The 139,111-nt window shown below is 38.9% G+C and overlaps 17 protein-coding genes, 1 long non-coding RNA gene and 1 other non-coding gene across 27 annotated transcripts; 12 read left to right on the plus strand and 7 right to left on the minus strand.

The window, feature by feature from the left end:
• Window positions 1-1,794: 1,794 nt before the first annotated feature.
• On the plus strand, window positions 1,795-4,431 carry LOC120289425 (putative pentatricopeptide repeat-containing protein At1g12700, mitochondrial). Its single transcript, XM_039304307.1, has one exon. The coding sequence runs from the start codon at window positions 1,842-1,844 to the stop codon at window positions 3,483-3,485; it is 1,644 nt and encodes a 547-aa protein (XP_039160241.1). The 5' UTR covers window positions 1,795-1,841; the 3' UTR covers window positions 3,486-4,431.
• Window positions 4,432-6,123: 1,692 nt separating this feature from the next.
• LOC104426612 (putative pentatricopeptide repeat-containing protein At1g12700, mitochondrial) lies at window positions 6,124-9,023 on the plus strand. 2 transcript variants are annotated; one of them, XM_039304809.1, is made up of 2 exons: window positions 6,124-8,203; window positions 8,299-9,023. In XM_039304809.1, the coding sequence occupies exon 1, from the start codon at window positions 6,136-6,138 to the stop codon at window positions 8,098-8,100; it is 1,965 nt and encodes a 654-aa protein (XP_039160743.1). In that variant the 5' UTR covers window positions 6,124-6,135; the 3' UTR covers window positions 8,101-8,203; window positions 8,299-9,023. The 2 variants fall into 2 exon arrangements, with proteins under 2 accessions (XP_039160743.1, XP_039160742.1); XM_039304808.1 differs by having other exon boundaries at window positions 8,399-9,023.
• Window positions 9,024-9,489: 466 nt separating this feature from the next.
• LOC104426614 (fructokinase-1) lies at window positions 9,490-15,477 on the minus strand. Its single transcript, XM_010039728.3, is given in 6 exon segments — window positions 9,490-10,400; window positions 11,420-11,572; window positions 13,514-13,629; window positions 13,632-13,804; window positions 13,951-14,198; window positions 14,916-15,477. Coding segments are annotated over 6 exon segments (1,500 nt in total). The 5' UTR covers window positions 15,336-15,477; the 3' UTR covers window positions 9,490-10,010.
• Window positions 15,478-18,996: 3,519 nt separating this feature from the next.
• LOC104426615 (glutathione reductase, chloroplastic) lies at window positions 18,997-24,674 on the plus strand. The gene is made up of 11 exons (XM_010039729.3): window positions 18,997-19,430; window positions 20,372-20,597; window positions 20,687-20,965; window positions 21,057-21,233; window positions 21,357-21,410; window positions 21,482-21,630; window positions 22,646-22,709; window positions 22,784-22,954; window positions 23,040-23,177; window positions 23,670-23,762; window positions 24,131-24,674. The coding sequence occupies exons 1-10, from the start codon at window positions 19,060-19,062 to the stop codon at window positions 23,709-23,711; spliced, it is 1,671 nt and encodes a 556-aa protein (XP_010038031.2). The 5' UTR covers window positions 18,997-19,059; the 3' UTR covers window positions 23,712-23,762; window positions 24,131-24,674.
• Window positions 24,675-26,326: 1,652 nt separating this feature from the next.
• Window positions 26,327-30,031, plus strand: LOC104426616 (aspartic proteinase oryzasin-1). The gene is made up of 14 exons (XM_010039731.3): window positions 26,327-26,485; window positions 26,749-27,148; window positions 27,239-27,299; window positions 27,440-27,534; window positions 27,623-27,735; window positions 27,824-27,992; window positions 28,101-28,140; window positions 28,267-28,331; window positions 28,433-28,546; window positions 28,636-28,700; window positions 28,775-28,931; window positions 29,028-29,147; window positions 29,414-29,496; window positions 29,674-30,031. The coding sequence occupies exons 2-14, from the start codon at window positions 26,783-26,785 to the stop codon at window positions 29,756-29,758; spliced, it is 1,533 nt and encodes a 510-aa protein (XP_010038033.2). The 5' UTR covers window positions 26,327-26,485; window positions 26,749-26,782; the 3' UTR covers window positions 29,759-30,031.
• A 36-nt stretch (window positions 30,032-30,067) lies between these two features.
• TRNAG-GCC lies at window positions 30,068-30,138 on the minus strand. The gene has a single exon. It is a non-coding gene; the product is annotated as a tRNA-Gly (tRNA).
• Window positions 30,139-31,790: 1,652 nt separating this feature from the next.
• LOC104426617 (U3 small nucleolar RNA-associated protein 18 homolog) lies at window positions 31,791-34,929 on the minus strand. Of its 2 annotated transcripts, none has more exons than XM_010039732.3 (2): window positions 34,707-34,929; window positions 31,791-34,151 (listed from the first exon to the last, which is right to left on the minus strand). In XM_010039732.3, the coding sequence occupies exon 2, from the start codon at window positions 34,126-34,128 to the stop codon at window positions 32,434-32,436; it is 1,695 nt and encodes a 564-aa protein (XP_010038034.2). In that variant the 5' UTR covers window positions 34,129-34,151; window positions 34,707-34,929; the 3' UTR covers window positions 31,791-32,433. The 2 variants fall into 2 exon arrangements, with proteins under 2 accessions (XP_010038034.2, XP_010038035.2); XM_010039733.3 differs by having other exon boundaries at window positions 31,791-34,156.
• A 4,106-nt stretch (window positions 34,930-39,035) lies between these two features.
• On the plus strand, window positions 39,036-42,431 carry LOC104426618 (phospholipase A1-Igamma1, chloroplastic). The gene is made up of 4 exons (XM_010039734.2): window positions 39,036-39,633; window positions 39,713-40,108; window positions 40,677-41,147; window positions 42,137-42,431. The coding sequence occupies exons 1-4, from the start codon at window positions 39,176-39,178 to the stop codon at window positions 42,381-42,383; spliced, it is 1,572 nt and encodes a 523-aa protein (XP_010038036.2). The 5' UTR covers window positions 39,036-39,175; the 3' UTR covers window positions 42,384-42,431.
• A 1,015-nt stretch (window positions 42,432-43,446) lies between these two features.
• LOC104426619 (ATP-dependent kinase-like protein notR') lies at window positions 43,447-52,212 on the plus strand. 3 transcript variants are annotated; one of them, XM_010039735.3, is made up of 12 exons: window positions 43,447-43,588; window positions 44,202-44,332; window positions 44,480-44,523; window positions 45,812-45,889; window positions 46,775-46,967; window positions 49,313-49,343; window positions 49,401-49,480; window positions 49,929-50,002; window positions 50,578-50,664; window positions 51,323-51,384; window positions 51,513-51,541; window positions 51,629-52,212. In XM_010039735.3, exons 1-12 carry the CDS (start codon window positions 43,531-43,533, stop codon window positions 51,719-51,721), a joined length of 960 nt encoding a protein of 319 aa, XP_010038037.2. In that variant the 5' UTR covers window positions 43,447-43,530; the 3' UTR covers window positions 51,722-52,212. The 3 variants fall into 3 exon arrangements, with proteins under 3 accessions (XP_010038037.2, XP_010038038.2, XP_039161605.1); XM_010039736.3 differs by having other exon boundaries at window positions 49,422-49,480; XM_039305671.1 differs by lacking the exons at window positions 43,447-43,588; window positions 44,202-44,332; window positions 44,480-44,523 and adding an exon at window positions 45,352-45,496.
• Window positions 52,213-54,937: 2,725 nt separating this feature from the next.
• On the minus strand, window positions 54,938-57,672 carry LOC104426620 (auxin-induced protein AUX28). The gene is made up of 5 exons (XM_010039737.3): window positions 57,232-57,672; window positions 56,402-56,622; window positions 55,695-55,830; window positions 55,504-55,565; window positions 54,938-55,290 (listed from the first exon to the last, which is right to left on the minus strand). Exons 1-5 carry the CDS (start codon window positions 57,615-57,617, stop codon window positions 55,253-55,255), a joined length of 843 nt encoding a protein of 280 aa, XP_010038039.1. The 5' UTR covers window positions 57,618-57,672; the 3' UTR covers window positions 54,938-55,252.
• An 11,277-nt stretch (window positions 57,673-68,949) lies between these two features.
• On the plus strand, window positions 68,950-70,498 carry LOC104426621 (auxin-responsive protein IAA1). Its single transcript, XM_010039740.3, has 4 exons — window positions 68,950-69,459; window positions 69,600-69,808; window positions 69,923-70,010; window positions 70,133-70,498. The coding sequence occupies exons 1-4, from the start codon at window positions 69,245-69,247 to the stop codon at window positions 70,188-70,190; spliced, it is 570 nt and encodes a 189-aa protein (XP_010038042.1). The 5' UTR covers window positions 68,950-69,244; the 3' UTR covers window positions 70,191-70,498.
• Window positions 70,499-73,963: 3,465 nt separating this feature from the next.
• LOC104426622 (NADH dehydrogenase [ubiquinone] flavoprotein 2, mitochondrial) lies at window positions 73,964-79,290 on the plus strand. Its single transcript, XM_010039741.3, has 10 exons — window positions 73,964-74,094; window positions 74,201-74,233; window positions 74,377-74,442; window positions 75,638-75,754; window positions 77,990-78,067; window positions 78,141-78,246; window positions 78,335-78,381; window positions 78,568-78,645; window positions 78,739-78,804; window positions 78,945-79,290. The coding sequence occupies exons 1-10, from the start codon at window positions 74,029-74,031 to the stop codon at window positions 79,050-79,052; spliced, it is 765 nt and encodes a 254-aa protein (XP_010038043.1). The 5' UTR covers window positions 73,964-74,028; the 3' UTR covers window positions 79,053-79,290.
• Window positions 79,291-80,665: 1,375 nt separating this feature from the next.
• LOC104426623 (histone acetyltransferase GCN5) lies at window positions 80,666-93,906 on the minus strand. Of its 5 annotated transcripts, none has more exons than XM_010039742.3 (13): window positions 93,119-93,903; window positions 92,492-92,556; window positions 92,142-92,222; window positions 91,104-91,175; window positions 90,229-90,397; window positions 87,787-87,830; window positions 87,278-87,377; window positions 85,817-85,885; window positions 84,747-84,801; window positions 83,837-83,934; window positions 83,583-83,676; window positions 81,078-81,219; window positions 80,666-80,999 (listed from the first exon to the last, which is right to left on the minus strand). In XM_010039742.3, the coding sequence occupies exons 1-13, from the start codon at window positions 93,764-93,766 to the stop codon at window positions 80,930-80,932; spliced, it is 1,707 nt and encodes a 568-aa protein (XP_010038044.2). In that variant the 5' UTR covers window positions 93,767-93,903; the 3' UTR covers window positions 80,666-80,929. The 5 variants fall into 5 exon arrangements, 4 of the variants coding, with proteins under 4 accessions (XP_010038044.2, XP_010038045.2, XP_018720842.2 ...); XR_005547767.1 differs by lacking the exons at window positions 80,666-80,999; window positions 81,078-81,219 and adding exons at window positions 81,252-81,814; window positions 81,904-82,399 and having other exon boundaries at window positions 93,119-93,905; XM_039304965.1 differs by lacking the exons at window positions 80,666-80,999; window positions 81,078-81,219 and adding exons at window positions 81,253-82,213; window positions 82,332-82,399 and having other exon boundaries at window positions 93,119-93,905.
• Window positions 93,907-97,883: 3,977 nt separating this feature from the next.
• On the minus strand, window positions 97,884-108,986 carry LOC104426624 (histone acetyltransferase GCN5). Its single transcript, XM_010039744.3, is given in 14 exon segments — window positions 97,884-98,210; window positions 98,285-98,426; window positions 100,123-100,216; window positions 100,386-100,483; window positions 101,252-101,306; window positions 101,839-101,907; window positions 103,322-103,421; window positions 103,853-103,896; window positions 105,231-105,399; window positions 106,278-106,349; window positions 107,296-107,376; window positions 107,645-107,709; window positions 108,190-108,755; window positions 108,758-108,986. Coding segments are annotated over 14 exon segments (1,683 nt in total). The 5' UTR covers window positions 108,816-108,986; the 3' UTR covers window positions 97,884-98,140.
• A 4,532-nt stretch (window positions 108,987-113,518) lies between these two features.
• LOC104426625 (histone H2A variant 1) lies at window positions 113,519-115,660 on the plus strand. Its single transcript, XM_010039746.3, is given in 4 exon segments — window positions 113,519-113,666; window positions 113,973-114,094; window positions 115,094-115,283; window positions 115,286-115,660. Coding segments are annotated over 3 exon segments (411 nt in total). The 5' UTR covers window positions 113,519-113,666; window positions 113,973-113,977; the 3' UTR covers window positions 115,390-115,660.
• Window positions 115,661-120,897: 5,237 nt separating this feature from the next.
• LOC120289955 (beta-carotene isomerase D27, chloroplastic-like) lies at window positions 120,898-121,717 on the plus strand. Its single transcript, XM_039305368.1, has 3 exons — window positions 120,898-121,186; window positions 121,313-121,452; window positions 121,709-121,717. The coding sequence occupies exons 1-3, from the start codon at window positions 120,925-120,927 to the stop codon at window positions 121,715-121,717; spliced, it is 411 nt and encodes a 136-aa protein (XP_039161302.1). The 5' UTR covers window positions 120,898-120,924.
• Window positions 121,718-121,904: 187 nt separating this feature from the next.
• LOC104426626 (beta-carotene isomerase D27, chloroplastic) lies at window positions 121,905-125,852 on the plus strand. Its single transcript, XM_010039747.3, has 5 exons — window positions 121,905-121,992; window positions 123,931-123,991; window positions 124,275-124,381; window positions 125,332-125,424; window positions 125,577-125,852. The coding sequence occupies exons 1-5, from the start codon at window positions 121,986-121,988 to the stop codon at window positions 125,615-125,617; spliced, it is 309 nt and encodes a 102-aa protein (XP_010038049.2). The 5' UTR covers window positions 121,905-121,985; the 3' UTR covers window positions 125,618-125,852.
• A 4,463-nt stretch (window positions 125,853-130,315) lies between these two features.
• On the plus strand, window positions 130,316-132,803 carry LOC120289377. The gene is made up of 3 exons (XR_005547337.1): window positions 130,316-130,516; window positions 130,719-131,349; window positions 132,253-132,803. It is a non-coding gene; the product is annotated as an uncharacterized LOC120289377 (long non-coding RNA).
• Window positions 132,804-135,756: 2,953 nt separating this feature from the next.
• On the minus strand, window positions 135,757-137,578 carry LOC104427934 (ammonium transporter 2 member 5). Its single transcript, XM_010040940.2, has 3 exons — window positions 136,988-137,578; window positions 136,587-136,872; window positions 135,757-136,403 (listed from the first exon to the last, which is right to left on the minus strand). Exons 1-3 carry the CDS (start codon window positions 137,576-137,578, stop codon window positions 135,847-135,849), a joined length of 1,434 nt encoding a protein of 477 aa, XP_010039242.1. The 3' UTR covers window positions 135,757-135,846.
• Between the last annotated feature and the right edge of the window lie 1,533 nt (window positions 137,579-139,111).

Consider the following 139,111-nt stretch of genomic DNA (forward strand, 5'->3'; position numbering starts at 1 on the left):
GTATCGAAAATTCCAGAGAGTTTTATGCCAAGAGAACAAGACCATCCCTAAAGACGTATGGAATTATAATGTACCAACTGCATAGGATCATTATAACCTTGCATCAAAAGCTAAATAAGCACTCGAAGAATTCAGGCATGTTGCAAGGACAACCTCATCATCACATGAGCAAGAGATGACAGACATAGATGACAAGACCCCTATGCACAATGGGGGGCCCTCTATCTCAAGACCTTTATGATCAAAGACCCATGTCCTTATTTTTAGAGATGGACAAATCTTACTATGCTCAACCTTCCAATTAGTCTCAACCAAATATGCTTGCCTACACTCCAGGATCCTCTAGGAATCATGAAGAAGCATCTTCATCAAACGAGGCAAACACGTGGAATACCCGAACTCCCTCAGATATTCAACTTGCAGAACCTGAACAAAAATATGAAGAATATTTTCTTGCAAAAATGCATAGTTCTGATGATTCGGACTATGACTACAATACCCATGACGGAAGAGATCACTGACCGTAGCAAGTCACTATAGCAAATTACTATAGCAGTAGATTAGGGAAATCACTATTCATTATCACTGTTCATATTGCCGAGAATAATTCCCGATCGAATTTTCCGAAGCCCCTGTCTATTTTAAGACCCGTGAGCTTGGTCATTATTTGTTTGTGACTTCCTAATGCCTATAAAAGGCAAGGAAGATGTAATGCGTTGGGCAGAGTCCTTTAAAGTAAAGTGAGTATTTTGTTAAAACTCTTAATGTCTTTCTAAACACTTCTTCTTCTCCAGTCTAGTAGGATCCTCTAAAAAATGCAGCTCAAATAGTTCGAAATGTTACCATCCTAGCATCTCCGAGTGTCTCTAGGCTCTAAACTAAAACTCTAAGTAGTTTTTTTATTAAAATGTTGTCCCTAAAGGGCTTGAGAGAGGTTTGCCTATAGTAGGAAGGCATACTTGCAAATATATATTTAAGTATCAAAATCAAAGAAGAAATGAACACTTAAGTGTCAACAGTGAGAATTTCCAATCAAACGGCTAATGTGACTATTTTCAACGAAAAATTTAAATGTGGCATTTCTTTAAATATATATTTATATATAACATAGCTAGATAAATCCAAAACGACATCTTTTTAATCCAAATTTGATTTTTAATATAAATTAAATTAAATTGTGAGAGTGAGAGAGAGAGAGAGAGAGAGAGAGAGAGAGAGAGAGAGAGAGAGAGAGAGAATCAACAAGGGTCTCCACGACCCTCACCATTGCTGCCCCACTATTGTCGAAAAGGGCCAGTGATGGCAGGGCGAGGATTAACGGGGGTCACTTGGCCTCAACTAGTAGTCAACAACTCTAATCGACCATAGGCGAGCACCTACATGCCCTCACCTAGATTTAGCTCAAGGTGTCACGGCCCTCCCTAAATCAGGTGAGGGTTGCTAGCCCTCATCCAAATTGGGCCAGGCTGCCCATTACCACCACATAGATTTGCTCCTTTTTAAAATTTTGGTTTTTAATTTAACTAATTAATATTTATATTAAAAATCAAATTTGAGAACAAACAAATCATGTTTTAAAATAAGGATTGTTGCGTCGACATTTCAACAAACTACATAAATCGAAATGCCAATTTTTTTTTAAAAAGTGACAGTTAAATATAGTTTTAGGAAGATTTGGCACTTATATGTACTTACCCGCGGTAAGTTTTGGTGCTTGCGTTTTCGTGCCTTGCGAAAGTCACACGGTCGGCGCTTCTTCTTTTGTGAAATAAAAACCCGTCTGAGTGACGATGAGTTGAGCTGGACCATTGAGAAGCCTCGGCTTTCTTCGTTCAGCGGCGATGGCTTCCAGGACTATGTCTTCTTCAGCTGCAAAAGGTAAACTTTCCTCTCTCTTCGCACACCCACTTAGAAATTCTCCCCAAAGTTTCAAGCTTTCCCAAGAACTCGCCGGTAGAGACTCGCCTCCGCCCCCAAAATCCACACTTTCCGCCGACGCAGAGGACCGAGCTCGGTCCACTCTTTTCCTCGAGAAGAAGTGGAAAACGGGGGATTTCACCGTGGACGAAGCGCTCCGCCATTTCGATCGCATGATATCCATCCGACCCGTTCCTCCCGCTTCGTCGTTCCGCGTGTTATTGGGTGCCCTGTCTAAGAAGAAGCATTACTCTGCGGTGATTTCTCTCCGCAGAAAGCTGGAAGTTACTGGGCTCCTGTCTGATTATTTTTTGCTGAAAATTCTATTGAACTGCTTCTGCAATGAGAAGCGGTTAAAGGATGCTTTTGCGGTTTTGGGGGCGATTTTTCGCCGAGGGTATTTCCCTGATATAGTCACCTATAATCAATTGGTGAAGGGATTGTGCTTAAATCATAAAATTGGTGAAGGGGTCGCCTTGTTTAAGAAAATGGTGCGTTCGGGTTGCAGGCCGACTGTTGTTACTTATGGCACTTTGATTAGTGGGTTATGTCAGACCGGTAATACGAGCACGGCGCTCAAGTTACATGAAGAAATGCTGAGTAGCAATGGTGAACATAGCGTTGTATGCAAGCCAAATATAGTTTGTTACGGTGCTATTATTGATGGACTTTGCAAAGATGGGTTACTAGAAGAGGCCAGCAAACTTTTCAAGGAGATGAAAGATAATGGTATTTCACCAAATTTGGTTGTTTACAACTCGCTGATACATGGCTTGTGTTGCATGGGACAGTACAAGGAAGCAACTGATTTGCTTAATGAGATGGTGGATAAAAGAATCGAACCTGATGTAGTTATATTTAATTCTCTTTTGAATTTTCTTTGCAAAGAGGGGAAGTTCAATGAAGCCGAAGACATGCTTAAATTGATGATTGAGAGGGGTGTAGATCCTAGTACTGTTACCTATAACACAATAATGGATGGCTTGTGTTTAGCGGGTAAGATTGATGAGGCAAGGGAACTGCTTGCTCATTTGATGAGTAAGGGTTGTCTAGTTAGCGAAGTCAGCTACAATGTGCTGATCAACGGTTATTGCAATCAGGGAAGTATGGAAGAAGCCATGAATATGTATAAGGAGATGATTAACAATGGTGTTAAGCCAACAATTGTCACCTTCAATTGCCTAATTGATGGGTTGTGCAAAGCACGGAATCTGCAAGCTGCATGGGACTTATTCCACATGTTGCAGCAGGATGGGTTAGCACCAAATGTTGTAACATACTCTATCATGATAAATGGGCTCTGCCGACAATGTCAACTTGAAGAGGCAAATCTGCTACTTGCGAAAATGGAAGACAATGGCTGTGTGCCAAATGTAGTCACATTCAACACATTGATGCATGCTTTTTGTCAAAATAATGAGGCGTTGAAAGTGATTGATCTGCTTAAGAGAATGGCGGGAAAAAATATGGTACCAGATTCAACCACGGCATCTATAGTATTTGACTTGCTTTCAAAGGATAAAAATTATCACAAGTATCTGACTTTACTTCCAGCATTTCCTTCATGAAAATCTGTGGTGAAGACACAGTGTGGTCATGGGCATGCTTTTTGCATAAGGACTGCAGCAGACAAGACCAGCATCATATTGCCATTGCGATTTTTGGTGGATGGTAAGTCGAATTTTCAACTGTACTCAGCTAGCTTTGGCAGTGCGGTTTTCATAGGTCATTTAGATATTATAATTGATGCAGGTTTTTGATACTATTGAATGCATGTAAAGAAGCATGTGGCGCATTCCTTGGTATGCGCATCCATATATAATTGCTTTATGTTTTGGCCAATCATTAAATCTTATGCTCTTTACCTGCATAGAGCAGATAGGGTGGATTGTACCATCCAGTCACATAGCTGTTGGAATGCCTGTGTAGGAGACTCGATCTCTAAGATGTCTTGCAGCTCTGCACCACTGGGTCGCATGCGGTGCATTTGGAAATGGAAAGGACGTACCAAAAGAGTTTTAGAGTTCCTTGTCAGAAGCTGTTGCTTCCAGAAGGTAAGAGAACGGTTGCAAGGTTCTGCGGTGGTGAGCTAGATTGGAGTTGGAGAAAGCACTTTCACTGAAGCAGCAAAAGGAGTGATGCACTGAGGGATCAAAAGATGACTTTAAAACTCTTCTCACTCGATACAGAGACTAACAAAGAGTGTTATTACGAGAAACAAACTCAAACCATCAGTAGAATAAGGTAACTTTAGTCAAGAACAATTGCCTTTTTCTTTGACATAACATTGATCTGAGCTGGAGTGCTAAACCGGTTCTACCCACGAAGTGGCTTGGCTGGAGTTCTTAGTGTTGAAATGCTGGGCTTGATATATAGAAGCGGAGAAGAGACGCATTTAATTGTCTGTCTATACTTTTTATTGTAACTTCCCATTGATAAGAATGTATGTATCAAGAACAATTTGTTTGCTTGATCAAATAAGCAATAAGAGTCAATTATTAGAGCTGTAAATATTTCATCAATTGTTTGATTATCTGCAAATTTTCCGTCTATGTTTTAGGGGAAGAAAAGCAAAAAAAAAAAAAAATTCTTCTATTATCATATTAATGATATTCCTCAAAATCTTTTTATTTTTAAATTTAAAAAAAAAATTGGTATTAATCTGCGTATTAAGGTTTATTTATTTGACTAACTACTGCAAATGTTAATGTTGATTTTTTCATCACTATATATGAAATCTAAAGCTCAAAAATTCAAAAAAAAAAAAATCAGTTCATTACATCTCTCAAACGAATGTTACGAGCCCATGTCGCCAAGCAATTTTTCGATTTTCAAAATAAGAAAAGGTTGATCTTTCTTTTAATTTTGGTCTCTGGGGCCTTGGAGCTGGAGGTCACCTGCATCGGAATCAATTTTTCGACTTGAATATATATCCACTAATAACATGGTTTTTCTAATACGGTTTAAAGAATTGAGCAAACTCCAAAAATTATTAGCTTCGCATTTTTCTTTTATGTGTTTTCACATAATATAAACTCAAAATTTGTTGATCACCGAGCCTCTAAACCAATGGTAAAAAGGTCATGACATTTTGGTGGGTTCACAAATTCAAACGTTTATTAGTGAGTTTTTAACTAGTTTGTAAGTTATAACGAAAGACAATATCAAATATCGTTTATTAATAGGACATTGATCTACATCAATATGGAAGTCACATCTAGTGATAACATACCTTGTCCACGTTCATTTTCATTTCGGGTGTTAAAAGTTAAGAGTCTTTTTCATGTGACATTTGAATGTTTGGGCGGAGGTTATATCCGAGACGAAGATTGATATTTTTCGTGCAAAACTTGAAAATTAGGTTATGTCCGTTTCACCAAAAACAAATTACAGAAAAACATCTTTTGGATTTTTCAACATTCATTGCACGGAAACTAAATTAACTAAGGAAAATATTTTCCATCAACTAAAAAAGTCTTCTAAAATAAAGGATGATATTTTTGCTCTTTTAGAGAAAACATTTTCTTCACTCACTCTTTCTTATCTCACATCCCTAGTAACCCCCATTTCTTTCTTTTTTTTTTCTTTTTTTCCTTCCACTTTTTTTCTTTTTTTTTTCCTTCCACTTTTTTTTTTTTATTTTTTCTTTTCCTCCTTCTTCTTCAACCGATTGCTAGCCATGGCGATGGTCAATGGCGACGACTTACCTCATGCGAGCTCGAGCTTGTCACTCACCACATCAACAAACTCAAGCTGGCCATTTGATAGATTGGCGAGTGCAAGCATTGACCTCAAGGCTTGCCCAATAAGTAAGTGTTGGCTATCGTGAGTATCTAGCTTATCGATTTGGCAAAGCCTTTTCGAGGTCAGCAAGCTCAAGTCCATCTTTGGCTGGCCGTCGTCATGGTCAGTGATTGATCGAAAAAAAGAAGAAAAGGAAAAAAAAAATATGAGGAAAAAAATTAAAAAATAAAAAATAAATATGATTAAAATTCGATTTTTAAAAAATACAAAAAAATTATTATAAGGAGTGCACGAAAAAAAAATTGAATTGAATTTTTCATATCAAAGGTAGAAAATATTTATTAATTCATTTTTAAATTTTAATAAAATATAAAAAAATATTGTCATTTTTTAGAAAAAACAACGGGTACATTTTCCAAACGAAAGCAGCTTTTGGTCGAAATTGTCCCGACGAAAATGGGCGCTTTTCATTCCATGAAAGCAAAACCCGTCCGTGGGGCGATGCAATTCCTAAGACGAACTGGATTACTGAGAAGCCTGCGCTTTCTTCGTTCAACAGCGATGGCTTCCAGGACCCTGTCTTCCTCCTCCTCTTCTTCTTCTTCTTCTTCATCAGCTGCAAAAGGTAAACTTTCCTCTCTCTTCGCACACCCACTTAGAAATTCTCCCCAAAGTTCCAAGCTTCCTCAAGAACTCGCCGTCAGCGTCTCGCCTCCGCCCCCAAAATCCACGCTTTCCGCCGACGCGGAGGACCGACCTCGGCCCGCTCTTCTCCTCGAGAAGAAGTGGAAAACGGGGGATTTCACCGTGGACGAGGCGCTCCGCCACTTCGACCGCATGATCTCCATTCGACCCGTTCCTCCCACTTCGTCGTTCGGCGTGTTGTTGGGCGCCTTAACTAAGAAGAAGCACTACTCTGCAGTGATTTCTCTCCGCGGAAAGCTGGAAGTTACTGGGCTCCTGTCTGATTATTTTGTGCTGAAACTTTTGTTGAACTGCTTCTGCAATGAGAGACGGGTGGAGGATGCTTTCGCTGTATTGGGGGCGATTTTTCGCCGAGGTCATTGCCCTGGTATAGTCACCTATAATCAATTGGTGAAGGGATTGTGCTTGAAGCATAAAATCGGTGAAGGGGTTGCCTTGTTTAAGAAAATGGCGCGTCTGGGTTGCAGGCCGACCGTTGTTACCTATGGCACTTTGATTAGCGGGTTGTGTCAGACCGGTAACACGACCATGGCGCTCAAGTTACATGAAGAAATGCTGAGTAGCAACGGTGAACATAGCGTTGTATGCAGGCCGAATATAGTTTGCTATGGTGCTCTTATCGATGGACTATGCAAAGACGGGTTAGTAGATGAGGCCAGCAAACTTTTCATGGAGATGAAAGATAGCGGTATTTCACCAAATTTGGTTGTTTACAACTCGCTGATATGTGGCTTGTGTTGCATGGGACAGTACAAGAAAGCCACTGATTTGCTTAACGAGATAGTGGATCAAAGAATTGAACCTGATATAATTACATTTAATTCTTTGTTAAAAGTTCTTTGCAACCAGGGGAAGTTCAAAGAAGCTGAAGACATGCTCAAATTGATGATTGAGAGGGGCGTAGATCCTAGTATTGTTACCTATAACACGGTAATGGATGGCTTGTGTTTAGCGGGTAAGGTTGATGAGGCAAGGGAATTGCTTGCTCACGTGTTGAGTAAGGGTTGTCTAGTTACTGCGGTCAGCTTCAATGTGCTGATCAATGGGTATTGCAATCAGGGTAGAATGGAAGAAGCCATGAATATGTATAAGAAGATGATTGATAATGGAGTTAACCCAACAAAAGTTACTTTTAGCACTTTAATGCTTGGTTTTTTCCACAAAGGTAGGGTCGTTGATGCACGCGAATTGTTTAGTGAAATGAAACGTCATGAAGTGGAACCCGATTCATACACATTCAACATACTTTTAGATGGACTATGCAAGAATAATTTGCTTTCAGATGCATTGGATTTGTTTCATTCCAAAGATTGCAATGGAAAGGCAAATGTTGCAACCTTCAATTGCCTCATTGATGGGTTATGCAAAACGGGGAATCTGAAAGCTGCGTGGGACTTATTTCACAGGTTGCAGCAGGATGGGTTAGCACCGAGTGTTGTAACGTACTCTATCATGATTAATGGGCTCTGTCGACAAGGTCAACTTGAAGAGGCAACTGAGCTATTTTTAAAAATGGAAGACAATGGCTGTGCTCCAAATGTCGTCACATTCAACACATTAATGCATGCTTTTTGTCAAAATCATGAGGCGTTGAAGGTGATTGAGCTGCTTAAGAAAATGGCAGGAAAAAATATATTACCAGATGCAACCACAGCATCCATTGTATTTGACTTGCTTTCAAAGGACAAAAATTATCACGAGTATCTGACTTTACTTCCAGCATTCCCTTCTTGAAAATATGGGGGAGAGGACACTGTTCGGTCATTGGCATGCTTTTTGCAGAAGGACTGCAGCGGACATGACCAGCATCATCCTGCGGTTGAGATTCTGGCGGATGGTAAGACAAATTGTCTGTTGTTCTCAACAAGTTTTGGCGATGTGGTTTTCATAGGTCATTTTGTGATTACAAGTGATACAGGTTTTTTCTTACAGTTGAATGTATGTGAAGAAGCATGTGACACATCCCTTCGCCCGCCTGTCTCTATATAATTGCTTTATGTTTTGCCTCAATAAGTCCTATGTTTCTTAATAGAATTGAAGACAAGATCGATTGGACCATCCAGTTGTGTAGTTGTTGGAATGCCCATGTTGGAGACTCATATCTCGAAGAAGTCCAGGAGCTCTGCACCGCTGGGTCTCATGTGGTGCATTTGGAAATGGAAAGGACAAACCAAAAGAATTTAGGAGTTCATAGTTGGAAGCTGTTACCAGAAAGTAAGAGGATGGTTATAAGGTTGTCTGCAATGGTGCTAGAGTGGAGCTGGAGAAAGCACTCTGCACTGTTGCAGCAAAAGGAGTGATGAACCGCAGGAAAGGTCCAAAACGATTCTACTTGAGAACTGGCACGGCTGGAGTTCTTAATTTCGGAATGCTGGGCTTAATGCATGTTAGTGAGGAAGAGTAATGCATTCAAGAAGTTTGAGCCGGTCTTGTTATTCAACTATTACTAAAGCTGGATGCTGATGTTGCTAGATCAGGAGTCCACAACTTCAAATTTTCTTCTAGTCTGTGCATCTTATAATTTCCTTGGCACTCAGGTTAAGGCTTATCCTTCCTAACAATAAGATCCATATGATGAGTTGGGTGGAATGGACCACTTTTGTTGCTATCTATGTGGTTTGTACTTGTTTCTGCTGGTGGGCTAGTTGACCATGCAATCACCTCTTTTTTCCAATTAAACACTTTCCCCTACCGGTGATGGGGAAGATTTAGAAGCTCGGATCTAAAATACTGAAGTTGAGTAACAAGACAATTCACGGTCTATATTTCGAAGCTTTACTGTTTTATTTATTTTGTAACGGCATAAGAAATTTCTTAGTAAACAGGACCCTTCGAATGAATGTACTTTGTGTCTAAACATGCCACTTCTATTACTGATATATCGCAAAGAATCGCTTTCATGATCTTAAGCAAGAATTCTTTTTTGAATAGTCATTGACGCCTCTCTTTCAAGATGCTATGTCACTATTTGATCCTTGGACTAAAATCTAAAGGTTCCCTGCAATGATACGTATCCCAAAGTCTAAATAATTGAAAGCACGACAATTAAACAAAGTAATGGCTTTCCTGATATCCTTGAAAAGCGCTGTTAAAGAATTTGATTAATTTGATATGCCTAAATCATAACAGAAAAGTAAAAGATTCCATTCCAATGCCTGCTTTCAGTGCCGAGTCCAGTGGCGAAGGATTCATTTCTCTATCAAATTATAAAATTGTGATAACTTGAAGATGAAGTTCAATGCAAAAGGAGGAAGCCCCGTCCTCTTCATTTCCAGTCTTAGCTTTGAAAGAAATTGGCCATCATAACCTAAGAATGATGAAGCAATTGCGTTGTGCATAACTGCACAAGAACCTCTAAGAAGTGATGCATAGCAGCAAAGCAGCAAAGCAGCTATTGAGACCCCCAAAAAGAAAAGAGCACAAGAATAAGCCAACAAAAGCTTGATCTCGAGTACCGTTTTTCACTTAGTGAAAACTAGAGCTTCCCCAAAAAATGGCCTAGGCAGACTTCATCTCAGGAAACCCTCTAAGTTTCACCTTTCACCTTGAGGCCTAGCTTCCTGTTCAGTAGCAACATGATCTACGCTTAAGCTTAATCTGGACATGATGATCATGGAGCTGAGATATTAATGCAATTTATCCAATCAAAGTGTAACTGAACTCTTTAACTGTGCAGGCTCAAGCTCAGGCAGCAGTTCAGAGACCACTGTTCGCAAGGGTACCCGATTCACCTGAGCACTACTCTTCCCGTTGATGACCATCCCTGAAAGAATGCTAATTTCACAAGAATCCAGTTTCTCACCAAGAATTAAGTTCCAAAATTTGTCATCTTCATTGAGATTTGAAGCTTTCATGAGTTCTATAGCCTGATCTAATTTTGCCACATTCCTGCCTGCGCCACAACCCATCGCTGTTGCAGCACCAACTGCATTCGCAAGTGCTAATGTGTTGACCAATGGAATATTATGGATGAAACCGTAGGCGATAGCAGCTACAAAACTATCTCCACAGCCAACAGTGTCGACAACATCCACCTGACACCACAAATTATAATAGGATTAAAAATCCAATTTGGAACAATTAAAGAAGAGAAATGGACAAGCAAAAAAAAATTGGATGCCAAGACTGTTAGCCATCATGAAACTTAACAAAGTTTTAAGCCAACAGCTAATTACAAGATTTTGCGTAATAGAATCAATCTTGAAAAAAAAAAAAAAAAAAAATCAGACTCCCATCAGAATTTAGTAACATCAATACAGCCTAATAAATCAATCTTGGTATGTTGATGAGTGAAATTTCTTTTTTTTTCTTTGGATCTGGATAAGTGAAAATTGAGACTCCACTCTTCTTGTAAAACAAAAGCTCTCAGTTGCCCTGGTCAGCAACAGCAATTAATTCTTAAAAAAACAGTCCCCTTAATTTTTATCTGTAAAAACTATGTCAACTTTCATGTTATTAGGCAGACCATTCAACATCCAATTCCAAAAGGACTCAATTATCCAATGAAGGTAATAGCATATTGTTTTTCACTCTCAAGGCGTGAGCATTATCATGAATTTTCTTTTTCTGTTTTTCCAAATGGGATGTTTTTATCCAGGTTATATCCCTCTTATATCCAGCCTTATCCTATCTTGGACAGCAACCGAATACAGGATAGGACCTATGCCGATTTTTATCCTAGTCACCAAGTGTAGCTTACTGATTAATAAGGAGAAAAGTTCCCCACAAACACACTAGAACATGGAAAATATTTCTGGACTTGATTGACCCTTGGGCAGGTTAATCTGCCGAGTGCACATAAAAATCCCCATGTTTGGCATACCTCTACAGAATAATCAGGGCCCAATCATGCGATTATTCTTGGGTCAAGTCCAACTAAACCAGATACTGTTTAGGATTGAGCATAAGATCCTCTGCTTGTGAGATAATATTAGTAGAAGAATGGGGATGACATACAAGAGTGCATTAATGTGAGTATTTTCAAACCTTGAATGCAATTAGTAGAAGAATGAGGATGACATACAAGAGTGTGTTAATGCGAGTATTTACAAACCTTGAATGCAGGTGCACAAGATATACTTGATCCTGTGATGATGATGGAACCTCTAGCGCCCATTTTAATGACAACCCACTTCATAAGTGCACCTTGCTTTAGCAACTCCTGTCCAGCTAGAATCGGGTTTTTAATTCCAGTCAGTGACTCAGCCTGAATCCAAGCGATTGAATAACAAAAATCTATTAGAAAAGAGAGAATACTGAATAGAGATTGGCAGGATGGATAGATTGCAGAACCAATATGTCATGATCGGCAGGATAGATAGAGTGCAGATCCAATATGTCATGACAAGGAGAAAATATAAACAGAGTTCCCAGACATTATTAAATATGATAGATTCAACTTCCCTCTCGTTCAATCAATTGCCCGTTAGATCCACCATCAATTTAATGAGCACACAAGAAACAAAGGTACACGGTCAGCCTAACACTACAATTCAAAGGAACAAATTCCTAAACATGGACAAGTGACACATGCAAACTTGTAATTTGCTATGTGGTATCTTCCCAGTGACTGATACAAACACGATTAGAATATTTCTGCATTTGCCTTTCAAGGTAGATGACACTCATTTGCATGTTATTTATATTATACATTAGAGACCATTCCAACAAATAACTCTTTCAGATATGGGGGAAAAAAGGATCACGTGAGATGTCTTTTGCCAGTTATGCAAAAAGTACTAAATAACATGAGGCAAGACAAGAAAACTGCATGTTGATTTGCATCTGGTGGACATTTAGCTGCAGCAACATTGACAGTGACTCACTACAAGATAATGAAAACTAGTGGATTAGTAACAAGCTTAGTTGGGTAAAAAAAAATTCAGCATGTTGAGGTTATTTGGACACAGAGAGGATTGACTAAGCAAACCAGTGAATTTTGGGAGCTAAGGTAAACAAGCAGAGATGATAAAAGCTACAGAGCTATGCACACTGAAAACTGTGTAAAACGGCTTTAAAAGTGTAAGGAGGGCAATACTTCATCAAAGCACCCAAATTACCTGCCAATAAGAAAACTCATCTTAAAGGAGAAAAATAGCTAGACTTTCTGAATGGACGTACCAGTGGCCACTTGAGGGTAAAAGGAAAAGGCGTAAAGAATAAGAAACTTGGCAAGGCAACAAGATTATGACATTATTCAGAATCCATGATAAAAAAATTTCCCCAAACAACAGAGTTGCAAGATATTGAAAACTAGAGGATTAGTAACAAGCTTAGTAGGGTGAAAAAAAAAAAATTCAGCATGTTGAAGAAAGGTTATTTGGATATAAAGAGAGGATGGATTGAGCAAACCAGTGAAAGTTTTGGGATCTAAGGTAAACAAGCAGAGATGATAAAAGCTCCAGAGCAATGCACACTGAAAAAAATGTAAAACGGCATTAAAATAGTAAGGAGGGTAATACTTCATCAAAGCACCTAAATCACCTGCCAATAAGAAACCTGATCTTAAAGGAGAAAAATAGCTAGACTTTCTGGATGGACATACTATTGGCCACTTGAGGGTAAAAGGAGAAGGCGTGAAGGATAAGAAACTTGGCAAGGCTACAAGATTATCACATTATTCAGAATCCATGACAAAAAAAAATTCCCCAAACAACAGAATAGAGTTGCAAGGTAATGAAAACTAGAGGTTTTAGTAACAAGCTTAGTTGGGTGAAAAAAATATTCAGCATGTTGAAGAAAGGTTATTTTGGACACAAAGAGAGGATTGACCAAGCAAACCAGTGAAAGTTTTGGGAGCTAAGGTAAACAAGCGGAGATGATAAAAGCTCCAGAACTATGGACACTGAAAACCATGCAAAACGGCATTAAAAGAGCAAGGAGGGTAATACTTCATCAAAGCACCTAAATTACCTTCCAATAAGAAACCTGATCTTAAAGGAGAAAAATAGCTAGACTTTCTGAATGGACATACTAGTGGCCACTTGAGGGTAAAAGGAAAAAGCATGAAGAATAAGAAACTTGGCAAGGCTACAAGATTATCACATTATTCAGAATCCATGACAAAAAAATTCCCCAAACAACAGAATAGAGTTGCAAGAATATTACTGGGGATCATTGAAAGAATATTTCAAGGAAAGAGTTGCACCTCATCAGAAGTAAGAAGAAGAACGTCACTCATCTGCAGAAACTTTCTAAGTGCCCTCTGTTCTTCTGGTGTTCCTTTGGAAAGGCTCTTTCCTCGTGGTCCCGGGTCAAAAAAATTGATGTACCAACCTCAACAGAATAATCTAGAGCTGAGGTAATTAAATTAGGGGACAGTTCATCAAAGCCATAACCATTGCAGAATAAGATCTTTGACCGCGTAATAGCCAGCTTTACTTCAGCAGAGAGTTTATTCATCCAACTGAGTGCAGGTTCGTTTCTGAAATCAGCTAGACTGGTAAAAGTATAGATACAATCAGGCCTTCTTATCGGAAATATTCTTAACAAATATGTACTGTAGTGTCGAAAAATGATAATGACAAAAATGTTCAACAATTCCAATAAAGATAAAAGACGAGCAATAACTTTTAGCAAGTCTACCTGCAAAAACCATGTCTTTGTAATGGATCCACAAGAACCCAGCACAAAAGTGTTTCATACGAGGAACTGGAGTTGTCCACATTGGCATCTTCAATCATCCCAACCATACGAATGCCCTCATCATGAAGGACATCCATGAGGAACTTCCCATAAATTTCGTTACCCACGTGACCAATTGCAGTGCAGTTGAGCCCTAGTCTTGCCACTGCTATAGCAGTATTGCAGTTGCCTCCAGCTTCCCAGTATCGCTATGCACGAAAGCACAAACAAATAACAATAGAAATTGTAAAATATATACATTCAACAGCATTTCCTGACCACATCATCTGCAGGGAGAAATAAACAACAATCATGAACAACTTGATTGACTCCTCATAGTGATTGAGGGATTAGCAAGTTTCTTGTTCTACCATGCACAGTTATTGGACCCACGATAACAAAGTCCTATCAATCAGTCACGTCCTGCTCAGAATATTGAGGCACCCCAGCAGAGCAGCATCTAAAAAAGACCAGGGTCAACTGTTCAACACACAAGAGCAGAATAACCTATAGTTTCAGGGTTAGGTTGCTTTGAGAATCTATCTACCTTTGAAATCAGTACACCGTCCAACATCAGGTTCCATCTTACCCACACAGCAGGAACATCCAGAATTCTAGAGGACGCAATTGCTCTTCGGTCTTATTTGAAACTAAATGGAGCTGAAGCTTCTTTCTTACATGTCATCTAAAGATCAATCTTTTCAAATTGCCCACAGGAAGGAAACGACCAAACTATCTCTGCCAATTCTCATTTACCTTACATCCCAAACAGCAAATTTCCAAATTTTATCCAAGTCAAGGAAAATTAGATCTACCATTCGGCGCAGGACACCTCCGAACAAGACAAGCGACTAAAATCTTAAGCCAGAGTAAACTGGAAAATGCCCACCAGTCCACACAGAATGCATTCGAGTTCCTCAACTGACCTTATCGGGGGGCGAAGCAGACAGCTCTTCCATATAAGCCTTCCGCTCCTCCTTCGACGGCGGGGGCAGAGCAGGGACGTTGAGGACGATGTCGACGCAGAGATTCCCGAGCGTGGCGACATCGACGTCCTTCGCCGCGACGCCCCGCACCGTCTCATCGCTCAAGCAGCAGCCGCCGTAGCCGGCGGTCGCGAAGCCGGACAAGGCCGAGCGGCGGAGGAGCCCGGCGGCGGCGGCGGCGGAGGCGAGAGAACGGCCGTCGTCCCGGCAGCCGAAGGAGGCGGAGGCGCAAAGGGGAGGATGCCACCGCGCGTGGAGAGGCGAGGCCGGCGGAATCGGGATTCTGAGAGGAGGGTTTTCGGATAAGGTCGCGAGGAAGAGAGGGAGAGGGCGCGTCGGAGAGATTGCGGAGCGATGCATTCAGAGAGAGAGAGAAGGGAAGGCGGAGCAAGAACAAGAACGACCGTAATGCAAAGAACGAGAATTCGCAGGTCAGCCGCACGGAGGAGGAGGAAAACTGTTCTGCTGCTGTTGTTGTTGTTGTTCTGTTTAACTGTTTCGAATTTAGTGATGTGAAAATTGGACAACAGAAGTACTAATAATAATAGTTATAAGAATATCAAAAATTATAATAATGGTATGAATTATTATTATAATAAAAGAATTTTGTGGAATATATTCGAGTTATGGGGAGGGGAAGAGAGATTCCCAGTCAACAACTTGACCACTGCCTCCCCTCCAACTGGCCTTTTTTTTTTTCCCCATTTGGCATTTATGCTTTGCAAATTGGATTCACGGAATCTTTCCCCTTTTTTCTTCTTCCTCCAAATGTTTGCTTTTTTCTTTGCCCTTTTTGCGGTGGATTTCGTTATCAAAGTGACGCATTTGATGAAGGCCTCAATTTTTTTTAAGCCGATTGAAACCTGCTGCTGTATTACCCTGATTCCTTCTTGAAAAAGAGGGAAAAAAATATTGGAGATGTGGAGATTGATCCGGAGAGTGAGAACGAGGGATGCTTATTGAGTGTTTTGCAAAATGGGTCCGATTGTAGGTTGTGGAAACGGCCGCATTGGAAGTTGTTAAAAAATTGGGTGTGAAATGCGATCGTGTTTTGGATCTTCTAATCAATGCTAGCAAGTCTTGAATCGATTTACAAAAGTGAAGCAAGCTGGCTGATTATTCTCCGACGGGGCGCTCTTCTCATTCTACCATGTAAGCAATTACTAAAAAAAATCATAAATTTATTGCTCAATCATAAACATTTCAATTGAATCAATTCAGTTCTAAATATTTTCATGTTGATATCAATTCAATCAAACCAATTGATTTTAGTCGGCCGGCGTTGACATAGACGCCGGCACCGGCCAACCAACATTGATGTAGGCAAATTTTTTTTTAAAAATATATTTTTCTTTTTTTCTTTTCATTTTTCTTTCTTCCTTCTTGGACTTTCCTCGCAATGACTATCGAGGCCTCGATAAGCCTCGCCAGTCATTAGGTTAGGGCCGTGAAGCTCTTGCTGGCCATCAATGAGAATTGTAGCCCTCGCTTGGCCTCACCTAAAGATGAGGCTAGCCTTATCTAGATCTGGGCAAAATCGCTTTGCCCACAGCCCTCAACCCTCAATAAAGTCACCTCACCGGTGGTCGGCAAGGGCTTCATGACCCTCACGAAGGCTTGCCAGCCATTAATGGGAAAGCCCGGAGACGAAGAAGAGAAAAAATAAAAGGAAAAATAAAAGAAAAATATAAAATTTCAAAAATATAAAAAAATTATTAAAAAATTGCCACATTAATGTTGGCCGAACAATTAGCACCGCATTACATCTAGCTAAGCCAGCCAATTGATACCAACGTGAAAAAAATTTAGAATATAATTGGTTCAATTAAAAAAATTAGAATTGAATTAATACTAATGCAATAAGTTTAGATTTTTTTTTTTTTGTACTTTTCCCCATGCTTTATAAGCAATTTTCAGTGGAAAAAAAATCAGTTGGACTTTCTTGGAAATGATTTGGGAGTTAATCGCATCATATGAAAGATTTAGGCCATGTTTGGCAACGTGCCAAATAGTGACTAATTCTGATTTTTTGTTCCCAGAATCAGTTTGGGACGAGAATCGTGTTTGGTAAAATTTTTTTGTTAGGGAACAAATTTGTTCCAAATTAGTTTGGGAGTAGATTTGAGAATAAAAAAAAAAGTTGATTCGCATCCGAGAATCAAAAAAAGAATCAACACAATAAAACTCTTTTCTTTCCTTCCGCCATCCCGCGACCGTCGCCCGCCGTCGTCCGCCGCTGCTCGCCGTCGTCCACCGCTGCTCGCCATCGCCCACCGCCAGTCGCCGGCCGCCGATCCGACAAGCTCGCCGAAGGCTCGCCCAGCCACCGGCGAGCCTCGTCGAGACTGGGCGAGGCCCGCCTAGCCATCGGCCGGGCTTGCCTAGCCTGTCCCCGGCAACGCTCGGCCAACGAGGGCCGGCCTCGCCGAGGGGCGACGCGGTGAGGTGCCCTCGTGAGGTCGCGGTTCGGGCGACGGTCCACAAGAAGAAGAAGAAAAATAGGAGAAAAAGGAAAAAAAGAAAAGTAAAAATGAAAAAAAAAGAAAAAAGGTAAAAAAAAAAAAAAGTAAAAAAGTAAAAAGTAGAAAAAATTATTTAAAATTTAAAAAATAATTTGGAACATAATTAATTAACACGTTATCAAACGCAATTCTATTCCGAGAATCGAAATTTTAGACGAGTTACCAAACACGTTCTTTTACTCAGAATCGGTTCTAGGAATAGAAAATCGTTACCAAACGCGCCCTTAATGTTGATTTGGGTTCTTCACACAAAATTTAGAATTTTAATTGCACTTTTTCTTTTTTCATCATCATGTGCGGTAACTTTCGGCCCTTCCACTGAATATTGGTGGGACAATGATGAATGTCGCTTGCAAAGACTCGCTTTCCTGCTCCATCGATGGGAACAACACAAATGAATCTAGATATAAAAGGAATTGCACTGAGCAATTCTAGCTCATGTATCCATTTACATGGATGAGTGATTAAATAACATCGGAGCCAACTCCTTTAAGCAAATTTTCAATTCATGAAATTGAGCAGGGTACAAATCGGACAAGATGACGTCAAATGAAATAAAAATAGGATATGATTTTATTTTATCAAATGTTTGTTAACGTATTCGGATATGACGTGAGTCTAAATAAATATCATCTAAATGAATGTTTGATATGCAGGATTAAAATTAAAAATAAATCACGAAAATCATGAAAACTATTCAAGGCTCTTAATTCATGCCCGTGATTACCACCTTAGACAAGACATGCAAGGAGCGTGGCATGGGGTCATAAGGTTGCTAACTGCTAAAGTGATGAAATATATAATTTATATTGGTAAGTCACCAACAAAAAAGGTTCTTTTAGTGATCGATATGTTTACACTTGCTTTTGGAATAAATTATTGATCAACATAAGAAATAGTCGCCATAAAATACTGCCATTCTTAAACTTTAAAATTTCGGCCGAACCCGATATGGGTTTTGCCTAGCCCATCATGGCCCATGGGCCCCAGCCCAGCCCGACACGACCCGATACAGCCCCACCAACAAATGGGTTATGCCAGCCCGGCTCGACCAATTTTTTTTCTTTATTTTTTTTTTCTTTTTCGGCTCGACCATTTCGTCATGCCAATTTTTATGGGCATGCACATATTTATATGTACAGCTTGTTAGGCTTGTCTGTAGCTGTGTAGAAGTCATGCCATCACGCGTCTGTGCTGTGAAGTACCGAAAGGTGCAAAACAACTTGGTTCAGACGCCTCATGTGCAACATATTTTTTTTTGGCGACTATACTTACCACAAGAAAATCATATAATCGTCCTTCCTATATAAAGTTAATGTATAATTTTCAATTTATATTATCTAAATCAAATATATATCCAAGGAATGCGCTCGGATCTCATGTGCAAATCCTATCCAGCCAAATCGATTTCGAGCACAAAGCCCAGTCAAACGCGTCATACATATATACACATAATCACTCAAAATGACAAAAAAAAAAAAAAAAAAAAAAAGGAATAAAAAGACCAATTCGAATATCGGAAATTCGTGCTCCTCCGCAGCCATTAGCGAACCGCCGCACGAATGGCGACTTCCCTCGCCGCCCCCAAGCTCACCGCCACCCTCTCCGCCTCGCCGTCGCTCCGCACCCTCCGCCGGAATCTCTCCGTCCCTCTCTCCCTCCTCCCCAATCCTTCCGGCCCCCGGGCCCTCGGCCTCCGCTCCCTCCCCGGGTCCCGGCCCCGCCGCCGGCGGTTCTCCGTCGAGGCCGCCGCCGAGCCCGACAACGGCGCCGAGGCCGCCCGCCACTACGACTTCGACCTCTTCACCGTCGGCGCCGGGAGCGGCGGCGTCCGCGCCTCCCGCTTCGCCTCTAATTTCGGCGCCACCGTCGCCGTCTGCGAGCTCCCGTTCTCCACCATCTCCTCCGAGACCGCCGGAGGCGTCGGCGGAACGTAAGCTGAAATTCGCGGACCTCTATTGCTTTTGTTCTCTAGTTGTTCTCGTTTTTTAAGCGAATTTGTTCTAGCGGGCGAAGTGTGTGATGTGCTTGATGGTTTTGAGTTTTAGCTGGTGGATGTTGTGTTAGGTCAATTGTAATGTTCCTAGAAGAATATGCTCTGCTGAGTGTTGTTTTGTTCCAAAGTTTGAATTTTGTTCTCTTTGTTGGTCGTTGAAAGGATTGGGTTCCTACTTCCTAGTCGGTATGTAAGTTTGCCGTGTCATTGTGCAATTACTTATTCAATTTTGATATTAACCATATCTGCTTTATCATTGCCACCAATACGTTTATATTGACCATAAAAGTCAGTTCATGTTCTCGTTTGGTGTCTAAATGTCCTCAATCCTTACTGAATTGTATCAATCTCTACCTGGGAATGTCATTCCAGGATTTGGGTTGATAAAGGAGAAAGCAAATTTTTGCATGGCAAAGATTAAGTGCTTTGAGAAGGTTTGCTTGAACTGATAATGTCTGTCATTTCATCAATTAACATCCAAATTGTCAGACCATAGTTGATTTACAATAGTAGAGAAGTTTGGTAAGAGCCTTATGGAGAAATTCTGGCAACCTATCCTTATCCTCCATCACACGAGCATATCCGCTTGTCCTGTGAATGCTGCCCTGTTGACTGACTCAAACATAGGATGGATAACAATGGGTCTTTCTTTATATTCAGGAACATTGGCCAAGAGTCCAGTCTATGTAGTTTTCAGTAAACAACTGTTTGTGTTGTGATGTCTCTTAATTGTGTTTTATCTAGAATTGCTTGAATCCTTTGGTCCAAGATCTAAGGCTTCTTGGTAGACATCATTAGCTGCATGAATGTCCTCATTGACAGGGTTGTCAACTGCAGATTTCTTTCTTTACTTCTTCTTAATTATATTCTCAATGCAGATGTGTACTTCGAGGTTGTGTACCCAAGAAGTTACTTGTTTATGCATCCAAATACGCTCATGAATTTGAAGAGAGTCATGGATTTGGATGGATGTATGATGCTGAGCCTAAGCATGATTGGAGCACCTTAATGGCTAATAAAAATGCTGAGTTGCAACGACTCACTGGTATCTATAAGAATATACTAAAAAATGCCAATGTCACTCTAATTGAAGGCCGTGGAAAGGTGGGTTTATGTACCTCTTTGTAATCAATGTTCTAGTGTCCAATATTGTCCTTTCCGGGGGTTTATGTTTACTCAATGGAATCGGACAGATTGTGGATCCTCACACAGTTGACGTGGATGGAAAGCTCTATTCAGCTAGACATATACTAGTTTCAGTTGGGGGACGCCCTTTTATTCCTGAAATTCCTGGAAGAGAATATGCAATTGACTCAGATTTAGCCCTTGATTTGCCCTCAAAGCCCGAGAAAGTTGCAATCATCGGGGGTGGCTACATTGCTCTTGAATTTGCTGGTATCTTTAATGGTTTGTCAAGCGATGTCCACGTATTTATAAGGCAAAAGAAGGTTTTGAGAGGTTTTGATGAAGAGGTGATAAATCGTAGACTCAAATAGTAATACACTACCATGATGCTTGTTGTTATATGTATGTCATACAATTGTATCTTCTTCATTGCTGCAGATCAGGGATTTTGTGGGTGAGCAGATGTCCCTACGAGGAATTGAGTTCCATACTGAGGAGTCACCTCAAGCCATCCAAAAGTTGCCTGATGGTTCACTGTCTCTTAAGACCAATAAAGGAACAGTAGAAGGTTTCTCGCATATCATGTTTGCTACAGGACGACGGCCCAATACAAAGGTCTGCAGTTCCTTGATGCCTTTAATGGACTGTTTTTTTTTTGGTTAAGGGCCTTTAATGGACTGTTTGTATAAACATTATAGAATTTTCAGTGAAATGACTTTTTTTGAATGAACACTGCAGAATTTAGGATTAGAGACTGTTGGAGTAAAGATGACCAAGAATGGAGCTATAGAGGTAGTTTAATCAGTGCTCTTTGCCCCCTCCTTCTGTTAGTTGCTGCATATAATTTCTTCCATTTTTCCTAGGTTGATGAATTTTCCCGAACATCAGTTCCATCCATCTGGGCGGTTGGGGATGTTACTGACAGAATTAACTTGACCCCAGTCGCTTTGATGGAGGGAGGAGCATTGGCAAAGACTATTTTTTTGAATGAGCCAACAAAGCCTGATTACAGGTACCGATGTAGTCATAGTTTTGGGAATCAAAGAATCCTAATCAATATTTTTTATTGAGATATCTGTACCTTTTGTGTATGATCAATCATGCTTTGTTTGGTGGCATACATATCCAAATGATTATATTGAAAGTGGTGTTGCAGCCATTATTTCAGTTGAGCAGGAGGAAGTTCTGCTATTGCACACAAGAATCTACGCTTAATTTCAATTGGACATTGCTTGAAGCCAGAAAATGTTTGAGACGCTACTGAACCAACTCAATGGATTTTAAAATAGATGTTCATAACTACTGTAAACCTTGGCCTGCCTCTTCAAAGACCTCAAAGTTGCAACGTCTGTATTACTTTGGCCATCTGCAGTGGCAATTAACTATCCTCAGTTTATATTAGACTCTCAAAACTTCTTCTTTATGCAATTCGATTCTGTGAGAAGTTAATTAACATTACCTCTTTTAGAAGTAAATATACACTCAAAAGACTAATATTTATAGTCAGTATGCGCTTTTACTTGAAGTAGACAGTTTACATGCTTTATGTTATCACATTTTTAATGCAGTAATATTGAACAGTTATTTGGGTTTATCAGAGTGGCATTGTGCCCTATTTATTGTGCATTTCATCACATATTTTCATCATCGTAGGCATTTGATACTACTTACTTAGCAATTTGGAGGAGAGTATGATGAATTTGGAAAATATTGGCATGACTTTGTATTTTGTTGGTTTCCTGTATTTGAGATTCTCGCGGTATGTTTCAGCGAAGAGGCGATGCTACCTAAATAACTGGTTTTATGGGCTTGTTGAATCTGTGAAATTGAAGAATGTGAATAATCAACTGATTTTAGGCTTCATCTTGGCACCAACTGGTGCTGCAGGAGATCTAGGGTTCATATCGACTTTTATGGCAGAATGTTGCATTTTAATTGGTGTATAAGCTGGGGTTGCTCCTTTAATGATATATTAATCAGGTCATCTGATGTTTGTAAATGTACTTTTACTTCTTTCTTCTTTACAGAGCTGTTCCATCTGCTGTGTTCTCCCAGCCTCCAATTGGACAAGTCGGTCCTACTGAAGAACAGGTGATAGAATAATTTCACATATTTATCAGGCAAGACATTACTTGTGTATATTTAACAGTTGAATGATGTTACAGGCTATTCAAGAATATGGCGACGTTGACATATTCACAGCAAATTTCAGGCCTTTGAAGGCAACTCTCTCTGGGCTCCCTGACCGTGTTTTTATGAAGGTCATTGTTTGTGCAAAAACAAACAGAGTCCTTGGGTTGCATATGTGCGGGGAAGATTCTGCAGAAATTGTACAGGCAAGATGTCTTCAACCAACTGACTTGGTTTAATTAAATCTTGGAACTTGCAGTTTTTTAATCAATTTGAAGTTTTCAATTCCAGGGTTTTGCTGTCGCTGTGAAAGCTGGTTTGACCAAAGCAGACTTTGATGCCACAGTGGGCATTCACCCGACTACTGCTGAGGAATTTGTTACGATGAGGACGCCCACTAGGAAGATACGGAGGGGTCCTTCATCGGAGGTATAACATGAGCCTGAGCCTTGTGGTTCTTGAATCAATTATATCATTCATCCAGTCACAATGACAGAATATTTAGAAACTGGTATAAGTTTAGAAACAAGAAAAAGCCGGCTGTATTCAATGGCTTATTCTAATACCTTAATATCATTGTCCATGTGTGCTGCTGTGGCTGCTCAGTAAATCACTGTCAAGTCCCCAAGGGTTTGATACCTTTGCATATCAAAATATACAGAAAATAAGACAGGAGCTCGTTGATTTTATAATTACTCTCCAAGATAAAATTGCTTCAAGGATTCGGTATAGTGGTGAGACTTGTCTAGCTGATCCACATGGTGATTTATTTGTCCAAATTACCAGCCTGCATATATCTGCAGCCTAACATGATTGACATCGAGATGGGTTCTGAAGTCCCTTTTCCTTGAGTTTTTGAATGTTGATTTGATTTCTCCAGGATGACATAATGACATACTTACCTGATTGCCCACTTTGCAGGGAAAGAAGGACTCTGATGCTAAAGCTGCAGCTGGGGTTTAGCATGTATAGGACTGCTGGCATAACTAACAACAGAGTGGCCTCCCTTTAAAGGTATGAGCAATCTCTTTTAACCCGAGTACTTGTCAAAAACTTTAGTATGGTCATGCTAATGGTCATCTTACTATGAGGGTGGGAAGTGTGCAGAAGTGGAGTAACGTATGTTTTTTTATTTAACTTTAGCTATTGTCATTAAGGCAGCTTTTATTGAGCAAGCATTTGTTCAGAGCACTGCTTTTCCTGCAATAATTTAAGTCTACCTTTAGCATGACGAGGCTAATTTTGACTGTATACAAAGTGTCTAAAGGATTTAAAATCTTGAGCATGACGAGGGCTTAATGAAACTGCGATGTATCTTGATAACATTTCCTGGAAAGGTATGATGATTTTTTGCTTACATCAGCTGTTTGATGATGTGATAGGTTGTATTCTTGACTATGGACTGGTAATATGCCTCTTTGCATGGGAGCGTTGCGTTCGTTTGATAGAGGCCGGGATTGTTTTTCGTATTCGAAGGGATTTCTGGGAGGACAAATTGAAAGCCAGGTTATGAGGACCAGCGCAAATCTTGTGGCATAAAATGATGTTACTGTGCAGCGATCAATGTGGTACTGGTGAATGTGGGATAAACAGGAGAGCCAAAGAGCTATCATATAGATTTTCTACACAGTTACTTTTTTCCCTTTCTTTCTTTTGGCTAGCTACTTTACACGTGTTTATTCTCGCCTCGCTTGTTTTTGTTTATCACTCGTTACTCATTTATGAAATAGCAAAGGAAGAGGGAATTGTTAAGAGTGGTGACATTTAGATGAATTTATTAGTACAAGCTTTCTTTTTCCTCTTTTTTTCTCATGGAGGAGTCGCTATCAGTGACCAAACGGTAGATTCTGGCGTTTAGATCATTGCTTTCCCTTTTCCTAACATTATTAAATCTATTGCTTTGAGCTTTGAGAATCAAAGTATAAATACCTGATGTACAGATGAATTACTGCCAGAAAAATGAAAAGAGTTGGGAATAATTCTGAAATAAAATTTAATAGATATTTATTTCGCAAATAATAAATGATTTGGAAATTATTTTCCTTAAATTATTCACTTGTATCGTTTAGAAAATGAATAAACAAAATATATTCAAATTTTTAGACATAAATTGTTATTGATTTGACTTATTATTATAAATTATAAATTTTTCATAAGGAACTACGCAATTATTTTTCAGAATGGAAAATATTCTTTCAAAAAATTCAATTTGGGAGGCTTTGTAGGTTTTTAGGCCAGTTTTCCTCAAACAAATAGATCCTCAGTCACCAAAAAAAAAAAAAATCATAAGAATGTGTTTATTTTAAGTAAAGCTATTTCAAGAAAATGCTTTCAGCTTTTCATGTGTGTAGACACAGAAAAAATTAATTGGTTAGCAGAAAATCTTTTCAGCTGAGCGAAACTCTCTAGGTAAAATCTTGGAAAAGTGAATTTATTTTCCATGAAATGGGAATTCATTTCTGCGAGTGTACTCTCACCGATGCCATGCTGCCAATGCAGCATTCTTTTGGTTTTTTTTCTTTATTTTAACCTTCAATATGTAAAGAAATCCATGTGCGAGTTAAATAATTCATAAATTTGTTGTTAATTTATTGAATTTTTATTAGTACCATTAAATATGACCGATTGGAACTTGCAGTTGCTTTTAAGAATCATTCATTTTGTTAGCTATTTTGATAGTTAATAGACACCACAAAACATCTTCTTGAACTGCATATTCAATGTAACCAAATACAAGAAAACAATTTATCTTCTAGAAAAACGATATATGAAGAAAATATTTTTCGACAACAATGATATTTCAGTCATATATACGGACTCCTAGTAGAAATGAGCTATAATTGACTGAAAAGACATAAAGACGAAAATGGGCGTGAGCCGAAAGACGCATGCTCTCTGGCGGCTTCGTCTCTTGCCTACAGACTTATATAACACAGGACTCGAAGGAAATTGCTCGTGGCTTCTTCCTGGAGAGAAGATGACAGACCAAAGGAAATTGCTGGGCGGCTTCCTGAAGAGAAAGATGACAGGCCAAAACGGCAGGGAACAAAAGGGAGAGAGGGGGTTGAATCCATGGTGCCCAGGCATGGTTTCTCGAGTCCTAAATCGGTCTATTTTCAGCATAGTCCAAGACAAACACCATGTCGTTTTAGGACTCAGTTCGATCGTTAACGCTGTTCATTTCACCGTAAGCAAGCACGGCACGTAGTACATTACAATCTTTGCGGTTACTTTACAACAGCTTCGTCATCAGATCACGACGAAAATGAACGAATGTGCGGTGGCCAGTAACCCGAATCATACGACGCCCGTGGAAGGGAATTGCTGATTTCTGCAGATTTTTTGTGTGGTCCGCACACGGTGTGGTGTGTGCTAGAGGTAAGGGAGGGTGGTGACACGCACCGGTCGTGCCATGAAAGCACTTGTTAAGTGATAAATTATGAAAACTCTACAGTTTTCAATGCACCGACATCTCTTGTATTATTTATAATCTACACTTTTATAATTAGATTATTCCATAATTTTTTTATTAAACCAGTGCACAGGAGTCACCCATTAACACTGCCATTAATCATTTCTTAAGTTTATCTGGTCAATCTTCAAAAAGTAGTCTGCTATGGGCTAGGCAAGACTGCTTGAAGAAGCAACAACAGACAACTAGCCAGCCTTCACCCTACTAAATAAAGAGCCACTACGTCAGTCTCTTTATCCATTATGGTTTCCCTCACTGAACGCAGGTATGAACTTTCCTACTTCTCAGCTCTTGGTAAATACAAAATCATGCTAGTTTTTATTACAAGTGCATGGACGTGTGCTTGCTATTTAGAATGGACGAGAATTACTTAATGCTCTTGTAGTATCTAATCAGGTCAAAGAGCCAACAAATGACTTGATTTGAACCAAATTGATTGAAAAACGATGTTATGGAATTGCAAGTTATGTGCAAACTGGTATTTCTCATTGCTTTTTACATGTCGAGTTTTGCTTTCTTGCTATGCAGCTTGTGAAGCATATATAGATTAAACTGGACGAGAATGGCCACTTCCAAGAGCCTCATCATAATAGCCTTATACTCATGGCTTTGTTCAAGCTCCTACTCATTCGAGGCTAATTCCTCGGAGGGGTTGTTGAGAATAGGTTTGAAGAAGCGGACACTTGATTTTGACAGTGTAAATGCTGCTAGAATTAGCAGAGCAGGAGACCATTATTACCTTAGAAAAAGGGGATATACTAGAAGGAATCAAATGGACTCAAAAGCAGAAATAATATATCTGAAGAATTATCTTGACACCCAATATTATGGAGAGATCGGTATTGGCACGCCGCCGCAGAAATTCATGGTTGTCTTTGACACCGGGAGCTCCAATCTTTGGGTGCCATCTTCAAAATGCCTGCTTTCTGTAAGTGACCATGTTAATACACATCTACGTTTTTATTGTTCATCCTATGCGAGTAGTTATGAAGTGCGGAAACTATTTACCTCTTTGCAGATTAATTGCTATTTTCATTCCAGATTCAAGGCGAGACTGTCGAGTACTTATACCAAGATTGGTAACAGATTGTTCACTGCAAGACTTCAATTACATCATCAGAATTTAAATCAATTAATTGTGATGTGTAAGAATTTGCCTGTACGAATTCACTTCTGGCTGTTGCTGATCTGGTTTCCTTTCTTGTTCTTATTAATCAAGGAATACCATGTAAAATCCACTACGGTTCTGGTTCAATATCCGGAGTCTTTAGCCTAGATAATGTCAAAGCTGGGGATATCGTCGTCAAAGATCAGGTGTGTGCTGTGTGTCTGCTTTCTACTCTTCCATCAAATCAATATTTATTCTAGTAACTGCTTTAATGTATACTTTCTCATCCTTCAGGAGTTTGTTGAGGCTAGGAAGGAGGGGTTTTTAGCCTTCTTAGCTGCTCAATTCGATGGGGTACTCGGGCTTGGATTTGAAGATATTGCTGTTGGTGGAGCAACACCATTGTGGTACCTTATGCGTTGATCAGTGCGTTCTATTTATGAGAAGCTTTTGGTAACGGTGCATTCCCCATGTTGGTTACTTTAATGCTTGCAGGTATAATATGGTGGAACAAGGTCATGTTGCTCAGCAAATATTCTCAGTCTGGTTGAACCGAGACCCTACATCAACTGTCGGTGGTGAGATTGTCTTTGGCGGTCTAGATTGGAGGCACTTCAGGGGCGAACATTCTTACTTCCCAGTTACTCAACTGGGTTATTGGCAGGTCCAGGGAGAAGAGATTTGACGTTTATGTTTTTAGTAAATATCGACTCTTCTAATAACTCTCCTTGTCGAAAGATCTTAAACCTGACTTTGTCTGCAAAATCTCCAGATTGAAGTGGCTGATATTCATGTAGCCGGCAATTCAACAGGTAACAACTGATCGTGCTTTGAGTTTGCGTTTTTACTGTCAGTAGAGACATGCTTGTTTCGTTTATCTTTAAAATGCTGATTCATGATCCAAAAGCACTCGCAACATCCAATCATGTTGATTTCAGGATTGTGCGACCATGATTGTGAAGCCATTCTGGACACGGGAACATCTTTTCTTGCTGGTCCAACTGTAGCAATCCCTTCCGAAATATTTTTTTCAAGATCAATATTTCGTGTTCATTTTTTCCCTCCTATAATTGCTTACGCCATTTTATGAGTTTCCTTTCACAGAGGGCAGTCGCTCAAATTAATCACGCGATCGGAGCGGTAGGGATTGTGAGCTTTGAATGTCAAACCGTCGTCTCCAATTATGGAAATCGAATATGGGAATATCTGATATCAGGGGTGTGTTTCTTCCTATGTCTTGGCGATTGTTCATGTCCTTCTTCACAGATAAACAAAAAACCCCAATCCTTAACTTGCCGTCCGTGCAGCTGCGCCCGGAAACAGTATGTGTGGATGTCGGACTGTGTTTATACAACGGATCCCAGGATTTTAGGTACAGAATTTGTCTTGATTCCGACCTTTCAGAAACTTTCTTCTGGTCTAAGAAATCAGTTTCGAATATTGCAGCACACAAATGGATAAGACGTTCAACAATGGGACCGAAAAGGGTTCTTCGGCAAATGAGACCGCTCTATGCACTTTCTGTGAGATGATTGCCTTTTGGATTCAAATGCAGCTCAAGCAGCAGAAAGCAAAGGATAGAATTTTCAAATATGTAGACGAGGTGATATTCCGTGAAAGATATCTGTTTCTGTGACGAACAACATCGGAGTTAAACAAGCTGAAGCAAGAGTTCTTTGTTTTTTTCCATATGCTGCAGCTGTGTGAGAAGTTGCCAAACCCACTGGGGAAGTACTTCATCGACTGCGATAAGATCGATAACATGCCACACGTTTCGTTCATCATCGGCAATAAGTCCTTCCCACTATCTCCTCAACAAGTAAGATATCCTCATGCTCGAGAATTCCTCAATCCCTTTCTACGTTCGAATTTCGTACTCTTTACCGACCATCAGGATCGTGGCTACAAAAGCAATACATTTCTCTTATTTCACATGAGCTGTCGTACAAATTTTGTTGCTGCACTTGCACCTTCAAAGTTGGTTTCGCTCGAGTCTTCAAGGTTCTCCATTTGGAACTCCTGAGTGAACAATGGTTTCCTTAGGACACTGACCATTTCCTTTTCTTTTTGGGAGCAACTACACAGTACGTTGTCAGAGTCGGACAAGGCTGCTCGACAATCTGCGTAAGCGGATTCGTTCCTCTGGACATCCCAGAACGTCGTCTCTGGTAGGTTATTCTGTCAATAAAGCATGACTCTATGAGTTTGGTTTACTTCCTCGGCCTCCTTAAAAATCATTGTGAACAAGCTTACCTTTTGGGCATCAGATGTTTCCAAAGATGTAGTAGTCTTATACATGTCTCTCTGCAATATGGTGTGGAAGTGACATGACTGCATAATCTCAGGATCCTAGGGGACCTGTTCATGGGAGCATATCACACGGTGTTCGACTTTGGTAATCTCAAGGTCGGATTCGCGAAGGCGGCCTAGGAATCTCCGAGTTCTTGGTCTCTGGGAACGGCGAGTCTGTAATTCGTCGATGTTGAATAATGTTATGACAAGTGATGATTCTAAATCAGCCATGCATGAAAGTGAAGGTGAAGACTACCCTCGTCCTTGTATAAATGCTGGTATTTCATGAATTGTCTTGTACAAATCGTCAAGCGCAAGCGCGCGGATTGTGGTGTTTTATCTCAGCACGACAGTTTATATCATTTCCATATGTAATATTTCAATGATAAAGGACCTAAATTTCCTCTGAAATTTCGAAAAATTAATGAAATACAAAAATAATAGTGTTGCACCAGCCGGGAATCGAACCCGGGTCTGTACCGTGGCAGGGTACTATTCTACCACTAGACCACTGGTGCTGTTGTTGCATCGTGAGGTGTGAAATTTCTAGACATCTTTATTTATGGGAAGCTTAGCTTAGCTATACAAAAGTATGCAGACTAACGTGAGGAGTTGTCTCTTTGATCTTTGCTGGAGGATTAGGCCACTCATAGCTCTCTGCTTATTTGATACGCATAAAATTTAAAGACATTACTACCTAATTTCATCGATAGATTATCCAAATTCTCATTTTCATACGGTAAAATTGATGGTCATATGTTTATTGAATTTTCTATTTCTTGTGTTTTAGTGTCAACATTTGGGTTTTGTTGCCCACACCGATCACTCCAACAATGCAGCTTTTATCTGGCTTATATGATCGGCAGAGAATTGGATCATCATTCTCGTATTTGTAGTTTTTGTTAATGCATGCGATGGTGTATCTTAATGTGTAAGGTTTATTTTCCAAGCCACTTAATTAGATGCATAATTTGTATTTAATTACCGTTGTCCGATAAATTCAGTGGCTCGCTCGGGCAGGAACCGGGAACCAGATATCGTGAACGGATGCACCTCGAGGATTTTCATTTCCCATCTAATAGATATGCATAGTCGGCTTCTCTGAGTAAGTGGTGTAATTTAGAAATACTGCAATTGCTCAAGGAAAATTAAGCAATTACATGTTCAGAACTAAAAAGGGAAAAACCACAGTCTCGCACTAGACAATCTCTTCATTATCAATATCAGTATCAAATTTCTTTTCTCCAAGACAATTTGCTTAAATTGTTTTCTAGTAGGAAGCTCACGGCATAAGATACGCACTTAAACAAACGAAACAGACGAAAAAGTGACAAAAAGGATCAATCGTTGCAGGGCGAGGCGATGCGCATATTTACCTATTAAATTAATGGGTTGGTGCAAAGTAAAAGGTCGAGACTTTTCCCTCATTTCAGGAATTCAAACCAAAAAGTCTTATCATTTGTGCAACTCCTAAGTTCGGCACCTATTCTTTGCCGAAGTCTGAGAATCTATGCGAGGCCAGCAAAGACATCTTCACCAAGGAATAGTGACCACCTTTGAGGAGCACATGCAAGAACTAGAAGCAGAAGAAGAAACTATTCTCAAACAAATTGCAGAGAAATAGGAACAGAAAGGTGCCAAGGAAAACCTAGACAAAGTTGTTACAACCTAGACAGGACGATTTTTTGTGTGGATTTGGATAATGAGCAAAGTGTATGGTCCAAGTCTGAGGAGAATTTAGGATTGTATCTCAGAGTTGGTGCCCTCGCATTCTAAGATACATTAAAGTGAGAAATATATCTGAAAATGAAAAACGAAAAAAGGGCTGTAAGCACACTCATGATGTTGGTCATAAGCACTGTTTCTTCATCTAACTGCACCTATAGGTCCGTGAACATGAATGTTTCACAACTCCCATCTCAGTGAAATATCCAAGAGGACACTTACAGGTGATACTAACAATGATTATTTGAAAGTATGTTTCAACTGCATCGTCACTACTACTAGAAAAAACTAAAAGTGACATCTGTCCTTCAGTAGTAGACATGGACCTGATTATCTCAAACTCATATGAGCTAGCAGTTCACTGGGGGCCATAGTCATTCGGTAGATCAATTTCACAAGAACATAAGAAAGAGTTCTGCTGCAGTATAGGTAGGTAATCAGAAGATTCATGAAAGTATATATAATGAACAAGACCCTCAACAGTCAATTTCCACAAGAATCCGGCATTCAAGTAGATTTCCAGTGTACTGAAGAGCCAAAAAGTGACAAGCACACAAACAACGGTTATCAAAGCAGAAATTGTTCTGCAAATACAGAGAAAAACTTCAGACACTTTTGTTGGGTTTAATTCAACATAATCTTAGATTCTAAAGCATGCCTTGCATTGTCAATTGCCTACAAAATTTTTCAGTCATCGTGCAGGTTCAAATCATCTACACGCATCTTAACAGAGCAGAACCTGATCTTTAACCCATGCATACTTCTTTGCCCTGGCAGTTTCCTCATATTGGCTTCCCTGGTGTTTTTATATGTGAGCAATTTCAGGGACAAAAGGGTCATCAGGGTAGGGTTGGTGAGAAGAGAGCAGACGGAAAGGATAGACAACACCCAAGGCCACCAAAACAGAGGAAGTAAGAATTCTCAGTGTCATCAATGATTTATCAAAGGGAGTGAAGCAACCATCATCCATAGCGTTGATTGATTGAGAAACTTTCACCAAACCAACAAATCCCGAAAATTTCAATCTTTCGACACAAAGGAGGAATGTCCCGGCACTTTGATCTAGGATGGCAAATCTCAATTTTGAATCATGCTCGATTGTAATGGTGCAACTTGTATAACAGAACTCTTCCAGCAGCATTTCCTACAGCCAAGAAACCTCCTCCCGGGCTGAAATCAACACTGCGAGGGTATTCCAGACTCCTATTTTGCAGAGGAAAATTCGAGAATACACTAAAGGATGGGACATGTATCAACTTCAAACCATTCTTCTTCAAGCCCGAGCAGATAGCCAATATTTGGGCATCATTATTAAATTTTAAGAGATCCACTTTAGTTGTTAGATTCTCAATGGCTTTGATTGGCTTTCTCTTCCCACCCAAAAACTCGTGTCTGTTGTAAACATTCACGATGCCGCTGTCTGAACCTGCAGCAAACAATGCTCCATTGAAAGAAGTGCAAAGTGCGGTGCCATTAATACAGCCCTCATCCACAGCTTTATGAAAACAAGTCCTTGTTCTTAAATCCCAGTGATAGACCTGCCCATCACCACCCGAGCTCAGCAACTCCTGCCCATTATTAGCAAAAGCTATGGACCGCGCAGTGCCGTTCATCTTCAATGTTCCAATCAACTCCTTTGTCCTGGATGAAACTAGCAAGATGTAGCCCTCATTGCCTACAAATGCAATCGTGCTAGAATCGGGAGACACCTCAAAAACTTCCAGGCTCTTCTCTTCCCTTCCGACAAGGGGGCCTATTTTATCAACCTTCGCTTTCACCAAGTCAAAAGTATAAAAGAACTTTCTCCTTCCTGATACAATGACCTGAGATCCATCAGGTGTGAAGGATGCTTTTTTGATAGGGCAGTCATCAAGAAAGATGCTCTGTATTTTTGTGTTGCGTTTGCCATCAATTTGAAAAAATCTAAGCCTTCGATCTAGTCCGGCAGCAAGCATTAACTGAGCATTCCGATGAAATTGAACCGAATTAATCGGACCATTTGATGGATCCTCGGCATTTGCGTCAACAAGCCTCGAATACTCAAGAAGTCCAGGCAAAAGTTTTGCACCTGTCTTCACCACAAGGTCTTCATCAGTTCGAAGAATGTTGCCCAACGGTTCAGCATCGTCATGTGTCCCGGCAAGAACAACCCTGTTTTCTTCTTCATCAGATGATTCGTCATCATAGGAGCTATCTTTCTTATCAAGTTGGGCCCACTCGGTCCCAGGATTTAGCTTAACATGTTGAGCCCTTAATCTTGATACATACTCGGAACCAGATATAGTACTTTCATCCTCTTCCTTCCTCAGTTTTCTCAATCTGTTAACAGTAGCTATGTTAACATTTGCCTTTTCCTCTTCCTCATCCACCCAAACAGGTTTTCTTTGCTTCATCTCCTCTTCATCAGTCAAATTATCTGAGGACTCAGAGTCCTTCTCATAAACAGAAAGTTGACTATTAGCAGAACGGTCAGTGAAGAATAAAGCAGGACTGTCCTGGGCCTCGTCCAGGACTTCTTCTCTGTCCTCCTTCCCAAACTCAACAGGCGCATAGAGGGATCCGAACAAAAAGTTCTCGAGCTTTTTCATTGTCTTCTGCTCTTCAATCTCAACAAGACTCTCCTTCTCTTTCTTCCTCTTCTTCGTCGTCCTTGAGATATCCACATCTAATTCTCCTCCTTCATCGGTCAGCTTTTTCTCTCTCGAAACCACAGACTCATGGTTTTCATCACTTTTCTTTTTGTTTTTTATCTTGGATGCAACATTCTGAGATATCAAACTCATCTTTCCCCACAAAAAGAAACGACCTGCACTGCAAGAACAAACAGAGCATTAGATGACAGCTCGACAACAACGCCATCGATCAAGGATGCAACTCATAACGATCATTTAAATCAAACGGGTTCAGTTGAATCGCATCTCTGTTGAAATATAAAATATGTCACTCCACTACTACCAAACACACGGTCCAACATTCGCGGACTAACGAGAAAATAACCAACCCCGAATCCCGCAGATGATCTATCAGAACGGATGCCTACAGGATTTTGAGGTTCACTATTCAGGGGTTTCGACACCTATAGTTGCTGCACACACAATGTCGCTACAGTTTCCAAACAAGAGAGGAACGTAAGAAACCATCCAGAACCGGGAAGCAGAACTCCCACGTCACTAGAAGGATTCCACAAAACCAAAATTAATCATCGGCTAATACATTCAAAGGCATAATGGTAGCATCAAACTGTGCATATATCCGATATAATCCAGTAATGCCTCAGTCCAAGTCATAAGTTCAGACGCGAAACCACACTTTCCGGTCACATCACTCGTATATGGAACACAGAGAGGGATAGAGAGCTCACCGTCGCGGCCTTAGTTCGCAGTCAGACCGACGAAGGAAGCTGGATATGGGGAGGCCTCGCGCGGCTCGCGAATCGGCCTTGGACAATCAAGACCACCGGCGGTCGCTGCAGATCGCCTCGGTGGCTCCGGCGTGCGACGGTGGCGTGACTGGCGGCGACCGAAGTTTCAGAGGAGATAGAGAGAAAGGACTCCACGGAGATGGCGAGGTACAACGACGGAAGAGATGGGAATTTCTTAAATCTCACCTAAAACCCTAATTGACAAAAAGAGGAGCAAATGTTAGGGGTATTCCAGTAATTAGACTTTCAGGTGAGTAATGGGGAACCATTTTATTTTATTTTTTTTGGGGGAAAATTTCAAAAAATAGTGTGAAGTAGCCTAATTTTCTCAACTAAGAATTTTTTTTTGGGTCAAAAACTAAGAATTTAAAGTGGACATTATTTTAAATAAAAGTTTGAAAAGATCAAATTATTTAAAATAAAAACCGATGCATTTAAATCATCTTAAATAAGGGTCTTTAAGGCTATAATTTTATTGGCCATCAGAGAATGGATATTTTGGTAAAAAATTGTAACTATATTTTTATTTTTATTTTTTTTTCATCCCTTTTTCTTTTCTTTTTTTTTTTCTTTCCTTCTTCGGACATGGCTGACGGAGGTCACCCTCCGTGGTGTCGGGCGAGGATAGCCCTCGCCCAATCCCACAAGGGTGAAGGGTTAGCCTCGCCAAGGTCGGACAAGGGTAATCCTCACTTGGGTGGGTGAGGGCAGCCCTTGCTATATCCGACAAGGGCGGCCCTCGCCCTCGCCAGCCTAGGTGAGCCCTATTCGGCCTCTGGAGAGGGCCTACTGGCCCTCGCTTTTGGTTGGCCAATGTCACTAGCCCTCTCCCAAGCATCGGCAACCCTACCGACCATTGTCATTGCCCCATCAGCAATGGGACGGTGGGGTGGTGGCCATAGGCAGGAGGGAGCACCTCCCCCAACACCCACCCGCCTATGTTTTGTTTTCTATTTTAATTATTTTTTAGTTTAAAAAAATTAGAAAGATGAAATTGCCATTCATATTTGGTGAGTTCAAGCCCTCTTTAAAACTAATATATACACTTCAGGTCTTATTTGAAATAAGATTTATTATGTGCCATTATCTGAAATAATGTCAATTTTAATTATTTATTTGAAAAAATGATGACACTTTATATCATTATTTAGAATTTTTCCTTTTTTTCTTTAAAATTAGAAAGTAATTCAAGGCAAACTCTATATCCAATTCTACGTGACCAAATCACCCCATTTTCATATAAGAGATAAAATTACCCACAATCATTTTATTACATGTAAATTGGGAACACCGAATTCATTTACTTTCCTTCATATGATCCAATTTTATCAATCGTTTTGTTTTTGTTTATTATGTATATTAAAGGCACAGTGTTTTCTTTTTTATCTTGAGATTTTACATGCATAAAATTAGCTCGAACAGAGATATTTCAAAAAAAAAAAAAAAAAAACCTTGTTCTCATTTACGTTTTCAAGCAAATCTATGAATTAATTGTTAAGTAAAATCTAAGAAAACTGTCACATAAACAACTTTTTTACACAATCACCATGTTTATTTATGCATATTACCATTAAGCTCTTTATTATCGGTTGTCTTTTATATATATACACACATAATACAATGATCAAATACAAAAAGGCAAAATCCCTCTTAAAGATTTTTTATGACAAAATTACAGTTACATTCCCCAACGTGAAATCCTAAGAGATGAAATTCCGAAGGCTTTGCATGAAATAAGAACTTTTTTTTTTTCAAAATGCAATTGGTGGGAACAAATTTATTTATTTTCCTTTTTATTCTAGTTTTTACATATTTATGTAGGATCCACTAGCCATAAGCAAGAATATCACGTATTCTAATTTTATTCATTGTGGATATCTCGTATATGTTAAAGGCATTATATTTTCTCTTTTATTCTTATATTTCACTTACGTAAAAAAGAGCTCAAAGAGAGAAATTTCCTTTAAAAAAAAACGAAACTCCTTTTTATATTGTCGAGCAAATTTTCTGGATTGATTGTCAAGTAAAATCAAGAAAGATTTCGACATAAACAAATTTTTACACTATCACCGTTTTTATTAATTCTTATTCAAGCTCTTTATTATCGGTTGACTTTTATATGCAAACACATATGATGGTATGATCAAGTATGATAAAATAAAAACCTCTTAAAGAAATTCCAAAATTAAATTACAGTTACATTTTCAACGTGAAACTTTGAAAATTGAAAATTATATTAAATTAAAGCCTTGTAGAAATTAGAATTTTTTTCAAAATGCAAATGAAATTGCATTCGTCTTATATTGACAAAAGTAAATTTCATTCAAGAGTGTTTTAAAAAGAAATCAAGATACCTCTATAGGCATCTTTTCTTCACGTCAATGTTGTTGGTATATTTCTAAATACTCCTATAAATCTTATATGCTTTATGTAAAAAGTGCTTCGCCAATAACAAGAAATTTATTATTTTTTTTACCGTGAGTAAAGAGGCTTAATATTTTTCTAGAATGAAGTTAAAAAAATAAAAAGATGTACTATGAATTTGTGAGTTTGAAATAGGAAGGACAAAGAATAAATAATCTTTTGTAAGAGCAATGATGAAGAAGATATTAGTCTTATTTTCTAAATAGTAATAAATTTAAATTTGACAGAAAATCAAATAACTAAGTTAAATCAAAATTAAGGACGATTTTTCTATCTAATAAAAAAAGGAATAAATTAAGATATACAAGGAGTGAAAATATTTCCTGCCTCTAGTTAAAAACGAAATTTACCCTGTGAAGTTTGCACTCCATAAAAAACATATCTCACGCCTTCGTAATGTAGCAACTGTCCATTACTTTCTAAATTTGTGTATGTATGGAAGTTTTTAATTTCATTAGTAAAAAAAAAAAAAGAAGGTGGTAAATTCAGGTATAGATTTTACTTGTGAGAATAATAATTATAAGATTACATTATTTTCACAAACCAATAAATTAAATATTATATGAATATGGCTCCCTCCCAGGATGAACCAAGCAGAGTTAGCTATTGCTATCACCCTCAGCAGCTAGGCGAGCGATGTACCTTTATTCAATTGGCAGTTGCTATATTCTTCAAATTTCGTTACGTAAATTTTATATGTCTCACTCTCCAAATTGAGATTTTATCAAAATATTTAAATTTGTCCCTCTCACGTTAAAAGCGACTCATTTTATCAATTTCCAAAATACTCATAGAAACTTGTTAGGAGAATTATAAAAAAAAAACCATAAATTTATTATAATTGTAATGTTCAATCCTAATTTTATTTAGCTAATTCAATTCAAAACATTTTGTAATTGTGTCAATTCAGTTCATCCAATCAATTTTGATCCACTAACGCTGACATTGACCATTTTTAATGATATTTTATTTTTTGAATTTTTTATTATTTTTCCTTTTCTTTTCCTTTTCTTTTTTTCCTTTTCTTCCTTCTTTGCTTCTTTTCCCCACGGTAGCCACCGTGGCTCGCCGGCCACTATGGGAAAAGAAGAATCAAAAGAAAAAAGAAAAAGAGGAAAAGATATGAAAAAAAAAAGAATAATAATAATAAAATCAAAAAATTAAAATATTATCAAATAATGTCAATGCTAGTGCCGGCCGGCGTCTACTTTGGTACTAGTTAATCAAAATTAGTTAGATCAACTAAATTGACACAATTATAAAAAAAAAAAAAAAAGGATTGAATTGACAAAAAAAGTTTATAAATGAATTGACATGATTATAATAGGTTTAAGATATTTTTGATAATTCTCTTGAAGCTTGTTTATTAGGATAAGTATATAAAATAGGGATTAAGGTTTTGATTTTGGCCAATTGAAGATTTAAGATTGTATTATGATCAATTAAAATCTTAAAATAATGTACTTTCGTCAAGTCCGCAATTGGTCAATCAAGGTTTGAAATCATAATTTACGTATTTTTTGCACTTATCCCTATATTTTTAGAGCAAGAGAGACGATATAAATGAACTCCGCAATAACATGAAATTCGACGTGCGGAGATCATTTTCGGTTGGTGTTGGACATGCATACGGAGATAGAAGTACAAGATGGGTTTATAAAAACGATGTGATAATAAGTGTTTTTCCATATAACTTATTTAAACCTCAATTTTTGTAGCAATTCTACACATCGATAAAAATCCAGCAGGAACTTTCACGAAAGTATTAAGATATGTACAACAAGTATTCTCTTGATTCCTCCCTTTTTAAATATAGGGCAAGTTGAGGCGTATGAACCTCATGGGTGTGTTTTATAATGAGGGATCATAGCTTTGGAACCAGTGCACCAATAATAATATAACATCGTATCATATCCGACCTCGACAGACCAACCCCACATGGCCTTAAATCAAACCTATCCGATCCAGCTCCGCCCATCTCCGCCATGGCCACCTCTCTCTCCTCCGCCGCTCTCTCCTCCTTCCTGCCGAGCTGCCGCCAGCCCGACCACCGTGCAATCACCCCCCAGGTGTCCCTCCTCAAATGCTTCCTGAAGACCGAGAAATCGCCACACCCTCTTCACATTTGCCGGGTCCTGTCCAAAGCGCCGAGCGACCATGCACCGTTCGCCATCGAACACGACGAGGACGTCCTCGAAAGAGAGAGGTACGGCGGATCAGTAGATCTAGACGGCGAAGGGGGAGCGAGGCCGGCCGCCCTGCTGCCCGAGAGACGGTTGTCCGACGTGTGGCGCGAGATCCACGGCGAGGACGACTGGGTGGGCATGCTCGACCCGATGGACCCGCTCCTGAGATCCGAGCTCATTCGGTACGGCGAGATGGCGCAAGCGTGCTACGACGCGTTCGACTTCGAGCCCTTCTCCAAGTACTGCGGAAGCTGCAGGTTCCAAACTCGTTTCAAGCAGATCATGTTCTGATATAAAACAGTGAACATGACTGATGTATTTTCTGCTGCACCGCAGGTACGGGAAGCACGAGTTTTTCGAGCGCCTCGACATGAAGGACCGGCCCGGGTACGACGTCACGCGGTACCTGTACGCGACGTCGAACATAAACCTGCCCAACTTCTTCATGAAGTCGCGGTGGCCCAAGGTGTGGAGCAAGCACGCGAACTGGATCGGGTACATGGCGGTCTCGGACGACGAGACCACGCGGCGGCTGGGGAGGCGGGACATCGTCGTCGCGTGGAGGGGGACGGTCACGAGGCTGGAGTGGGTGGCGGACCTAATGGACTTCCTCGTGCCGGTGAGCTCGCAGAGGGTGCCGTGCCCGGACCCGGCCGTGAAGGCCGAGTCCGGGTTCTTGAGCCTGTACACGGACAAGGAGGACGACTGCAAGTTCGCCAAGTACTCGGCTAGGTGAGACGGTCTTTAAATTTTTCTTGCACGTTCCTTATTGTCTCTCGAATTAAATTATCAAAGTTTTGTACACAAAAATTAATATTTTCTTTGTTTTATAGCTGACATCTTCTGTCTATTTACGTGTCAGGATATTTATTTTTTTTTCCTGAATTTCTATTGATGCCAAATGAGAAATTGACACAAATAATTTATAAATTTTGACTAAATATGCAATGTGATCTCAAAACTTTTAATTTGTTAAAATGGTTTTGAATTTTCAGTACATGTTTAATTTCTAAAATATTCTCTACTATCCCTAACATTGAATATTTTTATATAATTCAAGGTCTACCATGAATATTTATCAAAAGTTTAGAAACCACAAATTAAAAGTTCAAAAATGATATGATACATTGAGATAAAGTTTATGGATTATTTGTGTAATTATCTCATGTCAAATAAATAAAAAAACCTGATGAACTTGCAATATTCAATTAGGATTCTTTTAATGCATTGTCAAACTCATAATTACCGAATTCGAACGTGCATAATAATCGCACAAAATTGATTCATTTCCGATCATTAGGGAACAAATCCTGACGGAAGTGAAGCGCCTGATCGAGAAGTACCCCGACGAGGAGCTCAGCATCACCGTGACGGGCCACAGCCTGGGGAGCGCGCTGGCCGTGTTGAGCGCGTACGACATCGCTGAGACGGGCATCAACGTGAGGCAGGACAGCCGGGCCGTCCCGGTTTGCGTGTTCTCCTTCGCGGGGCCCCGGGTCGGGAACGCGCGGTTCAAGGAGCGGGCGGAGGTGCTCGGGGTGAAGGTGCTGAGGGTGGTAAACGTGCACGACATGGTGCCCAAGTCGCCGGGCCTGGTGTTCAACGAGCGGTTGCCGCGGGCGGTGATGAAGCTCGCGGGGGGGCTGCCGTGGAGCTACTCGCACGTCGGGGCGGAGCTGGAGCTGGACCACGAGCGCTCGCCCTTCCTCAAGCCGACCGGGGACCCTGCCTGCGCCCACAACCTGGAGGCTCACCTCCATCTGCTCGACGGGTACGTCGACGCTCTTACCTCGCACATAATGTTTTTTTTTTAGCATTATCGAGGATTCCACGTGAATCGAAACGAGGTCAAGAGTCTTCTAGTCCAAGTAGGATAAAAAAAAGACCCCGTTTCATCGGAGGTCGTTCTCGCTCCGCCAAGTTAGCTAGCTTTTGTTTGATTAAATTAAGGTTCTAGCTAAGATTTTTTGATTAATAAATAAGATAATATCATAGTCTATCCACCCCAAGTAGACATTACAAAGAAGAGTCGCCATCCGATGGTTGTTCTCATTGTCCAGCTGGTGGATGCAATCATGATATTATCACGACAGGTTTAGCCCATAAAATAGTATCCAAACTGGGAAAAAAAAATTAGATGGTTGACGTGTTATTTAATTTTGTGATGCTCACGATTATATATTTCTTTAAACGTTTGTAATATATAAACATTGCTATGCAAATTTGCAACTTAAATTTTTTTCTTTTGGAAATTGGTTGATTTTTCAAAATTTGGCTAGAAAGAAAAACAATTTGTTTTCATTTTTCATGAATTTAGTTCTTAAACGACGGTAAAGATTCCATGCACCATCGGCCTAACTTTCTAGGTATTTGTTTCATGTTAATGGTGATGCATGGAACAAGGAGTTCTTTTTTTAATTATGGGCGTCGTGTTTGACTTGTTTGTGCATATCAATGTGACACAAACAAACAAATTGCAGTTGAGGCATGATACTATCGTCATGAATTGTACTTCCACAATAATCAATAATATTATTAAAGCTTCGTTCATTTCATAAAAAATAATTTTTAAAAAAACATTTTTCAAATCTCTAATGTTCGGTTCACATAATCAAAATTACTATAGGAAGGATTCGACAATGCATTATTTGTAGAACCAAAATTATTAGATAGAATACAAATAATGTTCCAAAGATTAGAGATGCAATTTTGGAATTTCACTGAATATTTTATTTTAATTTTTTGATGATGGGGTTGCAGGTACCACGGGAAAGGGCAGAGGTTTGTGCTGGCGAGCGGGAGAGATCCGGCGCTGGTGAACAAAGACGCCGACTTTCTGAAGGATCACCACCTGGTCCCACCTTTCTGGAGGCAAGGCCACAACAAGGGCCTCGTCAGGAACCACGAGGGCCGTTGGATGCAGCCCGAACGTCCCAAGCCGGAGGATCACCCTGCTTTCATGGACCATCACGTGGAGCAGTTGGGCCTCCATAATGGTCGCGCTTGATCAAAATAAATAAGGGATGAGCCACATAAATAATTCATGAATTTTAATTTAATGTCTAATGTGATTTCTAAACTTTTAATTTGTTCAATGTGATCCAAGAACTTTACTTCAATATGTAATATCTATGTGAAAATTTTTAATATTATCATTTCTATAGTTTATGGATTAAATTGAACCAAAAGTTTATGAATTTTATTGAATAAATTAAAAGTTCATGGATTTATTGAACAATTTAAAAGTTTAAGAATCATATTATACATTATAATAAAATTTGAGGACTACATTGCATACTAAGTTAAAGTTAATAGATCATTTATGTCGTTTTCCCAAAAATAATATGTGAAATATGTTTTGTTTAGTTGAATATGTGAAATGGGGGAGGTGTGTTGGGCTTGATTGTCAAATACAAGCCCAGATCAAATTGACCCATTTAGCTTGTATTTATCTATTTTCATGTAACACAATAAGAGCGACTTGTACATGAGTCAATCCATGGCAAATTTAAGTACATCCGCACAAAACACCCTTATATAGCACACTTTTTTTTTTCAAAGAAAAATAATAAAAATAGTACATCCGAAAAATTTAGAAAGTTGGAATAATTATATATAACTTTAAAAATTTTAGAAATGGTTGCATCGCCAGACTTTTCTCCTTCTGTTGGGGACATGGCAAGCTTTTACCTAAACCGGTGGAGTGGCGGGACGATCGTCTTTTTCGGGCAAATAAATGGTTGACATCTTGAAGACCAGGTTGCTATTATCGTACTTTGTTAAGGCAAACATATGACCTTTTATTTATGGTTAGATTGCGCTTGTTTTATGAAAATATGAATTTAAAAAATATTTTCTTAAAAAGGACGAGAAAAAAAACCATGCGAAGCTCAGGCAAAAAATTAATAAAAAAAAGAATTTAGTGGACAAAATGCGGTTAAATTTGGGGCGTGTTTGTTTGTTTTAATGAAAACTTCGTGAGAAAAGTTTTTCTTTACGAAAATTATTTCAAGGAAAAAATTAATTAATTTTCATTTATTCTGGTAGTTTGGAAGAGCCGTTTCCTTCTTAACAGACAGAAGGTGAGAAGCTGTCTCGCTGCGATGCTGTCGCTCCTGTTGTAGCTTCGCTTTCGCCGTGCAGTGTCGCGAAGAATGGAGGTCTCTTCCATGGCCGCCGTTTCCAAGGCGTATCTCTCGTCACCTTCATCAGGTCTTCCTCCCCTCACGTATTTCCAGTTCAGTCCCGCATTGTTCTTCACGACTGATCAGCTTCCGTCGCGTGGCATCGTTTTCCTCTGAGCAATCTTATTCCTTTCGAATTCGCCTCCGAATCATGCAATTCCAGAATTCAGTACGCGATCGGTCGTAGTTTTCTCTGCGATCGGCGAGTTTCGCTCGGCGGTCGGATTATGAGAGCTGCAGATTCGGGAGGCGATGAGTACGATTGGGTCGAGAGCGTGAATTTGCCAAAATCGACTCGATTGATTGTCCTTTCACGGGCGTGTTGGAATTAGATGTGTAGGGGACCCGGTTATGGAATTGCGAGTAGTGAGTAAAACCGAGGCACCCGGTCAGGTGCAAGAACAGAAACTGCTCGAGTTCGTTCAGTTGTTGTTGAACTCGGTATTACAAGGTCTCGTCGAGTTTATTCGCTTAAGTTCTTGCTATGTGCAGCCAGCTTTGTACTCGTGAATATAACTAGGCTGTCATCCAAACACGAAATTGAGCTGTTAGTGTTACAGAAAGTATCTTTTTTTTTTAAATTATTGTATCCCTTTGTGAATTTGCTAATCCATCTTTAATAAACTGACCGTTGATTCCAGATGCATTTATGTGTGAACGGATAAACTTTGCCAAATGGCAGCAAGTCCCTTTTTTTTCAACATCTAGAAGGAGTGCAAAGACTTCAAGTGGTCGAGGCGGTCTATCATTTGAAAAGCGATTTCGCATGAAGGTCCGATTGATTACTGACCCATTGTTACTATTGCCAGCTCTCTTTCTTTCAAAATCTTTCCATTTTTTTTTAGATGTGATGAGATGATCATATTTTTTCTTCCCCAAACCCCACCCTGTCCCACCTTTCTGCCCATTGGAAATGTAGGTTTTCTGCAGCCAGAAGAAAGAAATTCCTACCGTGTCAGCCAGGTATCTTCTATTTGAAGGCTATCCATTTGCTTATTCTGAAAGCATGCACCAATCTACTCTGAGGATATATCACAGTCGAAGTGCTTCTGTTTTGCACTGCCGTTTTAAGTTGCCATATGAGTGATTCATGTATAGTCATCCTTAATTTGTCTGCTTCAGATTTTAGATGCATTTTATGCTGCTTGCTTTGGTTTTCATTGCGGAGCATCATGTGCGTACATACTGTAGTAGAAAAAGGAAAATGTTAAATGTTCCTCTAGGGCACTTGTTTAGGGTCGTCAATTGGGCTATGAAAATGTTAAAGAGTTCCCCCAGGGCACTTGTTTAGGACATGTCTGAACTTTTATTGTCGAGGGCAATATCCTAGAGTGAAAAACTTTTGGGATAATCACTAAAACACAATCTCTGCTTTCCCCTTAACTACACTTTGCACTCTGTAATTTCAAAACTTATATTTCGCACCTTCTGTTTATGATTTTACATTTTATGCCATAGATCTCAAAGGAAAAATAAGGGAATCCGCATCTTTTTTTGACGGAGGGTAAAGTGTGTAGTCTATTGCTTCATGTAAAATGAGTAATTGACTTCACATGGTCTAATTGTCTTGTCCATGTCAAAACATATAATTTGATGTCAAATCATGTAACTAATGTTGCTAGGTTCTACTAACAGCCAGACAATGACGTAGTTTTCTTCACTTAGCAGCATAAATTGGTGATTTTCGCTGTGTGGATTTGATTGGTTTTATTTCCCATGTATCCTTCTGCTGTTAATTTTTTTAGGTTTTATTGGAAGTATGTTATTCATGTTCCTTTACACTATGTTTCGGAGCAAAAGATTGGGAGGAAAGCAACTGCAAAGGAAGAAATATCGGAGGGATTAAAAATAGAGGAAGATAAAGAATGTCTTCTTGCTTGTCTGTATGGGGGGAATGTCAAAGAAGGAAAATGAAACAAAACCACCAATATAACATGTATGATGCCATGCAATTTCATTTTTAAGGGATATTTGAGAAATACAATTAGATTGTGTCTTTTTATCTATTTCTGTCCATAGTTGGAGAGATTAAAATTCGCCCCACAGAAAAATTTCACCTCCAGAGTTGACTCCCACAACTTTTTCTCCTCTTTCCAAATGGTGGAAGATCACTTTCCACCCTCATAAGCCTTCCACAAATTCCTTCCACCTATAATCCACCTTTCCCAAGCAAATAATTAATTTTTATCTCTTGTTTATCTATTTCAACTGCTGCAGAAAAGCTTGATGCTGTTTACTTTATACTTGCTAGGTGCATGGATGATGTATATGATGCTTTGGCTAAACATCTAGTCCCTACAGCAGCGGTTGCATCAAATCCTAATTCAAAGTAAGTTGAAGCTATTTAAAATGGGAAAACACCTGCATAAGTTATTACATTTTGTTTGTTGTTGGGTACGATATGATTACCGCTTACTCTCAAGTCCTAATAAACTATGCTCCTTGATCTCACTTGATCTAGTCCAACTCAAGCTCCTCTTAACTTCCACTGCCTTTCTCTTTCTATACTTAATTATTCTATATAAAACACCATGGATTTACCCAAGTAGAACTTAGATCAATCTTGAGCGAAGAAGTCTAGAGCTGCAAGGATGCTGGATGATATTCCGACAAATAATGACAAGATGACTTTTATCCATGAATATAATGGACTGAGGCTGTTTAAAGACTGTCTCTTTCACCTTGCCTGGGAACTTGCATTCTTGGGGTTGGATTATTTTGTGGGTGAACGCTGTCTACAAGGAAAGTGGTTGCTTTTGTCAGAATAACTGCTGAGATTGGAGCTTGTACGGTTTTCCTCATTATTAGTTAGTCACTTCTGCGTCATTTACCCCCTTCCTATCATGTGCATCCTCCCATCCCTTTGTTGCTTGAACTAAATACAGGTGACTAATCCTGATACATGTCCATGATCATCATTTTTACTGGACCAAAATCAAACCCACACACAATGGTTTATGTTTTTCATCTACCATTTCCCCCGTTGAATTCATAACTTGAAAGCTATACTTTAAAAAAAAAATTATGGGACACTTCCACTTGACTGATTTCTTATCCTTGTGCACAGCTTTGTGTTAAAAAAAAATTATGGGACACTTCCAATTGACTGATTTCTTAACCTTGCGCACAGCTTTGTGTTAAGTGTTTATCACGCTGACCATTATGACCATGCTTGTTCCTCACTTTGTGAAATAACTTCATTCAAGTATTGCAGGTATATTTTGGGTTTGGCCGGTCCTCCTGGTGCTGGAAAGTCCACTCTAGCATCAGAGGTAGTACAAAGAGTGAATAAATTATGGCCTCAAAAAGCTTCTTCCTTTGATTCTCAAGTGGAACCAATGGATATTGCAATAGTCCTTCCCATGGATGGCTTCCATTTATATCGCTCTCAGCTAGATGCTATGGAGGTGAGCGTTTTCTTTTTTTCTGTGATTTGCATATATAATTTTACAATTTGTGAGGAATGATCTATGTGGTCTTTTAGAAATCATAACTTTTATGGATTGACAAAATGCTTAATAATGGTTTGCAGTAAGATGCCGTCAGAAAGCAATTTCTGGTGATGTGGTTGTAATTTAGGGGGTGGGACCCATTGTACCGATTTTCTACCCCACTCCCAAAACAAACTTTACAGTTGTTCTCATAAGCTAACCCTATTCTTAAGTACAGGAGTTAAGTTGCCTGCATTTGTTTGAATAGGATGCTGAATGAGATGCTGGATCTTGCATTTTGTGTGACAGTTTGTTGCCTTTTTTCCTCTTCTTGATTGAGAAGCGTCGATATGTAGCAAGAGAAGTATGGCAAAGTTCAGTGAACACCTCTAGATGGAGGCAAGTCAAGCCATTGGTAGTTTATAAGAAGCTAGTGAGCAGTTGTTTGTCTCTTACCTTCAGCTTTCCTTAAATTAGCTTCCGCTAGTTGAAGAGTTTCCTTAGCTTCTTCACTACCCTTTTCCGCGTCATTTACTACAATAGTGACCTCTTTAACCCCACTCCAGATATTCATCAACCCTGCCCATTTACAAATTCTTTTAGTGGTTTAATTAACAAATGGGTCTTAAAGAGTCAAGCTAGCTCGCCCAATGATGAGCAAGCTAGAGGGTCCTAGTGGCTGCCTATTCCATGTAACTAATAACACTTGAAAAGCCTATCTGGGCTGGCATCTCCATTTCTAAAGGGAAGAAGTGAAAAGGGAAATGAATATGAGAAATTGCTTTTGAAAAGGTACATAATAAAGTGAATCCAGTAAGATGATGATGATGCACATGGTGGGGAGGGGGAAGGAACTTGTGTTGATGGAATTCTATGGATTGTGATATGTGAGCAACATTAGAAATTTACCCAGTGGAGGAAAAAAATAAGAGAAAAGTTGAAATGGAAAGTCAGAGACTGCGATTAGCCTTCCTTAGCTGGACAACTATCAACCTTGATGCTTGTATAAAGATTATAGTCCCTGTAAAATTCCTCTTACAACCCGTTTGGTTATAGTGATGGAATAAGGTTGTAATATAATAGCTGTTCCTCAGTATCGTGGTAGAGTTGTAATAATTATTATGCTGTTTGGTTTAGATAATATAATACCTATTACTCCGTTTGGCTTCATATAATATGTAAAATTGGGGGAACAATGTCAGAATTTCCCCTAATATCAGAATTAGAGGGAATATAATAATTATCACTTTAATAGTCAATTATGATTTTTCATGAGTTTAATACCCCAATTAGATATATAATTTTCATGTTAGATATTCAGTGTTATTTTTATTAATTTATTTATGAGTATAATTAAGAGTTAAGCACATAGCATGTGATTAAATTAGAAAAAAAAAACATTATAGCGATTATCACTTAAATAAATAGCCAATGATCAGTGTAATGCCCCCTATACGTTATTAAAGTGCTACAAAATAATAGATGAACTACTATTTAATAATTAATTGATGATTATGATTTGAATTTAGTTGCATAATATATGATTGTAATAACATTAATATTATTCACTACATAATTAATAGTATAATTGAAATAACAACTATATGATAATTTGACTATTGATGAATACTATTAGTAATTAAAATAATCATTTTATTTTGAATGTATAATATAGAATTATGAAAATTTAGATAATCGTACCTGATAGTGAGTAACTATCATTATGCTAATTATTATACTATGAATGATTTTGCATTATCAAGATAATATGATTATTATTACATCAATTTTTATTTAATAGTCATATAATATGAGATTATGTCAAAAAAGATTATAATTGGTGGTATCATTATATAGATAATATAAAGAAACTTAGTTATATTATGATTAAAAATTTAAAAGTGGTAGATTGAATGGAAGAAAAGAAATAGGGGTATTTTGGGATTTACAGCCAGTCTATTATAGCTATTAGACAGTGGGGCCATGTAATAACTTTTACAGCTTTGGTTGTAATACATATTACTGCAAGTAAACACTGCAATAGGCGGTTACCCTGATATAGATTTGCAATGTGATTGTCATCACTGCAACTATACGTGCTATTAATTATAAGATAATAGTCATCACCTAATTATCCCACTTTCAACCTAGCCCTTTTTCACCCAATGGAATCTTATAGTGAATATTTGCTACAACCTTTGTTCCACTCTGATGAGGACCATGAAAATGTGTTATTTTCAATCTCTCCCTATCATGTTATACATACTTCAACTCTGAATAGTGCTGATCCAATTTTTTGGTTTGTATTATTTGGATGTTAGAACCCGGAGGAAGCCCATGCAAGAAGAGGAGGTGAGACTTTTGTAGATATTTTACCATATTTGGGGACTTCTCCAAATTGAATAGCAGAGCCTTTCTGTGACATTTCAGCTCCATGGACATTCAACCCTGAGCTGCTGCTTACTTGTCTCAAGGACCTGAGGGAACAGGTGATTTGACTTGTTAATTACTTCTACCAATGTGTTTTTCTTTGTCACAAATTTTTTTATCCATATTCCAGGTCACCACTTGACAGTATTGTATTAGCTGCTCACTCTTTAGGTATGATTATGTCTTTAGGTCATCAGTGGCCTTTTAAACCCAGTGTTGGCTCTTTCCTATAGTTTATCATGCTCAACAGTAAATGCGTTTTTTTTTAAAACCAAAAAGAAATACACGAGAAAACTGTTTGCTGGTTAGACTTTGTTGTTAAATTCTTGTTAACTTCTAATGTCTGAATTGAAATGCTTGAGATAACAAGCCTTAATTTTGGTTTCCTTTTCTCTGTTTTTTTTTTTTTTTGGGGGGGGTGTTGGGGGCTTGTTCAAACCCCAAGGGAGTGTTTGCAGGTTCATTCCTTGCCAATAACATGTTCTGTTTTTTCACATTTGTTTCAAGGGATCAGTTTATGTGCCATCCTTTGATCACGGCATTGGAGATCCAGTAGAAGATGATATCTTTGTGAGCCTGCAGTAAGTATCTGTTGTATCTTCAATTTCAATTCATCTACTTTTTGACATATGGACAGTGAAATAAATGAAGTGGGAAATCTTATTATGGTGCTTAACAATTTTTTGATACAGAAGGTTGCTAATGGTTTAATGGTGAGTAGTAGGGTCGTGATTACTTTTTAACGTTTAAACTAATAGATGGAAAACAATGCATTGAAAATATGTTAAGCCCTTTAATAGATTTTGTCGACTCCTAATATCTTTTCCCTCTGTTGATAGGGACTGAAACCAAAAGAGCAGCTGCGTCCTCTTCTCCTGTGCAATTTTTAAACTGGAATTATCTTTGTCTTGGGATGTCTCTAATTTTTCCAATATTAACATCCAATTTTGTGAGAGATGGCAAATCTCTCTAAGTTCGTGTGTAAAATGGTTAGAGGGGATTGTGCAGTGGAATTTTTGGCTAGTCTTTCAATGAAAGTGCATATCTTCCAAATGTCGGATTGTGAGAAATATAGCATGTTGCACTGGTAAAGCAACTTCTGCATTTGTGGAAATTAGTGTATGTGTTTTGAGGGTTACATCGACCTGTTTTGCAGGCACAAAGTGGTTATTGTTGAAGGAAATTATTTGCTGCTGGAAGAAGGGGTTTGGGGGGATGTGTCGTCCTTTTTCGATGAGAAGTGGTATAACTTTTGGTTTTACAGCCTCTCAGGCCCTTTATGAAATTGTGCATGATCTCTCATTAAATTGAAGTCGTAGGCACCCACCTATCAACTATTCCTGAGACAGCTTAAAATAATTCAACAAAAAGTGGTAAATCTGCATATGCTATGCATTATTGGTCTAAATCACAAAGCATAATTAAACATTACAAATACATCAGTATGCAAAGTGTTTCTAAATGCTGCACGTTTGAAGGCATCTGTATGTCTTCTTTCCTTTCTACCAGAACAGCTATAATGAATATATCATCATGAGGTAGGAATTTTCCGATCAGTTTTTTGCATTCTCACTTGTATTACTGAGCTGAAAAACTAACATCATGGAGTGTTTAGGATGTTGGCGCATACCTACAAAACACCAGGGCCTAATCCTTTGCTGTTTGAACTCTGGTCCAGTTACATTAGAATGATCCATTTGCATTTGTGGCGTGTAGTTTTGATGGTCATTATTGCTGCTTTGGTTGTGAATTGAGATTTTGTCTATGGATGCACTAGTTCGATTGACAGGCAACTGATGAATTGCGTCTTAAGAGAGAAGTATTATGTTTGCTATTTCTTCGTGATCTCGTAATGTTGCAGCTGAGGAATGTTATTTAAGCAGTGTGATCCTTTCTGCAAGGTTTATTGATGTTGACATCGGCGCCGTCATGGAAAGAGTTGTAAAAAGGCATATTTCCACAGGTGGTTGCTTCTTCCAGAGTTCAAGCTTTTTACTTGGTTATAGATCTCTATCAATTTCTTCTTCAATTGATCACTAATGGGAGAATTAGATTAGATATTGACATACTTTAGCTTTCTTTCATTTACAGGAAGGCCTCCAGACGTTGCTAGATGGCGGGTATGCTGGTCTTACTCTTCTTCTAACTGAATGAATCCCTTAACCTCTTCATAATCCATTGCTTGAACACTGAAAGTAATTTTGTAGGTAGAATACAATGACAGACCCAATGCAGAACTTATAATGAAGTCAAAGAAGAACGCGGATTTGATAATCAAATCAATTGACTTCCAAACGTGAATTATCTGTGTTTGCTTTTTCAAGGAATAAGAATCCCGAGGTCGGTCAGGTTTCCAAACCCTTGGGATTTGAATGATCAAGACCTAATGCGTAAGCTTTCTATTGAGTAACAATGAAGATAATAATGTGGTCCAGATGATGCTTTTCTGGCGAATGAAGTCAGAAAGTCAGTGAACTGAACTGTACAAAGCAGTCAAAGAGAGAGCGTTTCCAAAGTGTAGTTTAAGGAATTAACTCTCAAATGGGCCAGCTTTTTTTGGGGGGGGGGGCCATTTAGGATTTATATGTGATTTATCCAGTGGTGTTACTGAATGATGAATTTTCAGTCTGTTTCAATGTTAATGAATGATGTTTCCAAATGTTTAAATTTGCTCTCAGTGCAATCTAAACACTGTTCTGCTTGAGCTATTTTTGGGTGTAATTTCTACTGCGATCGGCCAATCTGTATGGGTTGATATGGAGAGTTTGAATATTAACTACTTTGGGATCTACTAAAGCAAGAAGAAATGGGAAGTGATTTTTTGTGGATGGTGAACCACTTTGGGCCATCTGAGTCGGGAGCTGAGTGCAGTCTCAATCATCATCAGATGTATGAAAACCCACGTTGTTGTACGCGTGGTCCAGTGGCTGAGATAGATGTTGGGATACGGGCAACTGTCAAAATCTTCAAGATATGATTTTGTTCTTTAAAAAGAAGGAATCGGCAAATTACTTTTTCCAAGTTTTTGGAGTCGTTGCAACGTGCCTGATGATGTTTCGGTTTTGGAATTAACTGATTCAAAACGTCCTCCTCCCAACGATAAACATAAATATTCTGCTAAAAGAATTAAGTATTTTTAAAATAAAAAGATTACTTTATTAGAAAGAAAATACTCAGGAAAAGGGAAGAGGGTTAAAAAAAAAAGAAGTAAGAAAAGAGAGGTAGGGCGTGGATGGAGGGCAAGGCTATTGCGGCCACCACTGCTGCCGCCGGTTGCCTCCACCGAGGGCAGATGGGGCCTGAAGTTGATCTTAAGCAAGAATGAGCCAAGCTAAGGGGAACTTGCTATTGCCTAAGCTGCGTGAACCAAGGAAATGGTGGATATGCCCAAGCTACTCGGATATCTTGCCAGTTAAGTTCATGCTTGCCAATCCTCATATTTAGTCAAGTAGATCATGCTCAACTATCTCAATTTTCAAGTTGAGTTGAGTTCGAGTTGAGTTTTGAGCATCAAAGAGTTTGAGCTTGAAATTTATATTAGCTCGACTCGATTCGATTCCATCCTTAATTATTTGTCTCGTCGTTTGCATTTTAGATACTTGTTTTGATTTTTGAAGTACTCTTGTTCTTTATGTATCTATTTGAGGATGGATTTACACTTACGTCCTATCATTTGGTTAAAGATGGATCGTGACTCTGGCCGAAGTCAATTACAAGGGCACATTGAAGTGGATTCCAAAATGTTAGGAGGAATATCGCCGAAATTGACCGTGTGGGGCGATGGCAACTGAAACCCACATGGGCAGCATGTAATTTTCCAAAAGAAAGTGAGCTTTGAAACACAAGTTGTATCGTATGTAAATTGGCTGTTTACCCAAGAGTGATGCAAAAGGATCCCATAAGAATTTGCGCTATCGTTCAATAAATTAATTTCGTAAATTCAATGTTAAGGCTAGGTAGTAGTTTTGCGTTGTGGTTCTGGATGATTATTATGATCTTAACAAGTACTTAAAAAAGACACGGTGCGTTTAGATTTTCTTCTAATATATGCCAGGTTTGGTGATCCGGATTTTTAAGATCGGATAGAATATGACGAGAAATCATCTAGGACGATTAGGACCATCATTGAAGACCGAAAATAACGGAAATGGTTGAGCGATTTTGGTCACGTAGAGAGAGAGAGAGAGAGAGAGAGAGAGAGAGGTCATTAAGAACGGTGACCACCCTCTGATGGTTGGATTCTTCTTCTATTTCTCTCCTTCGCTATTATGGACATTCGTAATTTGAAGTGCTTTTTTAGCTACTTTTATTTTCCCCTATATATAAAGAGGAAATCTTATCCAAACCCCTCGGTTGACATTATTCACTTCTTGCTTAACCCTACAAATGACAAACGCCAAGTGAGGGTGAGTTTGTTTTATTGATAAATTCATGTTAAAAGAAAAATGCTTTCCATAAAAATTATTTTTAAGGAAAGTGATTACTTTTCATTTAATTGGCGGTACACTTAAAAGCACATTAAACTCTATGATAGAAGGTGAAGAAGCTATCGAACATTTGTTATAAGGGACTTGTTAGCTTGGGAAAATTTCCTTTATCTAAGGAATTCATTTTCCTAACTACGCATTTTCCACGAATCAAACGCATGAAGGTCCGAAAAATAATTTGGAAAAAACACTTTAAGTGGAACAAAGGCACCCTAAAATACAAATTATCTAATCCCAAATTGAAATGTAAACCATCCAAACCTCACTAATATATATTCTTACCCATCTCATTTCAAGATATCAACACTTTAGTGCATTTTTTTGGGGCCACTTTCAAGAGCATAAATTTGTTTTGACTCCAATAATTATCCTGTGTGTGTTGATAGGAAAACTACCACATCTAATAGGGATTAATTATGCACTCAAAGAATCCCAAATACCCTGCTGATATCTTAAAAAATATATTTATCTACAGTTCCACTTTCCATCATCCGTTCTTTTCCCAGCTGCGTCAATACTATAGTACCTCTAGGGGGGAGAGACAGGCAAGTGCAACTCAATAATTAAGATCATGTGGAAGGCAAGCAATATAATATGGGAATCGTCAGCTACCATCCTAGCCATTTATGGCTCTCTACCCTTGATGTCTTCATAACAAGGGACCATCGGTCCGTATTCATTGGTCAAATTTGTGATAATGTTCATTCACCAACTCTCTCATTGGCACATAGAAATCGATATTCCCCCTCTGCATTTCCAAAGTTTTTTTTTTCCCTGGTTTTGGACTAAAGTATGACTATAAATATTCCCAAAGAAGAATTATAAATCTTGAGAGCCAAAAGAGAAAAAAAAAAATTGAGCAAGAGTAAATGCTCCAATAAAAGAGCACATGCTCATGTTCCCTCCTCCAACATGCCATCAAACATGTCCCTAGCTTTGTGCCGTCCACAAATAATTTCCATCCCGCAAATCCAATTTATTTAAACCCAACATCGAATAAAGAAAAAAATTAATGGGCAAAAGAGGAAATGATGGGAAACAAAGCACACTAGCTACAACGAAGCACCGTACATGTTATTGCTAGGCTAGAGCCACACAACATTGGTTAACACTAAGACAAAGCAAAGATAAAACCGAGTCTTTGGACATACGAAAGAGTCATAAAGTTTACGGGGTTCATATTTGATCAAATTCATAGACATATATCTCAAACTTCAACGTAATCACAGGACAACATGATACAAAAAATAAAACACATCGAAATCACCACCTGCTCAATCCATCTGTGCTGTCTTTCAACCACCAGATCAAAGAAGCAGGCTGCGTGTGATCCACACACTTCTTTTAGCTTCTGCTCTTGCATTTTTCCATGGCTCTTGGAGCTGAATAATGCAGGAAAAAAAACCCATAGAAAAAGTTTAAACCAAATAAATTGGAGAAATTAACATGAAGAGACAACAAAAAAATGGTGCCTAAATTAGTCAAAATGAACGTGTGGTCGTGTGTTATGAAAAGACACTACTTATCCCTTCCATCTTAATTCTTAGAATTAGATGCTCTACAGCCTATTTATAAGTTGATAGGTATATACTAACCGAGCCCAACTGCCTCGGTTCCTTTCATTATCCGAAGGCGCTTGCATGATTCAACAAACATCCTGTAAAAGCCAAATGAAAAAGATGGGTTTGTGAGTTCTTTGCATTTTTCTTTTGGATATGAAATTACTTTCTTTTTTTTCCTCAAAAGAACAGCGAAAATAGAATTTAAAAAATGGGAAAATGCTTACTCCCAGGGAACGTCACCAACGAGCATCCAGTCACCATCTTTATCCTCATAGGTGGGAACGTAGTCAGAGCCATTCAGAAGATCCCTGAGCTTGCTCTCGCTCATAAAATCCTTCACTCCTTGGGATTCGCATCTTCCTTCAAACCAACCCATGAAAACACCACTCCCGATATTAAAGCCTTGGATCTCACGTTTAGCACTCGCATCGACATGAACATGAACATTTATACACTAATTACAGCAGGAATTTTATATGGGTGCTCAAAGATACTTTGTCGATGTGCGTCTGCTGCAGCTATTGAAATTAAATCCATGAATGTCGATCTTGATGAAATAAATATAAAACTATTCCGGTTTAGGATCCTCTTTTCAGATCATCAATCGGATACTGGCATGCATGCGAGTTCTATTACCCCATCTATCAGGCAAGCAGATTCGTACTGGTATTAAAATCGGAATAAAACATTTGAAGAATGCTAAAAAAAAGTGAAGTGAGGTTGTTTCGAAATTATGTAGCTAATGTACTTTTATGTCTTTTTTTTTTCTTTTTTTTTGGGTTACAAGTGAGATTCTGTGCTAGCTTTTTGCTAAATTTTTGTTTAGGGCATTGAAGAATTATAGGTTTGTTTTTCTCAAAGCAAATGAGTAAGAAGAAACCCTTTTGAAAATGAATGTAATAATGAGATTTATTTGAGGTTAATCAAGTACCAATGGTGAAGGAGCTGAGCATCTTGCACAAGGCCTCAGACAGCTCTTGGTAGCTCTTGTACATCTTCAGGTCCACCTTACGCAGGTACGGTGCGCCGTCCATGCTCACCTTCACGAAGGAGGCGGCGCCACCGCTGCTCATGTCCTCGGTGCTGCTCTTCTGCGCTGCCACCATGTTCTTGCGGAAAGATCGCACTGGTGGCCAACCCACCACTTGGGCCCTTAAAAGAGTGCGTGCACATGGTTTTATTGTTACAAATGGATTTTCATCACAAGAAACAGTAAAATGAAATCCATAACTTGCTTGCTCTTTTTTTCTGGAGCACTGTGTGATGTCAATCAGGATGTGTATATGATTGTGCAAGAAGATAGACATGGCCTCACTCATCTACAGTTTTGACGTAATAAGACAGATTTTTCAACAAATTTTAGCAGTCTAGCGCTTCAATCATTTAAACAAGAGGAACAAATAATTACTAAATCATCTGTATTTTATGCTTTTCAAATTTTACTATATGCTTAGCTGCTGATTGAGAGACCAAATTTTGATCAAGATGCGAGATCTATTACCTCAAACTCTTTTATTACATCTCCAACCCCAGAAACTGAGAAATCCATTATAAGCACTTGCAAACCTCCCCCAAAAATTGAGAAAAAGAAGAAAGAAAAGAACAAGCAACACTGAGAGAAGTAAAGAAAAGCAGGAGCAAATCAAAGGGAAAGGAGAGACCGACACCCTTGAAAAGCCTCAAACACCGAAGGCAAAGAAAGAAAGAGAATGAAATCATGGTACGTAAAGTAGATAATTTAATTTTAAGGAAATTACTGACTTAGCTGGAGGCTTGACAGGAATATCAGAAGTGGGACAAGGCAACAGGTTCCTCTTGTCGAGCCTGCCGGGCAACGAGTTGGTCTGGTCATTTGGATCAGAGCCTGATGATGGTGGTGGTGAACCGGAAGAAGAAGAAGAAGAAGAGAGATTGAGGTTGAGCTTCAAGTCCACCTCAGTCTCCGCATAACCTCTCTTCCTCGCCCCCACCACCACTTGGAGGTCTGGTGCTTGATCAGATCCGGATCCTCCATTGTTGCCACCAGGCAACCCTAGCCTCAGCTCTGTCTCTCTCTCCTCTGCTTCTGCATCTTCATGCTTCTTCTTCTGATCCCTCTCTTCACTCTGCATCAGCTTCCCACCCATCTTCAGTCCCACTTCCATCATTTTTCCTCTCTCTCTTGCTTTCTCTCTCTATGTGGTGCTTATATGGGTGCAGTTTCCTGGTGTTTCTTTTTTTATTGGTTGGTGTGCATGGTACCATGTGGACCGATAATAATCTGAATCATTATTATGTAGGTGTTAAGTAGACCCATCAAAACGGGCCATAAATCCATTTCTTAATCCGTACTTGATAGACAATACTATATATACATTAATTATGTTCAGTAAATATGTTATAAATCAATTTAGAATTGTAAGACTTAAAATAATATAGATATTAAATGATTTACAACTTATTTAGACCAAAATCATCTTTATGATTCTTTCGATCACACACCCACTTATTTCGTACTCTCACCTTAGTTTGAGTATGAATTTTCATGAATCGGATTACTTATAAAAATATTTTAACAATATGGGTCAAGTCGAATATAAGTTGAGTCTAGGTTAAATGAAATATGAGTCACAAAATTTGATTGCATGAAAATGAATAAAAACTTATAAATTGGTCAATTTGGGTTTGATCATTTTCAACCAGACCCACCAATTTGACAAGTCTAGTCTTGAAGTTTACATGATCGATAGTCCAAATGAGTTTGGTCCATTTGATTTAAAGATCATACAATATTTTTTTTTTTTTTTGTTAATGGGCTTCTACTAGTGTACTTAAATGTTTTTCTATAACTCAAAGGCGTGAGTACAAAATGACTCGTGGAACGGTGAACACCCTATAAATTTTATGAACCGGTTAAGTCCTAGACCTATAATCTATTATGATGATCCCGATCTAGAATTTGCATATAGTTAATAGGATTGGAATGATTGACCTCTAGCTCCCAAGCTAAAATATCTTAATATCCTGTTATTGAATGTCGATGTTGAATACGACCAACTTGTCCAAAGGGTCATGGTTTGCCATATTGCTTAGTATATTGATTTAGTAAAAGAGTCTCAATATATTTGAAATTACTAAATGAGTGTAGTAGAGTGTTAATTGTAATGAATCATTTGGTTGCAATTTTATTAAATTACGGGATCATAATTCAACTTTACAAGAGAAGAATTTTATCTTTAAAAATGCTATAAAAAAAACTAATTATTTCTACAATTAAAGTTCAAACAGCGAACTTTTTTTTTTTTTTTTTATAAGAAAGACTGTGCCAGATGGCACCAAAGGTTGGCCTCCAACATCATGCCCCCTTCACTTACAACGCTAATAATTGCAAGTTTCGAACTCTCGACTTCGGCGATGAAGGAGAAACTCTCAACCAACACAGCTATCAACGCTTGGGTATTCAAACAGCGAACTTCATACCTACTTTAGTAAGGAAAAGGTCATTGCACGAACAATGAATGCTAATTAAATGTATCCACAAGGAAATTGCCCGTGGCATTTGTCGTGTCACTATTGATCTAACTTTAGGATAATTATAAAAAAAAAAAATCATCAAAATTACATTTCGTATCAAAAGCCATCATCACGTTTAAAAAATGGGTTCCCCTTGTCCCAAAACCCCTCTCTCTCTCTCTCTGCTCGTGGCACACGACCATGAGAGATCGAGCTGGCACAAGTCATGAACTCAAACTTGATGAGCTAGCAAGGCTCCGGCGAACCTGCCCAACTCCGTCAAAGAGCTTCCGACGGCCGTGTGATCTCCGTCACAAAGCTCTCACGTCTCCCATGGCTGCCATGGGAGACCAGGCCCCAATTGGATCCAAATTGTGTCGCGCCAACCTCGATCTAGACTAGACTTGAGATGACAAAGGTAGGGAATGGGTAAGAGAGAGATATGCAATTTATGGTTTGTGGGTGCTTTGTTTTTTTTAGGGAGAAGAGGGGGTGAATATAGTAATTTCCATAAATAAGCGAGGTTGTGAAAATGTAAGTTGATAAGAAAGTTAAAAAAAAAAAATCACTAGCTAAATTGTATAGGTTTAAAAGTAAGGACGACATTTGATATCGGATTCAATTCTTCCATTTTTTTTTTTTTTTTTTGTAAATTATTGCTTTGATTTTTTTGCTAGGGGCCAAACTTAACGGGAACTCAAAAATGGGGACTAGGATGTTGAGGCTTGGCCATTAGTAGCATTAACACGTGGGAGGTCTTGTTGGCTTCCTATGATTGACATTGGAAATTTTTTAACTACTTTTGAAAAAACACACCAAATTCTCTCTATGTAGGTATCTACCTTTACACTTTCAACTATTACACATTATCCCCTGAACTTTTATTTTATTACAATTTCTAATCCTTCATTATATTTTCCATTAGCACGTTCGATATACATGACTTCTAGGATGTAAAAGTGTATTTTCATCGTAATTTTTTCAAATAGAACTCTCTTTTTCCCATGGTCTTATTTAACAAATAAATAAAATGGAGAAAAATAAGTTAATTGAAATATCAATATCAGAAATTAAATTATCAATAATAATATATTTGATGAATACATTAATCGAACTAATAAGATATGTAAGAAAAGGAAACACAATTAGGTAAAATTAAGAAAAAGGCCCAATAACAAAAAGGTCAAATTACAAAAATCGGATGTGTAATATGTACCTATAGATGGTTAATTATGCCAAAAAAGAATAAGAAAAGATTGACCTATAAAAAAAGATTTACAAAATTGTCACCTTAGATGTTAGTTAATCATTTTCTTTTATGAGTTGAGAACATTATGTTTTTCTATAATTCTTTTATATATTTTAATCAATCATTCCTTTCGTACGTTAATTAACCTTCAAATTTATATAATGGGCAAGCAATTTTTGTCATTTGAGGTCATTTCCTTTTTATCTTTAATTTTTTCATTCTTTTCTTAAAAAATCTGATTCAGTACTGTTAAAATGGCTACATCTTTATTAAATTTTTATTATTTTTCTTTTTTAATAGTATCATTGATATTTATTATTTATACTATTAGTATTTTAAATTACTTATTTTTCTTGCATTTCTTTATTTTTTATTTTTCATATTCTAATGCACATAAGGTAAAAGAGAGATTTCCTCTGACAAATGAGATAAAAATATACTTCTTACCTTTTAATTTACATTACATATGCTAATAGAAAAAATAACAGTGAATTAACAGCCATAATAAAATAAAAGTTTATGGGGTGATATATAATAGTTGAAGATTAGGGAACAAAACGTCCTCCTCCCAAAAGTTCAAGGGGGTTTTATATAATTTCACCTTTTTTGGTCCTTTCAGCAAAAACTTTCTAGTTATTACCACTAATTTTTAAAAGTAGAATTAGCGAGATTCAACCTGCTCAAACACTTTAACCAGATGGGCCATTCCATAGTTCTTTTTCCCCCTTTTAAAAAGGTTACTTTTAAATCACATCATATATATCAAACAAGTCTTCTATTTTTAAACCAACATCGAGAGAAAAACAATGACGATAATCGTGACTCAATCCTATCTCTTGGCAATCTTTTCACCAAGCGCACACTCTTTTTCTTTTTTTCTTTTTGCCATCAATTTCCATATACTTTTTTTTTTCAACCGAATTTTCCATGTACTTTATATTAGCTAATTTAAGTTAGAAATATATGGAGTAGATGATAGTCCTCCAAAATGTCATTCTAGTACTTAACTCTCTCTCTCTCTCTCTCATTTTTATTTCAATTTAAGATGCATAAAATTCATGATATCAAAGTAATGATAATAAGGAGGTTTTGTAAATGGCCATTGTCATATCAAAATATCAGGGATTTTTATTTTTCCGCAGGCTAATGTGATGTATTCAAGCTAAAATCGCTAGAAAACCCAAGGATAACACTGTGGCCGCTGCCATGGAGGGCTTGTGGGAGAGGGAGGTCAGGGTATGAAGGAAGAATGTGAAGTTGCTAGTAGCAAAGCTTGACCAATTGGTGAAAATGTCGGTGAAATAGTTCGTCAGAGATTACAACTCAAAGGAAGTGTGCACAACACAACTACCGTTTTGTGAAATGACCCGTGCGAACTCTACTTTCAGGTGCATTTCACATCCACTGGCGAGAATGTGGCTGGTCAAGAAGATGAATGGTGATTTTGAAAAGAAAAAATCGGAAAATTTTAAAAAGTTGGGAAACGACGTCGTTTTGATTCTTTCTTCCACGTTAGCCATCGGCTGTGCTACATAGTCATGTGATGTAAGACGATCAGCATTGATTGGATCGTTACATCAGGGAATTTCGACGAAAATTGATCAGATAGATTACATTGAAAAATCGTTAAAAGATTTATAACTACATTAATTATATTGGATAATTTATAACTAAATCAACAGCCCCATAGTAAGTTGAGGGCTTTTTGAACAATTTTCTCATGGAATGTCGGCCACAAATAACTTGAGAAAATAATAGAAAAGATAACTTATGATATCAAAAAGATATTATCATCAATTCCAAGTCTCCCACTCACACACTCTCAGCAACATCCATCAAGCACCACCCCCTCGGCCTCAATTGTTCCTCATTGCAGGACACGAATTGCGACCTAATTTCGACAAGTGGCTCCAAGCTAAAGAGTGGTCAATTTGATTAAATTCTTCCAATTCACGAATTAATTCCTCGTATTCAATGTTCATATGGTCCATGATGGGAACAATCGATCAGCACAAATGCTCATGTGTATATGTGCATATCCCATGGCAGCTAATCATAGGCTATGTGCCTAACCTAACTTCTCATCCCTTTCATTTAATTTAGGGTTTGACCACTCGCTGATTTCGAGCCAAAGAATTTTTGCAGTCATGTTACGCTGTCTCAAAGCAACTGTCGAATCAATAATTTTCCCCAGAGTCAATAATTTGAGTTTTGTGGTCCATGTGACAGTCCATCTTATTTTATTTGCATTAATTTAGAGGCTATATATATATAAATTTAAAAAATGTTTTCCAAGTATAAAGCTGCTGATTCTTGATGGGAAGAAGTAAAGATTATTGAGAAGCAAGCTAATTAGAAAGGTTTCCTAGCATATATATAAAAAAAATCAACTTGAAATTTTCCGCATTTAATCCCTAATACTTTCGATTCAAAAGATTATTTTCTAAAACAATATGAATGAGAGATTGAACTTATACATACGCTCGGCTAATGTCATCATTAATCAATTCATCGGAGTATATATACACACATAAATTCTTCACAATTTGGATTTATGTTACTAAAATGGATGAAATCTTTTAGGTATTATGTTTTCATTCATTTATTACATTTGCATGCTCATTTTCTAGTATGTGTAAGAGCCAATGATTTTGCAAATAAAATTACGTTTAAGAAAAAAAGTTCATCGGGAAAGCATTATGCGTTGTGTGGGGATCTCGCTTTTGTCATGAATCCGAGTCCAATGAATCAAGTGAAAATAGTCGTATGTGAAGCTCAGATGAGATCTGTAATATCAACGGCCATGATTCAGTTGCGTAGCATAAATGATTTTCGATAAGATGGGTTCGCCTTTCAATGAGAAAAAAGCAATTGAAATGTGCATCCATTTGGGCGACAAATGAAGAATTTTCTAAATAGTATTATAAAAATGATTACTTATATCATTTACAAAAGATGAAATAATAAAAAAATATTTTCTTCGTTCATGAAAATATTTCGATATAAATCGTTGTTGATGATGAAAATATTTTTCATTGAAAATGTTCCATGGAAAATATTTTCATAATATCTCTTGGATTAGCTAGTTAATGAAAAATGTTCTTATTATTAATAATAATTCATATTTGAGTGTATTTATGGACGACGAATTTTATTTGTATTTATTTATTTTTTATAAGCGGAACTGATTGAAAGAAAAATAATAATAAAAAAGAAGGGAAAAGTAGGGGAAAATGCGCGTGGGAACCACGGGTGGGCAATAGCACGTGGCGAGATTCACTCGATCGGGGCTTGCGCGAGAGGAGGGGGGTGGGGCCCACATGTGAACTGGTGGTCCTATTGGCCACATTGCCCGTGTCCCATGTGCGCCGTTGCAGACCGTCCCACTTTCTCTTTTTCCCTCTCTTATTTTCTTACTCAAAATACCCAAAATACCTATTTTTATGCCGCCACAATTATATGAAAAATACAATTCTCGAGATTTTTGCTCTTCCCATTTACGTGTATAGTTTTTATTTACTGTAACCATAAATTTACTTCTCCAAACAGTATTTATACATTTTTTTTTTTTTTTTTGGCTTCTTGCATTAGCAATGTAATTGTTACATAAAATGTTCTACTTGATTGAATTTCAAGGAAATTATCCGAATAGTCTTAAATCTATTGTACGGCAGCTAATTCAATGCTAAACTTATCAATTTGATCAATTTAATTCCAAATTTTTTTAATGATTTGTCCAATGTAATTCTTTTGGCCGAACATCGCTGATAATTACTCATCATTGGCCATCCATATAAGACGCTAGAGTTCACGTCAACGATTCCCAACCAAAATTGATTTGAAAAACTACATTGACGAATTATCAAAAGGTTTAAGACTAAATTAATAAAATTAAAATATTTAGAATTGAATTGGATTCAACACTGTTTAGATCTCATCAAAATTCACATCCCACTTTTATCTAATTTTTTAATTCTCATATTTATTTCGTCCATAATTCAAGAGAATCTCTGTGTCTCCTTGTTGACCCCCATCTATCATGATCTCCTAACTATAATAAATGACCATAAGATTAAGTAATGCGATATTATGCAATAAAATGTTTCGCTAATGTAATTAATTATTTTCTTTTTCCTCTTCTTTTCCCTTTTTTTTCTCTGGGTGAAAAATAATGATGCAATGATTATCCATCAAATGAGGCACGTTACTTTATTCACTGGGTCGGTGATCATTACTTAAAGATATATCCAACGACGCAAATCATTAAGAAAAAGGGAGGAGGAGAAGAATCATTGTAAAGGGTCAGTTTGTTCCAAGTGGGTTCTGGCATTATAGCCCCCTCCTAAAAGAAGTCGGTCAAACTCAAAAGGGGAACTTGATGTTCTAGAACCTCTACAAACTAATCTAAAAGTCAATAAGTTATTGGATAAATAAGTAATTTAAAATTCAAATCTTCTAATTTTCTCCAAGTATCTAAATATGGATTTGGCCTAAGTTCAAAGGGCCAATAGGATTATTAAGAGAAGGTAAATGAGGATGTTATCGGCTCAACCAAAAGCAACAATATTGATTGAGGTGTGGCTAATATTTAAATATTCTAACAAGATGACGGGTGATGTTGATTGTGATCAATAGATAAGGTAGAGGAGCTTATGTGTGATGGTGATAACTCATTTTCATGATGTCGACTTGGCAATCACATATTTTGGAATCTTGCTCAATACGATTAAGTAATGTGATCGGTAGTGTTATACTACATTTGCCAGTAGTAAACCATACATTGTACGATGTGAACTTCTTCAGTTGTGTAAAATTGGTATGTGGATTTTTCTATAAACTATTCGTTAAGTTTTATCCCACTTCATATAAATCTTCTTTGTTTGAACAAAATTATAAAGATGGAATTCTCAATTCATGTTATATATCAATATAGAATATAGAGACTTGAACATTTAGAAAATTTCTAATTGCCTTTGTTATATGTTGTAAGGTAATTTTATATATAATTAGCAATATCATTATAATATTGAGAGAGATTAATAAAATCTTTCAAGGAGCTAAGTACTTTATAGGTAAAGTTACGAAGAGAATTGTTAAATTTTCAGTAGTTGCTAAGTTACATTGTTAGAACTTATTAATAAGCATCCTAAATTTACAATTTGCAGTTGCACTCTAAGAAATTTAGGGGGAAAAAAAGAGACCTATACTTGTGCATCCATCCTGAAACATGAGGATGTGAATTACGAGCATTTGAAGCTCCAAGGTGCAAAATGCGGGTTTTCGAAACATTGAGTTCTTTTGTATGGAACTTCAAAAATAAGCACTAAAATGTAACGAGATGAAAGAGTCGGGTCGAATTTGTAAAATTTCCCAATCATTCTCGTGATTATTAAAATGAGCTTGGATCTCTACCAATGATGGGTTGCATATGGATCCATCAAATTTTACCCGGCCGTCCAAATTCATTTTAGTACATACATATGAAGTCAACTTGAGTGACATGTCGAGCACTTGCTCATCATGGTCTTCGTCGTGATCATGGATGCTCATCATGGTCTTCGTCGTGATCATGGACACTGTCCTTAGACAAGAAAACGAGGACCAAAGTGGGGATGATAATGGGGGGGAAATGCTCTTGTGGTCTTGGCCTCTTTCTTGCCCAAACTACCTTCGTGCTAACTAAGCCAGAACAAGGCCAACATATATTGTCACGCTCACATTGAACACCTCACACGTGTACCCAGCTCCGGCGCCTGATCCCGGCTCCACCATCCTCTCTCTCTCTCTCTCTCTCTCTCTCTGGCGACTTGTGATTGACTCGAACCAGGGTTGACGACCAACCACATGTGACCTATTCGAGGCTGCCTTAAGATCGGTGACCTCACAGACGAGGTTGCAACCTTAGATCGGCGGTCCAATCTTAGAGCGGTGCTAGAAGGGAGGTAGCAGTAGCTGGCGATGCAAAGGTGGCCGAGACTTTTCACAAAATATCAAAGCGAAAGATGATGCCTACAAGTCTCTCCAAGTTCGATTCCCTAGTTTGGCCACCCACCGGGGATTCGACTCGTATATCATCCGATCCTCGTAGGTTACTTCGCGAAATCAGTCATCAAGCGTCGAAACGAAAAGGGATCATCTTCGAACCGGTCGTCCAGCAAAATCCAGTGCATGCCGAAACATGATTAGGTAGAGTGGATTGGCCAGTCGACAGAGACCGACATTATACGAAGGCTATGAACTGTTGGTGTGATAGAATCTCTCCCACGTTCCTCCGTAGCGCAAGCTGATCCCCACGTAGTTGCGGGGGGGAGACAAAGGCTAGTAGGGACCCTACATGTCATCGCTTCATCTGTACAAGAAAAGCGTGGGTGACTGCCATAAGCGTGTGCTGTGTTCGGCAAAAGAAAGATTTTGGTCTTTTGTGGAGCGACGGTGCCTTGCCCTTCGATCTGTCCAATCCCTCGTTCCTTCTTTCATTCTCTAGAATGCAAGGAGGGCGAGGGTGCTGGTGTGGGCGAGTGCGTTGAGTTGGATCGTGGCACCTTTTGGTGGGCACAAGAGCATGGGATTCCAAAACTTGTGCTGGTTCATTGGGACCTTCGAAGGGGCCGTGGCACTTGCAAAAATGAGGAGATGCTTTGTTGGCGGAGAATTCGATTCTTGAATATGAAAAAAAAACAGAAAAGAGAAGAGAATAGTTCAAAAGCAAGAGGGAAAAATTACATAAAACTGACCACGTGCATGTGCTCTGCTTCAGAAGAGGAGGAAAGCTTTGATCGGATTATTCATTCGAGCGCCTGTAACTTTTCGTTTTCAATCAAGTACCCAAGTTTTCCAATAAGTAGCTCGATGTGTGGATCCTGATATGTCGACCGCCATGTCACTTTTTTCTTTTATGAGCTAGACCGCAAACTTAGAGGACAATATAGTAACTTTCCAACTGTTGATATCTAGCTAGACTTCGCTATAATAACACTTATTAAGCACACCTTGCAAGAGAGTTGAATGCATCATATAAAAGGTTTTCAATGGGTCTGAAAAGTGGTTTTTCCTCATGAGGTTGCTTAGACTCGTTGATAAAAACCCTTTCTTGTCATCTCACAGAAATCAAGTGAATTCATTTTGTTCCGATACCGTTATAATTACATTATAATGAGAAGGGATTCGGCATGAAGAGACATCAGTCTTGCCAAATGGTGAATTGAATTAATTACTGCAATTGCTAGGGATGCAACAGGTATGAATCGAAGATCAGGAAGACCAAAGTAAGAAGGCCAAAGCAATGTCGACAAATGCCAAAAGCTATGTCGACGGTTTGATTCCACGAGCATGTGGGGGGAGAAAGTCGTCATTCTTACTCTTTCACAATTGAGATGGAGAGCTCTTTCCGGTCACTCCAAAGCATAGGCTATTAAAGCATTCAACATCACTTATTTACAAGATTTATCTGCTCTTTATGTATATGTGGTATCTCTCTATTAATAAGTTTAAACTTTTTTATCATAACCTATCAATACATACAATTTGTTAGCTACTTAAATCAAAGTTTTCAATTAGAATAAATAACTTCTTTAGCAATTCATATAGATTATGTATAATCTTAATTTTCTTTTTGCTTTTTATATGATGATATTGTTGTTAATGTCGTGGCAACTGAGCCCATAACGACGCTTACTATGACTTTTCCTAATGTTGATTCCACCAAATATTTCTAGGATGTGATAATTTTCTTGACATATTCACATTTTCACACTTCTCACTCACAGGAATCATTGCATGTTACCGACATAAATGAGCCTATTACATAACAATCACGAGATAATGTGAGTCACAATTTGAGACCAATCAACGTGTTTGCGACTTCAAATGTATATAATCAATGTCCTTTTACTAGTCAATATCACCAATCAAGGGATCCAAAATTTGCCCATTCAAAATGGATTTCCCATTGTGAAAGCAAAACAAGACAAAAAAAAAGAAGATAATCGTCACAAATATCTGAAAATTCTGCATCCGAATCAAGAGCAGTAAAAACCATATATAGGCACGCAGATAAAAGTAAATTAAGAAAGTCGTCATCATTGAATTTCAAATCTACCCTCTCTTTAGGTTAGTGTAGATCGATAGCATGTAGATAATAGCATTAATTATCAATAATATTATCATTGTCGTGGCTAAAAAAAGGTACTGAAGCGTTAACATTACGCCGACCGAAATATTAAACGTGCAGAGATAATTCACCCTCGCCCCTACCACGCCCACGATAATTCGTCGAACCCACATGGCCCTGCCCATCCAATCAATGGCACCCGCGTGGGCCCCGCCACCCCCACATGCCCTTGCCCCCAACGGCACCAGATCCGACGCCCCCGATCCCACTCTGCCCCCTCGAACCCCATCCCAGCCGTCCAACCGCTGGTCCACGAGTATTCAATTCCATCGGCGCTGCCTGTCCCCTCCTTGTCCCCTCCATGAACGGCACCACACCCGAACGCTGCCCCTCCATCCACCGGCAGCGCGATCTGTCACCCGTCCCCACCGCCCCGGTCCCTCCGTCCTCCGCCACGGAGGGGAAGATTCCCTTCCGCCCCCCGAAACAATAATTTTTTTCTCGCAGGACTTGGGTCAACGTGATTACGTGGCGCGTCCCGATTGGAGGGCTGGTTCGGGACGCGTCTTTCCGGGCGTCATGTGGTCGAGGGTTTCCTTGCGCACGAAGACGAGAGACAGGTAATGAATGGCCTCGAGACAGAAGGAGAGCGATGAGGTATCATTGATCATCATCAAACTAAAGCCCTTCCCTATTTATACTTTGCATAAACAGGCACACCTTGTGCATCGCTTCTTTCTCATCCACACACGAGCAGAAGAGTTTTGGAAATCTCGCTCTACGCAGGAAGGCAAAGGACTCACCGAGAAGACTCAGTCGGCGTTCGAAGTTGGAGTTCTTTCTCTTGAGCTTCATCGTCCGTAGTAGCTTTTCGAGACTCAGTTGCGTCGCGATCGAGCCTGCGATACATCGGGGAGATCGGGATGGAGGGGTCTAAGAGCAACGGGTACGGCGAGTGCGATCAGGCTAACCTGAAGGCGACCGAGCTGAGGCTAGGGCTTCCCGGGACCGAGGAGGAACCGCCGTTGAAGGTGGAGTCTCCCTCTTTCAATAGCAGAAAGAGGGCTTTAGCGGATGATGCGGAATCAGTTCTGCAAGATGGAAGAAAGAGCACCTCTGGTGTCCCTCCTCCTTCCAAGTAAGCTCTCTACACATCGTATATACGTTCAATGCTTTCAGAAAAGATAAAACTCTTCTTTCCGAAGGAAGGATTTTGGTACAATATTTGAAGCTCCGCAAGATCGGTGATAACGTTCGGTGTGCGTGGTTATCTTGCAGGGCGCCGATAGTTGGGTGGCCACCAGTCCGGTCGTACAGGAAGAACATTTATTCGTCGCCGGCAGAGGTAGCTGAGGGTGGCGCAGGGGCTGGCTACTTGAAGGTGAGCATGGACGGTGCTCCGTACCTCAGGAAGGTCGATCTCAAGACGTACAAGAGCTACCAGGAGCTCATGGAATCTTTGGAAAACATGTTCAACATCACCATCGGTAAGAACCGCATATATATTTCGACATATGTGTAGTAGACTTTTCATTTTTTAAATTTGGTCGCGATCTTGCGATATTCTAGCTAAATTTGTTTATATATGCTGTATTCCACAGGTGATTGCTCGGACAAAGGGTCTGATTATGCGCCTACCTATGAAGACAAAGATGGGGATTGGATGCTTGTTGGAGATGTTCCTTGGAAGTGAGTATTTTCTTTACGTATGATCCTACCTTTTGTTCGGTCGTTTCTTTTCTTAGGGTTTGGCATGGCTATTATTATGAGGATGACAATATTGACTTATCTTCTTTAATTTGACGATGCAGCATGTTTACGTCCACATGCAAGCGACTCAGAATCATGAGAGGTGGATCAAGAAGCTAGACATGCAAAACACGGCCATTAAAGCTTTTGTTGATTGTTTTCAAGGTCCTGTTCAGATGCCGCGAGGAGAAGACACTAAAAACCAGCTGAAACCAGAAGAGACTCGTGCAGATCCGAAGCTGCCATGCAATGTTTCCAGTCCACTTTGGGCTTTTTTTACAGATTTTTCTTTACCAAGACATGTGTACAAGCTATTGAGATTTGCAAACTATACAAAAAATAGGGTACAGACACACTGATCAAGCCAGATTCATATTGTTCAAATTTTCTTCTCAATAAAAGGAGAAAAAAGCACTTTTCTTAGACTAGAAATTTTCCCATTAGAGACGTAAGATCAAATTACGATGAATGGACCAAACATAATACGATGCACTTATGACCTATGAATATGGATTTTATCTTGCATACAGCGCCGAGTGGAGAACGCATTCCTATGCAGAACGACCTGCATCTTTTCTTGATGCGATGGTCGCCGAGAGATTGGATAGTCACTAGTTTACAGCGACCGAATCGAAGATGGAGAAGCCTCTTGCGTGAAGGACTCTACTTCCACTGGCATTGTTCGCAACGATTATTATCTATAAATAGTCGGTGTGCTATTTTTCTTCGTCGACTAAGATTTATGCAATTATCGACGACTGTCCTCACCAACATGGTTTCCCAGTGAAACTTTATATGTTTTTTCTTCCACTATGTTGGATGCAGCGCGTTCATTCTTTTACTAAGTGGCGAATGTAAGAAAAGTTCAGGGCTAAATAAAACTGATTTGAAGTTTGGAACGATGAACTGTAAGCTCAATTCAACCGTTGTGCACCTAACTAATGTATAAAATTGTTTTCATAAAATGGAACTATGATAATTGTGCCAAAGTTATTGCCAATAGCAACATTTTCAAATGTTGCACATTGAAAAGTTGATTTAGTTTGCTTTCATAAATGTTTAGTCCTTCGTTACTTTTTTCCTTTTTTTTAATTTTTTTAAATTTTTTTAATTTTTAATTTTTGCTTTTTCTCCCTTCCCTCCGCCGGAGCCGGCGGAGGGAAGCCGGCGTCCGGCGAGGGTAGCCCTCGCCGGCGTCGGGCGAGGGCCGTCCTCGCCGGACGCAGGCGAGGGCGGCCCTCGCCGCTGTCGGGCGAGGGGCTCCCTCGCAGATCTGGCGAGGAGCTCCCTCGCAGATCCGGCAAGGGGCTCCCCTCGCCGGCGTCGGGCGAGGGAGCACCTCGCCAGATCTGGCGAGGGCCGTCCTCGCCGGACGCAAGCGAGGGCGGCCCTCGCCGCTGTCGGGCAAGGGAGCCCCTCGCCCGACGCCGGGGTGCTCCCTCGCCGGCGTCGAGCGAGGGGCTCCTCGCCAGCGTCGGGCGAGGGGCTCCCTCGCAGATCTGGCGAGGGAGCCCCTCGCAGATCTGGCAAGGGGCTCCCCTCGCCGGCGTCAGGCGAGGGAGCACCTCGCTAGATCTGGCGAGGCCGCCCTCGCCCGACGTCGGCGAGGAAGCTCCCTCGCCAGATCTGCGAGGGAGCCCCTCGCCGGCGTCGGGCGAGGAGCCCCTCGCTCGACGCCGGCGAGGGAGCACCCCGGCGTCGGGCGAGGGGCTCCCTCTCTGCGAGGGAGCCCTCGCCCGACACCGGCGAGGGTCGCCCTCGCCTGCATCCGGCGAGGACGGCCCTCGCCCGACGCCGGCGAGGGCGACCCTCGCCGGACGCCAGCTTCCCTCCGCCGGAACCGGCGGAGGGAAGGGAGAAAAAGCAAAAAAAATTTTAAAAATTTTAAAAAATTTTAAAAATTTTAAAAAATTTAACAAAATTTTAAAAAATGAAAAACAGTAACGAAGGACTAAATGGACATTTATGAATAGTTCAGCGACCAAATCGGTTCGAAAGTCGCGACTAAATGGACATTTATCATCACTCAGCGATCAAATCAAGTGGCCAATCGAAAGCCGGACGAAATCAAGACACGTGGGTAAAAGTATGTGACTATTTCGCGAATTATCTTTCTATGTATGAAAAGTCATCGGCGAGTTCTTTACCAAAAAAAAAAAAGTTATTGGCGAGTTTTGTTAATTCTTCACGAAAATTAAAAATAATAATAATAATTCGATTCCTTTGTTCTATAACCCAATTTGAAGGATGTTATTGCAATTTAACAAGAGCAGTAACTCATCTAATTTTTTTTTCTTTTCCTTGCTACCTTTTGCTTTTATCCAGGTTCTATCTTTTCTTTTGCCCACGTGCATTTTCTAAATGCTGATTGGCCGTTTCCATGTTATCTTCAAGCATGAGATCACGGTATGCGGGCACTCGATTTGTGCTCTCCCAACTGCAAGTCATATCCTTTCAACCATCATGGAAACCTTTTCCTTTTCCTTTCTTCTCTCCACCTCCTCAGCCTTTAAAGCTGCGTTTGATAACCACTTTTATTCTCGAAAAAATTTCTAATAAAAGATAATTTTTTCTATTTCTAATTCTTGAACGAGTTTCTAAGCAAAAAAAATGCGTTTAACAATTGGAACCGAATAGAACAAGAATAGAAAATGCAAATTTCCATTCTCAATTTTTTTATTTAATTATAAAAATCTCAATGGAGACTTAGAACCTCTGCCAAATAGTGCTAATTCTATTCTTTAGTTCCCTGGAACCAAAAAATAAAAATAAAAATAGAAATCCGTTTTTTTATTTTTTTGTTCTTAGGAACAAATTTGTTCCCTAGAATAAATTTAGAACAGAATCAAAAAGTAAAACTAAATTGCTTCTTTATTATTAGGAATAATTTTAGAATCAAGCACAACTTTTTTTCTTTGTTCTTTTCCTCTTTTCTTCCTTTTTTCTTCCTTTTCTTCCTCCTCCCCTCCCATTGCCGGAGCCTTGTCAAGCGAGAGCGAGGTCGACCTCGCCCAAATGCGGAATAGGGCGAGGCTAACCTCACACCGGCTGGGCGAGGTCAAGTCTCACCCAACCACCAACGAGGCTCAACCTCACCTAGATCTAGCGAGGCTCTAACAATCTCATCGCCGTGGGTGGCCAATGGCTGGGAAGAAGAAGAAAAAGAAAATGAGAAAAATATAATAAAAGTATTAAAAATTAAAAGAAGTTTTAAGTCACAAAAATTTAAGAGTCGTACCAAATGTATTTCTATTTGAATAATAGAAACTTTAAGCAGTTACCAAACACTTTCAAATATTTTGAAACTTGAAATAAAAAAAAAATCATTTTTAATTATAAATTGTTCTCGAAAACAAAACAGTTACGAAACACACCCTTAACAATAAAATTGACGTTTATAAGAGTTTAACTAATCAAGATATTCTAAGATGGCCTCAAAAAATCCAATGTAATAATTAATCAAATATGAATGGCTGGAAATGACAGCAAAGAATTCTTCTGGTTTATAACTCAAAATATGAAGAAGTTGACAGTAAATCTTTGGGCATTATAACAAACAAGTGTTGAGCAGGAGTTTCCTCCTTACTCCAAAAGAGTTCTCTAAATATGAATTCGCATCTTGGACAGTTGGAAATGATAAATATTATACTTCTCTCGATCTATTTAAAGAAATTTTTTATATTTCTCTCAATTTGGATACAAAGTAAAAGGTACACGTCCTCAAAACCTTTAACCCTCACAAATCTTTGGATCGGAGTCGAGATCCGATGGGCCTGGACGTGAACCGAAACCGGCCCAATTGATAAAGCCCGTTTGCTCTCTCACTCCCCCAATCGGAGACCTTGAACATTTTTGGGCGTCAGCTGCTTCAGCTCCAGCAACAATCCCTGCCATCTCTCTCTCTCTCTCTATCTCTTCGTCCTCGGTCGGCGCGGTGACTCGAAGCCTCCCTCCGACGATGCTCGCCCGCCTGGCCGCGAAGCGCCTCCATGAGATCCGCCACGTCTTCCGCCAATCCCCGCAGGTCCCTCCCTCTCTCCTCTCTCTCTCTCTCTCTCTCTCTCTCCTTCCTCTTCGAAATCCCTCCGATTCCGCCGCTGATCGATCTTCGCCATTGTGATTTCCATCAGGTCTCTCGGTCGCTCTCGACTGCTCTGAACTACGTGAGTTGATGCCCGACCTGTTTTCTTTTTTCCTTTCTTTTTGAGATTTTTTTTTCCTCACTCGTTCGAGTCGATTCGGATGAGCGCTTGGGGTGTTGGCTGACGAGTGGAAATGATCTTCTTCTTTTGCGCGTGATGCACAGCACATCGATTCGCCGGACAACAATCCGGACCTGCTGTGGGAGTTCTCGGATGCCAATAAGAGCAAGGTGACCCAAATTATCTTCGGTTCGTTGATTGTTCCGATGCAATTCCTTGTTTCCTTTGGAAATGAAGTCGTTCTGCGACTGGAGCCGATTTAAGTTCGTGTTCCTTTGCTATATTTATCGGTCTCTTTGAGTATGGGATTGGGCGGTTGGATAATACGGTTTGAATCTTCACTCAAAGTCGAATTTTGAAGAAATGAGAGGAATTTCTTGTTGAGGGCGAATGAGCGAGTCTCGTAACATCAGGGATTTTGAATACGTTGTTTCGTGTGGGCCGTGTTGGAGTTCCGGGTGCTTGAGCTAAGGCTCATCAAAGACTCCATTTGCGTATTGGCATGAGGTGCTGATAACGCATGGGACCTGCGATCCGCTACGTCTGCTAGATTCCATGTCTAGTTGTATCTTGGGGTAACCTTTGGCACGGAATTCTAAGATCTATGTGCTAGACATATATGACCTGATTTGTGCTCAGAACTGTCAAACTTCTGGCAATAAGCTTTTATAGGAGAAGTGGTGATTCTCGGACTTTGTGGAAAATAGGATGCATTAGTGTCCTTTATACTAGTCATCATTGTACTATCTCTTCATGGGAAAGCCATTGTGATGCAATGTCAAGTGTGAAAGTTTGCTGCCTTGAATCTTCTTTCGATGCTGCTGTTTACAACTGATTATTTCAGAAAAAAAGATGGGTTTTTATAACTGCATATATGTAATCAAGGGGCTTTGCAGCTTATACCTTCTCTAATGATGCAATTCTATAGTTCTACATCATCATACATAGTTCGTAGGTTTTTCTATTAGAAATTTAGGGAGGCGAGGGAGTTGGAGCATTTTTTTGCTGGTTGCCTAATAGGTTGGACCCAACAAGAAGAATGAAGAACTGTGTATTTTTCCACTAGTTTTCATTTCAAAGCAAGTGCCATTGCAGATTTTCTTTTGTGACATAGAGATGTTAATGTTGCCAGCAATAGCATTCCCTTTCTTCAATTACCATTTGGATTGGATCACCCCATAATCTTGACGGACGTTGAGCCTTTTTCTTTTCTGAGATTCGTTTCTTAATAATAATTATTTCTTGATTGGCCATAAATGATTCGTAACTTGTAGAGATCCATTGGGATGCCATCGATATATCTTTATATTCATTTTCTTAAATTGTTTGCTGATTGAAGTCCAAAATTCGCCCATGCATTTGTAGGTTAAGGAGATATTGTCTCACTACCCATCTAATTACAAGCAATCGGCTGTCATCCCCCTGCTTGATCTTGCACAACAGCAGCATGGAGGGTGGCTTCCAGTCTCGGCAATGAATGCGGTATACTATTGTTGGTTCACAAAATGTCTACATACACATATTCTTTAAGATACTTCAGCTAAAGGAGAGTTAATTTAGTCACTCTTTCAAGAGGTAAGAGTATATATGACATTGTGCCATGTGTGTGCATCTGATCATATCCCTAAAGGGATGAGTTCTATCTATCAGAAAGAAAAAATCCCTAGAGTGATGAGTTCACGAGTTGTGTCTTTATGCACATAGCTTCCTTTCTCACGTGTATCTTTTTTTGTAATATGATCTTGAGATTTTTTTTTTTCTTACGCTTCTCTTTTTTAATACCATGATCTCAAGATTCTTTTTTTTTTGTGATCATGGTATGCTAAAGACATCAGTATGGATTTGTAATACAAATATCAAGAATCATAGAATGTTTCCTTTTCTCTTAGATTTTAGACTGTAATGATCGAACATTGTATCATACTATCTAGTTGGAACAAGAGGTGAAAGGTAATCACCACAGGAAGCAAATATCACATTCCAAGTTCTGTACTTTACTGAGAATTCTGGCTTCTGCTTATCAAACTTGAAGGTCATGTGTTTAGATGCATGATAGGACGCCATCTTATGTATTTTCATCTATGTTTTTTATTTTACTTGCTAGGTAAGATTCAAAATTCGGAGATTTCTCTAGTAAAAGTAAGGGCTCAAATTTCTTCAAAAAGTAATTCATCAAGCTAACTCCTCCAAGTCCAGTCACTTTTGATGATATGTTCAAACTTTTTTTCCCAAACTCGATATTGGAAAATCTTGATTATGGCATATATGCTTCTTTTGAATGTCAATGATTATCAGGACTCTATGCTTTTGTAAAATCCATAAATCTTAATGTCCATGGATCATTTTTTTATGCATGTGTTGCTACGTTGGTAGTTTGTTTGGTGCCTGTCTCCTGTTGTCTGGTCTACAGGTGTTATAGTCGATTCAAACCAGATCTAGATAGCCACTACCTAATTTACTTTATACCCTTACACATTAAAAGGTGAAAAAGAGGACGCTTTCCTTGATGCCTTTTGATCGATAAGCTTACACGTTGATGAAGCATGGTAATGAAGATTACATGTTCACCCATAATTTGAAGATGCATGTTCTCTACATGATCAATAGTCACTACAGTTCAACTAATGATATGTTAGGATGATCTTGAGCTGGCAAGGATCTACAAAATAATGCCTATCATTTGTAAAAAGAAGAGCCATGGTGGCTTGTATAATAATCTTGTGTATATGTTTTGAAGTCTTAGCAGTTAGCACGGATGTATTAACCATCAGGGAAGTTTCTCTTATACAAACATGTGCTCAGCAATTGAAGTAACTACAATTTCCCCTTTGTTCTTCCTTTTAGTTGTTCATCTTTCCAGTTCTCATTTCTTTTTTGTCATGTGTACCTTTGGGCCTCAATCTCGTTGGCCAAAGATTGGGCTTGAAAATTTTTGAACTGATCTGTTTTGTGCCAATGCTTATTTGACATTCATGCCATAGCCTACTTCATTTAACTGTTTGATATAGTCAAGAGAAGTACTTGAAGGAAATGTTTTCCTGGGAAGAAGGGAACTGCTTTTATGCTATTAGCTGTGTCACATGGAAAAGTTTTTGATGCATAGTTGTCTAGGATGCCAAAAAAATTTGCTGGAAGCATCTTCTTGAGTATGAATAGTCGAACACTCCATCTATTTATGGCATCCATAACATGAAGCAAGAATTTTGCCTATATACAGGGTGGACTGAGTGTACGACTTGACTGAGAAAAGCAATAACTCCTCTATATCCAGTATTCATGGGGTAATTTTGTGTTTCCAGTAAAAGTAGCAAACAAGTACCCAACTTGTTTCTGCCAGCATAAAAAGAGAAGAAAAAATGCTCACATTCACACACACCAGCGCTCAAGTCACTTGCGAGAGAGGGCCAGGAGATCCTACTGGTCCCTGCTTATGTCCAAAAGCTTGCATAGTATACTATATTGTTCTTAGGTGCCTTACCTCATACTTGCTCACTTATCCCTAAAACTATATATGCCCTGGTGTTTATTTCAGCATATATGAACTTTAGTTATCAAGTCTCTCTCTTGTTATGCAGTTACTTGACTGTCTTGTCCATGTCTGATCATACATATTCAATGCTTTAAGTTCATGGAAAAGCATGATTTATGTTTGACTATGTGCCTATGATAATTATACTAGTCAGATAAGTTTAATATGAATATGTTTTATTGGTTCAGGTTGCCAAGGTCATAGAAGTTGCTCCAATCCGTGTGTTTGAAGTTGCAACCTTTTATTCAATGTTTAACCGGACAAAGGTGAGAAGCAAAATCCATGTGTGCCCTTGAAATTAAAACTTGTCAATGCATCATCTTATTTACGATGTTGTAGGTTGGCAAGTACCACCTGTTGGTCTGTGGCACGACCCCTTGCATGATTCGTGGCTCACGTGAAATTGAATCAGCCTTACTGAAGCACTTGGGAGTGAAGCGCAATGGCAAGTCTTATGCAATGTCATAATATCCTACTAAATATAGCAAACAATCATTTATTACCAACAACTTCCCTGTTTTCTTAATGCGCAGAAGTGACCAAGGATGGTTTATTCTCTGTTGGGGAAATGGAATGCATGGTCAGTATATGTTAACATCTTTACTGATTTCACCTCTATCTTATGGAGACTTATAAGTCTGGTATCATTTTTATTATGCATAGAATAGCCAACAAACCAAATTGTTTTTCTCTTGATGAGTTATTTTGCTTATATGCAGTTGAAGATTAAAAGAATAGAGTGTTTGATTTGCCTTTTTTTGGGCAGGGTTGTTGTGTTAATGCTCCCATGATAACTGTTGCTGATTACTCCAACGGATCAGAAGGATATACTTACAATTATTATGTAAGTCCACTGTAGTTTTCATTTGCCCAAAGTATTTTGAACGCTTGAGCAAGTGTTCCTCATGTTACCTCTTTGTTCTATCTCATTTTGCAGGAAGACGTGACTCCCGAGCGTGTTGTTGAGATAGTGGAGCTGTTGAGAAGAGGGGAGAAGCTACCAGTAAGAAATTCACCTTTTTCTTTAACTTGCTCTTGGGTTCTGTATCTTGTCTACCTTGATATAGTTATAGTGGATCAATTTACCAATGGCGTGTCCCTGGATATTCTGGTCTCTCATTATTTTTTTGTTTATTTTTTCAGCCGGGCACTCAAAATCCGAAGCGCACCAAGTGTGGACCAGAAGGAGGGAACACGACTTTGTTAAGCGAGCCGAAACCTCCTCTGTGCCGGGACCTTGACGCGTGCTAAATCTGCAGCAATTCGTTCTCTTAACAATAATGCAAGGCTAAAATGTTGTTAGGGATCACCCTTTGTACCCCTTTTTGCTTACTCTCATAAATGTATGGCCCCGCCTGAACTGTTTCTGGTTTACATATTATTCCTTGGAGTCGCATCTCCTTGCGAGATATTATTGTTTTGCTGATGTGAGATGATGATACGGAGGGTAATTTCCTTCGGACTTGAAAATGACTTTCCACTTGCTCTACATAAAAAGGCAATCTCCAATTACATTTGACATTACGAATTGACAAGATACGTAACCTTGGTGGATGGCACCAACATAAAAGCCACATTATATGGCACCAAAGGGAAAGAACGTCGTATGTTCATTCAGCTATATTACCATACTGATTTTTCCTTGCGAGAAGTTGAGGTGAAAATGTAAACCAACTTGTGATAGGGCAATCAATAGAGATTTAGGAGAAGAGCTTCTTCTTTGCACAAACATTCGATTCCTTTTTCTTGTCTAGAGGTCCTGTTTTCTTGAAAATGTATCCAACCTTTGCATTTCACATTTTGGTCAACAAAATTAACCCGACATGTGGACTTTGTCGTTGATCTTAGGAATCTAATAGCTCCCACACAAGAAACCATCCCAACCATCCGCTTATCCATGACGGAAGGACATTTTTCGAGAACATAATGTACTTCACATGCCCACCTAAATTCAAATTCCTGCATATACGGTCACAAGTCTACAACACAAAAATCATCGCAAAATCACCACTTGTGTGTGTGTGGACCCCGATAAATGGTCACACAAAATTTTAAAGGTCAGTTTGTTTTGCAGAAAATATGGCCTTCTAGATAAATGTGTTCAGCCGAAACATAAAAATAAGAGTAAAATATTTTCTATTGTTTGGTAAGAAAATCTCTTTCTTTAATGCACTCTTTTTTAATATTTTTTATTATTTCATTAATCATTTTATTTTTTCTTTTTCTTTTCTTTGTTTTTGTCTTCTTCTTTGGCCAACCATCATGGCGACCAACGGAAGGCAAGCCTAAGGCTCACGCTCGCCTAGCTCACCGATCTAACAAGCAACGAGCCCAGCTCATCATCACTCGCCTGGCTCATGGCCAAGGCAAGCAACAAGAGCTCGAGACTCGCCTATGGCCGTTCACCAATGATCATCTTGGCCAATCACAGGCCAAGACAGACTTAAACACAAAAATTAAAAAATTAAAATTCGAATTTTTTAAAAATGAAAGAAAAAAAAGATAAAAAAAAAAAAAAGTTAAGATGGATATGAAATAAGAGAAAGTGAGTGAAAAAAATATTTTCCTCTTTCTTAAAAGTGAAAAACATTTTTCCTTATATTAAAAGACTTTTTTCTCTTCATCAAAAATGTTTTCCCCAACTAATTTATTTTCATGAAACAAATATCAGAAAATTCAAAAAACACTTTTTAGAAATTATTTTCCATGAAACGAAGAGTCTAATATAATAATTTCCCATGCCCGTAAATCCGTTTACTGGGCCAAGCCAACCAGATTCCACAAACTTTGTTACTCTCACGCCTGGATGCTCTGCACAAAAGGATCAGTTCATGGTGTCACCAAAAAATGATGGCCTATGTCGCTCAGATGAGGTGAACGGATATATCAATATCACAATCTGGTTAAATTTCCATCTACCAGAGTTAGAAAGTGAAGACATCTTAATTACATTGTACTAAGGGAACTGAAATTTCAGTTTTCGGGGAATATGACTATCAGTCTTCAGTTACATGGTCAATCGAAGCTAGTTAATTCCCCAGCGCAATCATGGATCAGAGTAAGTATCCAAGGCTCCACATATTCATATAGAGAGAAGTAAGGTCAGGGCCTCCAGTCTACCGAATGCTCTACTGTTGAATTTTTCCGGCACCAGACTGGAGATTCGATTGTACCTTGCTCTGGAAATGAGCTTCCAGCCTGCACATCCAGTAAATCATTTTTATCTGCCCTGAAGGGTTGACAAAGACATACATAACAAGGACTGACTAAGTATACCTTGTTGCAATTTTGAAGTATATAGTGTCGGGGGAATTGTAGGTGCGTGCATTAGCAAACATCCTCTTGACATCTGCAATGAACATCTCGAGCGTAACATAATATTGCTCTGATTCGACCCTCTTGGTCATTGTCTTCAAATCTGCAAAACCATCATGAGTAAAACTGTTGCGATTCAATAAGCAAGTGCATGGTAAATTTTCCTACACCATAATGAAGAGGATAAGCACAAAAACTTGAATTTGCACTTCTCATGACAGTTAGCATTATGTCTTAGCTGGATTTTCTTAAATGTGATCAAATGGCAGGCTGGCAAAGGCTTGCTTTCAGCTGCAAACGTTGGGCTAATTCCAGTTAGGTCCAACCAGTAAGCTAAACTACAATTTGCACAAGGGAAAAACTCGTGACATATTTGTGAGGCTATAACTCCCCTGCCTAGAAAAGGTTATACCACTCCTCTGGGAACCCCACTTCAGGATGCACATCCCAGGTCAGGTGCTCTGCTGATGTGTATCGTCATGGTGCGCTCTGTAGATCACGATCATGACAAAATACTTTGCCACCTCAGATGACGATGCATCACAGCAAAGGGTAAAGTAGCTATTGCTACAGTGCCCAGCGGTTACTTACACCCTGCCACTTGTTTTGTTGGAATCACGCAGCAAAAGCTCAACAATTTCATCCAGGGAGATCACCAAGAGGAAGCTTAAATCTGAGCCCATCAATATATGCAGTAACTTCACTCAAAAGCTTAAACTAATGAGTTATGGACCAATTGGGATATATTAACTGCTCAACACCACATCAATTCTCCAACACAACTTACACGTGCATCCTAACAATCTCCCCATCACAATAGTCTCTATGACTAGCTGTCCATGGTCTGCTATTTAAGTGTCCTTCTACATCAACTTATTTCAAGTTGAATATCCAAGTCATTGCAATGCAATGTCACTAGACTGTCCATGGTCTCGCTGGACTTGCATTACTAAACCAACTATCCATGGTCTCTAACTTCTTGGTATCTACTTCACATCGACCAATTGTCCATGGTCTCACATCACCAGACCAACTGTTTATGGTCTCTAGACCAACCGTCCATGGTCTCTTCTTGCCAGCCTTGATAGCAATTTTCACTGGAAGCAAGTGTCGATCATGAGATTTCTTTCTTGAAATAGTCACCAAACACCTGAACAACAATCTACTATCGACTCTAATACCATCTGTTGAGAGCACACAGCAAAAGCCCAATACCTTCACCCGAGAAGATCTCCAAGAGGAAGCCTAAGTCCAAGCCCGTCAATATATCCAATTGGACCCACCTTCACTCAAAATCTTAAGCTAATAAGTTATGATCCAACTAAAATATATTAACTACTCAACACTACACCAATTTTCTAATACAGGACTTCTGTAACACAACTCGCATGCGCGTCCTAACATGTTTCTTGAGAAGAGATGAAAAACATGCTCCATAAATCTACTTTTGTTCAAGTACCAGATTCTAGCCAATTGATTTTGCCACTAAATTTGCAAAAAGAAGGCAAATGGGCAAATTGCTTGAACCAAAAACAAGAAATTGCCCAGCTGCTCATCATTGAAGCTACCTAGCAGGATTATAGCAAGAGGAATAAAAAGGGACGTTAATGAAATGTAGAAGAGTGGAAGAAGAAAAGAAAGAGGAAATATTCTAGTCCATGGTCTAGTAAATGATTTATCAGTAGTAATTTTCTGGGCATTGTCATTAAATTGTAGAGTTAGGCTGCAGGTAGTTGACTACCATAACAGTTACTTCAGATGTTTTTATTTCTTTTTCATGTTAAACAACAAGCACTTTTTTTCTAGATTCGGCTAGTAGCAACACTCAACATCAGCCTAGACAACAAGATCTGGCCCATATTCAGCTCCGTAGTCCTATTACTTAATTGATCCCAACTAAGTGTTCCAACACATGCTGCTAACCAACAACCAAAGAGCTGTACCCCAATTACCCCATTTGTAGCCAATGTCATACCATGTTCCTCTATCCATAACTCAACCTACAGTGTGTCCTGCATCATGCTTCAGGTAACTGTGCGCCCCTAAAAGTATATACGTCTTGGTATGAAGGGCCAGACAGGCCAGAAATATGCTTCAACCATGCCAAAAAGCTGATACTTTCCATATGGGCTGCCAGGCATGAAACAGTTCACATCTATGTGCCAAAAAAGGCAAAGCGGGAACAGAAATATTATGATGACTATCGCTGTGGACATGAGAGTTAATTGAAGCCTAATTCTCAGTGAACATTCCAAGCTGCCCACCAGTGAAAAGAACTGGCAAGACGTACCCATCTGTTGCAAATCCAGCATCTCATACACCATAAGCAGTACTAGAATTTACAATTTTAGTTTATTAATGCAATTATGAGCATACAAGAGATTGTATGTGTTGACATTAAAATGCAATTTCAGTAAAGAAATACACTTTTCAAAACATAAGTTAATAGCTTATGCTGGTTCTCACCCATAGGGTCTTTAATTATGTCATAGTAATCAGGGACCTCACGAGCATCAACTGGTTCCTTGAATGGCCAAGCATCACTATGGTCATTCAATACCTGTTTTTCATAAGATATGTTAAAGATAGCTACAACACTGACACCACCAGGATGATGGTCAATGAGATTCATTAAAATATGCACACTGACAGCTGAGCAGTTTACAGAGCAATGCTAGGAAGCAAAATGATAGAAAAGACAAAGAAAGCTCATTACTTGCCTTCAGAAGTTGGCGAATAAAGAAAGTCAACCGCTTTTGATCACTCAATCCTCTAAACCTAGAATAGCCCCATTGATCAGGTGTCCACCCAGCCTCCCCTAGAATTAGATGCACCACAAATTAGTATCCCAAAATGTTCATTTAACAATCTGAGCACCACAAATTAGTATCCCAAAATGCTCATCTAACAATCTGAGCATAAAACGTCTTCGAAAAAATGATTTGAGAAGAATAACACATCGATGAATAAAGGAATTGAGCGTCTTTGTTGACTGATGTTGTATATGGAAATAACCAAAGTGAACATCAAACAGAAATCTACTCCAAGACAGAAATCTGAGCACGTGGAATTGGGTAAAAGAGTATTAATTTTATCAATGACAGTATGGCACTCTCACCCTCATATTGATACTAGATGGTCATTTGGGAGAGGCTATCACATTCAGGATTTTTCCGTAATTCTTCTTCCACTGCTAATTCTTCATTTCCTAAACCCCATGTGTACAGGAGTTTCTGATATCCCTTAAACATCTCTTACTTTGAAATTCGTATTCTCATTTACAGCAACAGAACAGGTTTTGAGATGACTGTAAAGGGGAATGAAAATATAGTTTAGAAGTTTAATATTAAACACTCGGCTGTACCACATGACAATGTGAAAAAGCAAACGATTCCCCATTAAAGATATTTATCTAACTATTGGAAAAAATTGACATCCCGAATTAATTTGATGAGAGCCATCGAATCTCATCAAGACAAACAGTGCTGAAACATATATGCATGAATGTCACACAAGATTTCATTTCATGAACCAACCTACCACGTCAAAAATGATTGATTAAATTGAAATGGATCATTAAGTGTGTGGAAACAAGCCAACTGGAAGTCATTAAAAAGTCAAGGAACTCACTCAAGCCAGGGATATCCTCCATTTTGATGGTATTTTGGGGAACCCCTGCATCTCTCTAAGCAAGAACTATTTTGATCAGACTTAAGTTCAAAAAGATATGCAGTGCACAAAAATTCTAGCCGAACTAGGAGAATAAAAGGAAATGCAGATACTGAGAAAAGGGTTATCCCTTTCCGCTTGGATAATAAGAAACAAGGAAGGAGAGCAAGAAAGAAAGTGAACTAAAACTTTCATTGTATGATGAGTTGATTAACTATCAAGTAGTTGATTAAAAGACAGGCGTGATTACTTTCCAGAACTGGATACTTGTCAGCTAGAGATGGGAAGCAACTTCAGGACTTGGGTTTTAAAGATTCATCTGATCGCGACTGAAACCACTATGTTACAGTTTCATGTTATAACTCCTCTAGATCATACATCTCTATTATGGAGAATTTTCTTTTCCCTACTTAGAAGTTGTTGGAATATTTAAATAATAAACCAAGCCTTCATCTAACAATTCAAACTTTTAGAACAGTTGGTTTCCCACCAAATCTCATATGGTGTGTGAGGGGGAGATTATTGAGATTGTCCCACATCAATTATGGAAGGGGCTAGGGGTCAATTTACAAGTGTGAAGGTAAGTCTCACCCCTTGACCTAAATTAACTTTTGAGGCAAGAGAGGCCCACGACCACCCAACACTGTATCAAAGCTGGAGGTCGTGAATTTAAATCTTTCCAAGTCTTATTTGCCTCCCCAATTAAATTTTCACGCTTAATACTAGGTAAAAATGTCAAACTAAGCATGAGAGGGAGTGTTAGAATATTCAAATAAAAAACCACACTTTCGTCTAACAACTTAAACTTTTAAAACAATTAGCAGTGATCTCACTAAATCTCATAAAAGTTTATCAAAGAAATTGAATACACTGAGCATTCGGGGGAAATCATATAGGGAGATATCATAGTTTTACAATTAAAAGAACCTAGCTCTCATGCATCATATCAATTACCTAAACAACATTATTGATACATCTTCACCTTATAAGTACGATAACATGGTACTTGAACAAGTAAAACTGCTTTATACCTTCTGGAAATCAATCCCCTGGTAGACAATATGACAATTAGAGAGTTCCCTTATCTTTTCATCAATCGCCTGCAAAAAAAAAACAGTATGACAACATGATCAACCAACCAATTCAAGAGTCATAAGCAGCTCCTTCCAGTAATATAAAGATCCAGACTTCAGACGGCAGTTAAATAAAATGAAGAAAATCTGGACTGACAATGCTGACATGTCAGGACAATGAACTGTAAGACTGAATTTCCTAGCAAGTCATAAGAAGAAGGTAAGAAAAGTTTCACATGACTACAAATGATATGTTGAAGCCATGCACAGGCCATGGCTACTCAACCAAATTTTCCTCGTCTAAAAACCTTTTCAGCAAAAAACTACATTGATGTGATAGCATTCTTTACCAACTACAATACTCACAGAATTTAGAAGTATACAAATGAGAACTCAGTCTCTAATGTACAGTCTGTTCTCATATATTAAGTCACCTTTGAGCACAGACAACCAGGACAGACATGTATCTGAGGATGTCACAATCAAAACTAAAGGAGAATGTGACTACTGCCGTGGGTAAATCAAGAAAATGAGCAATTTAGATTATTGGTTTGTCAGGAATGCACAGGCATCGAAACAATAACCTTTGAGAAAACATGGGTGCTATGGAAGGACTCGAAGAGAAGATGAATTGGAACTGCAGGTGGAGGGGAACCCTAACAAAACTACAATGCTCTAGTTTCAGGCAGGAGAATGCAAAGACGTATAGATCATTTCTCCTTGAAGCTAAGTGCTGAAGGCTAGTGTTTGTCCAGTTGTCTTTTTTCCACCCATTTCCCTAAACCATCTCATAAGGAAAGACGTCTTTGTTTAGCAAGTATGTAATTTAACTAGTTTGTTGCTCAATCCCTTAGTTCGCTCCAAACAAATTGCTTTTGCAGTGCGTGTGATTCCTAATTGCATGTCTATGTGTGCATGTGATTGCATGAGAGAGAGAGGGGGAGAGAGAAAGATTGTTGCAGTTATACGAATACAAAATCTTCAATTTTTAAGCCTCAGATACAAGATACAGCATTTAACCAATATTTGATTCATGATATATGGAGCAAGTTTATGGGGAAGCTAGTATTGAATGACTATTCTTATCACTAAAATACCCCCATGTCATGAATGCTACAAAAATAGTTAAAAGAGGCCTTATCTATACTGTCAAGCTTTCACATTATAATAATCTTCTTACAAATTTGTTGAGATGTTCAATTTCCTGGATATGACAATTTATCTAGGTGAGCTACAGATTTTGGATTATGCAGACCATATTTTTTATTATATGACCAAATCAACTTATTTAGGCTGCAATTATCTCCTGAAGACATACTCCTCTGAGCAATTTAAGTTTCGACCAGAACACAGTTGCTTTTCCCCCTTAACAAGTCCTGGAAAGATAAAATGCCATACATAGAACAAACGATGCTTTACCTGCCTTTGACGGCGAACCATGGTTGATAGATCTGTATAAGGAAGTTTGGGATCAATTTTGCATTCCATAAGAATTCCCCCATCATAATCTTTAATATACCTGCAACACCCTCAGAATAGTGAGATATTTGGACATAGGTGTTGAAACTCCCATAAAAGATTGAGAAAATAATGAGTTGTGAAAGTAATAAAGACACCACACTCGGCAATCATTAGAAGTTTAGACTCTGAAAGATAAAAGTCATTAAAAGTATCATATGTGATAAGCATGTGTGAGCACACTCTTTTTGTTCCTTCAATATTCCTATGCCTTATTTGTATTTAAAATGGAGGGATGTAGATAGCACATTTATGAGAATGGTGGTAAACAAGAAGGCCAAAACAGGAGATTGATATATGAAAAGGATATACTAAAAACTTTTGCCTGTAAAATATGTTTGTTTGCCTAGTTAAAAACAAAGCAAAATATGGTTTTCAACTTAATTGATGTAGAGGGTATGAAGTATCACCCATGCCATCGATCTTTATCCAGGTATATCTCTTTCGTGAAACCCTGCACATGGAGAAAAATAACTTCCATCATCTATAAAACAAATGATGAATTCCTGAGAGTGCCAGAACATCAATTAACTTGCAAAACTATATGAAGTATGTTGACAAGAATTGACAAAAACAAAGCATCATATGTAACACGAATCAAACTCCCATGGTCAACGGCTTCTATAGTGATGCATAGCAGCATAAAATACAGATCATGCAAAAGAGAAAGACCCCATCAAGATGAAGGTCACCGTAATTTCAGCACAGTGGCTTGTCTTCTTCTGAGGCATTGCGAACTAGTTAAACACCAAAATCTGAGCAATCCACACATCCAGAGTCCTAATTTTGAGCCAGGCCACAGTACCATATTCATGTTAAAATGGAAGTGAAGTGCACAGAACCTCTCAAAGGAGTAGAAATTCATCGTTAAAAATTTCATTGCATCAGCTGCTAAGTCCACCATCATCCTAAGACCCAAAGAAGACAATCTTTTACTGCGTATTTAATAGGCATGGATAAGTCCTGCCAATGATGGCTGTGTGATTCATTGTCGATGGGTATGATCCCAATGGTTCTCTTGCTAGTTTAAAAGTAAGACTTGTTGCCAAAGGATATGCTCAGGTGTATGGGGTTGACTATCCAGACACCTTTTCTACTGTGCCAAACTTACTTCTATTCATATTTTGATCTCTCTTGCTGCCACATATAACCAGCCCTTGTCTCAGCTAGATGTCACCAATGCTTTCTTGCAAGGTACTCTTTATGAAGAAGTTTATATGGAGCAACCTCTAGGGTTTGTTGCTCAGGGCGAGTCTGGAGGATTGGTTTGCAAATTGAAAAAGTCCTTACATGGTTTGAAGCAATTCCACAAGCATTGTTTGGAAGATTTTCTAAGGCTGTACTTTCTTTTGACCTATCTACATGTGGAAATGATCATTGTTACTTTTATGAAGAGTCAAGGGGAGGCAAATTGTTCTTTGATTGTGTATGTTGATGAAATTATCATCACAGGAGATGACTTGGTTGATATGGCTAAACTCAAGACCTATCTTCTGCAACAGTTTTATAGTAAGGACTTAGGAAAATTGAAATATTTCCTAGGAATTGAGGTGGCGTAGTCACAGAAAGGCATCATTCTGTTACAGCAAAAAAATATGCCTCGGATTTGCTCACTGAGAAAGGTATGTTGGGATCAAAGCCTCTTGATTCACCCATGGAACAACAGCTTAAACTAGTTGCTGAGAGAGAATAGACTCTTAATAGTCCTGAGAGATACAGAGGACTAGTAAGTAAGCTGAATTATCTTACAATTACTAGACCAAACATTGCCTTTCCATTTAGTGTGGTAAGCCAGTTATTGTTTCCCCTCATACATCTCATTTGGATGCAGTTATTCGAATATTGAGGTACTTGAAGAAGGCTCCAGGGAAAGGAATTGTTTACTAAAACTATGGTCATGGCAGGGTTAAAGGATTCTTTAACGCTGATTGGGCAAGTTCTCCAGATAATAGGAGATCACCCACTAGCTATTGTACCTTGGTTGGAGGAAATCTGGTATTATGAAAGGGTAAGAAACAGAGTGTTTTTGCCCACTCCAGTGCTGAGTCATAATATAGAGCCATGGCACAAGTGTGCCATGTGAATTAGTATGGATTCGACAGTTATTCGCTGAGTTAGGCTTTAAAGATCCAATGCCCATGACTCTATGGCGACATAATAAAGTTGCGGTGCGTATAGCTTCCAACCCTATATTTCATGAGAGAACAAAACACATTGAGGTTGACAGTCATTTTATTCAAAAAAGGTTACTGAGTTGAGTGATCCTTCCCAGTCATATTTGAACCGGTGAACAACATGTAGACATCTTTATTAAATCTCTAGGTAATGGGAGGATAGAATATATTTGTGACAAGCTAGGCATGTGCTTGAGGGGAGTATTAGAAGTATGAAGGGTAAAGTGGTCTTTAGGACCTTTAGGGGACCTTTAGGGATTATGTATACATATTAAACTCTATTGACTCATACAAAATTAATTTTCCTCTCATGAAAGGAAAAATGCAAGTCACAAGAGCCAAAAAAAATTGAGCTCTATGCCGACCCAAAGATAAAACTCACCACGATGATCTTAAAAGAGTCAAGCACGTGTATCTGAAGTTCTTCTCCATTCTTTTCATCAATTTAACTCACAAAATGACTTGTACTTGAACACAGCACTCATTTACTGAAAGAAAGACAGACCACAACCACTCTTTCATACATAAACTTAGTTCATTCCATTTTTCTTCCCCACACATATAATAATAAATAGGACATCCATATTTATCACAAAGCAAAAACCAGTGAGTGCCATTTCAACATCTTTATAGATAAAGCGCAGATCTCAGGATACGACGGATGTTTAGAGTCCAAACCTGCTTGATGAAGTAACCAACAGCATTGTTGTCAGCATAGGTCAGAAAATGAGTTAGCCCATCAACGTCACGAGCGTGCTGTTTTAAGTGATTCATCAGCCTTGTGCCATAACCTTTTACTTGTTCATCAGCCTTAATTGCACAGAAAGCTATCTCACCAAACTTTTGACTGTAGTAGTTGAGGACAACATAGATTTAGTCTCAAGAATCACATCATGTAGCCAAATTGAATATATAAGTTGCTAAATTCCAGTTAAAAGAAGCAAAAGGAAGTGAGATGAGAGAGAAAAATCACTACTCAAAATAAGGCACCATTGGTAATTGCTTGGTTTTCATTGTCCTGATGGTATGCTAGAAAGGACATTTGGCCTGGTTGTTTTGGGATTGGGTGATTAAAAAACGTGGTAGGTTCGATGCCAAGTACAGCCAGAATAATAGGAAACTGGTCAACTATATTCTAATGGTTAGCAAAACCTGTCATAACCTTTCTTCAACCACAAATTTCCATCAAAATAATAATGGAGAATTCTAAGGATTATGTCAAAGATAATATTACCAAGATACGCAGTATTTTACTTAATGTTCTGATCATTTAGGTCCACTTAGGCACCCATAAGTCCAAATGCTCTGGGAAGAAAAGGGTATTGCAAGAGAACAAAACACTATCACATGAATAAATGCTCATTTACAAGCAATGCATTTAAACATCGCATGTTTTTGAAGTGATGTTGTTATCATAGGCTTCACTAACTCCAGGACATGTACTTACACCAACAGAATATCAACAGTCTAAATTGACTCTTAAATAATAGTAACAAAAGTAAGAAGAGTCAAGTGAAGAAAGAAGAGCGCTGCAGAATGAGAAAGAACATCACCTGGCATATGGGCGATAAGTGATACCACCAACAACTAAATTCCGTCTGATAACCATTACTGACTTGTGGTTTCTGCAAATACAATATGAGTATGATCACTTGAATAGAGAAGAAGCATATTTACCTAAAGGATCCTGAGAGAACCATAGGTATTACAGCCTTGAACATTGAGCAATTAGATAAGCAAAGCTATAGAAGGCACTAAAACTGCACATATATGCAACTTTGATAAACCATCATAACTAAACATGTGGCACGTTCTGAAGCAAATAGTAGCCATGAATAACCAAAGACAAAAGATCGTGTTCATATTGACATCAGTTTCTTTAACCATTCCCTCTCAGATAAGTAAAAGAAGTTTTTACATGATTCATCTGGCATTGAAATAACAATGAAAGAGTTTGATTGCCAGGTAAAATTATGTGAAACAAAAGAATGCCCGTATATTAAGAATATCGAACATGCTAAGTGACTCCAAAGTTACAAAGTCTCACACAGATATAGACCTTGTTCTACAGTGCTATTCTTAAAGTAACTTGTGCCTATGGCTGCATGTTATTGCCTTGTTGTGGTGGTTTATGGTGTGACCTCAACAAAATGCTAAAAGTGAGTGCCATTGGGCATCCTTTAATTTGTTTAATGCTAAATTCAACTCATTATTCACCAAAAAAAAAAGGAATGGCTAAAGGGCAATGCCTTCTCCCTTGTATAAGAGCTCTAGCCTGGAATGTATTTTAGTTAGTTACATGAAAAACTCCTAGTTGTGATGTAGCAAAGAGACCTTTTTATTTAATCCAATTTTGGAATTTTATTTTCTTCTACTTCTCTTTCGGCTTTTGTAATGATCGAATTCTAGCATCGGTCCTTTTTCTCTGTCCAGTTCTTTGCCTCTATGCTGGATATTCAGAGTGGCAAAGAGAGAAACTCGTGAAAACTTCGCAATATATAACACTTGACCCACTCAATTTTAGAAATATTCGTGGAAAGCTTCTTTAGATACAGAGAATGAGGGTATCACATGACAAGTCATGGCAATACCTGTCCATAACAAGACGCACGATGTATTCCTTCGGCATATTAGGAAGTTGCCTGGCAAAGATATTCTTTAATCCTATTAACCTGAGAACCAAGAAAAACATTCAAGGAGTGTGGCAAGACTTGCTATAGTTTAATTTTTTACATGAGAACCTGAGATCCAAGTAAGGTAATGAATGCTGTATTTTCTTGAAAGTTAAGACAAAGGGGAAGGGCAAATGCAATTTTTCACCATTGTTGCACAAACTTTGTATCTGTAAATTAGGAGGAAAAGAAGGTTTTCACCTACAATGGATCACTAAAGCAAACCTCCGCGGGTGTTAAAACATTGGATAAATGAAAAGATGAAGTACCAAACCATATGGTCATCAACACCATCATTTGAAAGGCATTCAAACTTGAGTCTTCCTGCTTCCTCCTGCAGAATTTAGTCAAGCCATCCCTCAGAAATGAAGATGCAAAGACGGCGGTTCACTTTGACCACATGCGACAGTTTCTAGAGAGAGATTTTATCATGAAACAATCCTTGATCACGAGGAATCTCCAATGAAATGAACACTCATTACTTTATCTACACACCAGAGCCATCGTCCTTTAGGTCAGACAGATATTAAAAAAAAAAAATCAACATAATTTAGTGTTTCCTAGCAACATCCGAGATGCTTGTAGATATTTGTCATTCTTTTCCCGCATGATTCGACCGGCACTTATCGAGAGAGGAATTTGAGTCTTTTGAGAATAAGCAATCAGATATCTCGTGCAATAAGTACAACCAAGCTCTTTATTTGATGTACACCTAAAGGTTTTTGGAGGGAAAGTGATTCGAAAGCATTAGAAGTGCTAGAAGCAACTTTTCAGGGTCTCCCTAAATCGTTCAAATTCAAACCAAACAACCAAACAACAAAACTCAAATGCTTCGAAACTTCATCTAATTACTTCCAGCTCTCCACCAAGGAAAATTAAACTGCCAAGAATGTTACCTCTCTTTTTAAGTTCTCTTCTCTGGCACTGTAAGCCCCACTCGCCTGTAAATTCTCGGTGAATATCTTCACAGCATCCTCCTTCGGCACAGTTCCGGAGCCCGAACCGGCGCCGGAGGTCGCAGCTGGCCCCAGAGCTCCCACGCCGGCACCATTACCGCCGTCCTTGGCGGAGTCCTCCTTCTCGACCTTGACCGTCGCATTGCTCTCGGCCTTGATCTTCCTGTTCCGAGCCGCGGCCGGGCCCACGTTCTCGAGCCGAGCCGCGGTGAACGTGCGGAGAGAGGATCCGCCGTCGTTATCGCCATCGTCCTCCTCCTCATCGTCGGAATCGTCGTCGGAGTCGTCGCCGGCCCCTCCGCCGCGGGCAGAGATGCTCTCGAGGTCGTCGTTGGAGGTGAGGGCGCCGTCGCGGGTGTCGGCCGAGATGGAGGAGGGAGGGAAGGGTGGGGCGTGGTCGTCGGCGGCTGCGGCCGCGGCGGCGGCGGCGGCGGCGGCGGAGGCGGCGCTGGCGTTGGCGGCGGAGAGCTTGCGCTTGAGGTGGATGGAGGAGGTGGCGGAGGCGGAGGCGGCGGAGTGGGAGGGGGGGGGGGTCTGGGAGCCGCGCGAACGGTTCTGCGCGGCGAGGTGCGAGGAGTGACCGTCCATTTCAACCGTGTTGTCTCTCTCTCTCTCTCTGTCGAGTTGGCTCCGGCGAACTCGGTGGCGAGTTTGCGACTCACTGAGCTCCAGTGAATTAAGTGGGAATCGGGGTTTTCATCAGGTGGTTTTGGGCGCACAGAGAGAGGGAGGAGAGGTGCAGCTATGAATTGAATACAGCGTGTGGGGTAACCTTTTTCGTTCCTAAAATCAGAAATGATTTTTTTTTCGAAATAATTTCTAAACATTTAAAAATATTTAGTAACTATCAAAAAAATTATTTTCAAAATAGAAATACTTTTGATAGAACTCTTAGAAAATTTTATTTATAATATTTAAATACTTTTATTATATTTTTCTTATTTTTCTCTTTTTCTTTTTTCCTTTTTTCGTTTTCTCTTCTTCTTCCTCATTCTCTTTGGCTAGCGACTGATTGAGCAAAATCCAATGAGCTCACCAGACCTACTCCAATTGGTCGCCACTAGCAGTGGCTATTAAGGGCACGTTTAGTAACATTTCTATTTAAAAATTTTCCAAGAAACAAAAATAGAAAAAAGTGTTTTTGTTAGGAGAACAATTTTTTAACAAAAAAACACGTTTGGTAAACTTGTTTCGGGGAATAAAAAATGAACGAAACACGTTTGGTAAATTTGTATAATTTTTTTATTTCTTTTAATATTTTATTTTATTTTTTCTATTTTCTTTCTTTTTTTCTTTTTTTTTTTTTTTTTCCTTTTTTTTCTTTTTATTTTCTCTTCTTTGGCCGATCGTCGGCCTCGACCATGGCCGGCGATTGGCCGACGGGCGGGCGGCCTCGCCCGGCCACGGCGAGGCTCGGCCTTGCCTTGGCTAGGCGAGCTCGAGCTCGCCCGGCCCGACGCGAGGTCGGCTTCACCTTGGTCGGACGAGCTCGAGCCTCGCCCCCGCCGGGCAAGGTCGCCTCGCGGGATTTGGGCGAGCTCGAGCTCGCCCGGCCAAGGCGAGGTCGCCGCCCTTGCCGGCGTCGCCGACCCTCGACGGCCGATCACCGGCCATGGGCGAGGCCGACGACCGGCCAAAGAAAAAGAGATAAGTGTTTTTGAATTTTGTTCTAGAAACAAGAAATAATTTTTTTATTTCTTGTTTACATTCGAATATATTTCGGGAATAAAAAAACAATTTTGGAACAAAAACGCACCCAAACGCATTTCTGTTCCTTTTTTATTCTCAAGAACAAAAAAGTTGTTCAAAAAAGAATGAAAACAAACACAAGCCTAACCGACTAGGGAAAAAAAAAGAAGAGAGAAGGAGAAAAGAAGAAGAAAAAAAGAGAAAAAGGAAAAGTAGATTAGGCTTAATTATGAAATTATTCTCGGGAACAAAAGAGCAACTCTTTTAAAATTTTTGATTATGTTCTAAACTTATTCTCAAAAACAAAAAGTTTACCAAATGAATTTCTTTTTTATTCGTTTCTCATAACAAAAGAATAGATTCAATCACTACTGGATAAGTTAACAAATAGAAACAAAGTCTCCAAACAAAATGCAAGTGAAGTTTTTAGGACATGCTAATTTTGATTTTAATTAATCTAAAATATTTAAAATCTTGAAAGGTAATAATACATTGAAATGTAGATTTATATATAGTTCTTACATGATTTTTTTTTTTTAAATTTGGATAGTATTTTGAAATTTAATGGGAGAGTAAGAAAAATTTACCTTTTTAACTCTTCAAAGATCTCAACAAAAATTCCTACTTTTTTAAAATGCTTTATTCTCTTTTTCCCTCTCCTAAAATGGACAAGTTAAATGCAATTTATCTACAACCCAAAAATGGATGATAACAGAAATGTTCCCTAAAATTGATGTGCAATATGGTCCTTAAACTTTTAATTTGTTCGATATAATCCCTAAAATAAGATTCAATATGTAATTTGATCCATAAATTATAATTTGTTTAAAGTAATTCATATATTTTTGTACATATTTAATTTATTCACTGAACTATATGAAAATGTTTAATATTATATATTTACCAATGGTGTGTATCTAGATATTCTAGTCTATCATTTGTTTTTGGTTTATCTTCTCAGCCGGGCACTCAAAAACGGAAGCGCACCAAGTGTGGACCAGAAGGAGGGAACACGACTTTGTTAAGCGAACCGAAACCTCCTTCCTGCCAGGACCTTGCCGCGTGCTAAATCTGCAGCAATTCGTTCCCTTAACAATAATAATGCAAGGCCAAAATGTTGTTAGGTATCACCCTTTGTAACCCTTGTTGATTTTGCTCTGGCTCACATAGGAAGGCAATCTCCAATTGCATTTAACATTGCGAATTGACAATACAAGTAACCTCGGTGGAGGGTACTAAAACATAAAAGCAACATTATCTGGCGCCGAAGAAGGAGAAGAACGTCGTGTGTTCTCTCAGCTAGTTGAGGTGAAAGTGTAAACCAACTTACGATAGAACAGTCAATGGCGATTTAGGAGATGAGTATCTTCTCCTTTCCACACACATTCGATTCTCCTTTCTCGTCTAGGAGAAAGAGGTCCTGCTTTCTTGGAAACGTGTCCAACCCTTGCATTTCACATTTTAGTCATCAAAATTAACTCGACATGTGGAATTTGTCGTTGATCTTAGGAATCCAGTCACTCCGCACAAGAAACTATCCCAACGATCCACTTGTCCCAGACAAAAGGTGTGTTTTGGAAGACTTTTAAGAAAAGTCATTGAGAAGATATAAAGACTCTTGACTTAAAAGGGGTTTTTCAAAATGAAAAGTGTGTTTGATAAATTTATTTGTGAAAGCCTATTATGAAGTATTTTTGAGTAAAATAGTGTTTGGGTAAATTAAATTTGCAAAAGGCTTTTATTATTAAAAATAAAGAGAGTTGGCCGGCTAAGGCTTCGCCGGTTACCACCTGCCAAGGCCTTCACCAATCACTGCCAGCAAAGGATAGGTGGTCCAGCAAGGGGGAGGCGGCGCGGCAAAGGGTAGCGTTTGGCTAGGGTCACCGTGTGGCGAGGGTCTCGGCAACCCTCGCCGCACCGTCGCGCAACCCACTGCACCGTGGAGGTCGCCTGAGTCGTCCCCGACGACCTAGATCTGGGTTGCGACAAGGTTGCGAAAGTCGTGCGCCGCAACCCAGGTGACCTCCACGACCCAAATCTAGGTCGCAGCGAGGTCGTGGGTCGCCTAGGTCGCCGCGACCTCCAGCGACCTCCGCAACCCAAATCTAGGTCCGGTGGGTCGCAACGAGGTCATGGGTCGCCGGAGGTCACAGCGATAGACCTCGCCGCAAGCGACCTTCGCATCTGGGTCAAGGCGACATTGCAGTGGGTGGCCTGGATTGTCGTGACCTTCGGCGACCTTCGCGACCCAAATCTGGGTCATGACGAGGTCGTGGGTCACTGGAGGTCACTGCGACCGACCTCACCGCGACCTAGGTGACCAACGCGACCCAGATCTGGGTCGCCCGACTAGTCGGCGACGATCACCGAGGTGCGGCGCCTCTCTCCAACCCGTCGCCAACCAATCGCAGCCTCGCCGGCCGACATCTAAGACTAATGAAGAAGAAGATAAACAGTGGCGTCAGGCCTTCCGAAAATGCCAAAAGCCCAAGGCAACCTAGGACCTGCCTTGGGCTTTCAACCTTTGGAAGGCCAGCATTTCTTCAAGGCAGGTCTCGAAAATATTCCCAAACACCAAATATTTGCCCAAATGGGCTTTGGACACCCAAAGTTACTTGGCAAAGCTGATGCCAAACGCAGTCAAAGCCTTTTTTCGAGACACTTTGGTACTGCACATGGTACATACCCATCTAAATTCAAATTCCTGTGTATATGGCCGCAAATTTATTTTTTTTTTGGTCAAAAATATGGCCGCAAGTTTACAACACATAAATCACCGCATAATCACCACCTGTGTGTCGACCTGAATACATGATCGAGAGACAGAATCGTGATCCATGATGATGAACCTGTTGAAGCACGAGACTCTAATATAGTGATTTCCCATATCTGTACATCCGTTTACCGGGCCAAGGCAGCCAGATTCTGCAAGCTTCTACGTTCTCTCGGGCCTAGACAAAAGTTTCAGTTCTTGGCGTCACCAAATAGCATCCATTGTACAAAAGATGACGGCCTATGTCGCACAAATGATGTGAACGGATTTTGAATTTCATCTACCAGAGTTAGAAAGTGAAAAAATTCATATTTACATTACATTACATTAAGGGAACTGGAATTTCAGTTTTACGAGTAAATATGACCATCGGCCTTCAGTCCTATGGTCAATTGGAGTTAGTTATCTCCCCAGAGCAATCATGAATCAGAAGAAGTATCTAAAGCTCCACATATCCAAATAGAGAGAGTTAAGGTTGGGACCTCCAGTCTCTGAATGCTCTACTGTTGAATTTTTCCAGCACCAGATTGAAGATTCGATTGTACCTTGCTCTGGAAATGAGCTTCCAGCCTGCACGTATAGTAAATCATTTCATCTGACATAAAGGTGACAAAACACAGACAACAAGGACTAACGCAGTATACCTAGTTGCACATTTGAAGTATATAGTGTCGGGGGAATTGTAGGCGCGTGCATTAGCAAACATCCTCTTGGCATCTGCAATGAACATCTCAAGCGTAACATAATATTGCTCTGAATCCACCCTCTTAGTCATTGTCTTCAAATCTGCAAAACCATGATGAGTTGTGAAACTGTTACGACTCGATAGCATGTGCACAGTAAATTTTCCAATGCCACAATGAAGAGTATAAGCATAAAACTTGAATTTGCGCTTCTCATGACAGTTAGACACCATCATGTCTCTGCTGGATTTTCTTAAATCTGATCATATGGCAAGCTGGCAAAGGCTTGCTTTAGCAGTTGCAAACGCTGGGCTAATTCCAGTTAGGTCCAACTAGTAAACTAAACTACAATTTGCACGAGGGAAAAAGTCATGACATATTTGTGAGGATATGACTCCCCTGCCTGGACAAGGTTGGATCTCAGGTGATTTCCTCTAACCAGTTCTTCAACATAGATAGCATCCCTCTGGGGACCCCAATTCAGGATGCACATCCCAGGTCAGGTGATTTGCTGATGTGGATTACCATGGCAAGCTGTGTAGATCACAAGCATGGCAACAAACTTTGCCACCTCGGATGATGAGCCATCACAGCAAGGGCAAAGTAGCCACTGCTACTGTGCCCAGCGTCTACTTTGACCCTGCCCACCTCTTTCTTGAGAAGAGATGGAAAATACACTCCATACATCTAGTTTCATTCAAGTACCAGATTCTAGCCTGACTTTGCCACTAACTTTGCAATAAGAAGGCTAACGGACAAGTTGCTTGAACCAAAAAGCCAGAAATTGCCCAGCTGTTCATCATTGAAGCTGTCTAGCAGGATTATAGCAAGAGGAAGAAAAAGGAACGACTTAATGAAATGAAGAAGAGTGGAAGAGGAAAAGAAAGAGGAAATATTCTAGCCCATGATCTGGTATTGATTTATCAGTAGTAATTTTCTGGGCCTTGTCATTAAATCGTTGAATGCAGCTAGTTAACTAATATAACAGTTACCTGAGATGTTTTTATTTCTCTTTCAAGTTAGATAACAAGCACTTTTTTTTTGGGATTCGGCTAGCGGTAACACTTCACATAAGCCTAGACAACACAATCTGGGCCATATTCAGCCCCCTAGTCTTATTACTTAATCGTTCCCAACTGTGTGTTCCAACACATGTTGCTAACCAAAAACCAAAGAGCTGTACCCCCACATGTACCACGTTTGTAGCCAATGTCATACCGTGTTCCTCAACCCATAACTCGACCTGCAGTGCGTCCTGCATCATGCTTCAGGTAACTGCGTGGCCCTAAAAATATATATGTTTTCTGTATGAACTGCCAGAACAGACCAGGAATATGCTTCAACCCTGCCAAAAAGCTAGCGGACAGCAATGCTGACGGATTAAGTCATAACATCTGAACATCAGACCCTATTTCTTTATTAAACTTGACATTTCACACTTTACATCTATGCGCCAAAAAAGATAATTGGCCAGATGTCCCCATCAGTTTTGAACTGCCAGAACAGACCAGGAATATGCTTCAACAGAAATATCATGATGACTATCGTTGTAGAACTGACAGTTAAATGAAGCCTAATTCTCAGTGAGCATTCCAAGCTGCTCACCAGTGAAAATAATTGGCCAGATGTCCCCATCAGATGCAATTCCGGCAACTCATACACCATAATCAGTACTAGAATTTACAATTTTAGCTTAGGCATGCAATTATGAGCACACAAGAGATTATATGCATGGACATTAAAATGCAATTTCAGGTAAGGAAATACACTTATTAAAACAAGTTTATCCTGGTTCTCACCCATAGGGTCTTTAATTATGTCATAGTAATCGGGGACCTCACGAGCATCAACTGGTTCCTTGAATGGCCAGGCATCAACATGTTCATGCATTGCCTGTTTTTCATAAGATATGTTAAAGATAGCTACAACACTGACTCCACCAGCGAGACAGGATGATGGTCAATGAGATTCATGAAAGTATGCACACTGACAGCTGACCAGCTTACAGAGTAACACCATGAAGCAAAATGATAGAAAAGACAAAGAAAGCTTCACTACTCGCCTTCAGAAGTTGGCGCATAAAGGAAGTCAACCGCTTTTGATCACTCAATCCTCTAAACCTAGAATAGCCCCATTGATCAGGTGTCCACCCGGCCTCCCCTACAATCAGATACACCACAACTTAGTTTCCCGAAATTCTCATCTAACAATCTGAGCATAACGCATCTTAAAATAAAAATGATTCGAGCTGAATAACACATAGAATGAATAAAGGAATTGAACGTCTTTCTTGACTGATGTCATATATGGAAATAATCAAAGTGAACATCAAACAAAAATCTACTGCAAGACACAAATCTAAGCACATGAAATTTGGTAAAAAAGTATTAATTTCATCCATGACAGTATGGCTCTCATACCCTGGTCTTGATATTTGATGGTCATTTGGGAGAGGCTCTCGTATTGAGGATATTCTGTAATTCTTCTTCCACTGCTAATTCATTATTTCCTAAACCCCATGCAGATAGGAATCTCTATAATTCCTTAGACATCTCTTACTTTAAAATCCGTATCCTAATTTACAGCGACAGAACAGGTTTTGAGATGACTGTAAAGGGAAATGTTAATATAGTTTTAGAATTTATTATTCAGCACTTGGCTGTACCACATGACAAGTGAAAAAGCAAACAACTTCTCATTAAAGATATCATCTTATTATTGGAAAACATTGACAAGCCGAACTAATCTGATGAGAACCATTGAATCTCATCAAGACAAACAGTACCAAAACATATATGCATGCATGTCATTCAAGTTTTCAGCTCATGAACCAACCCACCAGCTCAAAAATGATTGATAAAAATGAAACGGAAGGTAAGTGAGAAGAAACGTGCCAACTGGAAGTCATTAAAAAGTCAAGGAACTCACTCAAGCCAGCTATGTCCTCAACTTTGATGGATTTTTGGGGAACCCCTGCATCTCTCTAAGCAAGAACTATTCTGATCATACTCAAAGTTCAAAAAGATATACAATGCACAAAAATTCTAGCCAAACTAAGAGAATAGAAGGAAAGATGCAGACACTAAGAAAAGGTTTATTTGCTTTCAACCCGGATACTAAGAAACAAAAAAAGAAAGAACAAAAGTGAATTAAGACTTCTGATTTCCATTGACCAAATTACAAGTACTTGTCTGCTAGAGATGGGAATGCAGGACTTAATTTTTAAAAATTCATCTGATTGCAACTGAAATCACCATGTTCCCGTTTCATGTTAAAACTACTCCACTTCATACATCTCTGTTATGGAGAATTTTCTTTTCCCTATTTTTACCAAAGAAATTAGATACATCGAGCATTTGGGGGAAATCATAACAGGGAGATATCATAGTTTGAGAATTGAAAGAACCTAGCTCTCATGCATTATATCAATTACCTAAATAACACTGTTGATACATCTTCACATTTAAGCACAATAACATGGTACTTGAAAAAGTAAAACTGCTTTCGGTTTATACCTTTTGGAAATCGATCCCCTGGTAGACAATATGACAATTAGAGAGTTCCCTTATCTTTTCATGAATCGCCTACCAAAAACAACAGCATGATAACATGATCAACTAACCAATTTAAGAGTCATAAGCAGCTCCTTGCAGTAATATAAAAATCCAGACTTCAGACTGTAGTTAATAAAATGAAGAAAATCTGGACTGACAATTCTAACATCTCAAGGCAATGAAACGTAAGACTGAATTTCCTAGCAAGTCATAAGAAGAAAGTAAGAGAAGTTTCGCATGACTGCAAAGATATGTTGAAGACATGTACAGGACATGGCTACTCAACCTAATTTTGCTAATCTAAAAACCTTTTCAGCCAAAAATAAAAATAAAAATACAGTGATGTTATAGCATTCTTTACCGATTACAATACTCACAGAATTTGGAAGTATTCAAAAAGTGAGAACTCAGTCTCTCTTGTACAGTCAGTTCTTATATATTAAGTCACCTTTAAGCAGGGACAGCGTGGACAGACATGTATCTGAGGATGTCAAGATCAAAACTGAGGAGAATGTGACTACTGCCATGTGTAAATCAAGAAAATGAGCAACTAGGATTATTGGTTTGTGAGGAATGCACAGACATGGAAATGATAACCTTTGAGAAAAGATGGGTGGTATGGAAGGACTTGAAGAGAGAAGCATTGTAAGTGCGGGGGGAGTGGAACTCACTCTAACAAAACAACAATCCTCTAGTTTCAGGCAGGAGAATGCAAAGAGGTATACATTGTTTCTCTTTGAAGCTAAGTGCTACAGGTTAGTGTTGTCCAGTTCTTTTTTCCATCCATTTCCCTAAACCATCTCATAAGGAAAGATGCCTTCATTTAACAAGCATGCAAATTAAGTAGTTTGTTGCTCAATGCCTTAGATTGCTTTAAATAAATTGCTTTTGCAGATGGAAAATATGCAACCGCTCACCATTTACTCATCCTAATTGTGTCTGTGCGTGCATGAGAGACAGAGAGTGAGATTGTTGCAGTTATACAAATACAAAATCTTCAATTATTTAGTCTCAGGTACAAGATACAGCATTTAACCAATATTTGATTCATAATATATGGAGCAATTTCATGGGAAGATAGTACTGAATGACTATTCTTATCACTAAAATACCCCTAGATCATGAATGGTACAAAACTAGTTAAAAGAAGCCTTATATTTACTGTCAAGCTTTCACATAATTATTGACCCTTACAATCTTCTTACAAATTTGTTGAGATGTTCAATTTCCTGGATATGACAATTTATCTAGCTAAGCTACAGATTTTGGATTAGGCAGACCATATTTTTCATTATACGACTAAATCAACTTATCCAGGCTGTAATTATCTCCTGAAGAAATACTCCTCTGAGCTATTTGAGTTTTGACCGGAATGCAGTTGCTCTTCCCCCTTAACAAGTCCTGAAAAAATAAAATGTCATACATAGAGCAAATGATGCCTTACCTGCCTTTGACGGCGAATCATGGTTGATAAATTTGTATAAGGAAGTTTGGGATCAATTTTGCATTCCATAAGAATTCCCCCATCATAATCTTTGATATACCTGCAACACCAGCAGAATAAACAGTTGCCCAACACTTTTTTCTGCTATTAAATTTATGGCATGTTTGGACCAACTCACATATATAATTGAGAAAATAGTGAGATGTGAAAGTAATAAGACACCACACGTGACAATCATTAGAAGTTTGGACTGTGAAAGATGAAAGTCATTAAAAATTTCATATGTGATGGCACTACAACATGCAAGTGTGAGCACAATATTCCTATGCCTAATTTGTATTTGAAGTGGAGGAATGTAGATTGCATATTTATGAGAATGGATGGTAAACAAGAAGGCAAAAACAGGAGATTGATATATGGAAAGGATATGATAAAAACTTTTGCCTGTGAAATATATTTGTTTGCCTAGTTAAAAACAATGCAACATATGGTTTCCAAACTTCAATTGATATAGAGGTTATGAAGTATCACCCATGCCATCGATCTTTATCCAGGTATATCTCTTTAGTGAAACCCTGCACATGGAGAAAAAGAACCTCCATCAACTATAAAACAAATGATTAATACCTAAAAGTGCCTGAACTTCAATTTATTTGCAAAACTGTTTGAAGCATGTTTTATTTGCAAAACTGTTTGAAGCATGTTAACAAGAATTACCAAAAACAAAGCATCATATGTAATACAAATCAAACTCCCATGGTCAACAGCTTCTATAGATGCATAGCAGCATAAAATACAGATCATGCAAAAGAGAAAGACCCCATCAAAATGAGGGTGTCATAATTTCAGCACAGTGGCATGTCTTCTTCTCAGGTCATTCTGAAATAGTTAAACACCAAAATCTGAGCCACCCACATATCCAGAGTCCTAATTTTCAGCCAGGCCACAGTACCATATCCACATTAAACTGGAAGTGAAGAGCACAGAACCTCTCAAAGGAGTAAAAATTCATCAGTAAAAATCTCAATAAATCTGCTTCTAAGTCTACCATCATCCTAAGAGACAAGGAAGACAATCTTCTACTGCATATCTAACAGGCATGGATAAGTCCTGCCAATGACTGCTGTGCAGTTCATTGGCTTGCAATACCTACTTTGGGGATTTTTTTTTTTTAACTGAATTTCAGTGATTTAAAGCAACTATACACCAATTTCGATATTAAAAGTTGAGAAATTGAGGACGGATATCTTGGTGACTGATGCATGCTCTGTGTTGGATAGTTGACAAGCAGCTAGTTTTAAACATTAACTGACTGGGTTACTATCTACAACTAAGAGGTGGTCAGCAAGATTTGGGCATAAAAAAATGTTATGGTTGTGAGAATGAGGAAAGAAACAGAAAAGACACGAGTTTGACAGATTAGCAGTAGAAATTCCTGCAATAAGGTAGGCAGGTTCAAACATCAAACAATGATCAGACCTTAAGCATGCTTTTACAGATTATTTAGCACCCTTTATTTCTTATCAAGCAATTTTTTCATTAAAGGAAAAAAGAAAGTTGCAAGAGCCAGAAAAAATTGAGCTCTGTGCCGACTCAAAGATAAAACTCACCAAATGATCTTAAAAAAAGTTGAGCACGTGTATACAGAAGTCCTTCCCCATTCTTTTCACCAAAATATCACAAAAAACTTGTACTTGAACATAGCACTCATTTTCTGAAATAAAGACGGACCACAACCACTCTTTCATACATAAACTTAGTTCATTCCATTTTTCTTCCCCCTCTTATACATATAATGATAAATAGGACATCCGTATGTATCACAAAGCAAAAACCAGTAAGTGCCATTTCAACATTTTTATAGATAAAGCACAGATCTTAGGCCACAACCGATGGTCAGAATCCAAACCTGCTTGATGAAGTAACCAACAGCATTGTTGTCAGCATAAGTCAGAAAATGAGTTAGCCCATCAACATCACGAGCATGCTGTTTTAAGTGATTCATCAGCCTTGTGCCATAACCTTTTACTTGTTCATCAGCCGTAATTGCACAAAAAGCTATCTCACCAAACTTTTGGCTGTAGTAGTTGAGGAAAAGATAGTTTTAGGCTCAAAAAATCACATCATGTAGCCAAATCAAACATATAAGTTGCCAAATTTCAGTTAAAAAAGAAACAAAGGAAAGGGAGATGAGAGAGAAACATCACTACTCAAAAAAAAGCACCATTGCTAATTCCTTGGTTTTCATTATCTCCATGGTCCACTAGAAAGGACATTTGGCCTGGTTGTTTCGGGACTGGGTGGTTGTAAAACATGGTGGGTTCGATTCCAAGAACAACCACAATAATAGGAAAATGGTCAACTTAATCCTAATGTTTTGCAAAACATGTCCAAACCTTTCTTGCTTCTTCTAAGCCCAACCACGATTTCTATCAAAATTATAATGGAGAATTCTAAGGATAATGTCATGATAGTATCACCAAGATACAAAGTATTTTACTTAATGTTCTGATCATTTAGGTCCATTTAGGCACCCATAAGTCCAAATGCTCTGGGACGAAAAGGGTATTGCAAGAACACAAAGCACTATCACATGAATAAATGCTCATTTACAAGCTATGCATTTAAATAATGCATCTTACTTAAGTGATATTGTTATCCTAGGCTTTAATAACTCCAGGACATGTACATACTACAACAGAAGATCAACAGTACAAATTGACTATTAGTAATTAAGAAGAGTTGAGTGAAGAAAGAAGAGCACTGTAAAATGCTCATTTACAAGCTATGCATTTAAATAATGCATCTTACTTAAGTGGTATTGTTATCCTAGGTTTTAATAACTCCAGGACATGTACATACTACAACAGAAGATCAACAGTACAAATTGACTATTAGTAATTAAGAAGAGTTGAGTGAAGAAAGAAGAGCACTGTAAAATGAAAAAAGACATCACCTGGCATATGGGCGATAAGTGATACCACCAACAACTTGATTCCATCTTATAACCATTACTGACTTGTGATTTCTGCAAACACAATATGAGTATGATCACTTAAAGAAAGAAGAAGTATATTTACCAAAATGATCTTGAGAGAACCATAGGTATTAGGGCCTTGGACATCGAGCAATTAGACAAGTAAAGCTATAGATGGCACTAAAACTGCAAATATATGAAACTTAACAACAATCATAACTAAAAATTTGGCATTGGGTAGCAAATTTTAGCCATGAATAACCTAAGACAAAATATCATGCTCATACTGACATTAGTTTCTATAAACATTTTCCTCTAAGATAAGTAAAGTAAGTTTTCACATGGTCCATCTAGCATTGAAATACAAATGAAAGAGTTTGATTGCCAGGTTATATTATGTGAAACAAAAGAATACCTGTATATTAAGAACATAAAACTTGCTTAGCGACTCCAAAGTACAAAGTCTGACACAGAGATGGACCTTGTTCTACAGTACTATTTTCCAAAGTAACTTACGCCTGTGGCTGCACATTTTTGCCTTGGTGTGACCTCAACAAACTGATAAAAGTGAGTGCCCTCAGGCTTCCTTTAATTTGTTTAATGTTAAATTCGACTCCTTCTTCACCAAAAAAAAAAAAAAAAAAAAGGAATGGCTAAAGGGCAATGCCTTTTCCCTTGATTAAGATCTCTAGCCTGGAATGTAGTTTACTTTGTTACGTGAGAAAATCCTAGTTGTGATGCAGCTAAAAACCTTTTTATTAATCTGATTTTCAGTATCTTATTTTCTTCTACTTCTCTTTTGGCTTTTGTAATGATCGAATTCTAGTGTCGGTCCTTTTTTCTATCCAGTTTCTTGCCTACTGGATATTCTTGAGCGGCAAAGAGAGGAACTCATGTAAAGTTCCCAATATATAACACTTGCCCCACTCAATTTTAGATATATTAGCTTCTTTTAATACAAAGAATGAAAGTATAACATGTCAAGTCATGGTAATACCTGTCCATAACAAGACGCACAATGTATTCCTTTGGCATATTAGGAAGTTGCTTGGCAAAGATATTCTTTAATCCTATTAACCTGAAAACCAAGAGAAACATTGAAGGAGTGAGGCAAGACTCGCTATGGTTTAATGATTTACACAAGGACCTGAGATCCAAGGAAGTTAATGAATGCTCTGTTTTCTTGAAAGTTAAGACAAAGGGGAAGGGAAAATGCAATATTTTACCGTAGTTGCACAAACTTCGCATTTGTAAATGAGGGGGAAAGGAAGGTTTTTGCCTAGAATGGATCACTAAAGCAAACCTCTGCGGGGTTAAATCATTGGATAGATGACAAGATGTAGTACCAAACCATATGCTCATTGACACCATCATTTGAAAGGCACTCAAACTTGAGTCTTCCTGCCTCCTCCTGCAGAATTTAGATAAGCCCTCCCTCAGAAATGAAGTAGCAAAGATGGCTATTCTACACATGTGACAGTTTCTCGAGAGACCTTTTATCACGAAACAATCCTTGATCATGAGGAATCTCCGACAAAAGGACCACTCATTACTTTATCTATACACTAGAGCCATCATCCTTTTAAGTCATACAGATATTTAAAAGGAAAAAAAAAAAAAACAACAACAACAACAAAACATAATTTAAGTGTTTACTAGAAATGTCCAAGATGCTTGTATGATTCGACCGGCACTTTTAGATAGAGAGGGATTTGAGTCTCTTGAGAATGAGCAATCAAATGACCAGACTCTAATGCTTGGAAAAGTACTAGAAGCAACTCTTCAGGGTCTCCCTAAAACGTTTAAATTCAAACCAAACTCAATGCTTCGAAAATTCATCTGATTACTTCCAACTCTCCACCAAGGAAAATTAAACTGCCAAGAATGTTACCTCTCTTTTCAAGTTCTCTTCTCTAGCACTGTAAGCCCCACTCGTCTGTAAATTCTCGGTGAATATCTTCACAGCATCCTCCTTTGGCACAATTCCGGTGCCTGAACCGACGCCGGAGGTAGCAGCTGGCCCCAGAGATCCCACACCGGCACCGTTAACACCGTCCTTGGCGGAATCCTCCTTCTCGACCTTGACCGTCGCATTGCTCTCGATCTTGATCTTCGTGTTCCGGAGCGCGGCCAAGCCCGCGTTCTCGAGACGAGCCGCGGTGAACGTGCGGAGAGAGGACCCGCCGTCGTTTTCCCCGTCGAATTCCTCCTCCTCCTCGTCGGAATCGTCGTCGGAGTCGTCGCCGGCCCCTCCGCCGCGGGCAGAGATGCTCTCGAGGTCGTCGTTGGAGGTGAGGGCGCCGTCGCGGGTGTCAGCCGAGATGGAGGAGGGAGGGAAGGGCGGGACGTGGTCGTCGTAGGCGGCGGCGGCGGCGGCGCTGGCGTTGACGGCGGAGAACTTGCGCTTGAGGTGGATGGAGGAGGTGGCGGAGGCGGAGGCGGCGGAGTGGGAGGGGGAGGGGTTTGGGAGCCGCGCGATCGGTTCTGCGCGGCGAGGTGCGAGGAGTGACCGTCCATTCGAACCGCGGTGTCTCTCTGTCTGTCGAGTTGGCTCCGGCGAACTCGGTGGCGAGTTCGCGACTCACCGAGTTCCAGTGACTTCTGTAGATAGCGGGGTTTTAGCGGTTGGTTTTGCGCGCAGAGAGAGAGAGAGAGAGAGAGAGAGGAAGGAGGAGAGGTGCAGTTACGAATTCAGAACCCGGTCTCCAAACGAAATGCGAGCGGGGATTTTAGGACATGCTCATTTTTTTTTTTTTTTATTTTATCGAAAATATGTTTAAAACTTGAAAAAGTAATCATACGTTGAAAAGTAGATTTATATGTAATTCTTACATGATTTTTTTTTAATTTTGGATAATATTTTGAAATTTAACGAGAGAGCAAGAAAAACTTACTTTTAACTTTTCGAAAATCCCGGGCAGATAAATGCTTTGTGTCCTTTCCCATCTCCTAAAATGGACAAGTTATATAAGATTTATGAATTTTCTTTTTAAATCTTGGCTTGACTAATTAAGCACTTAGGATATACATGATAATCATTTTGTTCTAGAAATTAATTTTTTGCTAGAAATTGATTTTTTCTATTTCTATTCCGAGACAAAAATTTCTCAACAAAAATATTTGTTTAATAACCTTATAAAATCTTTGTTCATTTGATAATAAAAATTAAAATTTGATAATAACATAAAATTTCTTCGGGAGGTTCCAAGTAATAGTCGGTGAAGGTGGCAGGCAACTAGCAATCTAACAAGGGATGAGAGGTAGGTAGAGTAACCATTTGTTCTTGGCACATCCAACAAGCGGGATGAACAACAAAGTGACGAGAGTAAATAATAAGAAGAGTTTTCATTTCTCACTTTTGTTTTAGAAATAAAAAAGTTAAAAAATTTATCTTATGATTTATAATCCAAATATATTTTGGAGTAAAAATATGTTCTAAATAAATAAATAAATAAATAAAATTACGTTACCAAACAAATTAATATTTGAAAAAACAGAAAAATAAAGAAATAGAATGATTATCATGCCCACCCTTATAGAACTTTCAATCACAACATTCTAGTTTGAGATTAATTTCAATCTAGGTTAATTGCTTTTTATCAAAATTAGTGTTTGTACCATACGCATTTTGAAGTTGGACGTTTATCCCTAAAGCCACAATGGGTAGCCATCTAGGCAAATAGAGGAAGGGGGATATATAAAACATGTGCACCCGGATGTTCAGATTATGGAATGATTATTTTTGACTTGAAACGAATTGTGATATATTAAAATGTAAAAAGTAGGCAGCTACAAAAGACACAGGGTTGAATTGGCAAAGAAATTGTTCCCCCCATTATTGACTATTGAATTATGGTAATATCGTGCTTGGCTCATTAAGAAAATAGCATGCGTCGAGCATATATTGGACATTTGGAATGGCACATCATTGGTCAACAATTTGGGTCAGGTTGGTTTTCCATGATGCCCGACTTGACTCGATTCAAAAATAAGGATTTGTGTTTGTTCTGAGGCAAACCGAGATTCAAGTCGAGTCAGTCTTTAAGTTTCCTTTTTTGTTCACCTTCAAATCACTAGTCTATCACTTCAAACTTTGGATACCTTTGATATTGAAAAAGCATATAAACTTTTCTAGCTTTCCAAGTATATTGACAATCATGATGCCACCTAGCTATCCATCTACTGATGCCTCCAAACTTTACCTAACTTCGTGTTCTACATTCATTCACCCATTCTACTTAGGTTCATCCAACTTGTAAACATCTCGACATTCAATATTACTGCTCACCTCTAGAGAGCTCCTAACCTTTACATGATCATATCAAGACACTATTAACATAATTGTCTATGCATCTGTCATGTGGTCTTATCCAACCAATACACACATCATAAACATTTAATTATTTTGTCATCTTCAAAGCACAATAAAAATTTCCTAACTTAATTTAAATTTTATTCAAGATCTAAAGATATATATGAGAATCTAGTATGTCGGTGTCTGTGTTTTGGATCATTTGAGATTCTAAGAACATTTTTGCCTTGATTAATAAAAAATACTAGGACTAATCAGTGTATTACACGACCAATCAAGAGACTCAAATTTATCCTGCCAATCCCACACGATCTAATTTAGTTGACAAATAAGATAATGGCTAGATACGGAGGTAATAATCAAATGAACGTATTTCCACCTATTGGAATGTAAAGGAAAGCAAAGGCGACACAAACCACAATTATGAATCCCAGAGTTCCCTTGTTTGAAAACAAACTACTGGATGAATCTGTAAAATTCAGCAAAATAAGAAATAGCGACGTGTGCTTGAAAGTGCATATTGAACTTCATTGAGATCAGCAACGTTCTCAGTTCTAATGACAGTACCACCATCCACCACGTGCCAAAAGAAAACCCTTAATCACAGGACATAATGCCATCTCACCAGAAAATTCCTGAAATTTCCGGTTTGATTCGGGTTGGCCAGTTCAGGTAGTGCCTTTTTACAACCCTAATGGACACCGACTTAAAATTTTTGACTCTATAGTGTTCGAGCATCGATCACATTCTACATTTCCCTCCTCCACGATCTTTGATTGCAAAAGAAAAGCATGTTTTCGCTTATCCACTCGTGCTATATCTGCTGTCAAGGAAGTAATGGTATATATGATAAAGGTACTTTTCAAGTGTAGACCACAAGAAGTTTTACTTTATGGAATAAAGTTGCCACAAAAGTTTGATGCTTCAGATTTTAATTTGCAATGGATAGATACTTTTTTTTCTTTTTTATTTTTTTATTTTATGGTCTCTATTCGTTGTGCCGCATATTTAGGGCATGTTTGGTAATACTCCAAACATTGCCTGATTCCATTTTTTTGTTTCTTGAAATGAAAAAAGAACAAAATTCCATTATGTAAAATTTTTGTTCTTAGGAATGGATTTTAAGAAGAAGTAGAAAATAGTTTTTTTTTTTTTTTTTTGGTAAAGAAGAAGTAGAAAATAGTTGCTCCTTGTCTTCGGGAACAATTTCTAAAATCAAGTATAATTTTTCTTCTTTTCTCTTCTCTTTCCTTTTCTTCTTCTTCTCCTTCCTTTTGGGTGACCTTGCCTGTCGAACCTTACCAAGCCGATCGCCGGCCACTTCACAAAGAAAGGAAGAAGAAGAAGAAAAAAAAAAAAAAAGAAAAAAAAAAATATAAAAAATATTAAAAAATTAAAAGAAACAACAAAATTTAAGAAATCCATCAAACATTTTATTTTAGGAATAAAATTTTGAATGGTTACCAAATACCTTTAAAAACTCATAAATTATTATTATTATTTTGTTGGTAAATGTAATAATATATTGAGGGAAGGCAACTATATACAAAACTAGCACAAAAACTTTCACTCATAATGCGAACAGGCAGAATGAGTGGAAGGGAGCAGGTGCAAGAAAACAAAAGCAAGAAGAACAAGCCGAAAACAATCGGCAAACAAAACACAACACTATCAAAGCAACAAAAAGGAGCAGGCAGCGAGGAGAAGCAGCATGCAGCACGGCGAAGGACAAGAAACGGCTGAACAAGCAGGAGCAATGGCAGAATCGACAATGCTTGGACAACAAACTAGGAGAACCAACAGAACTAGGTAAGTGGAACAGGATCTCCATCGAACACAGAAGGGTCAAACCCCCACACCCTTTGAAGCCTCCTATTTCTAGGGTTATCCGGCACCTTGGAGAAGGTCAGCACTTTGTCTTTAATGACTTATAAATTGTTTATGAAAAACTCATAAATTATTTCTAGAAACAGATTAAAAAAAATCATTTTTGAGCAAAATCTGCTCCTAAAATAGAATTATTACCACCCTTGTTAACCTCATCCTCCTCCGTCTCCTCTCTCTACACTAGCAAATATGCACACGTGTTGTGTGCATGTAAGAAATCGACATTTGAAAAATGAAATAAAAAACATTTTTATTGAGAAATATATCAATTATCAAATGATGAAAATAAATTATTGATAAGTTTACTCAATACGGGCAACATGTGTAATACGTTCATGGAAAGAGAAAATATTTCAAGGTTTAAAATTTTATTAGAATGTTGTTTCATGATAGAAAATATCTCAATATTGATATCGAAAAGCGCAAGAGATAATATATGACCTTCAGATCGCACATCTGCCATGGACACAATCCTTGAAAAAGAATAAAATATATTTGTGATCATTTAAAAGTAAGAGGGCATCTTTATTTTGTACAATATCATAGATCATTTATTTGATCTAATTGCAACTCTGACCTTAACAATTTATGTTATGTTAGATATCTATGAAGAATTCATGACTTAGAATGAGAATTGAATTTCAAGCCATCGCTCTATGAATTCCCTCCTTCATTTCTTACCCAAACGCACCTTTATTTTCATTGAGATTATCGTTCCCCATCCCGATTTTTAATGATCGCTCTTAAGAATTTATACGTGAATCCTCGCCGCATGCAATGCAACTAAGATAACGATCCGAAACAATTTGTAAATAACAAAACGCACGGCCCGAGAAGTTAGGGCCCGGCCCGGCTCGGCCCAGCGACTGATGCAAGGCGAGATGTGTGGAAGGCCCCGAGAATGGCAAAACCGTCATTCGGGCGAAGTTACGGGGAGAGCTCGGTAAAATCGGAGCGGCGGGGTAAAATATTTCAAAAATTCGCGAAAATGGGTGTTTTCCCACCCAAACTGACCCGCCAAGTCCGGTTTCGCTCCGATTCGAAAACTCATAAAAAGCTTTCCCAGAGCCGAATTCCTCATTTCATTATCTTTTCACCTTCTCCCTCTCTCTCTCGCTCGCTCGCAAGCTCCCTCGCTCTGCAGATCTCTCCTTCTCCGGCGCTCCCCGGTCAGATCTCTTCTCCGCTCTCGCAGCTCAAGCTTCGAAATTTCGTCGCCACCCACGTCTTTCTCGCGCCTGCTTTCCGCGTTTTTTGTTTTTTTTTTTCGAAAATGCGTTCGAGGGGTTAAGCTCTCCGTTTTCTTTTTCTTTGGTTGCCCGCTCGAAGAGCTCTCGCGCGAGAGAGGCCTTCGAGGCTTTCCGGTTCGAGGGTGATCGGCAAATTTCGTGATTTGTTTGGTCTTTTTGGGTTCGGGTGGCGTGAAACTGAAGGAAATCTCGCGTTTGCGCTCTTCTTTTGTTTTTCTTGGGCAGAGAACATGGCGGGAAAAGGTGGAAAGGGGCTCGTAGCTGCGAAGACCACGGCGGCCGCGAACAAGGACAAGGACAAGGACAAGAAGCGTCCCATCTCTCGCTCATCTCGTGCTGGTATTCAGGTAAATTTCCCCTTTTTTTTTTTTTTTTTGGTTTTCCTTGATAATTGTTTATTGTTTTTGTTGTTTTACTGTGATAAGTGGTCGAGCATCAGAAATTAGTGAACGTTAGTGGAAAAAGGCCGAGGCTTTTACGGAATTGAAGGAGCCCCATTAGGGTGCTAGTGAAGGATGATTCCGTATTTGATTCTTCAGATTTCTAATGAGGGCACGCTTGTCCAGTGCTACATAAGATAAAGTTGGGAACTTGGGTGCTGGGGAGTGTTCGATTCGTGTAAACAACCTTAAAGTTTACACGTGGTTGATGGATTATAATTTTTTGGACTTCAGAATATCTTAACTTGCACGGTGGGTGGAATCTACAGGAGTACCAGCCTAGGTGATGAATTTTCATCTAGTAATGGTTTAGGTTTTAGCAACTTTAGTATATATGTTAGCTTAAGTATGTTCATACTCTGTTTAGGTAGATATTATTTTAGGCGGGCAATGTTTACTCGTTTTGTCTTTTAGGAGATGTACTGGAAGATTGCGTTGTTTAAGTATTGTTTTCTTTTCTTTACGTTGTTGATTGCTGAGCTGACTGAAATGTGCGAAGCTGAGGTGGAAGTCATTCATCTGATTAGGTTCATTCACTGCTTAATTCTACTTTAGTATGTTGGCACTGTTTACGACATGTCTCATAATTAGTGGATGGATATGCAAGAGAAGGATCTTGAAGAGACGGAAGAGATGCTTGGCCATTATGTCTCACAACTATGTTTAACATGTCTCACTAAAAAGTAATAGAGGTTCTCTCTATAGTATTTACAGTGGTATAGTACCATATTATAAGGTTTGGTTCTACTTGCATTTTATTTTAGCTGCAAATGACAACCATTTCGTGCATAATACTGATAGAAGACCTTTTCATACCTTTTGCTTTCACCATGAATATGTACCTTTATTTGCAATTAACCTTCTCAGTCAAGTAATGTGTTCTGGGGATGGTTTGCTTGAGATCAGTTTCCTGTGGGTCGTATTCACCGGCACCTCAAGACAAGGATCTCTGCTAATGGCCGTGTCGGGGCGACAGCAGCTGTGTACCTGGCATCAATTCTGGAGTACCTGACAGCTGAGGTGCTTGAGCTTGCTGGCAACGCGAGCAAAGACCTGAAGGTGAAGAGGATAACCCCGCGGCATCTGCAGTTGGCCATCCGGGGGATGAGGAACTCGACACTCTCATCAAGGGAACCATCGCAGGAGGCGGTGTCATCCCTCACATCCATAAGTCCCTGATCAACAAAACCACCAAGGATTGAGTTAAAATCCAATCCCCATCAACATCAACATCATCTTCTCTTAACTGGGTGTTATCTGCTTGTCTTTCTGATATGTGGATTATGTGTAGTTTTAGTTTTAGACGAGGTTCTTGGTGCTTTTAATAGCTAGGGTTATGTCAGAATGATGTTTAATTTAAAATACTGGTTATCGTTCGATGTTTGTTATTCTCAACAAACCAACCCCTTCCGGGTTCAGTATCTTTATTAGCTGTATCAAATCAAGACTGTCTCTAACTTTGCCTTCTGTGTAGGTAACGCCTTTTCTTCTGTCTCTGCACGTTAAGTAGCACAAGTTTGAACTTTGTCTTTCTTTCCCCTTGGGTTGGATTGGGTCATTATGTTTCTTCTGTCATAATCTAAATTTACATGATCCGAAGGGAGGGAATAGAAGGGAAGATTGATGGGTAAATGACTACATAGAGGTCATCAATGACCTTTTCTTATAAATTGTTTTGCAGTTGAGTTGACCAAGAGCCTACCATCACACATGGTTTTTTTCTTACCGTAAGTATTAAGCTTGATTTTAGACTAAACACGATGGGGAATTTCTCAAAGAATTTCATTAGGTCGCGACAAGAAGGAATATGGAAATTGATGGTACCAATGTGGGATCTACACGTGGTGGCAACAGCTGGCCAGTTGTCTGTCTAGCAGATTTTGTCTGTCTTGTCTTGGAGATCAGATCGCCAACGATGCAAAATAGGTGATTTTGTTCTACTAGCAACAATTGGCAGGCTAATTCGTGAATACATAACTGGATCATTCCCCACGTCTACAAGCGTATGTAATATAATGTTCTTAATTTTCCCAAGTGATCTCAGTTTTAGGTAATTTCAATTTTGCTCAGAATTTTTTATCTTAAAAAATTATAAATTTTTTGGGAAAATTCTAAATAAGAATTTAAAGTGAATTTATTTTTTCAAATAAGAATTCAAAGTGAATTTTGTGTCAAATAAAGATCCAAAGTGGATTTATTGTTTCAAATAAAAATTCGAAGTGAATTTTGTGTCAAATAAAAACTCAAAGTAATCAAATTAATTTCTATTAAGGATCTTAGTTCGTCAGCAAACATTTTCCAAAGGTTAAAATAGGGACAATTTTGTTAGAAATTTGTGATTAGAAAAAAGAAAAAGTTTAATTAATTAAGTTTAGATTATTCATTTAGATGTTTTCATTTTCTTCTTTCTTCTCCCTCGCTGCTCCTCGACCAAATCGATGCCCAATCATCATCATGACTTGATTCTTGTTACTCTCGCCTTGCTCGATCGGCAGAGAATTTGCGTCTCCACAAAGAAAGAAAGAAGAATCTAGTTTTATTCTTGTTTTTGCGTCTCCACATGGGTACAAGGAAAAGAAAGAAAAAGGGTTTTTTTTAATGTTTTGATTTGTTAATTTTTGATTTTTTTCTTGTTTTTGAAATTTGTGTCTCAATTAGCAAGAGAGGTCCTTATTTGGGTCTTCACCACTTTGTCATTATTTGAGACAATAGGTCAACTTTAGGGATGGATATCTTTATTTGGAAAATTAGTCCACTTTGGGTCCTTAGAATTTTTCTAAAATCTTTGACAAATCATCACTAGTTTCTTCATAAGTATTAATGAGGATGTTTACAAAAGCATTTGAATGAACATCATCACTTTCGTATGGAACAAAAACCTGATGTTATAATCATGAAAAACTCGATGGCTTTTTTTTTTTTTTTTTTTTTTTTATTTGGGATAAAGAGCAAATTTAGAATTGAAGTGAAAGATTGTGATATTTTGTCAAATGAAAAAAATTCGGAGTAGAATTAAAATTGGACCAACATTTGAGGGTTTTGTAGGAAATTAGGCCTAATAAAACATCCATATCTTCCTAATTTATTCAAGAGTGGTATAACTTTTTTTTCTTTCTTGGGATATGTGCATTGAAAGTCCTAAAACTTGTTTCGAAATGACAATTGAATTTTAAAACTTATAAAAAGTAAAATCAAGTCTTAAAATTTATCAAATTAGCTACAATTAAGTTATTCCTCTAATTTCATCTATTTCTCTCCCAATGTGGCAATGACATGGTTAAAACATGGAACACAAGATTAAAACAATGTTGTTTTAGATTAAATTCTAATGGTTTTACCAAAATTTTAATTTAGACAAAAACAACCATAATCTTAATTAAATAAAATAAAAATATATTTTAGAAACACCAAAAGAGGGAGCTAAGGGCAAGGGTGGTAGGCCCATGCCATCGACGCCCCGATTGTTGAAAAGTGCTGACAAGGTCGCTAACCCTTGCCTAGTTGTGGTGGCCCTTGGCTAGACCATTTTGAACCCTTTCTAGCGACGCAAGGGCAACCTACTGTAGCCCTTAGCTCATTTTTTTGTGTTTTTAAAATAATTTTTACATTTATTTAATTAAGATTTTGGTTAAAAAATTAAAATTTAATCTACGTAATTGCTACTTTGGGAGAGCAAATATTAAAAAAAATCTACATCAGTATTTTTCATTAGTCTAAATAAAATGAGTTAACAAAAGAATTTCATCATATCAATTTGATAAGTTTTAAGACTTAATTGTACTTTTTATAAATTTTATGACTTAATATACTTTCACAATAAATTTTAGGACTTCCAATACACATACCCCTTTTCTTTCTTTCATTTTTCTCACATAATTTAAGTGAATATTCAATTTTCGCGACTTCTGCCTTCCTTAATATTACATTATTCTTTTCTCTTCTTGTTACCGAGATACAAGATTTAAATACCTAATCATTTCGTTGAATGATAATTCGGTGAACTACCTAATTTCGAGTTGCTTCACTCATTTTATCTCAGCAGTACACCAAACGGGACGTAAAGGACTTTTCATTTCCATGTAAACTGGAAGCACATGATGACAAAACGCGAACATTGATTCGCGTTTTCCATATTTAGATGCCGAAATGCAGAAGAACTCAATCGTCTGTCTTTCGAGGAAGATACGAGAGCAAGTCTGTCTTTGAGGGCTTCTAAGGAATCTTCTCCAACCAACCATGATGTCTCTCCCAGAAATGGCAACAAGAGACCGACCATAGCCATGCAATTACTCATTGCTTTAAACAAAGTTCATCGCCATAGCAGGCGTTCGATAAGTTGATTATTTCTAGGATAATGTCGCGAACGGAATCAACAAGAATGTGCAAGGTGCGTATTCTGGTAAGACAATGCGCAAGTTTCGTTGTTTTTTAGATACATGATTGATTTGATTGAATAGTAGAAGCGTACGGAAAGGAAAATAAACGTGCGGAGGCTCGATTGATTAGTTGATTCTCTGCATTATCTGCCGTTGTGATTTTATATTTAAACTCTTCGTACCTCATGAATTATGTGTTTAAGATGAAGGGAAGGACTCATTGTGGAAAAGGTACAAGATGAAATGCATTTTCTACTTCTAGAAAATTGTGATATCTATTTATTCTTTTTTTAAACAATACCTCATTTTTGTGCAGAATAAAAGAGTCTACAACTATGAGGACATATTGTAAACGAATACTGAATTTATTTTATTATATATCAACTATATTATTATAATATTACTTATAATATTTCTCATTATATAATAAAACGTAATGACTCATCATTCAAAGATACTATATGATTTGAGCGAGCAAGCACAATGAACAGTAACATAATTATTACCCTTACCAAAAAAAAAGAAAAAGAAAAAAACAGTAACATTAGATGACCAGCTTGCTTTATCAAAAAGCAGCAATACGAAAATGTTCCTTGTGTACTGTTATACTTTTACCAAAATGTTCCTTGTGTACTGGAAGATATATATATATATATATATTTAGTTTGAACGTGTATCATATTTTCATCTTATAAATGTCTAAGGGAAAAGCTTAACTTTCAAATTGGGACCTACTCCCTTGGAGTAACTGGAGTCCCGTTGAGTTGACACTATGTATGTTCTCAATCTAACTCTCAAAATTGACATTTCAAGTTTGAGCATGATACTATAAAGCGTAGATATGTTTGATTAAGATGGATCATTCAATAAATGTATTCTTTGTTTTTACTTTGTTAATTTAAACTTTAGGGAATGAGATCAATTTAAAAAAAAAAATAGCCTTTTGTGTTATAAAGCAAAATTTGGAGTAGGATTTTACTCTCAAAATTTCATATGAAGTTTTTGATATGAAGTTGAACATAATGATGAACTACTATTTGTTGGGATAAATAAGGAATTTTACAATTGTCAAAGTAAATATTATGTAATCTCATAAATATCTCCCATACCGATATTAAAATTGTAATTTTGTCATTATACAATCATTTCAATTAATATACTTAGATTCTTTGATTTAAAATGTTTTGCCACTTTACATATCAAAATAGTTTCACCTCTTTACATGCATGCGTTTGTGCTCTTTTGCTAATACTTATGCTAATGAACTAAAAAAATTCGAACCTATCATTTGTGTTGCCCTCTGAAGAAACTATAAAGAACAATGGGTTTGTGAAAAAATGGTTCAAGTAAAGTTTAATACTCTAACTTCCGTTGTTTATACATATTCTGAATTGAGAGAGAGAGCGAGAGAGGAGAAAGGGGAAATGAAGAGGTAATGCGGGAGAGCCTAGGGAGTGTTGTTGCTTCCTTTCAACCACCACTATCCTCACCGGAATGGCCGACCTAGCAAGAGTCACAAACGACACCCTGACGAGGGTCACGGCCCTTACCGTTCTTTAAGGTGCGGTCTTGTGACCTTCATGATGTGCCTTGCCCAGACCAATGTAGGCCGATCCTTACTTAGCAAGGGTCCCGCCGAACCCACCATACGCCGACCCTACCACGTTTGCAAGGGGGCGGAGATGGCCCTTGACTTCTCTTTCTCTCTAGATTCGACAAGGGTTACTGGACCCACATCTGACACGATAAAGGTCGTTCGACCCAAATCAGACATTTATGATTATAAAATTCACAATCTAATGTTCGATCTATGAGTCGATGATATCATGTACGGGTCCATGATATCCATCTAAATTGTGTTTGACAAGGACTAACCTAACCTTTTGTCATATGACAAGTTGATTGGTCTCTATATGCCAAAAGACTTGACTAATATGCTCTTAAATAAGCCCCTCGGTATTTAGGAACTTCTGTGATGTCAATTTGAGGTATAATAGACCCCACACGTTGCTAAAGTTAGAAGACGCCTCCCCATCCTCTGTGTATGTGTGTGTGTGTGTGTGTGTGTGGCAGGAAGAGGTACTTTTCTTTGCTATAAAAACACCCACTCGCAAGGACAGCAAAAATTTCAATTCAAATACCAACAATTCCTTGCAGAAAAGCATCTTTCATGGGTTCGGCGAATGCTACCGTCGAGAATCTAATGCTAGCAAAACTCCAAAACTCCGCCCGCATATCCTGAAAGTTTAATCTCTCTCTAATCCAGAATTTGCTGTATATATAAACCACCCTCTCCATGCACAAACGTCACGCACAGTACCCTGGTTATCTCTCTCCCATCTCTCAGCGTCGTAGCCAGTCATGGAAGCAAAGCTCCTTCATCAGAGCCTGAGCCCTTTTATGCCGACCCGCCATCACCCTCGATGTCGACGCACTAACAAGCCTCTACGTTCTCCAGTTCTCGCCGTCCTGACAAGACCCACCAAGAAAATAGTGGAAATCGCGGAGAAGACAACGACGACTACAAGGCCAGAAGAAGATGCCATTGTTACGAAGTATGAAGACAACTGGTTCGATCTTATGGCCACTAATCATCTCTCTCGGAGCGTTCAAGCCGCTATAGGTTCGTTTTTCGGATACATATGAATAGGGTGGAACTAAACGTTTTCGTTTTCCGCTCATAAGGGAAAGATGAAGGGAGGAAAGCGATGTGATGTTGGGCAAAATATGCACTGATTGCTTTCTGCAGGTATTAGGAACAAAAAGAGCGGGTATGAGGGCTTGGTAGAGGCTGCCTCGGCCGCGTACCGGAGCTTCAATCCAACAGAGCAGCGCGATCTCGTCATCTCAGCTCTTGATAGAGCCTTCCCGAAGCCAATCTTGAATATGGCAAGTCCACGTCGCTCGTGTTTTTGTCTTTTTGTTTTTCTGGTGCTACCTAGTTGCTTTCTTCTCACCAAATAAAACAAGTAAAAACCAAAAAATGCAAGGACAAGCTGAAAGACCACATCATATTACGTTAAACTCAACGATGAAAGCAATTTCTTGTCCATACATATGCTGCACATATGATCCACCTGAATTACACACGCACTGTCATCAAGAATTCACCAAATTTAAATTCTGGGTTTTATATCTCTGAAAGATGCCGTGACAGTAAGATCTCCTCGTGCCCTGAATATAACGCTGCCTTGAGGACGTACACATAACGAAAAGGAGCAAAACTTACTTTATTATATTAGTTTTGATAGGAACCCCAATAAATCATGAATCATATTTTTAATTAATCTGCATTTTTCTCCTAAAACCTTCTTCTCTTGATATAATCGAGTGCAGATAAGGACACTGCTGCCTCGTTCCAAATTCACCAGGGAATATTTTGCTGCCTTCACCACTGTGTTCTTCTCTTGGCTGGTCGGAAAATGCGAGGTAAGGGAAGTCATTATCTATTAATGATTTTTTTATATTAATTTATGACTTATGAACGAGCTACTTTTTTTTATTGCTGCCGTCCTTTATTGTCCTTTTTGTGTTATTTGTTCTTTTTGTTCGTTTTATTGGGCTACAAAGGGTAAAGGACACACGTCGTTATTGAAAATAGCACTTTCGAAGTTTTCCCGTCATGCAGTCCCAAATCAAGGGTCAGAAGAAGGTGCATTTAACATAGATTTTTGGTTTGCCAATGAAGCAAGCTATAGTAAAATTGATCTATGAAAAACTTAGTTCTTGAGATTATTAGGCTATGTTAAATGTGGAATACCCGTACCTTGGTGTTAGCTAGCTACTCGTGTCAAAACTCCAAGTCTAATTCGGATAGAAGAGACAATCTGAATGATTCATAATTGAGACCTGAGACTCATTTTGGGAGCTTGGTGGTATTGGAGCATGGACAAAATCACTAATCAAATAGGAGGGTCGATATTGACCGGGACATAGCGATTTAAGTAAAGAAATTTTTGAAAACCCCAAGTCACATCGAATGGAAGAGTTGTTTTTAGTGATTTATGAAAATGATCCACTCTAGAGACTTATTACCTAGTTTAAGTACCACTTGTACGACCCATGGAGTGAGAACATGGTGGTCATAGATCCACATTGGCAATCGAGAGATGCATGATTCAACTCTTCACTCCGGAGCCTTCCCCGATTCATGGGGAACGGCATCAATTTGCACAAAGCAAAATGTTTCACCAACCTTGAGGACTTGTCCTCCTAAAGATTCTACGGCCTATTCATTTTGATCATACACACCTTAGGCATTAGAAAGCAAATAGAGCACGATATGCAAACCACCCTTTATTTTATGTGTCTTGCCCCCGGTCGATGGTCAGCCAAATGAATTCGGCCATGATAGGTAGCAACAATCATAGATCCACACCTTTTTGACTGCAAAAGGTGGCCGACCCAACAAAATAAAATTTTGGCCATAAAAGTTTTCAACGCTTCGACCTAATTTCCTACCACTGAGTAAATTATGTTGTTTCCTCTATGTTGTCCCTATTGAGAATAACGAATTAATGATACAAAGTGCATGGCTATGGAGTACCACCTTGGACGCCTCTCTTTAAAGCCGCAAATTCTTTTCACATTGCTTGCTATTTGTCGGCGTCTCCCCTGCAAGTCCTCCCTTCTCGAAGGACGACCATATACTCCTAGAAATAAGAAGGCATAAATGAGACTTTGCCCACTTAATGTGAGAGAGAGACATAGAAGTCTCTGGAGATTTTTAGAAGTGAAAGTAGAGTAGGAGTGACCTGGTCGCTTCAAGTCCAGGCCATGAATATGATCAACCAAAGTTAACAATGGCCACTGGCCATCGAGACACTTAGATGTAAATTCAATAAATTTTGAGGGCCTGGAGGCGGATGAATTAGAAGAAGCATATAAAAACTCGCCACAATAAATCAATGCAGCGATCTGAGTTTTTGCACGTAATACCTGCAGTCCGGGGGTATCAAGTATTTTGAATGATATATGAGTTCAAACCTGGTGTAAAAAGTTTTCATGCGTGAGTTTTTCCTGCCTCATTTTTGGAAATCTACATTAGGCAGTTAAATGTTTTGCCACAGAGGACGCAAAGAGATTGAAAATATATCCGATCCACCGGTGAAGTGTGTGTGTGTAGGGTCCTCATTGACCCATTTGAAAGTGCAACATATTGGTAAACAGCACTCAAGTATGGAAATGAAAAATTAAATCAGGACAGAATTAAAGTGCTTAATGAATAATATCTAATGAGACTTTATTCAGTGCGAATTTACACATCGAACCATGCAGCTAATCCAAGAGAAAGCATGTGGCATAAAAATAATGATTTGTCCATCATGTCCGCAGGCAGCAATCTCATCATTTTCCTGTTGAAATCAGGTGAGAGAATCAGAGCTCGATGGAAGAAGGGAAAGAATGTCGTCCACATAAAGAAGTGCAGGTGAAATTCTACTTTCACCCTTTAATATCTGCTACTGCAGAGATTCAAGCTGACTCGTTATAGCAATTAGCAAGACAAGACACATCTAAGCATTAAAATAAACTGCTCCAATGATTGTGCCTCACAAAGACTTTTTTCCAATTACAATGATGGCCCGAATCATCTCCGTCGTAACCACAAATCATATCCATTGTCAGAGTCATGCAAACTTTGCATAAGCCTTACATCATTCAATTGAGAAAAGAAAAAAAAGGAAAGAATTTCACATATCTTTACCTGGCAGGTTTTTGGAAGAAACCAACTGTGTGGGCATGTGCCTTAATCTCTGTAAAATGCCTTGCCAAACATTTATCAAAGACTCCCTAGGAGTGCCGGTCAACATGGTACCAAGTAAGTATTTCTTTCTAGATTGGCAAAATTGAACAAAACATGATGCAGTTATGTTCTGTTGACAATGTTCTGCCCAAAAGCATTTAATTGTAAGCGCATGTCATATTCTTTAGCAAAATAACCTTCCTGTGTTAAACTAAGGCTGCTTAAACATTCCTGGTAGATGAAGCCGTTGTATTCTCTCAGCTGATAAACGAAACTCACGAGTGAGTTTCCGTGACACATAGAAAATGGTTTGAACACATACATATTAATGTCACTTTTCATTTCATGGGTGGAATGCTTAACCGTCTAGCATCCACTCCAAGGTCCACAATTACCAGGAGCACACGATATTATGTCATCCGAAGAAAATTAGCACAAGGGAACATACTCTAGTACCATTTAATTAAATAATTGCCGCCAGACTACTGCATTAGTAGACGAATGAGGAAAAGACATCATAATATGAATAGTAACAGTACCTGCACTACAATGTGGAGGCCATGCTATCATGTCACTGGAGGGTCCCATTGTTGAACCACTCAGGGTGCAAAAACTTCAGGTATAGCCATCCAACCTCAGGTACATATAATTAAATCAAGGGATTAATTCTTGGATCTTTGCCGGTGACTTTAACATGAGAAATTAGTGCAGTGAAATCCACTGCGTTAATTTAAAGGCACTAAAACTCGTGTAATTCCATGAAGCCAATCATTCTTCCGTAGCCTGTCTTGTCAACGTTACATCTCCACCTTAGTAATGAAAAGAAATGAAAGACCTCTAAATTCCATGAGCCGATCATTTGTCATTTAGTGTAGGGTTATTCAGAAATAGTGATTTGGAGAAAACCACAGGCAAAGTAGCAGAACACTGATGAGCACATATTTTGACATATGCACCAGTGTGTGCATGTATGGATATGTTTATTCTTGGCTGGCGTTGATATCAGAATATATCTTAATTTGCAGATTTTGATGACATGAGTTGCCAGATGATATTCGGGCAAGATCCTCCGGCGATAAGTGATGATCCAGCATTCAAACAGCCATGCATTAAATTATGTAATGACTCAAAACAATAACCCATTTCTCTAGGGCATTCGCAACACCAAATGGACAATTGCATGGATACACTTTTTACTGCAATTACAGACTCATAAAACAGGTACATTTAAGCATGCAGTTTCTAATCTGGAGCATGTTAAAACATGCAGGCAAGGCAAAGCAAAAGCATAGTGCAACATGCACCAATTGATGCAGAGAGACAGAGAAGGGGAATGATGGACAGTTGCATTACCAATACGTGGACCCAAATAATTCTTTGTAGTAGATAGACAAAGGCCTAGCCATGACTTTTTTCCCCTTTAAGTTGTTCATCATATTTATCACCCAAGAAATTATGTATCTGAAAAATATCAAGATATACCTATCATGATGTGTATAGAGGTACACTCTTGCATTGTAAAAGCTATTTAAGCAAGGCACTCATTACCAAAGCTGCAAAACAATGATGTCCAGGTTTCTTCATCAACCATACTAACCAAGTTTAAGGACACGCAGGAGGAGATATTCAAGTGGAGATTTGACGTAGCAATAGTTACATCAAAGTTTTTTAAGTGCAGACATGATAGCTCATAAAATGATTTTTTGTGCTGAGCTCCAAATTTTATCAAATTTCCAGGAGAAAAGAATTAAAAACTTCCGATCAGTAAAAGTTCAATATTCTCCTCCTGAGTATGTTATACAGCCCGTCTTAATTCCTGGCAATGACTGGAGCCAGATAATTTATTTTCCTTTTATTTTTAAGTATGGCAACATAGGAAAACGAGAGAGAAAAGAAAACTCAACAAAAGATGAGACTTCTATTTTCTCGGCATTAACAGAAAATATGAGAAAGGCACCTGAAAATTGAGATGTACAATAGGAGCGAGTTTTAAGTGCTTGGCCATCCCCTGGGAATTTCTATCATCGGATCTTTTCCTGACTCCAAGCTCAGTAAGCATGTCGGTCTACTGACTCTCATTAGCTGTAATGAGTTTCAAAATTTACTGTGAAATCTAATTATCATTTATGTTCCAATAATATCCCTCACTGTATCATAGCGAATTTCCCTTTTTAGCAAGCAATTGCAAGTTTAAAATCCTTTCTTCTGCATATATCTGAAACATGAGGTTAAGGTTTTATGGGGCAATTACTGCTTTGCTCTTGACTCTTGTAAAAAAGGCTACAGCAGTTAAGATAATCATAAAGATCGTGAATAACCAAAACAACATATGATTTCTGGTAAAAAAGATGTGTACGTTGATTAAGCAACCACATTACATAGAAGAAGCCAAAAACAGAAAGTAGGGTTTGAATATGACAGATCCTCCGAAATAAGAACATCTGCAAACCAGATCCTTGCACCACTTGGAGACTAGACAGGGTGAAAGACTCATATATCCTCCAGAATTTTCTTCAAGTGATTGAGTCGAGGACGGACTTCATACTATCATAGCGGGGTTTCATGATGACTTTTTGTAGGAAAACCAATCGGCTTCTTTCTAGAAGGTGAGTGTTTTGACCGAAGAGCCGGTGTAGGGTTCAAGATCAGCAAGTGGACCATCCATGTCTCCCACCTTTCATAAGATGTGTCAAAAGACCTTGCTAAGATTCTTAAGCAGTCTTTTCTGTCTCAAAGGGAGAGTGACCGAGTGATCCAACCCACTTTCAACCACTTACACGTTCAGCTGTAGTGGATCTCTTAAATAATGAGGTTTTGAACCTGTCTTAGATGAATTAACTGTGAGGCAGCAGAAACAGAGGGAGCATGACATGTACTAGAATTATAGGATGAACAGGGAAGATTCATGTCAGAAGAAAAAGGACAGGAGAATTCACACCGCATAGCAGAAAGCACATTATTATGTAAGACGAATTACCATGTTTAGTCATTCCCTTCATAAAGAAAAAAAAGTCCTTCTCAGACATCAACAACTATGCAGCATCACATCATGCTAATCTGAGTTTGCCAGGTACAAACTTTGCCTACCTCAACAAATGGAATTTTTCCCACTCATCACGTTAGAAAATAATTGGAGCGCAAGCCTTGGTGTAGGGGTAAAACGTTATTCCATTGTGGCCTGAGGTCTCAAGTTCAAGTCAGGAAAAAGCCTCTCTGAGAAACCAGGGGTAAGGTTGCGCGTATCAACTTCTCTTAGAATTCAAAGTGCGGGGAGTGTTGTGCACCGGAATGCTCTCGACCACATTAGGCAATACTATCAGATTTAAACTCGTCTGAGAAAGGATTTTAGCATTGCAAATCCATAAACAAATTTCCTATGGTACCGCACAATTTACTGCGAGTTGCTTCTTTGGTCTTCACCATTAATCCCATTGAATACCTACTTCATCTTGCTCTGCTAAAGCATATGAAAGCGCACCGAAGTAGTTGCAACTTGAGAAATGACTAAGGGGTCTAATATCTTCACTTGGTGATCGCTATACGGTAGTTAGTTTTAGTCTTCCTTATCTAAGAGCCATGACAACAAGTGACGAGCCACAAATTTTCTCCAGCACTCATGATTTAACATTTTGTCCAGCACTTACGATTCCCAATATGTGTTAGTTAATACATATAATTCTTTGATGCGGAAATTTAAAAGAAAACAGTGATATTTGATATTCATGATCTTCACAAATAGATGAAGATATACATTTATCCATAGTTTTACTCTTAATGATAATCGTTGTGGAAAACTGAAGAACTTGAACCAAATGAAGAAATCCAAATTTTCTCCCTTAACCCACTATTCTTTAATGTATTCTATCGATGGAGGAGAGAATACCAAGTTATTTTGAGTTATTATTATTCATATGGTGGAGAGATGACCTGACTTTATTTATACGTTCTATTAATAAGTGTTTTCCATAAATGCCCTTCCATAAAAGTGCCTTTTAACTTCCTTGAGGATTATACCATTTCGTAAAGAGTCGCAACTTCTCATAACCAATATTTATTTTTTATAGCATTTCAACAATTATTAAACCATATAATAAATCATATCATGTGGGCCACAATAATTTTTACAATATGCTCATGATAAATAAAATATGTCTTATCGTTCTAGTCATATAGGAAAACAGCAAGGCCACGGTAGCTAAAGTTTGTATTGTGACACATGACCATCAATCATCAAACCAAGCAATTCTAGCAAATATAATTAGAAAACAGTTCATACTCTCGGTTACATTCTTGGCACAAGTTCTGTCCCCCACAACCAAACAGTAGTCAAAGATCATTGCAAATCGTCAAACTCCACTTCTATCGGATCTTATTTAGCATATTTTGACATTATGGGGAATCCACAGGCAAATGACGATCCTTAAGCACGGCAATTATTAATCTATCTCTTCCTTAACTATCATGTCTGTTTATGCAGTCTCAAATTTTATCAACCACGAAAAAGCAGATAGTGCCATAGGCGAGCAAGACAATTCAAGAAACAAACTTTCTCGTAGAGCTCGCACTGTCAGCTGCGAAGAAGCCAAAGGTCAACTGGGTATTTGCCTCTCTCCATCACTCCCTTATTTAGATAAATAATGGGCCTTTCTGCTTTTCCCATTCATCTGACACATCGATTCGTAGTTCGATATTCAGGGATCCAGAATCCCTTAGAACACTCTTTTGGGCCACAAAGTGTGTCAAAATTAAGGTCGATTCAGACCAGCCTCGGACAGGAACAACGAATCACTGTGCCGGAAACCAGAACAAAACACACTCGTTGGAACTTCAAAATAATCTTGAACGTACAAATCACTGACTTGTATGGAGAAGCATCGCCGGCTGAAATTTAAAGCCGAACCAAGAAACAAAGAGACCCAACCGCGCAAAATTAAAATCATCTTCCAATCCTGTTCCATCTAGACAAAGCTAAAATGATGATCTTCCCCTTGATTTTGGCGGGAAAAGAACTCTGCGTCGGTTCAAAAACTCGAGGCTTCGTGACCAACCGGGCGCGACATTCGGTAAACGCGAAACCGATTCGACCGGCTGATGAACTTGTCGGCGTGCCAATCACGAGGAACCGACCCTAATGAACGATCGATGACTTGAAAAAACCAGCGATTTGGCAACGAGAACTTCCTCACTGTGCACGGCATCACGAGGAAGAGATGGACGAGACGAGATCGGAGGAGATGAGAGGGAATTCGAAAGTATCGCGTCGTCCATGAATGAATCGTGCGGAGACTCTGCGAGAAGGTGGAAGGAGATTTGACGAGCAATGCATGACGCTCATATTGAAGCTTATTTTGATACCAAAGATTTTCGCCACAATACTTTAATATCAAATCGAGAAAAAACGATCACTTAAATTTCTCCAACCGTGATCACTTTTAAACAACTCATATATATTTTTTTTGGTCGAAATAGATAGCATGTACTATTCTTACTTAAAAGGAGTCTTACAAGACAAATAAGGACTAAAGTCCGAACATAATATGTTCCATAAAGGCAAAGGAGGAGTATTCCACCAATTAAGAGGAAGTTTGTTTGCTCGGTGGGTTCGTGCTATCCAATCCGCAGCGCAGTTCTCTTCTCGGGTGCAATAGCTTACCTTAACATTATCGCAATGGTCCAATTCACGTCTGCACCATAGAATAATTTCTTTTAGATTCCATTGAATTTCGGCCCGGCCCAAAACCTGTTCAACGGCAGGGGAACAATCATTTTCGCAAATCCATCGAAGTGGTTGACTCTAGAAACCTCCCACGTGCCTCATCTGAAGTTCCTTAATATAAAAGAGTCCATGTAAAATCGCTTCGACTTCGGCCTCTTGTGATGAAGAAACCCTAGAAGTACAGGCGAAGCCTTCGAGCACCTGCCCTGACGAATCACGCACGATACTAGCAACAAAGCAAAGAAACTCACTTGGAGTCCAAGAAGCATCAACATTCAACTTCAGATCTTGTCGATCCGGTGGTTTCCGTCTACCAGGTATGTTTCGATTAGGGTTTAATCATTTCTGGGTCTTTTGTCCTCAGGTGAAATTGAAGTGCTGATCTTGTACAATACTAAGGAGATTTGCAGAGTTCGGGGCTTTTGCTCGAAAAATCCATCCATTTCTTGCCTTTCATATGTGCCAGAGAACCAAGCTAGTGTATTCTCTTTCAGGTATGTTCGTGTTCACTTGGAAAGCTTCCATAATCCACTGGTCCGTCCTTCTAATTGTGCTTGTGGGATTGAGGCCTCTGAATGTTGGATCTTCCCATATGCCTTTTGTCCATTTACATAAAAAGAACAGATGCTCTGTTGTTTCTACCTTCGTGTGACAGACTTGGCATAATGGGTCATGAACGATTTTTCGTTTATATAGGTTTTCTCTCGTGGGAAGGGCGTTTTGACAGAGAGCCCAAAGGAAAGTTTTGATTTTTGGTGGCACATCTAGGCTCTAGATCTTGGTCCATAAGGTACGTGGTGGTTGGAACGAATAGGAGGCCCTATTATGGTTTTGGCTTGTAGTTTCTGAATATGCTCTGTTGTAGCCACTCTTTACAGAATATTTCCTTGTATTATTACCTGTCCAAACTAGGTAATCTGATTGCGGTTGTGGGCTCAATGGGATAGCTAAAATTTCATTTATGATACTTTCATTATAGAACTGTTGAATCTTTTGTACATTCCATTCTCTGGACTCTGCATTTATTAGCTCAAATACCATCATAGGTTCTGTTGGGTTAATTTGTCCTCCAATTACCCCTTGCATTAACCACTTATCTTCTCGAATGCGAATAGATTGACCATCCCTAACTGACCATTTGATGTTTTCTTTGATTGTATCTCGGCCAATTAACAAACTCCACCATCCCCATGAGGGGCGTTGGCCCGTGCATGCTGTCCAGAGATCCCCTTTTGGAAAGTAGACTCCTTTCAACACTCTACTCCATAGGGTAGAGGGAGAATTTGATAGCCTCCAGACTTGCTTACCCAGCATGGCACAATTAAAGGTAATCAAATCTTTGAAACCCATTCCTCCTTCGTCCTTTCTGGTTTTCATCACATCCCAATTTTTCCAATGAATGCCCCTCTTATGATCACCTTTTTGCCACCAAAATGATGCAATTCATTGTTCTATTGCTCTGTAGATAGAGACTGGCAGCTTGAATATGGACATAGCATGCATAGGTATGGACTGAACAACAAACTTTTGATCAACACCTCCTTCCCGGCCTTAGTAAGTGGTTTCTCTTTCCACCATTCTAGCTTTGTATTGACCCTGGCTAATATCCATGCAAACAGTTCTTTCTTAGATTAACCCCATTTTGTGGGGATGCGCAAATACTTCCCCATTTTTTCAAACACAGGGACTCTTAATTCTATGGCCATATTTCTCTTCAAAGGTAAGGGACAATTTGCACTAAAATACACCCCTAATTTGTTTAAGTTGATTGCTTGTCCCGAAGCATAGCAGTATTGTTTAAGTATCAGTGCCAGGTTCGACATTCCGTCATAGTACCATCTAGAAAAAAGATAACATCATCCGCAAACAGCAGATGTGAGAGTTTAGGACAAAACCTGTTTATCTGTATGCCTTTGATGCTGCCATCTATGATAGCTTTGTTCATCAGCTAGGTTAGAACATTTGAAATCAAGATAAATAAATAAGGTGACAAAGGATCGCCTTGTCTGATTCCTCGCGAAGGGTGGAAGAAAGGGGTAGGTTCTCCATTTATCTTCACACTAAAAGACACTGTAGACACGCACTGCATTATGAGTGTTACCCACTTTTCACAAAACCCCATGTGCAACATGCAATCCCGCAAAAAATCACATTCGATTCTGTCGTATGCTTTATGCATATCTAATTTAAGTATGGCCTGATGTTTTTTCCTCTTTTTTGTGATGCGCAGCTGGAGCAATACTTCCTGCACAATGAAGATATTGTCTTGTATCTGTCTGCCTTGAACAAATGCACATTGCTCCGGTTCAATAATAGATGGCAACCACTTTTTTAGTCTGTTTGCTAGAAGTTTTGAAATTACTTTATAACTGAAATTGCATAAACTGATAGGTCTGTATTGGCTAATATTCTCAGGGTTTTTCACTTTAGGGATTAAGGAAAGATGTGTCTGGTTGAGGAGGGGATCAAGAATACATGTCTGGAAAAAATTCTGAGCTAATTGTAACATGTCAGTTTTCACGGTATCCCCTGATTGTTGATAAAAAAATGCCATTGAAGCCATCTGGGCCAGGTGCTTTAAGTGCTCCATCTGAAAAACAGCATCCTTAATTTCCTCCATCAAAGGTACAGCCACCAAATCTTCATTAATGTGCTGTATTATAGGTGATGGACATTGGATGAGGATAGGTTGGTACTGCCTTGGGCCCTCTAATTTATATAGCTCTCTGTAAAAGGACAGAATATGGTTGCGGATCATTATAGGATCTCTACACCAGTTGATATCTTCTAATTGCAACATAGTGATTCTATTTCTTTGCCTCCTCTGTATAGTTGATGCATGAAAAAATCTGGTATTCTTATCACCCCATTGCAGCCACTTAATGCATGACCTCATCCCCAGAATAAGACCATACGGGCCCTAGCTGAAGGTAGAAGCATGTGAGCACAACCCTTATTGGAAAACATTTTATGGTAAAATTGAAAAATAAATTATTGTGGAAGAGACAATACCTATTAGAAGCGCTACCATGGCGGTAGAGAAATGCTCGCATAGACGAGAGAGAGGATTTCTTTCATAAACAACTCATATTGAAGTGATCATTTTTTTATCACTGACTAAGACTTAAGTAATCACTTTTAATAATAATTGATACTCAAATTATTCATATTTTTAATCTTTGACACTTAAATAGTCACCCGTCAACTTGTCTTCACAACGTTGTTTGGGGATTATATACTGAGTAAGTATGCCGATGAGCCACATAGAACTAACATATTTATATAATATGGTCACATTAGATTTCCATCAACTCAAATCAAAGTCAACACTTAAGTGATTCGAAAAAACATTTGACATTAAAGTAAACGTCGTACATAATTTTTGGTACTTAGAGTATCATTCTTGCAATATCACTATGCATATATTCATTTAGCAAATATTTAATTCTTGCTCATCTCTAATGTTGGTAATATATATCTGATCAATGCACAAGAATTTATTTGAATTATGTATATTTTGGTAATAGGCATTGAGAATTTTTTTTTTAAATGTAAAAATAAGTTCTATTTGAAATATCTATGTGTATATGTTTATAAATAATTATTTATGACAAGGCTTTCACAAATTTTCTAATTCATATTTAACAAATAATGACATTAAAAGATCTAGCTTGTGTTTTGCTTACATTTGACAAATAAATAATATTAAACCCATACTTTGCAAATGATGATATGAAGATGTCAATCTGATATTTGATAAATAAATAATGTTAAAGGATGGATAAAAAATTTGGATGGTGATGAAAGAAAATTTATATGACATGCTTAGAAGTAAATAAATATGATAAAATTACCCATCATATAAGAAAAAATAATTATACGTTTAGATTATTCTATTACATGACCGTGTATATTTCAAAGATAAATATAACGAAAAGTGTAATAAATGATAAGTGTTATTATTGAAAAGTTGTACGCTTAACCACTGTGAACATTAGCTAATTCATAACTTACCCATCAATACAAATACTTTATCGATTGAAAAAAAAAAAAAAGCTTTAAAAGCACTCTATGACATGATAGTGCATATTTAATAGTTAAATGATATTCGAGGATCATTAAAAAATTGTATAATATAATGCCCCCATAATAAATGATATGGGGTCAACAAAAAAAATCACAAAAAAGTTATAACTTATCTCTTACAGATAAATAAAGATTGTAATTATAGTTAAGTAAATACGACAGGCCTATCATCACAAAAATTTATACGGAAATGTAAAAGTTCATATCTGGGATCAATTAAAAAAATTCATCACAAAAAAGTTATAACTCGTCTCTTAAAAATAAATAAAGATAACAAAATCAATAAAACAATCATTGTTAAATAAATAAAAGAGGCCTATTGCCACTCAAAAATTTGGTAAGATGGGAATCCTCTACCTACTGGGTGGATTCTGAATAATGGAGCCTCTAAAGGCAACCCAAGACTTATTAGTGCAAAGGTTTTATTTGGAAACGAGTGGGTTGATTAATTTGGAAGTTTACTGCCTTTGTAGGAATGTGTTCGTCAGCAGAACCTTGGGCTTTGTGGTAAGGATTTAACTTCGCAAAACAACTTGGTTTTCATCTCTTTAAAGCCATCACTAATCTTGCTAGTCCAAAGCTTATAATTAATAATGATGTTCCTACTTTGCTTAAAGATATCAGAAGACCAGTGCTTTCTCACTTTGAATTTAAAGTGCAACATAATTTTTGGGAAGGAAATCGCTCTCCTAACTAGTTTACTAATCTAAGAATCGATAAGCGCTTGGATACTGGTTTCTTTTCATTACCTTCTATAAAGTTACTTCATGTCTTTTTAGGTAATAAAATAGATATAGTAAATTTATGGCGTTAAAATTTTTGTATTCGGCTTTAGCCCTTCTCCATACACCTAAAAAGTCGTATTACATGAATACACATATTTATAAATATGAGTAAAAGCATAATTAATGCTAACCTGTGACATCGAGTGCATAATCTGATATGACTGTTATATCATTATTCTATATAGATATATTTAGAGAGTTGAATAAGACATAGATTCAAAGTATAAAAGATGCATTCATAAATAAATAATGCTAGATGATCATTACGGAAATTATACATAATGTGATATCCCGTATTAGACAAATGAATGATTTTAGGTGATTATTAGAAAAATTACATATCGGCAAAAAAAACTCTAATATAAGAAAAAATTTCCATACTGAGCATGTTTTGTTTTGTTTCACTCCTTTATTCTATATAGATGTGTGCACGATACTCACGGGCCTAAAACTCTCCGGCCCTACCCCCATCCCTTTACCAATAGGGTCGCATGGCTGTCGGTCCACACTAAACGTGTTTTATTATAATGTTAAATGCAGAAAGAAGTTTCTAAGTTAGGAGAACAGTGGACTGCTTTGGGTCCTCCTTTATGACCAATTTAGCTTTCAAATCCTCTAAATGGTTATTTTGGCCCCCCACATTTTCGCATTAACCTCATCGGAGTCCTCCAGTTTGTCTTATGGCGATTTGGAACGATGTTTCTTCCATGATGTGGCGACAAGGATTGACGGTGAATTTGAAAAATCAAATCAAAATTGAACGCATGAAACTTGTGAAAGGAAAGGAGAAAACTATCAATTTGGACCTCGATTCTTATTATACTTATGGTCTAGAGCACATCAAAGCCAACTTGTCCCTCAATTGTCACTCCCTTAGAACAGACAGCGAAACAAAAGACTTGGAACATTGCCAAATTCATCTGATTCCCATGACATCGATCGATCTCTTCTGATTAAACCATTTGCAGTTCGCCTCCGGCTTTAGGCACCACCGACGGGAACTCATCGATGCCATGGACCGAATTGTACTTGGAGGACTCGAACTTCTCTCCGTCGCCCCACAGGGCGTAGGCCTCCTCACCATGGATCGCGTCATCCCCGGCTTGCAACTCGTCCTCGGCCAGCCTCAGCGGCACGATCGCCCTCACTACCAAGCATATCAAGCTCGTCATGATCACATTGATGACGACCACGTAAACAATGCCCAGGATTTGGATGCCCATCTGCTTGAACCCGGCCCCAGGGCGGCCCATCTGAAGCCCGTAGGCGAGGCCGCAGTAGTGCTGCCAGTCGGTGGCGTTGTAGAAGAGGCGGTTGAGCTTGGGCTCGGCGAAGAAGCCTGTGAGGATGCCGCCGAGGCTGCCAGCGACGGCATGGGTGTGGAACACGGCCATCGTGTCGTCGACCTGCTTGAGGAGCGATAGCTTCTTGTGGAGCACCATCATAGTGTACCACGGGATGCTCCCGGACATGATCCCCATTAGGATCGCCGCCCAACCCTGCACAACTCCTATGTGCGTGCATAGGAAAAATATATGTTCTAAGTAATGTATGCAAATTTCAAAATAAACGCAATCATAACTTTAGTTATTACAGTTTACTACAGGGACCGTCCGACCGATTCGCTATAAAAAGTCCGTGCCCTCTTCTAGGTTCGTGTTTCTAATCATAGTCGACGTAGTTATGCTTGTACCTGCGGCAGGAGTGATGCAAACTAGGCCGGTGATCATGCCCTGGGTGGCGCCGATAACGGAGGGTTTCCCGAAGAAGAGGATGTCGAGCAGGAGCCACGTCAGCAGGCTCGTGGCCGTGCACACGTGGGTGTTGAGGACAGCCAGGGACGCGTCGATGCTGACGCTGTACGGGTCCCCGCCGTTGAACCCGGTCCATCCCATCCACAGCAGCCCGGCGCCAGCGAGCATGAGGAGGATGTTGTTGGGAGGGAACCTCTCCCTATCCTTGGTCGCCCTCGGCCCAACCTGTGTTGTGAATTTGGCAAGATTGAGATACGTGCGTACTTAGTCCTATTTCACTTCCGGCAACCAAAGTGATTGATAGAATGTTAGGATGACAGACATGAGCATTGACACATACCCAGAAAGCTGCAGTGAAGCCGGCCACACCAGAAGAGAGATGGATCACATAGCCACCCGAGTAATCGATGATTCCCTTCTTAGACAGCCAACCGTTCGGGGACCATATGCTGTACGCCGTGATCGTGTACGAAAACGTCAACCAAAGAGGCACGAACAGCATCCAGGCGTGGAAGTTCATCCGCCCCAGCAGCGCCCCGGCGATCAGGATCAGCGTGATCGCGGCGAACACGAACTGGAAGTACACCATGGTCGCGTTGGGGAACTTGTAGCCGCCGAAGGTTTGGTCGAGGAGGAACTTCTGGTCGAGCGCGACGTTGGGCATGCCCAGGAATTGGATGCCCTTGTCCCCGAAGGACATGCGGTAGCCCCACCCGACCCAGCAAACGAGCACGCTCGCGAATGCGTACAGCGCCATGAAGGCCGAGTTCACGGCCCACTTCTTCTTCACGATGCTCCCGTACAGGATCACGAGGCCCGGCACGCTCTGCATGCCGACCAGCGTCGCCGCCGTCAGCTGCCACGCGTTGTCGGCCTTGTTCATCCATGCCGGGTTCGCTTCGTTGGGGAGGAGGTTCTCTGGGAGGCTCATACTTTCTCCTGTCTCTTGGTCGAAAGAAGCGCTTGTGGTCGGTCGGAAAGTGATGATTCCATCGGAGAGGATCTACTCTTTATATAAGAGTTGGGACTGAGGCGATTCCAGGCTAAGCTGTTGCGAGCCTGGACAATCCAAGAATTTACTAATTATCTGAAATCTTGTCAAAGCCCTTTGGATTATGTGCGAACAGCGAATCGAATTGCGTCGCAACGAGTGCAAAATTGTCAAAATTGGTGCTGCTAAAGAGCTGTTGCTGTCGCTATTGTCTTTGCTTAGTGATGGGGCGGAGAACACCATAGCAAGCATGCTGCAGCACTGAAATTTCCGTCGACAACGAATGCGTTTGGGGAGCTTTGGTGCCTTTGAGGACCAAGGCATGATAATTCCTAGGGACTTGAGGAATCCCGTTTGTTTAGATTTCCTGAAGAGGTTGGACAGGTCGACCTCGGTATCGTGATAGATCCACGGCTGCGTTTCCGGGTTGTCGAACATTGTTGTTGTTTTGGCTCCTGTTTTCGGAATCCTGAGCGACGGGACAAATTGGCATGGCGTTTCTCGAACCGGGCATGTGGTTGTGAAGTAAGATTCAAGAGCATTGCATTGGTTTTTTACTGAAAGGGAGATGAACATAAAGAAGACAAGATAAATGGCGGACGAGGATTTGGTAATTGGTTTTTGGCGTGTTCATCTGATTCCAGGGCAATGTAATGTGATGTCTAGGCTTGGAACAATTAGAATCTAAAGAGAAATGAATCTCGACGAGAAGCGAACTTGATCGTGGAATTTTTTTGGAGAGATACCTCATTCCAAGAAAATGGGGAGAACGAAAAAATGGAAATGGATGGAAAGAACTTACCTAGCCAAAATTTAGGTAAATCGAGAGGAAAAGCTCGTTAATAAATCTCTATTCTTAGGATGATCATTCACATACCTCTAATCAAAACTCCACATTAAAAGGGCCAGATTGTTCTTCCTTGCAAACTCATTGGAGTTAAATGTTTTGGCCTACAGTTAATTTTAGGCGATCTCGGTGGTAGTAAAAATTTAAAATTTCGAGGATGGTTAATATTGAAAAGAAAATGACATTTACATAAATAAAAATATATGTGAAAGTGTAAAATGATCTTCCAAACGAAATTTTAAGCATGATCATATTTTGAAAAATAATGGTAGGATTAAGTACGGTGGTATTTTGAAAAGTAATGGTAGGCAAATAGTTATCGCATGAAAAGTAAAGTATGTTTCTTACGATATTTTCAAATCTAAAAATAGAGAAATCGTATTATCATTGCAATTGCTACCTCAAATGCGCAATTTCTTTAGACCCCAAAAGAAGAGCAAGATAATGATCCGAATTTTGTCGGTCTATCGCAGACTTTGGAGGGTAATTCGTGGCCAATACACCCCAAAACTGATGAGAGATCCTATGCAAGTTCGATAATTTTGCTGTCACTTACAAAACTAGCATTCAACCATATCACTCGGGCATCTCGAGAGGGACGTTCAAGCAGCACACCCGGATTCGTC

Source organism: Eucalyptus grandis, chromosome 11 (genome assembly GCF_016545825.1).
Source record: "Eucalyptus grandis isolate ANBG69807.140 chromosome 11, ASM1654582v1, whole genome shotgun sequence".
Lineage (NCBI taxonomy): Eukaryota > Viridiplantae > Streptophyta > Magnoliopsida > Myrtales > Myrtaceae > Eucalyptus > Eucalyptus grandis.

Bases quoted from the DNA above. Each gene is read 5' to 3' on its own strand.
- LOC104426618 (XM_010039734.2), top strand. From the start codon at position 39,176: ATGGCCACCTCTCTCTCCTCCGCCGCTCTCTCCTCCTTCCTGCCGAGC. The intron at 40,109-40,676 runs GTGAGACGGTCT...TCCGATCATTAG, and splicing joins TTCGCCAAGTACTCGGCTAG to GGAACAAATCCTGACGGAAG. The intron at 41,148-42,136 runs GTACGTCGACGC...ATGGGGTTGCAG, and splicing joins CACCTCCATCTGCTCGACGG to GTACCACGGGAAAGGGCAGA.
- LOC104426612 (XM_039304809.1), top strand. From the start codon at position 6,136: ATGAAAGCAAAACCCGTCCGTGGGGCGATGCAATTCCTAAGACGAACT.
- LOC120289425 (XM_039304307.1), top strand. From the start codon at position 1,842: ATGGCTTCCAGGACTATGTCTTCTTCAGCTGCAAAAGGTAAACTTTCC.
- LOC104426615 (XM_010039729.3), top strand. From the start codon at position 19,060: ATGGCGACTTCCCTCGCCGCCCCCAAGCTCACCGCCACCCTCTCCGCC. The intron at 20,598-20,686 runs GTGGGTTTATGT...GGAATCGGACAG, and splicing joins TAATTGAAGGCCGTGGAAAG to ATTGTGGATCCTCACACAGT. The intron at 23,178-23,669 runs GTATAACATGAG...CCCACTTTGCAG, and splicing joins GGAGGGGTCCTTCATCGGAG to GGAAAGAAGGACTCTGATGC.
- LOC104426619 (XM_010039735.3), top strand. From the start codon at position 43,531: ATGGAGGTCTCTTCCATGGCCGCCGTTTCCAAGGCGTATCTCTCGTCA. The intron at 45,890-46,774 runs GTAAGTTGAAGC...CAAGTATTGCAG, and splicing joins GCATCAAATCCTAATTCAAA to GTATATTTTGGGTTTGGCCG. The intron at 50,003-50,577 runs GTAAGTATCTGT...CCTGTTTTGCAG, and splicing joins GATATCTTTGTGAGCCTGCA to GCACAAAGTGGTTATTGTTG.
- LOC120289955 (XM_039305368.1), top strand. From the start codon at position 120,925: ATGGAAGCAAAGCTCCTTCATCAGAGCCTGAGCCCTTTTATGCCGACC. The intron at 121,187-121,312 runs GTTCGTTTTTCG...TGCTTTCTGCAG, and splicing joins GAGCGTTCAAGCCGCTATAG to GTATTAGGAACAAAAAGAGC.
- LOC104426620 (XM_010039737.3), bottom strand. From the start codon at position 57,617: ATGATGGAAGTGGGACTGAAGATGGGTGGGAAGCTGATGCAGAGTGAA. The intron at 56,623-57,231 runs GTCAGTAATTTC...CACTCTTTTAAG, and splicing joins CCTGTCAAGCCTCCAGCTAA to GGCCCAAGTGGTGGGTTGGC. The intron at 55,291-55,503 runs GTTAGTATATAC...TGCATTATTCAG, and splicing joins AACCGAGGCAGTTGGGCTCG to CTCCAAGAGCCATGGAAAAA.
- LOC104426626 (XM_010039747.3), top strand. The intron at 124,382-125,331 runs GTAAGTATTTCT...CTTAATTTGCAG, and splicing joins GCCGGTCAACATGGTACCAA to ATTTTGATGACATGAGTTGC. The intron at 125,425-125,576 runs GTAATGACTCAA...TAAAACATGCAG, and splicing joins ACAGCCATGCATTAAATTAT to GCAAGGCAAAGCAAAAGCAT.
- LOC104426622 (XM_010039741.3), top strand. From the start codon at position 74,029: ATGCTCGCCCGCCTGGCCGCGAAGCGCCTCCATGAGATCCGCCACGTC. The intron at 74,234-74,376 runs GTGAGTTGATGC...CGTGATGCACAG, and splicing joins TCTCGACTGCTCTGAACTAC to CACATCGATTCGCCGGACAA. The intron at 75,755-77,989 runs GTATACTATTGT...TTATTGGTTCAG, and splicing joins CAGTCTCGGCAATGAATGCG to GTTGCCAAGGTCATAGAAGT.
- LOC104427934 (XM_010040940.2), bottom strand. From the start codon at position 137,578: ATGAGCCTCCCAGAGAACCTCCTCCCCAACGAAGCGAACCCGGCATGG. The intron at 136,873-136,987 runs GTATGTGTCAAT...TTCACAACACAG, and splicing joins GCTTCACTGCAGCTTTCTGG to GTTGGGCCGAGGGCGACCAA. The intron at 136,404-136,586 runs GTACAAGCATAA...GCACGCACATAG, and splicing joins TTGCATCACTCCTGCCGCAG to GAGTTGTGCAGGGTTGGGCG.
- LOC104426621 (XM_010039740.3), top strand. From the start codon at position 69,245: ATGGAGGGGTCTAAGAGCAACGGGTACGGCGAGTGCGATCAGGCTAAC. The intron at 69,460-69,599 runs GTAAGCTCTCTA...GTTATCTTGCAG, and splicing joins GGTGTCCCTCCTCCTTCCAA to GGCGCCGATAGTTGGGTGGC. The intron at 69,809-69,922 runs GTAAGAACCGCA...TGTATTCCACAG, and splicing joins CATGTTCAACATCACCATCG to GTGATTGCTCGGACAAAGGG.
- LOC104426623 (XM_010039742.3), bottom strand. From the start codon at position 93,766: ATGGACGGTCACTCCTCGCACCTCGCCGCGCAGAACCGTTCGCGCGGC. The intron at 87,378-87,786 runs GTGATACTTCAT...AGGGTGTTGCAG, and splicing joins GATAAAGATCGATGGCATGG to GTATATTAAAGATTATGATG. The intron at 83,677-83,836 runs GCAAGTAATGAG...TATGAAAAACAG, and splicing joins TTATTCGCCAACTTCTGAAG to GTATTGAATGACCATAGTGA.
- LOC104426616 (XM_010039731.3), top strand. From the start codon at position 26,783: ATGGCCACTTCCAAGAGCCTCATCATAATAGCCTTATACTCATGGCTT. The intron at 27,993-28,100 runs GTCCAGGGAGAA...CAAAATCTCCAG, and splicing joins CTCAACTGGGTTATTGGCAG to ATTGAAGTGGCTGATATTCA. The intron at 28,701-28,774 runs GTACAGAATTTG...CGAATATTGCAG, and splicing joins AACGGATCCCAGGATTTTAG to CACACAAATGGATAAGACGT.
- LOC104426617 (XM_010039732.3), bottom strand. From the start codon at position 34,128: ATGAGTTTGATATCTCAGAATGTTGCATCCAAGATAAAAAACAAAAAG.